Raw genomic sequence first — 144,179 nt, 5'->3', positions numbered from 1 at the left:
TAGTGCCCATTAAGCAATGCCCCCAGTAGTTGTGGCCCTTATGCAATGCCCCCTGTAGTTGTGCCTATTAAGCACTGCCCCCCCAGTAGTTGTGGCCTTAGGAGCAGATTCAGATCCGCTCGCTAGGATGCGTTCGCTCATAGCTGGCCAAATTTCGCAATCTGCGCATGCATATGTATCGCAATGCGCGTGCGCGAACCAGTGCGAGAGATCAGGAAGCGTTCGCTCGCCCAATAGAGTGAGTGACAGGAGAAGCCGTTTGTGGGTGGTGACAGGGGCTGGCCATTAAATATGGGGTAGTGGAGGTGCAAACGCAGGCGTGCCTGAGCGTCTCAACACCATTTCAGAGGCGTGCATAATTAAGAGCCGGCGTCATTGCACACGTCATCTGGTTGTATTTCACACTGAAGTGATCGCAGTGCTTGCGGAAGGGAATAGTCAACCTCAAGCGCTGCGATCACATCTGATGGTCCTCGATGTACCGATGGTTTCATACACTTCCTGGAGATGACGTGCCCAAGTGAGCATCCTATAACAGACTAGTGGGCATCTGCATATTCAAAGTGATGGCACGCCAAGACATAGTGGGTGTGTTTATGCCTTGCTATCGCCTGCCTTGCTGGGTTTGTGCCGGATTTGCATATGCTAGGAGCAAGCGAATGCATCTAGCGAGCGGGTCTGAATGAGCTCCTTAATGCAATGCTCCCTGTAGCTGTGCCCATTATGCAATACCCTCAGTAGTTGTGCACCTTCTGCAATGACCCCTGTAGCTGTGCCCATTAAGCAATGCTTACAGTAGTTGTGGCCCTTATGCAATGCCCCGTGTAGCTGTGCCCATTATGCAATGCCCCCAGTAGTTGTGGCCCTTATGCAATACCCCCTATAGCTCTGCCCATTATGCAATGTCCCCCAGTAGTTGTGCCACTTCTGCAATGCCCCCTGTAGCTCTGCCCATTAAGCAATGCCACCAGTAGTTATGCCCCTTCTGCAATGCTCCCTGTAGTTGTGCCCCCTAAGGTAGTCCCCAGTACTAACTCCCCTTCCCCGCCCACACCCCTATGAAGAAACTTACCTGTCTTCATGATGGCACCGCTCCACGCCGTCAGTGCTCCCGAGTCCCACCGTTGTTGCTGCTGCCGCTTCCGCTGCCTGCTGGATCTAACTGGATCCAGCAGGCGCTCGGGCTCCACACATCGCACTGCATTACTGGGAACACTTGTCTCTGAAGGGATCAGAGACTTCTTTAGTCGCTGATCACTTCAGAGACCAGCATTCTCAGTACTAGTGGGGGTCTGCCGAGCTGTGAGCCGCATTGGAAACTCAATGCAGCCGCATGCGGCTTGAGGGCATAGGGGGACCACTACTAGCGGCACTGTTTAAGGTGCATTACTGGGGGCACTGTATAAGTGGTACTACTGGGGGCACTGTTTAAGTGGTACTACTGGGGGCACTGTATAAGGGTGCACTACTGGGGGTACTGCTACTGGGGACATTGCATAAGGGGCACTACTACTGTGGGAATTTCAAGAGGGGCACTACTACTTAGGGCATTAAGTTGCATATGGAATGGAAAGGAATGTTCCCAGAGTGACGAGAAACATGTTGCCCTGCCATTTTCCAGTGGCCACGCCCACTTTTTCGGTACATGAACACCCTGCACCCATTATAGATACACCACTGTATGGACTAATATGCTACATGTTCTCTTTAAGCATGTGTTTACAGTGCTGCGTAACTTGGAGGCTGCTTAGCCATGGAGCCCAGGAAAGCTTCTCCCATGCTGAATTACCACAAAGCACCTGGAAGGTGATGCAAAAACTCTCCAGAACGCTGGAAAAGTGTATTCAGCAAGACACAAGGTAAATGGTAGAGCTGCAGTTCAGGACCAGGGCTAACTACTGTACCCCATACTCTAAAGCAAATAATGACGTAAAAAGCAGCTTCTCACAATTCAGAAGCCCTAACAGAAGTGCCTAAGATTTGGGACTGTCCCATGTAAATCAGCAAAAAAATGTAACAGTTGGTGGTGGGAAGTATTTTTGTGACATCGTGATTCTCTAAGTCAGTCTAAATCATGTGTTAAACATTTCTTTTTATTAATAAAACTTTATAAGAAATAATATAAATCTTACTTTACATTATGTATATTAGGAATTAGCGTGGAGATCCAAGTTTTTTAATTTCAATGTCTAATATCCCTATAATTTAAAGTATGCTGTATATACAATGAAGTTCCAAAAATCATGGGATAGCAGTATGTAAAGGTAATGGCAATGCCTAGACCTGCATTACTTGTAATCTGACACAGGGCCAGATTAAGGCATGAGGGGGCCCCAGGGCAACTAAATTGTGGGGGCCCCCTTCAAGCCACAAGCAGCCTACATAGCCATCACCTCCTTCCCCCTTGCCACACGGAGCCTACATAGACACCCCCCCTCTTGGACACACGGAGTCTACTGCCCCCCCACCCTTCCCCCTAGCCACCTAGAGCTAGGGGGAAGGGTGGGGGGGCGGCTGCTTGTGAACGGGTCTGAATCAGGCCCTGTTTGAACACTGGCTAGGCTGCTCATGGCAAGGCGACGTGAATTATCGGAGTTCGAACGGGGCAAGATAGTCTGTGCTCAACAGATGGGACATTCCATTTTCGAAGTTGTGTGGACATTCAACATTCCTCAATCTATGGTGTCACGTGTATAACGGGAATACCTCATGAAAGGCATTACCACCCATCGTGGAAAGCGCAGTGGCCAACCACAGCGGCACTTGGCCAGAATTGTCCGTGGTAATAGACAAGTCAAACTGGCTCAAATAACATCTACATTCAATACAGAAGGTACCAGATGCAGCGGTCTTTAGATACCATAGGAAATGAGAGCAGAAGACCTACAAGAGTGCCCATGTTAACACCATGACACCGGACACAGCGCCTCACCTGGGCTTGTGACGTCGCTAATTTCCTGTACTTTTTTTTAGTCTCAAATGTAACTTGAGACTTAATTACTAGGGGTCATCCATACCTTTATACTAGCATTTTGTTCTTGAATCTTTGTAAATAGAAGCATGCAAAGTGCACCGCTTGTAAGTGTTAAGAGACTTACCCAGCCTCTGCATAGCAAAGTATTTTCGCTGGTAAAAAAGGCCCTTGGGGGCCCATTTATTAAGGATCGCATTTTGCAATGCGACCAGGGCATGCAGTACCGCCCATGATTGCATTGCAAAATGCGATCATACCGGCCGAATGTATGACCCGGCACATGCAGGGAGACGGGCTCCGAAAGAGCCCGTCCCTGCGATGTGGCCGGAGCGCATTCCGGGCTGCTGCGCATGCGCAGTCCCGCGGACTGCACATGAGCGGCGCCCATTGCCGGCGGAGGGATCTGGAAGATCCCTCCGCCGGCTGACATGCAGTAAGTGCCCATAGGACACAGCGGCTAACGCTATCTTCAGATGGCGTTAGCTGCTGGTGCCAATATCGGGAATGCTTCGCATTCCTGATATTGATACATTTGGCAGCATCGCATCCCCCATAGAAACCTATTGGGGAGGCAGCTGCTGGCGGCAATGGAGGGATCGCAGCAGGTACCTGCTGTGGTCCCTCCTTCATACATTCGGGGGATACTTAGTATTTGAGGTAAACCCCCGAAAACAGGTGTTTTCGGGGAATTTACCTCAAATGAAGTTTGATAAATGGGCCCCTAAGTATGTTGAAGAGGAGTCCCAGAGAATGTGCTGGCCCAGAAAAATATTCAACTTCCAAATGTGGAATTCCAGAGTCTTCGCTCTTATTTGTGACTGGGCCATAAGGAAAGATACAGATGTTTGTTTGTTTTTTAAACAAGACATCCAAATAGGGAATCACAATTATTCCCTTTGATTTAGGAAGGATGTAGTTACAAATTATTTGGTGAACACTCACAGTGCTGACACCAGACCGAAAGGTAATGCCTTTGAACTACAAATCTGAGGAAGCTCTGATACCTCTCCCAGAATGGAACATAATGATATACAACTTTTATGTCCATGGAAGCCAGAAACTCATCTCATGCCTTGACACTAATGTCAGAACTTAAATGATAGCATTAACAGTGTTCACCAAGACTATGGCAGTGATGGGCTTATGAAATCAAAGGGGGTAAACTGCGCTTGCCTACTAGCCCAAATTTCTGATAACAGCAGGATCTGTATGTCTCCCTCTGATCCACTTACAGATAACCGAGATGTAAATCTGCAGAACAGTAGGTAGAGATTCCAGGGACATGATGAGTCAGAATGTCAAGTCTGTTTATGCACAAGACGATTCAGTAAGCCTAAACCATCCTGTTCCATCAAATCTGGGATGATCACTCATGTAGAAACTAGATAGGGATTTGATGGTCTCCAGAACACCCAACCTCTAAAACCCATTTTGATCTGCCGAGTATCACAGCACTTGGAGGTTGGTAATCTGGTTCTGAACACCAGAGTCGTAACTAGACTTTTTGGTGCCATGTGCCAGAAAGAGCATTACCCCCTCCCTATTTTTCAAATAGGGACATAAGACGAAACACCCCAAAAAAGGACCATGGTCTTATAGGGAAGGCCAGGAGATGCTGGGGATAAAACAAGAGGAAGCTACAAGTGAGAATGATAATAAACAGAAAATTGACAGGCTCAAACAGCGCCCCATTCCATGCTGTGCACTGTGCCATGGCACTGGTCACACTACCCTAGTTACGGCTCTGCTGATACTCTTAGGCTAGCTGTATATGCTGGAGTATGAGTGAAGCTAATGCTACTCTTCATGCAGGTAGTGGTAGTCTTCTAGGAAGTCATATGTACAGATATTGAGATCAGATGCAGACTAGTAGGGTAGCCCATGCTTGTAGCAGGTTTTGCCAATAGCTGGAGGATAAGCAATTGCAGGTTTACAGGCATATACTGGAGCAGTATGCTGGGATATCTGGAGCTGGTTGTAGTAATATACTGGAACTGGGTGCTGCAAGTACAACTAAAGCAGGCTGTAGAAATATACTGGTACTGTGTGCTGGGAGCACAACTAAAACAGGCTGCAGAAATACAAGGGTGAATCACAAAATTATCCACACTCTGGCTGTAGAATTTATTTTAATCAACTTTCAGAAAATATGAGATATGGTAAGAACTTACCTTTGTTATCTCTATTTCTACGAAGTCCATAGGGTTCCACAGGATACCTTGGGGTATAGGTGTGACGTCAGTCATCGGGCACCATAGAGTTAGGCTTTCAGCCTCCCAGGATGCACTAGGGTCCCCCTCCTATACCCCGCCCCCGAGCCAAGGCATCTCAGTTTTGTACCAAGTCATAGGCCGGAGGAGGAGAAGGAAGAGAGAGAGAAAAGAGATCTGGATACACAAAAGAATCACATTCTCACCAGAGGGAGACGGAAAAACCGGTGACCAGAGCAAAGCCCATCTGCAGCACAGGTGCGACAGGGCGGGAGTCCTGTGGAACCCTATGGACTTCGTAGAAATAGAGATAACAAGGGTAAGTTCTTACCATATCTCATATTTTCTACTTCAGGGTCCATAGGGTATCCACAGGATACCTTGGGGATGTCCCAAAGCAGTATCCTTTAAGGGTGGGGACGCTCCTGTGCTGAAAGGAGAATCCGCCGCCCGAAGGAAGCATCCTGAGAGGCGAAGGTGTCAAATCTGGACACGAAGGTATGGACAGAGGACCACGTAGCAGCCTTGCAGATCTGGACTGCAGAGGAACCACGTCGAGCTGCCCACGAAGGACCCACAGACCTAGTAGAATGAGCCTTCACTGAAGGAAGAACCGGCAGACCTTCATGAAGGTAAGCTTCAGAAATAGCCATACGGATCCAGGCTGCCAAAGTTTGCTTTGAAGCAGGCCAACCCTTTTTACGGAAGCCATAGAGGACAAACAAGGCGTCCGACTTCCTAAACGAAGAAGTGCGGTCAACATAAGTCCTTAAGGCCCGCACAACATCCAAAGTGGCCTCACCCACTGAAAGGCCAGGTGAGTTAAAGGCCGGAACAACTATTTCCTCGTTAACATGAAACTGGGAAACAACTTTGGGAAGAAATTCAGGACGAGTGCATAGCACTGCCCTGTTCCCATGAAAAATCAAGAAAGGGGGTCTACAAGAAAGAGCCCCTAAATCAGAAACAAGTCTGGCCGAAGCTATGGCCAGAAGGAAAACAGTCTTAGCTGTTAGCCATTTAAGATCCACTTAGCCCAGTGGTTCAAACGGCGGTCCCTGGAGAGCCCTCAGGACCACAGCCAAATCCCAAGGCGCCACAGGTGGAACAAAGGGTGGCTGAATGCGTAGAACACCTTGCATAAAGGTGCGCACATCCCGGGATTGTAGCAATCCTACGATGGAACCAGACAGACAGGGCCGAAACCTGCACCTTCAAAGAAGCAAGGCGAAGCCCATGGTCTAGTCCCGCTTGCAGGAAGGCGAGAACCCGAGACAGACGAAACTCCTGCGGTGCATAACCACTCGGCCGACACCACTGGAAGAACGAATGCCACACGCGATGGTATATTCTCGCGGAAGACGGTTTCCGAGCTCTGAGCATGGTACGCACTACAGAGCTGGAAAACCCCCTGGACCTTAACATGGCCGTCTCAACAGCCACGCCGTCAAAGACAGCCGAGTCAGGTCCGGGTGAAGACAAGGACCTTGTGACAGAAGGTCCGGACGTAGCGGCAAACCGCAGAGGACTGTCCACTGACAGACCCTGAAGGTCTGAGAACCAGTGCCGTCTGGGCCATGCGGGAGCTATCAACAGGAGCGTCCCTCCTTCCTGTTTGAATTTCCGGATTACCCGTGGAAGAAGGGAAACCGGCGGAAAGAAATAAGCAAACCGGAACGTCCACCGGACGGACAGAGCATCCACCAAAGACGCCTCTTTGTCTCTTGTGCGAGACCCGTACACCGGCAACTTGTTGTTGTGCCGGGACGCCATGAGGTCGATCTCTGGAAGACCCCACCTGTCCACCAGCAGTTGAAAAACGTCCGGGTGCAGGGAACATTCCCCCGGATGAACGTCCTGGCGACTGAGAAAGTCTGCCTCCCAGTTTAGCACTCCCGGGATGAAGACAGCTGATATGGTCGGAAGATTGCGCTCTGCCCATACCAGGATCCGAGACACCTCTACGAGAGCCGCCCTACTTCGGGTTCCTCCTTGCCGGTTTATGTAGGCCACGACTGGACCTGCACTGGGTGACCTTGGAGAACCCGACGTGCCTGCTGGAGAGCGTTGAACACCGCTCGGAGTTCCAAGATGTTTATTGGAAGCTCTGCTTTTGCCGGAGACCACCTGCCTTGGAACAAGTGTGGACCCGAAACTGCTCCCCAGCCCTGAAGACTGGCGTCCGTTGTCAACAGGACCCAATTCGCCACCCAGAACGGACGACCCTTGTTGAGATGGGTTGTCTGCAACCACCAGGCAAGCGACAGGCGAACCTCCGGAGTGAGCACTATCGTCTGGGATTTTAGAGACTGAGGCAGTCCATTCCACTTGGACAGGATCAAGTGCTGCAGAGGTCTGGAGTGAAACTGGGCATATTCCACCATGTCGAATACCGACACCATGGAGCCTAGTAACCTCATCGCCGAGTGTAGAGACACCCGGCGGCTCCGCAGACAACTGCGCACCCTCGACTGTAAGGCAGAGATCTTTTCCCCCGTCACAAAGATCCTTTGCTGTCCCGAGTCCAATAAGGCTCCGCTGAGACGGGACCAGGGTGGACTTCTGCCAGTTTATTAACCAGCCGTGCCGTTGCAGTAGCGCAATGATCAGGTCCAAGTGGCGCAGAAGGAGCTCCGGAGATCCTGCCACTAATAGAAGGTCGTCCAAGTACGGCAACATGCGGACCCCCTGCAGCAGCAGGGAAGCCGCCATGACCGCCATCACCTTGGTGAAAACACGTGGTGCTGTCGCCAGGCCAAAAGGTAACGCCCGGAACTGAAAGTGGTCGCTGCGGATTGCAAACCTGAGGAACCGCTGATGGCGCAAAAGAATAGGGACATGCAGGTAAGCGTCCTGTATGTCCAATTACACCATGTAGTCCCCAGGTTCCAGCGCCAGAATGATGGACTGTAGGGTCTCCATACGAAACTTCGGCAACCGCAAAGATTTGTTGAGAGCTTTGAGGTTGAGAATCGGACGAAACGACCCATTGGGTTTCTGCACCAAAAAGAGATTGGAATAGAAACCCTGGCCCTTCTGGGAGAATGGAACAGGCACTATAACTCCAGCCTGGAGCATAGTGTGCAAAACTTTCCGCAGCTCCGTGGCTTTGTTCCGGTCTGATGGTAGACCCGTGGTGAAGAATCGAGCCGGAGGTCTGTGCTGGAAGGAGAGGGCATACCCGTGTGAGACCACCTCGAGAACCCAAGTGTCTGTCGTGGTGACCGACCAACACCGGGCGAACTGCAGCAGGCAGCATCCCACTTTGGGATCCCCCAAAGGGAGGCCCGGACCGTCAGGGCGCAGGCTTGTCATCTGGCTTAGGGGCCGGACGTCTGGTACTCCAGGCCTGTTTCCGGGGCTTGGCCGATTTCTTGGGGCCAGCCTGTCGGGGAAAAGACTGTGGTTTGGGCCTGCCCTGGGCCCTATAAGACCGAAAGGACGATGGTCCTGAACCATAAGAGACAGCGGCCGACGGGACACATGCCGATTTAGCTGCCGCCAGTGTGGCTACAATTTTGTCCAGATCTGGACCGAAGAGAACTTCTCCGTTAAAGGGCAACGCCTCCAAACCCTTTTTGGAATCAGCGTCCACCTTCCAGGATCGCAACCACAAGGTGCGACGAGCAGCCACCGCTGCTGAAGAAATTCGAGATGCCAGGGTACTAATGTCTAAGGCCGCCTCGTTGATATAAGTGGCCGAATCACGGAGATTATCAATCAACTCCGCCTGATCAGCCGGAATCGAAGGACGCCTCCAACGTATCCGCCCAGCGCTCCATAGCTCTGGCAACCCAGCAAATGGCCATAGCCGGCCGCGCTGCCCCCCCGCAAGTGAATAAGCGGACTTCAGGCAGATCTCCACCTTGCGGTCCGTAGCATCCTTAAGGGAGGACATGGATGGCATTGGTAATGTGGCACTACGGACAAGACGTGTCACATGAGAATCCACCTGTGGAGGGGATTCCCACTTAGCAAAATAATTATCCGCGAACGGATAAGCCACCGCCAGACGCCTCTGCGGCTGGTATCGCTTGCCAGGATGTTTCCACGCCTCCTCTAAATGGTCCACCAACTGACCCGAAAGAGGAAAGACTGTGGCGTCACCCTTCACATCCTTAAAAAAGGCATATTTGAATTTAGCCGCTGGGGGAACTTCGTCCTCAATCACCAAGGCTGTGCGGACTGCCCGAATAAGTCCAGGAATATACACCTTGGACCTAGCGTCCGCTTTCTTAGTACGGAGAGGTTCCTGATCGAAAAGATCCAGAATCTCCCCGTCATCAGACGTCCCTTCGTCATCCTCATAAGGAGCCTACAGAGACGCCACCGGCTGTTTATGTGGCCGCATCACAGACTCCCCTTGCAACACATCCGACAAGTGCTGTACAGAACTCGTCAGGGAGTTAACCCACGCCGGCTCCTGAGAAACCGGGAGAGGGGAAATAGGAAGACTGCGGGGTACCACCAATTGTCTTGGGAAACCCTGCATGGGTGACGACACCACTGATTGCTGGAACAAACCCATCTACGTAAACGCGGGCTGCGGAGCTAACTGGCCCACTAAGGTTGTAAGCGCCTGAGCGAAACAAGCCCAGGGCGGCTCCTGTACCGGTGCTGTAACCGTAATAGGCCGCACCAACAACACTGCCGGCATAGGCCCTCCGCGCTACCCTCCCCCTCCGCTAAAGGTACTTTACACGTAGTACACTGCAGCCGGAGAGGAAAGTCACTTTCAGACATGATGGTAGAAAGTATGTGACCCCTCTCACCAATTTTTAAAAAGGCGAGAGACCACCCTGTAGCACCGCACCGCAAGGGCTTTAGCAGAAAGAACAGGGACAGTAATAAGGCTGACAGTCAGAAAGGAAAGTACAGGCAGCAGCGCTAGCACAGTCACATACAATGCAATGAAACTACATTCCTGCACTAACAGCGCTGATAAATCAACTACACAGACACAGCGCTGCATACACAGACCTGACCACAGCGGAGGAGAGGTATGCGGGGGGACCCAGACCACGATGCCTCCGTCCAGACTTCCAGCAGCGTTCACCATGCGTTCTGAAGATGGCCGCTGAGGAGCAGAGAGGAGGCTGGCCTGGGGGAGGAGCGCTGCCACAGGGCCAGTCGGCATGTTGCAGAGAGGGCTGTGTGCAGTGGGGGAGGCGCCGGCTGTGAGACAGGGAAGGCGCGCTCCCCTGGCATGCATTTAACCCCTGGGACGCCGCAGCGCTACCGCTCTGCCGCCGTCCTGCTGTCCCAGGGGGGTAGTGGAAGCGCAGGTTAGTACCTGGCTCCATGCTGCAGCCAGTCCCCAGGGAGCCCCCTGCCGGGGGACTTCTGGACCATGTATCAGCGGGGACCCACCGCGGGACCCCGCTGCCCCCCTTGAGTCCGGCCATGGTCCTAAACATCTGGGGTCACCGCTAGCTGTGACCCCAGATGCTTACCAGCATCCCCGGATCGGTACCGGCGTTCTGGTACCGGTGGGGGTGTAGGGAAGACAGCATGGACGTCAAAACTGACTGTCCATGCTGTACTTCCAGATGTGCAGCCACAGCTGCAAAACGAAAACTTCAGGGGCTCTTCATGGCCCCCCCTCTAACAGGTGCCTCCGACTCCGGCCGGGCACCGAACTAAACTGAGATGCCTTGGCTCGGGGGCGGGGTATAGGAGGGGGACCCTAGTGCATCCTGGGAGGCTGAAAGCTTAACTCTATGGTGCCGATGACTGACGTCACACCTATACCCCAAGGTATCCTGTGGATACCCTATGGACCCTGAAGTAGAAAAGACAATTACATTACAAAAACATGATATTATTTTTCAACTTAATCTACCTGCTTTTCAATACACTTTGTCCATCTGTCAACAAACATTAAAAATGTTTTAGGCTGAACTGTGAGACACGAATACACCGCTGTCTTCACCGCATCAGACATGAATCTTTGGATTATTGCATAGACAGAGCCATGGCTGATTTGCAAATAATTTGCAACATAATCCACTGTCACTATCCAACAGAATCCGTTCACGTGCATACTCTTTGTTCTCATCAGTCGTGGACGGGTGTCCGGCTCCTTCATAGCTGACACTTGTGCGACCTTCTTTAAACGTCTCTATTCATTCATACACACTTCTTAGCGACAAAACACTTTCTCCATACTGTGTACAAAGTCTTCAAGAAATATTGGCACCAGACACACCCTCAGACCACAAACAAAAAGAATCACTGTGCGCTGTTCTTCTTTCGTGCAAATTACAAGACGGGAGGCCATTTTTTCTTGCAATGCAGTCACAAATGAACTGACGTAAACACTTTTAAACCTGCACAGCAGTGACTGGGGAGACAGCGACCTGGGCCCTGATTCAGAGCCGGACGCTCTGACCAGAGCGCTCGCTCTGAATCAGGGCCCACCTCCATTAATATGGAGCGTCCTCCTGGACGCTCGTATAGCTGTGAATCGAAACTGCGAGTAAAAGCCTGCGGTTGGGTTTTTCAACCGCAAGGCCAGGAGTGATTTTGGCTCTATCAGAGCCAAAATCACTCCCACTGACATCACTAGTGATGTCAGTGGGGCCGGCTTCAGACGGTAGGCGTTCCCTTGGGAACGCCTCCGTCTGGCAGAACACGCCCCCGGCACGCCCACCAAAGGGGGCGTGCTGTCAGTCACCATCGACAGCACGCCCCCTTTGATGAGACACTCAGAGGAAAGTCCTTCGCTCGTCGGGTCTCGTGCATGCGCACGACGGAGCTCCCTCCGTCGTGCGCATGCGCAGTGGGGACCATCGACCCACTTGCGAGCGGACAGCTGCTCGCGAGTGGGTCTGAATGAGGGCCCTAGTACGGAAAGCATTGATAAGTGCAGCCAACAGAAGTTTTAATATAATTGGAGTGTGGATAATTTTTGACTCACTCTCATATACTGAAACTGGATGCTGGAAGCACAACTGAAGCAGGCTGACAGAATGTACTGGAACATAATGCTGTGAGTAATGGAGCAGGTTGTAAGGATATACTAGAACAGAATCCAGGAAGCAATATAGAACCAGGCTACTAGATCCTCCATGAGAGAAGTTGTACTGGCAATGTACTGCCAATACTTCCTGGTTTAAATAGGGCGCCTCAGGCACAGATAGGCTGGGTGGAACATGTGACAGAAGTTGCTGAGTGCTGATTGTCAGAGCAGATCATGTGACAGTCCAAGATGGCAGCACCCATGACATGGTTTAGGAGGAGGACCCCAGCAACATTTCAGATAAGGGACTTAGAAACCTGGGGATGCTGCAAGTGGCCAGCAGGGGCACAAAAGTGACACTGCCGGTCCAGGTAATGGAGTCCCCAGGCAACCACGTGACACACAGAAAAGGACATGAACCTCTATAGCCTTTGGACCTGGGAGTTTTCACTGGAAAAAAAGAACAATCATTTTGTCCAATTCAGGACCAAAATGTATATTTTCTTTGAAGAGCAGAGATTCAAGGTTCTTTTTAGACTCCTGATTTAACCACAAGAACTTAACCGTAGTCTTCTCTAGGTGGCTATTCAGGAAGCAGAGCTGCTGGACCAGATAAAACCGGCATCAAGGACACTTTCTCCACCAATGGCAAGAATTCTGATCTTTGCCTACCAGATTACAAGCCCTCACTATTCAGATCAGAACATTATTCTACTGCCCTTACCTAAGGACTGCTTGGATGTATCTGAATGATGCTTCTGCTGCAACAACAAAGATTTTAAAGGGACATATGTTTTCTGTTCATGCTGTTAGTTAAGAACATACAAGTAATCTCTCCAGATAGAAAGACACTTGCACCAAACCCTGCGTTGAATGAACAGACAGCAAACTCAAGGAAGCTACTGGACCACTGACATGGGCTCTGGGACCACGTGAGTAAATACCTCTTGAGAGGTGTTCCCGACATCCTTGACAAAGACTCCTTAGAGTTGAAAGGCATTGGTGGCTTCTATTGGGAAATGTGAACTGTACCCATAAGAGTATGGCTATATCTAGCAGCACTTTACAATAATTGAACACCCAGGGAATATATACACAGTGCAGACTATTTCATTCACACGCATATATTTCCTCCTGAGTCTAGTACAGGTAAGAGATGTTTATAATGTTACTAATTTACGTGTGTCACATGTGGCGGAATGTTTGTCAATGGGGGCACACCTGTTTAGAACAGTTTCTTTGACAAATTGGCCTGGCATTACGGATTCAGGGCATTTGCAGCTGTCAACCGCAGCACTAGAGAAGCAGATGGAAATTAGCAGACAGGTACAGTTGCTGGTGTTCCTGATCCAACGCTCCTCCCTCTGATGCTAGAAGAGATCTGCACCTTGCATTCTTTGATAGGTGATTAGACTCTAGTTCTTGGTACAGTGCTGCACCTCACTACTTTTCGTCTGTTATATAATCTGTGTAACAGACTTTTGGTTGCTTCTCTCTTGCCTGGCTGCTACATAACCTGTGTAACAGGCCTTTCTTAATGATCTTTCTTTTGCCTTACCCTGCTTGGCTATTACGCAACAGATCATTTGACTTGCTTTTATCTTGATCTTATCTGGCTCCTTCAAGTGCATTTGTGAACCAGTGTCCAACTCTGTTGACAACTTAGAAAACTCTTCAAAAAGGGTTCACATGCCCTTTGTAAAGGATTCCTTACTATTCACAATTACTACTGCACTGTTGAATAATAGTCTAATATCTGAAATCAAGTAATACACTTATTATTGTGACAAAGTAATTTTATTAGCTGGATTTATTGGCACATTACATGCTCTATAATAAAAAGATTAGTTCTTCATGAAAAGATTCATCAAGAACCCTATTGAGAGCTGAGGATCGAAAACAACATCAGTCCCCTATTTGAGAAGGAATAGATGTGACTACAGCTTATGAACAACATACAAAGCACACTGCCAGTCCTCATCTGATCCCTCTACAATGCATATATGCTTTGACTCTGCTGGCCTCTGAGTTGGGTGTAAAGCATAAAAGATCATTTTGCAAATCCTTGTTGCACTACAGGGGTGGGAGGAAGATGTAAAATATGCAGAGAGATTTAGATTTGAGTGGAGATATGTCCAAATTGCAATTGTAAAAATATAGCTGTTCAGCATTTGTGGGCTACATGCAAAAGCAGACAGTATATATCCTATATACTTACTCTCGTTCGATAAGTGGGTTTTGCCGGGTACGGGCTCAGGGGGGCGGCGGCCATTCTGGGAGACTTGTTTACACTTGCGGGGCGCTGGGTGCGGTACTTGGCTCTTTTTAGAATATCTCCCAACTCAGAATAAGGCCCTGTAAGTGACATTGAGGACAGTACACTATTTCATGGGTATTCAACATGTGTCCCTCCAGCTGCTGTGGAACTACATATCCCAGCATGCCCTGTCAATTTTAGCATGCTCTAATAGAAAATCAGTGGCAGGGCATGCTGGGACATATCGTTGCACAGTAGCTGGAGAGCAACATGTTGACCCTGCAGTATTGCTACACTTCTTCTTTGTCTATATGAGTTACCTTCTACAACAGCGGTAGTTGGAAGGGGATGTAGCCAGGAAGCCGACGGTCTAAATGCCGACTGCCGGCTTCCCGACTGTCTAATCCCAGCAAGGTACTAATGACAGGCGTCAAAATCCCGACGCCGGTCAGTAGACCTACGCCGGGAGCCCAACACCCGGCATACAGAATGAAGGTAAGCCGGGCACGGATAGCCGCATGGAGGTTAGGTTCTAGGGCTCCCGGGAGGACTTAAGGTTAGGCACCCCCCCGAGAGGGTTAGGCTAGGGGAAGGGGGTTTGGGGTTAGGCACCCCTGGGGGGGGTTAGGCACCCTCCCGGGAGACTTAGATTTAGGCTGCGGGGAAGGTGGGGTTAGGGTTAGGCACCCCTAAGGGAGGGTTAGGGTAGGGAATTAGGTTAGCGATACTTACCTAATTAGCAGTCGGGATCGTCACCTCTGCCGGGCTTCCGCTGTTGGGATTTGAGTAGGTAATACCTACTACACCCGTTGGAAGCTCAGTGCATGCCAGTACTACTGCTCAAAGCCCATTGACAAGCATATACACGCTCCATTTTAGTTAATAGAATACCTAAAGGTGTATCAACTGTGACATCAAATGGATTTAACCAATGTGTATACAGGAAAAAACTTTCAATACATTTGTTCGTTTAAACCGATGCCGGGTCCACTTATTTATTAGTTGTCTGATTGTCATGTTTAAAATACTATTACTCGGATTAATTTGCTTATAACTGTATCCTCAGATAGTTTTGCACGAGGAGTTTGTCCTACAATGGTGTAGTTATATTGAATAACTCTGCCCTATATTGTATTATTAATAGGGTTGTTTCAGTCAGATATACATGTGATTTTTCTCCCACTGACTGAAGAATTATTTTCAGGTTTAATATTGTATTTATTACTACTCTCCTCCGAAATTCTCTACAGCACATTGTAAATCTCTTATTTGACATACTCATATACGGAAACCATTTTAGGGGAATCCCTACATTTATTAGGATTAAGTACCAGTCACCAAATAATACACAGTTTCATTGAGCCCTTCATTAAGTCATAGCATCCACTGGAATTTGTGTCCATCCCTCGTTTGTTCATTTACAGTGTGTGCACAGTCTCCACAATTTTGCAAGCTCCTCAGTTACCTGTGCCAAACAATTCAGCAAAGTTAATTTCATCTTTGAAAAACAGTCCACTTCTGCATGAGAGTTCTGGGCAAATTAATCTTCACCTTCGATATGGTGGAATTTGACCAGTTTCTCTGTAGGCCTCTCATTGTCACAGGAAGTGTATCACTTCAGATCTCCACATAGGCAAGGGGTATCCATTCACGATCCAGAACTGGACGGTGCCTAAACAGATGAGAATCTGAAGGGGTGGGATCCGCTGCTCTCAATCTCAAGGGTCAATGGATGGACGGTATTCCCTTCTTTCCATCAACATTCTGGAACTCAGGGCAGTGCGGTAAAACTCCAGCTGGACAACCATTCGCCATTGCGTATATAAATCATAATGGTGGTACAAGAAGCAACAGGAGCAATGCATGAAGTCAACAGGATTCTCAGATGGGCAGAACGGTTCTTCCTCCCAGCTCGGTTGGCGGTCTACATCCCAGGAGTCACCAACTGGGAGACAGACTACCTCAGTCGTTAGGACATTCACGTGGGCAAGTGGTCCAATTATCACGCAGTGTTCTAACTGTTGATAGAACGCTGAGGCTGACCTTCCATTGACATGATGGCCTCCTAACACAATCGCAGGCTGGTCCGGTACTGCTGCAAGACTCAAGATCCAGAAGCTCTTCTGGTTAACACACAGTCTGTTCCATGGACATTTTACTCTAATATACAACTTTTCACCAGTGTCCATGCTGCATCAGTGTCACAGTGAGTATTCTGTAGGTCCGGTTTGGGACCCTTGGACTGAATGGAGGTGCAGATGAAATTAGGAGGTTTAATATAACTTTTATGCATGGGTATAACAGGAGTATAGGTACACTAGTGATGATGCAGGAACCACAGACTTGTGATATGCACGGATACTGAACTATAGTGAACAGACCAGGTCCACTGGGCAACCCCTCGTCTAGTGACATGTGAAGGCCAGCAAGACCAGGGATACACTCCAGAAACAAGGGTGAACGCCAGCACTCAGAACAATATAGTACTGGTAGACAGGAACTCAGAACTCAAGCCAGGAATCGGAGTCTTATGTAGTCAGAGCACGACTTGAGGAAGCAGTATCTCTGGTACTGCTCTGATGCAAAACTTGGAACTGGAACCAGTGAGGAACTCAAAAACTGAAAGTCAGGATAAGTAATACAGCTTTCTGGACATCTCAGTGTACAGACCATACACTGCACACTGAACCCTAGCCCTGGAACCAGCACCCGTCTCTAAACCAGCCCAAGACAATAGCACACAGTGCAGGGACACCAATACAAAGTCAGTACAATAGTATAACCCAATAACCTAGAAAACCACCAAACACAGAGTAAAACAGAATAGGTAACTTGCATGCACTGTCCCAGCAGTATGATGGAATGAAGACTGCAGCTGTACTTGTAGGCTTTGCACTGAGGAGTAGTAACTTGGTATGCAACATGGAAGTTACCGCACTGATAGGTGACGATACACAGCAGCAGATGGAAGGCAGTATACTTGTTGGCTGAGACAAAGTGGTTGGAGTAAGTGTGTATGCAGCGTGGAAACTACGGCGCTAACAGGTAATGGAACATAGCGGCAGATGGTATATAGTGAGAATTCACAAAGTAGCAGATAGAGTTACAGAGAACACGATCACAGGATTCAAGGAGTAAACTTGGAGCCTAGAACTATCCTGGGAAGGAATACGTTGTTCAGGCCATGGGTTGCTCACAGGAACTGGTTTAAAATAGGAGACAGTCCATCCCCATTGGAGCAGAGGATCAGATGAGCACTGTGGAGCTGCTCAGGTGTATCCGATAATTGAAATGGTATGTTTCTGCATTAGCCTGGAAACAGCAATGAAGGAGCGTCTGAGCTTATCAGAAATGCTAAGACCCAGATTCGTGACACTCGGGTCCTCTACAAGCTGAAGATAGAGGGTAGGTCAGCCATCCTGATGGTTCAAGATTGACCATGTAGGGTCTGGTATGTGGATCTCAGATGGATGTTGCGCCCCCTTTGGGTTTTTCCTCTTAGGCTGGACCATCTCGCTCAGGGTCAGTTTCTGTACCCGGAGCTCCCTCATCTTACTTTACCAAGGTGGCTGTTGAGACAGCCCTCCTGAAGGCCAGGGATTTTTCCGTCACTGTTGTGCGCACCATGCCTTGTGCCAGGAAACCAGTCTCTGCTAAGGCCGATCACCATGTTTGGCGAGCCTACTTTGCCTGGTGTTCCATCAGGAAGCTGGATACAGAGGTTTTCTGTCTCTCCAGACTTCTGTCCTTTCTACAGGAAGATTTGGACTTGGGACTCTGTTTCTCTTTCCTCAAGGTACAGGTCTCGACAGTCAAAGTCTATTTCCAGCGAAAGAACACTCTTATTCCTGCGGTGCAGACATTTTTTCCAGGGAGTGCTTCACATCCAACCTTCATGCATTCCCAAGGTTTCCCCTTGGGATCTGGTTCTGGTCTTCACTCTTCCTTTCAAACCTTTGAACTCAATGGAACTCTGATTACTCACATGGAAGACAGTGTTCTTCCTGGCTATTTTTGCTGCCTGAAATAAGTGTCTTGTCTTACAGGGTACAGTTTCTGATCTTTCACCCCGAGTAGTTCCATATCAACCAGGAGATTGTCGTGCCTTCTTTTCCAGTGGACGATCAAGAGAATCTATTCTCACCTTTTGCTTCGTTGGACATAGTGTGGGCTCTCCAGGTTTATGTGGACATTCTCCAGCACTACCTGTCATGTTTGAGTTAGGGAGTTCTCCTACTGAGGAGCTGGTAGACAAGGTCCCAGGTTGGGGAAAGAACCGGAGCCCAGGGGCCTGGATATATGTCCTCCTCATCCACAAGTACTAGATGTAGAATAGACCTGACCAAAGGCGCGGAGTCTAAATTGCTGGGAGGTGTTCACCAGTGACCCCACCAATTGGGATTTGAGTATAATCTGCACCCAGCAAGCAGGTGGCGGCCCTTTAGTCAGGTATCCGGTACAAGTGGGAAATGGAGGAACACAATCACAGGAGAGGCATAGGAGAATGTAACTTTTGGAGATAGCACTGAAAAGATATCCTGAATTCTCACTCTTAAAATATAGCGCTGGCACAGCAGAAAAGAACTTTGTAGTACTTAGGTAGCGTATTGAGTACGCACACTGCAGACCCAGATGCAACAAGGGCACAGGACAATGTCACTTTGGAGATGTACTCAGATGGCGCATGGGTATGCACGCTTTGGACCCAGACGCAGCTCTGGCACAGGAGAATGGCACTTCAGAGTTGTACTCAGATGGTGTATGGAGTACGCATGCTGTGGACCCAGACACAGCGCTGGCACAGGAGAATGGCACTTCGGAGTTGATGGAGTATAGAGTACATATGTTGTGAAATAAACACAAGGAATAGCCCATGAAGGAAGAGGAGTATGGAACCTGGAACGCTGTAACAACCAAACTACCATTGGGTAAAGGGCCAGTCAGGTGATGAAGACGGTCATGGCTGCGCCCATGACGGCAACTGCAGGAACCAAGTCACTGAGCAATGCATGGATATCCAAGCAGTCCCTAGGCATAATCCTCAGCGCGTCACCCGCCGCCACACCTGGCGTGTTACCGCTCGGGAAGTCAGGGGAAGAGGCGCTGGGGTGAGTAGCGGTCTATCCTAGGCCGCAACCTGACAACTACCTATACCCAGTGTTCTCCAGTGTCCTCAATGGAATTCAGAAAAAAGGGTTTATCAAGTAAGAACCAAAATATCATTCTTTAATCTCTCCCTTCCCACTAGATCTGTCATAAAAATACGGAGACACCTGTGGAGATCTTACATTTTCCACTTCAATATCTAAGCCAAATTGAAATCTAGGATTATATTTGCTAAAAATCGCTTTTTCAAAGCTGCCGATTCTCACATAGACTTTAAAGGGCAATAGTAATGCAAACAAAATCAATACTGTTTTGCAGGTATTATGTTTGCGCTTTTAAATCCAGACCTCAAAGCGGCTTTGAAAAATAAAAAAACATATTTAGTGAATATACTCTTAGACGTTTTTACAACCTGACTAGCTTGAAAATCCTCTTTGGAGACAAAAGTACTTTATCATCCAGTTTATCAAATCTTTACATTGTTTAGGGGTTTGACACTGCCTACCATTTTTAGGTGTACAATCCACACATAAATGCTCCAAAAAATCTGGCAAATCTTTATCACAAGCACCACACACAATACATGCCGAGTATTGCTGCTCATTTTCCCTTGAACAGGCTCAGATAGCGTACTAATGGAAAAAACAATATAAAAAAATAAAATGCACAGCAGAGGTCAAGCCGCCCAAAAAGTTCCCACCGATATGGTGGAATGAGCAGTCACCACAAATGGGGTAGGATGGTCTGCTGCAGCGTAAGCATGATGCTAAGTCAAACAGACCCATCTGGCCAAGGTCTGTTTTGTAGCTGGTCAGCCGCATTTGTGAAGGACAAGAGACTCCATCTTATGGAGATTGTGAGTCCTATCCACTTGGATCCAAAGGGCCCTCATGACATCCAAAGAGGCCTCCTCTAGCGAAGAAATGGGTACATGAAAGGCAGCAACAACAATTTCCTGGTTGATGTGAACTCTAGAAACTAGGAAGGCAGCTTAATTGTGTCCAAAGAATGGCCCAGTCCGAGTGAAAGACCAGAAATGAGGAGCAACAAGACAACGCGCCCAAGTCCGACAATTGCTGGGCCCACGCTACGGCCAGTAAGAAGATAGTCTTCAACATAAGTCAAAGAATTTCCATCAAGTCCAAAGGCTCAAAGGGTGATGACTGAAGGGCCCGAAGCACCAAAGACAAGTTCCAAGAAGCCACTGGAGGAACAAATGGGGGCTGTACGTGGAGGACACCTTGAAGGAAAGTCGGTGAGTCGGGCATCAGAGCAATCTGTCTCTGGAAGAAGGCAGAAAGTGTGGAAACCTGCACCTTCAAGAAAGGCGGAGGCCCAAATCCAGACCCGCCTGTAGAAAGGAAAGGACCCATGTGAGACAAAAATCTGGGGTTAAAACTACTGTCAGAACACCAGGCATAGTAAGTCTGTCAAACGTGGTCATAAATTCTCGCAGAGGATGGTTTACGGGAACTCAGCATAGTACGAATGAGAGATCTTGAGAATTCTTATGTCTTAAGAGTTACCCCATGAAAGCGAGACGTGCCAGATCTGGATGGAAGCAAGGGCAATGAGACAGGAGATCCGGCCGCAGAGGAAGACGCAGCGGAGTGTTGACAGAGTGGTTGAGGAGATCTGTGTAACAACCTTGATGCAGCCAACCAGGAGCTACCAGGATTACTTTGCCGCATTCCAACTTCAACTTGCGGAGGACCCGTGGAAGCGGTGAGATTGGAGGGGAAAATATACATGAGATTGAAAGTGTACTGGACCACCAAAAAGGCTCCTGGATCTCTGGTGCAAGAGCCGTACCTCGGCAGCTTGTGGTTGTGCCGAGATGCCATCAAGTCCATGTCTGGCAAGTCCCACTGAAGAATCAGAAGCAGAAAGGCATCTGAGTATAGCGTCCATTCACCTTCGTGAACATCCTGGCAGCTGACAAAATCCGCTTCCCAATTCTGGACCCCAGGGATGAAACATGCAGACAGAGCCAGAAGATGATGCTCTGCCCAGCTGAGAATGCGATTCACCTCCCTCATGGCGCCTTGGCAGCGAATGCCGCTCTGATGGTTTTTGTAGGCAACAGCTGTTGTGTTGTTGGACTGTACCTGGACTGGATGAAGCTGGAGGAGCAGCAGAGCTAGGCAAAGAGCTCTGAAGACTGGCTTGAGCGGTCCACCGACCCTGAAAGGTCTGCTGACAGGTTACTGTCCCCCACCCGTGCAGACTTGCGTTGGTGGTGAGGACCCATTCATGAATCCAAAAGGGGTGACCCTTGTCCAAATAGGAACCCTGGAGGCACCACAAGAGGGAGAGCTGAATCTTCCGAAAGGGAATGATCATTTGCATTCTGAGCTGCTTATGTGACTTGTTCCACCAGGACAGAACTTCCATTTGAAGAGTCTGGGAGTGAAACTGAGCATACTCCACCATGTCAAAGGTAGAGACAAGAGAGCCCAGGATCTGCCTGCAAGAGTGTATTGACATTTGGCAATGATGTAAGGACTTGCGAATTTTGGCCTGTAGGTCCTGACGCTTCTCTGCTGGGGGGGAAGACTTGCTGCACCTTGGACTCCAACAAGGCCCCTAGATGGTACATCTCCTGCGATGGAGTCAAGGAGGATTTCTTCCAATTGATGATCCATCCATGGGACTGGAGCAGATCTATTGGATGTGCTGGAAGTTGTGGCCAACGGATACTCTTGCTGCGCAGTTGCAAAACACCGGAAACAGAGATAATCTTGGTTCTGAGGAGACAGTGTCGTGGTACAAGTCTTGCAGATACGCAATGCAGGAACGTCCACCTCATAATACAGAAATCCAAGACCATCCCCACGCACCAAATGTGACCACACCACAATAAGTGAGGCTTGCAGAAAAGGGCGTTACTGAACCTCACAACAATGAACACTCTAAGATATCTGAACAAAAAATTGACAGATAGAATAGAAAAGTACAGACAAAATAGAATAAACACTCAGAAAAATCTGCACAGATAAATGACAGACAGAGCAGAAACAGAGAACAGGACACAGGGAGAAAACCTAAGTACTCCTAAACAATGAACATGCACACAGCAACATTCAAAGCAAGGCACAAATGGGCAATAATTGCTCAACAATTCAGACCCCTATAGGCAGTAAGGAGCCTTTAGTACAGCATTATTCAAAGCCTAAAATATTTGAAATAATATTAAAATCTTGCCTCTTTCCCTGTAAATCAGGACAGTTGGCAACAATGTATGGATGACCCACAGTGAACGCTGCAAATCTGCCACTATCCACTATTGATAGACATTTACACTAGCCCTACCAGATATCAAATATGCATTTGGTCATTGCAAAATATGATTCAAAATAAAAAAATATTTGAGAATGCATTAGTTATTGGGGTAAGCAAGCTGTGCAAGGATTCAATTATTTCCTTTCAAATGAAGGAATACCGAAAGACAGGGAGAAAAAAAAAACAATGTACAGCTGATAAAGTTAGGAGTACAAAGAAAAGTGTCTATGCAACTGCTAGTAAACATCATTACCTATATATTTGAACTAATATTAAAATCTAGCCTCTTTCCCTGTAAACCAGGACAGTTGGCAACAATTTATGTGATGTCCCACGGTGAACGCTGCAAAACTGCCACTACTGATATATATTTACACTAGCCCTACCAGATATCAAATATACATTTCAGCATTACAAAATATGATTGAAAATAAAAAATATTTGATAATGCATTTATTATTGGGGTAAGTAAGCTGTGCAAGGCTTCAATTTTCTTTCAAATGAAGGAATACTGAAAGACGGGAAAAAAATGTACAGCTGATAAAGTTGGGAGCACAAAGAAAAGTTTCCATGCAACTGCTAACAGAAAACATCATTACCTATAGCTTGCTGGTCTACATTTATCAAACTGAATATTTCATTAGTCAGCATAAGAGCATGAAGGACTGCTGATGACAAAGGGAATGAGAAAATCATCACAGATTAGAAAAATAGGGACATGTGAGGAAGAAACACATTTTTTTTATTCTCTAACCAAACTTTGATGTGGTTACAGATCTCTTACAATTTAGGGTACCAGTTCAGTGCAACTATACTGTAGCAGACCCTCCAACATGACCCATCCCATTAGGTACAACATGCTCTGCTCCTGGACTTCCCTCTTAATTTAGGATTGCAGCCACCTGTGCTGAAACACCTGTCTAATCAATTACCTAGTTCAACACAGGTGTCTGCAATCATTAATTAGGTGGGAAGTCCAGGAGCAGAGCATTTTGTACCTAATGGAACGGGTCATGTTGGAGGGTAGGTTGTATGTACTGTAGTGCAACTATACTGAATGTACTGTAGTAGCACTTCTGCATGGATCAATATGCACGTTGCCCCTTTTAGCACTCACAGTATGTAATGCACACAATTCAGAAAAAAAATAAAATACTTGAACCTTCACTTCAAGTAGCTGTATTATTTTCTTTAGAAAACAGATTCATTTTGATAAAGTCAATTTTGTGTTAATGAATTTGGGTGAAGTAGCGAGTCTATCTTCCACAATCACCCAGTTTAGTTTGTGCTAAAAAAACAAAAAAAACCCTGTGTGAAGCCATCGCGTTTGTGATGCGAACTGCAAACATGCGATAGAAAAATCGGGACAGTACGACAGCATTGAACGCTACACTCAAGCAAACTTGGTGTCAAGTAGCACTTCTGCCCAGGCTGCCATCCCCTCGTCCTACACTCGCCGCCAGCCACTGGGTTCCCTAAGGGTCTTCAAAGGAAACCTCTCATCGCAGCGCTGAGGAGCAGCGCCGTGCAGCCCGCGCATCCGCCATTTTGACGACCTGTGTGTTTCGTCTAAAGGACGGCATCTCTCCCGTCTCGTTTACGTGTACACTACACACCTACTGTACACAGCCACCCTGTCACTGACACCCTTCAGCAATACCAAATAGGAAACGCGTGCACAGCCACCTAAGACCGCCGGTGTGAGTAACAATTGCCTCTATCACTGCTTCACAGCGTTACCTCAGTGGGTGACAAAATGGTGGCCAGTGCCTGACAGACCATGACGGCGCGTGGGAGCAGACACTGTGGCGTCACGTTTTGTTCCCAGCAGCCTGATCAGAAAATAGCGACATATGCGTTTCGGCGATGACGCATCTGCCGGGAGGTGCGAGGTGAGGGAGTGCCTCATTCGTGACACCTCCGCCACAGACACGTCGGGCTGGCTGTGATATGTATATGTATATATATATAGGCGGCCATGTGTGTGTGTTTCCCGACGCAGGGTCACTGGTGCTGTGTTTACTCTGTCCCCGCTACAGAGGGAACTTGAGGACGAGACCTCTGGCGCCTCACAGTGCGGTGCGGCAGAGCAGCAGCCGCGCTCGCACTTGGCGCTGAAAGGGTGCACACGGGATACATCTCCTCACACGCCACAGCAGCAGCAGCAGCAGCGCAGCTCTCAGCTCCGCCCCGCTCCACGCGCTGCCCCGCCCACGTATACTGCCGTGCGTGTGTGTGGGGGGATGGGGCTGAACAGCTGCTGCTTCGCCCGTACAGCGCCAGGCTAACGGGTCTGCTGCTTCCACCTCAGCCCCCCTTCCCCCTAGTCTGCAACGCATGGGCGGTGCCTCGCCTCCATCAGGTCTGTCAGGGCCCGCCCTTCACCCTCACAGAGCAGGGTGGGCGGGAGAGCCAGCCAGTGACGGACGCGGCCACCGGCCAATCATCGGCGTCCCTCCATACTTCGGCGTTGAATCAGCCCGACCAATGGGAGCCACTGAATGGGCGGGAGAAGTGGCGGCCGAGGCCGCGCCCTCTCCAGCTTGCTGTGGCCTGGCCCCGCCCCATATGCTCTGGGACTGGACGGGGGAGAGTTCGGTGACGGGGGAAGGATCGCACTGTGCCCGGGGCCTCGTCTCACCGTTCCTTCCGGCTGCCGGTAAGTGATCAGACCGTCGGAGATACGACCGAGAGGCGCCTATGAATCTCCTGCTATGTGTCCCGGTAAACCCCCACCCCTTCCACAAATACCCTCACGTGCAGAGGCGCTCTCCCACGCCCCCTACAGGGGGTGCTCGTTATCTGCCTCATGCCCTTTGTGTCTGTCGGTGGTAGTGGGCTCAGTTCCCGCTGCTCCTCTGTGTGGTAACGCCGCTGCCTCCTTCCCCACCCGCCGTGAGGCGATACTGTCAATACCGAAGGGGGAGCGAGCGGCGGGGGCACTCTGTGGCACAGCAGCGCCCGGGCTCTGCTGTGGGGGTCACCCCGGGGTGCGCCAGTGCTGCCGCCGCCGCTCGCCCGCTCTGTATTGTTCACCAGCTCGCTAATGGCGGCGGACGGGAGGCAACAGCGCCACCGGGCGGCCAGTGCTGGAAGTGACAGCGGTGGGGTATATAATTTCCCCCTCCTGCCCTACCGCTCTGCGTATACAAAGGACGCGGTGGGAGGGTAACTTCCAGCGGGGCCCTAGGTATACATCGGAGTGGGAGATGTTCTCCTATCAGACCCCTGGGGACTGCCTTCCCCCCTGTGGGTATAGTATGATATGGGGGGAGGGGGGATCATATGTGTCGCTCCCCCTCCCCTCTCTGCTGCAGGTCGTCCTGTGGCTGTGCTGCATGCCCGACACCGATCTGCTGCTGTGAGTACACGGTATGTATCGTGCGATGTGTCTGTGCGAGGCCTGTGTCTGCGCCAGCAGTGGGCCCTGGTCACACACTGCCAGGCTCTGGGCTTCCCCCGGGTTGCATGCTGCGGGGAGCGTGGAACCCTGTAGGTGAGTGTGGCGACTGGATCAGGGGAGCTGGGAGTCTGGTGCGGGAGGGGGGGGGGAAATGATGGCTTTATGCAGTGCCGGCTCCGACCACTGGGGCTCACTCCCAGACCTGCTCTCAGTATGCAGTTCTAGGGGTAGAATGCTAATGCTATTTACCATCTCATCGCTCCTTGTCATCAAAGGCTTCTTTATGGGCTGTTTTCTAATAGTGACAGTGTAGACTTACTTTCAGGCATCATACATATGACAAGTCTAAAAGGATATTTAATATCGGCCAAATGCAACCTTACTAACAGCTGCTTTCGTTGTTACAAGCTAATGCCTTTCTTTAACATAACCGATTTCATTCAAAGACCTAGATGTGTGTGTATATATTTGATTGTGAAGCAACCTTTATTTATATCTGGGCATATTTTCAGCATCTAAAACTGTATCATTATATAATTGTTTGTGCTTTTCATTGACACAGCCCTCAGTAATATGCTGTCTGTCTGTTTTTGTACAAGTAGGCATTATACAGAGGGCCCAATGTATTACATATGTATCGCTTTAAAATGTTTACCTGGCATCTATGTTGCATTTGTACTTCAAGGTTCATATTCTAGTTGCCAGATGATCATGTATCGCTATTGGGTACTCGGACAAGCTTGTCTGCCCTATCCAATAGCAGCAGATTATGATAGTGTTTTTGTTTCGGAAATTACTTGCTACACTGTTCTATTTTTTTTATTTTTTTCTTGAAAACAAAACTTTCTTAACAGAGCTAGATTATAGTAATTCCTAGTGCAGCATGACTTCAAATTAAATGTAATTGACAGCTACTGGTCTAGAACATTCAGCATGCTATGTTGCAGCATATGTCTAGGTAAGCCAACCCTTTTACCTCCCTCAGTGACCTCATTATTAGTTTCTTTAGATGCCGTAGAGTTCCCTGAGCCTACTAAGATGCAGGTTTAAGCACTCTGCCCCTACTGTTAGGGCATATGTTTACATACTTTAGCTTAGATGTCACATTGCCTAAAAGGAAAATTTCTATGCATAGATTACAAAAAGTGTTTTGGATGGAAATACAGTGGGGAAAAAAATACTGCAACTTTGGAAATAAGGTACACAACCATGGTTAAGTGCATGTTGTTTTCTATTTTTGCCTATTCTTGTAGTAATATTATTTGTCCCACTATATTTCTAAATGAAATCTAAAATTCCTTTGAGTAACTACAAAGTACTTCTCAGCTTACAGAGAGAATAATGCTGGGTACACACCGGCAGATATTTTATGATCAATTGATCAGCCAGTATATCTTGTGTGCGTCTGCTGTGCTGCAGAGCCGATCGCAGATATATCTGCTTATCGTGCTGTGTGTACAGGTGGTCAGCCGACCACCCATATACTTGCTGCAGAGACCACGGGGACGGGGGGCACGACGGGACCTGCGGCTAGATGACAGATGTTGGTTGTTTATCTCATTCCGGAAAACACCATTGTTGGTTATTTCATCAATTTAATTTATGGCAGTTATTTGTCAAGAAAATGTAAATATAAATCTAGAATTATTTATAAAAGTAATATGAATATGTAATCATATAAAAAGTACTCATGTTTAGACATAGTGGGGGCGATTACATTTTTTTTTTTTTTTTTGGATGCCTGGCAGAGCTATTAAATTGTTGCTCCAGCTTTTGCCTTAAAATGATTGCCGCTTTAAAAATTACAGACTCTCAGGAATTCCCGCAGCGGTGCTAGATCGCACCTTATTACATAAGCCCCCCAGTCTGATCTCACCTGTGCAATATACTCCTTATTTCTATGCCATTTTAGAATTGTCAAACGTTGAATAAAACTTGCATTGGAGTTTCAATTTAGAGCAATGCTGAATAGCCTCGGGAAGGATTTCATGGAACAATTCAAGTCACCACCGTGTTATCATGACTAAAGGTTTCTTCTTGCACCTTCCTGAGGGTTAAGGCAGAAATCTGATTTAAAGTGCCAGCTGCAATGCTGATTTTCACCTTAGTTAACAGCCTTGCGACCGACACTTTAGTCGGAGAATGCCGGTTTAGCGTGACTTAACACCCAGCTTTAGACGCGCTAACTGGCATTCTCCGTTTTAAATGGTTTTAATTGGATTTTGCACTGTGAATTGAATAGCTCTGGGAATTCCTTCCCGGGGATATTCAACATCGCTCTGAATTGAATCGCCCCAATTGTAAGAAAAAGCCACTTCCAATGTGTTTCCTGGGTCAAACTAATTTACAAGGTATGAGAAAGGAACAGAAAATATTGTAAAGTGGTGAAGTTTTTTTCCACTTTAGTGTTTTGATTGCCTATTTACTTTTTTTGATGCAGTGTTAAAGGTTGCTTAGCCCAAAATAAGAGGACTGAACATTGGGGGAATTCAATTTAAAGTGATGCATATATCAGCCATTAATGGTAGTGCCAACATTGCAAGTTTTCACATGCACCTTGCATCCTGCGGGTTGCGTATCATTTGCAGAAGATGCCTGATACCAGGGGACAATAGCATGAGCTGAGAGCAAGTACAACCACTATTGCTTTAATATATCAAATACTAGTGTTCCAGCTGGGCTGTTTTAGCTTGGCAGGGCAAAATGTGCCCTGTTTTTTTGCCGCTTCCCGCTAAAACAGCTTGCCCTGTGCCTTCCCACCAGCGGGCCAGAAAAGTTGCGGTAACCGATCATCTCCGGGTGAATAGCCATGCGCACGGCATCTATTCTCCGTAAGGGGTGAGCTTGGGGGAAGCTCAGAACCTCCATAAGTGCTGGGCATTCCCCAAGTGTGACCAATTGGGGGCATGTCACAAGGACCCGCCCATCCCATGTTAGTCACGCTCACTTTTTGGGAGTGCACACAACTTCAGTGCCCATAGAGGATGCCCTACATGCGAGTCTGCGCCCTGCCCGCATTCTAGCGGGAACACTAAAATGCTGTGTATAATTGAGCTGAATAAATAACCCAGAAATAACAGAAGTGTTTAAACTCTTTGCCAATTCCACAGGTAGTGACCTACAGCTTGACATACTTGCACAAATAACTTGGATTGGTTGACTAAAACTGCAGGTCAAAGCTTTAGAACTTCCCCATTTTTTTCAGTTTTTATTGAACAAATAACATAAAACAAATATCCCACCTATGCTATTAGAAAGTGACTAAAAAGTATGGTGCGCAAAACCTGCCGCCTCTGGTTCAACACAACAAATGGAGGCTCACCCGACTCCAATACATATAATCCAATAAAACAAAATTATTGTGTCATCCAGTGGCGCTGGATAAAAAATATAATATTACAAAACACGAGGTATTAGGATAGTACTTAATCCTTATCATGAATTGGAAATCCTGCTGGTTATCCTTTTGTATCTTGAGTTCTCAAGATCTTCATACTTTGTCCATATGATACATGTAACAAAAATAAATAGTAAAAAATGTCTCAATAGTCTGTTACATGTATCCCACCTATGCTGTTCTATGTTCAGCATGTAACAAATAACCCATTGGAGATTACATTTTAGATTTATTTTTATTTTTTTAATCAAAATAGCCACATTTTATAGTTTTAACCACTGCACACACTTGTAGCATTCTTTCTACAATGGAAATCAAATATTGTTTAGAAAGTTCTTCCCAACCAGGGCTGTGGAGTCTGTACACCAAACCTTTGACTCCTCAATTTTACTACTATCAGACTCATAAATGGCAAATATATATTTTACAGGCATTCTCTCTAGGCCATCTGCGATACATTATTTAATTAAGGTCCAATTAGTAGCTTAGGTCAGGGCTCGAGAAATTTTAGTATTCGGCTTAAAAGTTTAAGGGGGCAATTAAATTGTGGAGCGTGCCCCCTGCTTGGCGTCTATGCGAATAGGCCCCCGACCTAAGCAATTAAATTTTTGCTCCGTTTGGATGCCTAAAGGTTCATTGGGGGGGGGGGGCACGGCACATTCCTTGCAGCCTGCTGAGTTGTGAGAAGAAATGTCTAAAATCCAGTTTTGTGGGCAGGGGGTATGCCACAACTGAATCTGTATAATTCAAAATGTCACACAATGGTGCCTCCAATTCATATTATGCCACACAGTAGGGCCTAAATTCATATTTTGGGATCCACAGGGATACCATGGGGATATTATGGTTGGAAGAACAGGTACCAAACCATTAAAGCTTCTGCTTCCAGAATGCCCTGGGTCTTCCCCATATATACCCTGCCCCTAGCCACAGGACTTCAGTTGTTCGTTTGGAGCAGCATGATCAAGACGCACCTTTGTAACTGGACTGCTCTGGCAGTCCTAAGCTTTTATTTTTAGGTTTTATTTTATTAAGTTTGAGTCAGCAGTAAACGGTGTCTGTATTCAGATGCAGATAATATGACTCCATCTACCTCTGCCGGGCCACAACGTCAGTAATTATGCTGGTGATTTTGGTGGGTCGCGACTGAGCTTAGCTAGCAGCAATGCTGCGACCTGGACTGCATCAGATGTTTGGAGATGTCGGGTAAGGCGATTCCTCGCTTACGAGGAATCGCGCACCTCTGTCCTTGCTTTTGCTATCAGAGATGCATCAGAAGCCGCTGCTGTCAGGGCCTGGGATTGTCCGCGTCCTCACTACACTAGTTGGGGCCTTATCGTCGGACACCGGGGATCGTCAGCAGACGCCAACGACGTCGGCATACCCGGCTGGTTAACGCAGCCTAGGGGAGGTAAGCGCTCCCCCGGCAGCTCCTCCCCCAACCCAGACGCAGTCCCTACGAAGGGTTTTGCGCATCTGAGTTGCTCTGCCTACCCTCCACGTGTATATGAGATGCTCATGGTCCACGCTCAGTGCGCCCTGTAGCTGTGGTCTTGGGAGGGTCTGGGTCAGTCTCCTTGTATACCTCTCCCTTGGTTTAGGTATATGGTGCTCTATGTCTTACCATTCCTTTGCGATGCTTTTATTTGATTTAGAGCCAATTGTAATTATATTACATTTGCATTGTTTGTGACTGTTTGCTAGCTGGTGATTGACACACTTTTATTTTTAAATCTGCCAATTATAACTGTTTTCTCTCCATCCTCTTGGGGTGGAGGTTTCGTTCTGAGTACTTAACATTCAATTGAGATTTTGTGAAGGCTGCCACATAACATTGCAATTATTGCCTTTATTAAACATGTCAAAAGATAAAGGGGAACAGGAGGGAGAGCAGCCTATGCTGGTTCCATGTAAGTCATGTACGGCTTATGTGTCCTCTCAGGACGTAAAGTATGGTTTGTGTGTTGTCTGTTATATAGAGTCACCTCACCATCCCAGTTTACCTGTCCCTGGACAAGAACCCTCTTGGGTTTCCTCTTTGTCCCAGGTTATGATGAAGGTTGTGGATCGTATGGCTGCTCCTACGATGCCTCCTTGGATGGGATGTCCACAGTATACAATGTTTGTACCTCCTATGCATCCTTCATGGATGGATGTTTATGGCCATTCTAGTCAGAGTATGGCACCATCTGATAACAGACCGGTAGTGACCAAAGTGCCGAAATGCAAGTTATCATCTTGTCAGTCTGCCCGCCCAACATATGGATTCAGACACATCAACAGGAGAATCTGATGATGCACAGGGTTCCTCTCCAGGATCTAGCTCTGGGGAGGATGATCATCCGTCCACCCCTGATGTTCCTCCTTTGGTGAGGGGTGGTTAAATCGGTCCTAGATATTTAGGATGATGAACCAGCTCATAGTAGGAAGGCTCCAATGTTTAATCCCCACCGGAAGGTTATCAAAACGGAGTTTCCTGTAACCGAACAGCTTCCAGAGCTTATTGAGGAGGCATGGGGTAACCCTGTAAATGATTTTATGTGAATAAAAGAATAACATCATTGTATCCATTCCCACCTTCTGTATGTACTAAATGGGAGGTACCTCCTACTGTGGATGCTCATGTAAAGGGGCCTATCCATTAGAAGAATTTTTTTGTGAAAGACCAGAGACCAAAGACTTTTCCTGCCAACAAAAAAGTCTTTCATGCAAAAGTCTTTCACAAACATGATAGGCTTTTGTGAACAATTCTTTATAGACCAAGGACCACATTTTTAATGAGTGCAGTGAATATTCATTAAAGAAGTCGTATGCGGTTCACTGTTGGTTGTTCACTGCATATCCACTGAACAACTTTCTAAAGTCGTTCAGCAATATACAGAAATTGACCAGCATGTTCGAACGGCAAAAGACTCCGACAGTTGTTCACGGGAGTTGCTGTTTTGCTTGCAGAGTCTCTGATTTGGCAGCGCTCTTTTGTCGTTCCCTATTTTGATTTTACACCAGGGTAAAGCTGTTCTTCGTACAACGGAGGGTTACTTTCCTAAGGTAGTGTCCCGTTTTCATGTGAATTAATTGTTCCTACTTTTTAGGCTCCAGACCTTTCTATAGGTGAAGCCTCCCTGGATATAGTTCGTGCTCTCCGTATCTATGTGGAGCGTACAAGCTCTGTTAGAATATCAGATGCTCTTCTTGTATTATATGATTTTCACCAACGAGAATGGCCAGCTAATTAGCAGACTCTGGTGAGATGGCTACACATGACTATCTCTCAGGTGTACACACAGGCTGATCTCAGGATGCTTCCTTTGGGCGGCGAGTTCTCCTTTCTGCTCAGGAGCGTCTCCCACCCTAGGGGAACTGCTTTAGGACATCCCCATGGTATCCTTGTGGACCCCGAAGAAGAACATTATGGTAGACTTACCTAGATAACGCCTTTTCTTCGAGGTTCACAGGGCACCCACCCTGACGCATCTGGCTGCATTGGGTTATATTCTTTCGGTCACAGATTCCCTCATCTTATGTGTGTTTCTGGTGTACGATTGTTCTTCCTTCTCCTGCCTTGAGGCTTGTTAATTAAACTGAAGTTATGTGGCTAGGGGCATTCTGGGAGCAGAAGCTTTAACTGTTTGGTGCCTGGTCTTCCAACCATATATCCACATGGTATCCCTGTGCACCCTATGGACCAAGAAGAAAAGGAGTTATCTAGATAAGTCTACCATAACTCTTAATATTTTGCTACACAATAGGGCTCAAATTCATATTCTGCCACAGAGTGGGGACAATTCAATTAAATGCTACTTTTAATAATGCCGAGAATGAGTTCCCGGCGCTATTAAATTGTCCCCCATCACGCCCTGCACTTAAGTCAGGAGATGCAGGTTACGGCGCCTAATGCAGTGTGTTTAGTCACGGTAATCTGCATTGTTCCTCATAAATACCGTCCGCTATGCTGTTAGAGCACACGCTAAGCCTCAAACTAGCATCACAGCACTAGTTTAGTCAAATTTCTCAGGAGGGTGCGAGCAGAAATACTGTAGTCGTGGATTAACAGCGCAACCAATTGAATAGCTCAGGGAACTCATTCCTGGACCTACTCAACATTGCATTTAATTGAAATGCCCCTCATTACGACCCAAATTTATATTCTGCCACCTAGTAGGACCCAAATTCATATTCTGCCACCCAGTAGGACCCAAATTCATATTCTGCCACCCGGTAGGGTCCAAACTACCATTCTGCCACCCGGTAGGGTCCAAGCACATGTCACACAGTACAGCTTGCCAGTGTTCCCACTTCAAGAAGACACTGGAGAATAGTGATCACGGTGAGCGAAAAAATTAGTGGGTCCCAGGGACCCCCTCACTTTAATAAATTGGAGTCCTATTCCTCTTTTTCTGGGTCCCATCACATATTATGGTACAATGCTGGGGGAAGATAGCAGTTGGGGTATAGGGGGTTAAGGGTAAGCAGTAGTTGGGGTAGAGCTGGAGATAGAGGCAGGGAGGAGGTACGTGCAGACCAGTTGGGAAAGTGCTGGGGGCAAGGATGGTGCTAGGGGCAGACAGTGCTAAGGGTAGGGGGGTAAGGGTAGAAATCATCTGGGACAGCATTGGGGCAAGGAGGGGGTTAGGGGCAGGCAGTACTGGGGACAGTGCTATGGGGGTAGGGAGGAGGTAGATAGCTAGGACAATACTGGGGTGCAAGGATGCGTTAGGGGCAGGCACTACGGGGATAGGAAGGGGGCAAGGGTAGATAGCGGCTGGGCAGGACTGAGGCGCAAGGATGGGGTTAGGTTAGGAGTAGGGAAGAGATAAGGGTAGATAGCAGCTGGGGCAGTACTGCAGCGAGGGGGTATGGATTGATAGTAGCTGGGGCAAGCAGGTGCTTAGGGACAGGCAGTACTGGGGGTAGGCTCTAAGGCACAGGGGACTTGCACTACTGCAGGGGAGAAACACATTTACACATACCTACTATACAGGGTCACAGCCATAAGCCTAAACATCTCTCTAGGCAGGCGTATGAGGTGTCATGGTGGTTCGCTACACAGACCAGACCACACATCATGGGGCAGTGACAGAGAGCAGCGCTTACGAGGAGGAGGGTGGCTGCTCAGCACTGGGTGAGTCAGGACAGTCTGCGGCGGCTACCGGGGTCAGTGAGCCCTGTGGAGGTGCAGAGGCACCGCAGGAGACCGACATGAGATAGAGGAAAGAGACCAGCAGATCGACGTGCTGTGCTGGCGGGCTCAGAGAGGGGGAGGAAGACACTGCAGGCTGCAATTGGCTAAAGAGACAGCCAGTGATTGGCTGGAGGCGCTGCTGCTGCTTCTCCCGGGGAGTGGGCGGAGCCTGGCTATCCTGGTGTCTGGTTGGAGCTGCCTGGAGATTGGGTGAGTTGCGGGGACTAGATGTAGATGAGGAAACTCTGCCGGCGGCTATTGGTTGTGAGGACGCCGTGGCCGGCGACGATTGGCTGCACATAGCTCGTCTTGCGGGACCCACTTGGTTTTAAAAATTGGGTCCCCAACAGCCTGTAGCGCGTATTTTGCGAACCCTGGTAGTAACCCAATCAAGGCAATAACACTAGAGCAGTTGAGCGTAGACAAAACAGTGAAGGCAGCAATACTGTGAGCTCATTAGAGGACCCAGTTGAGGATCCAACACTCACTATGGGGGGGAATTTAATTGTTTTTTGCATGCCCATAAGTAATGGGAGCCCAACAAAGCAATTCAATTGTTGCTCTGATCAGACATAAGTGCCGCGGGTGTCCATTACTTATCGCGCCCAAATGTACCGGGTTTAGCTGCGTAAAGCTCAAAAGCCAGACTTTTTGCAGATTTCTGCTCGCCATGTCAGGAGGGTACAAGCAGATATCTGGGCACCCGCTGCATTTGCGCATGATTGGAGCAACAATTGAATTGCTCTGTCGGGTGCCTATTACTAACAAAAGTTATTACCATGCATAATGTTATGACTCTTTGTGATATCAACAAGCTGCTCCTACTTTTGGACCGTCAGTTTCCAGCTCACCCGGGGATCACACTCATACTTCTTTGTGCTGCAGCAGCAGGGAGAAGGACCGAACTCCAACCAGCCACGCACTTGGCACCATTTTTTGGTCAGAAGGGAAGAAGAGGCAAAGCTACACTGAATGGGGGGAACACACTCCTCTATCCTCATGTGATAGGCATGCAAGGTCCCGCCCACTCCTAAACCGCCTCTGTAGGGGCACTTTTAATTTTTTTTTTTTATTTAACAATGGGCCGAATTCAATTCAGTGCGATGTTGATTAGCCGCAGGAGGGAGCTCCCGCCGCTATTCAATTCATTCATCCAACTAAAGTGCTGGGCGCGTGGCTGTTAATGCAGTGCTAAGCCGGCAAACAGCTTTGCACCTGGCACTTTTGTCGGATTTCTCCTCGCATCCCCAGGGGGCTGCGAAAAGAAATCCTTTAGCCGCCCAAACAGTCCGGTGTATAGAATAGCAGCAGGAGCTCCCTCCCACAGCTATTCATCATCGCACTGAATTGAATTCGGCCCAGTTGGCTTTATTAGTATTTGGCTCTTTTAAAAATAGTCGCCATGGTTATCTGGCGCCTGGAATTTGTTGAGCCCTGGTTTTGGTCATGAGAAAGTAGAAGTGTGTGTGTGTGTGTGTGTATATATATTCAGGATGCTTCACTGTTGGCATGACACAGGACTGATGGTAGTGCTCACCTTTCTTTCTCCGGACAAGCGTTTTTCCAGATGTCCCAAACAATCTGAAAGGGGATTCATCAGAGAAAATAACTTTACCCCAGTCCTCAGCAGTCCAGTCCATGTACCTTTTGCAGAATAGCCATCTGTCCCTGATGTTTTTCCTGGAGAGAAGTGGCTTCTTTGCTGCCTTTCTTGACACCAGGCCATCCTTCAAAAGACTTTGTCCTCTGTCATGCCAACAGTGAAGTAACCCGAGACCATCCATGTGTGGGGTTGCTTCTCAGCCAAGGGAGTGGGATCACTCACAATTTTGCCTAAGAACACAGCCATGAATAAAGAATGGTACCAACACATTCTCCAAGAGCAACTTCTCCCAACCATCCAACAACAGTGTGGTGACGACAAAGCCTTTTACAGCATGATGGAGCACCTTGCCATAAGGCAAAAGTGATAACTAAGTGGCTCGGGGAACAAAACATCTAAATTTTTGGGTTCATGGCCAAGAAACTCCCCAGACCTTAATCCCATTGAGAACTTGTGGACAATACAGAGGCGGGTGGGCAAACAAAAATCCACAAATTCTGATAAACTCCAAGCATTGATTAGGCAAAAATGGGAGTCCATCAGTAAGTATGTGGCCCAGAAGTTGATTGACAGCATGCCAGGGCAAATTGCAGAGGTCTTGAATAAGAAGGGTCAACACTGCAAATATTGACTCTTTGCATAAATGTAATGTAATTGTCAATAAAAGCCTTTGACACTTATGAAATTCTTGTAATTTTACTTCAGTATACCATAGTAACTTCTGACAAAAAGGTTTAAGAACACTGAAGCAGCAAACTTTGTGAAAACCAATACTTACAGTATGTCATTCTCAAAACTTTTGGCCATGGCTGCACAGTGATCGCGCTGAGCGAAAAAAAGGGAGCAGCTGGGGTACAGGGGGTTATGGGCAAGCAGCAGTTGGCGTTGACCTGGGGGTAAAGGCAGGTAGAAGTTGGGGTAGAGCTGGGGCTAGAGGGGAGTTAGGGCGGGGATAGCAGCTGGGGCAGGACTGGGGGGAAGGAAGCTGTTAGGGGCAGGCAGTGCTAAGGGTAGGGAGGGGGTAAGGGTAGATAGCAGCTAGGGCAAGGAAGTGGTTAGGGACAGACAGTGTCAGGTGAATGGAGTGGGCAAGGGTAGATAGCTGGGACAGTATTGGGACAAGGAGGAGATTAGGGACAGGCAGTGCTGCGGGTAAGGTTAACAGTAAGGGTAAATGGGAAATACACACAGCTACACAGTCAGGGATAGTGAAGAAATGCATAGTCACCCAGTCAGCATTGGGGGCTGCACAGCTGGCCAGTAGTACGGGGGAAGGGGTCACACAGCCGGCCATTGACGGGTCAGAGCCAGCCAGTAACACCAGGGGACAGGGCCCCCCACCATTCTAGGGCGCTTTTCTCCACCCGCACTATGTGCACCTGAGCAGCAGCGGTACCAGCTTCTGGTCCAGATGTGTTTCGCCAGCAACGACTGGTCCGTAGTGTTCCGCACCACGTCAGACACCTGCCCCGCTCGGGTCCGACATCACAGAGTGGAGGCTTAGTCAGAGTAAGTGGAGAGTGGCTGCGGCTTAGGCGGGAGGAGAGTGAGAGGGACTGGAGTGTGGCTGAGTGAGCCGGGAGCACAGGGAGAATGACAGAGTAAGTGAGGAGCTGGCGGCAGCTGCAGAAGCATACACAGAGGAAGGAAGAGTCGCAAGCACCAGGGGGATTCTGGGAGCTGTAAGGAGAATCTGCGGGTGGCGATTGGTGGCTGTGGCGCTGCACACGGGAAACAGCGTGTCATGCAGGACCTGCTCTGTTTTAAAAATAGTCTCAAACATATAGCACATAAAAACGGCCTATATAGCGTATTTTGTGATCACTGAATATATAATCTTTAAGGCAGAATTCAATTTTTTGGGGGGCACCCAACGGGAGCTATTCAATTGCTTCTTCTGAGGGCACGAGTGCCTTGGACGCCAATTATTTTTACTTGCACCCTCCTGAGGTAGCGAGAAGAAATCCGAGAGAAGTCAGGTTTTTGGACACCTAAACGCAGCTTGCGTTTAGCTGATTTGCACGTCTAAACCCGTTGCATTTGGGCGTGGTAAGTAATGGGTACCCAGTTACTTCCGTCGGCACAAACAATTGAATATCAGCCCGTGACTTTAGACAGGAGATTAGGAGTGAGATGAAAGGGAATTTTTTTTTTAATTCCTTCCTAAGTTTGTGTTACAATGCACTGCAGCTAATGTAATAAATGTGTTTGTTAATTTTAATATTGTGTTTACGCACCTAGCATTCGCTGTAATATACACCTATAGTGTTAATTCTAGCACCCTGCACCTGTCACAGCTCATGCAGTTCCTCTTGCCTGCCTGGGGAGTTGCTTATCTGCTCTGGTGCTTCTAGCACACAAATTGCTGTATCTAAGTTGCACCAGCTGAGTGTACTAGAAACACCAGAGCAGAGATCGACGCCCCTGGCAGGAAAGCGGAATTGCACGGATTGTGACAGGTGCAGGGTGTTAGAATGAAGACTACATCTATATTTTGTGACTCCTTTTTCTACAACCACTCCCCAGTAATTAATATGCCACCCCCTAGGACACACACCGATCCACTGCAGATCTCACTCCTGCAGAAGTTTTACTGTCTGTATAAATCTAATTTTACTGAGGTGTATGTCAATTTAAATCTGAACTAGAATGGGCCATTCAGTTTTTTTTATTTTTTTTAGCAGTGCTAATTAATGGGTATGCAATGTAGAAGTTCAATTGTTTTGGGTGCCCATTTAGACCACTGCACTGTCTGACGCCCATAATTTTCCGCCGTGCTATAAACAATTGAATTCCCCCCCAGAAATCATTATAAACTACGCCATCGCTGCATTATAAAAACAGCAGATAGAAGAGGGAATGTACAGTATGCTGCATCTGCAGGTCATTTAGTGCTAACGCCAGGGCCGGAGGGTGGCAGGGATCATGGCGTGAAAACGGGCACCAACACATGCATGCCTGAAAATTGGGGCGCTGCCACTCCAAAAGGGGGCCTGTCCATTAAATGCACCCCCTTTTATTTTACAGCCCGAAAGCTCTCCCTGCAGAGTGAAAAGATATTGTGCGCATGGGGACAGCAGACTGTTTCAGCCGGGCAGTGCCATAAGGGCAGGGGACATTTTAGCTTTTCATAGTCAGTCAAGGCGCGGCGCTCCACTAAAACAGCCATCGATAGGCCCAGCAACTTTTTGATAACGCTAAAGGGGCCCGTACATTCACGATCCGATCTGCGATCATCAATGATTGGTGATTCGTCGGCGGATCAGGAAAATTTAACATGGAAAAAATTCCTAACTTGTCCAATTCTACCTTTTTCGGGTCTGGATTGGGGGAATCGAGATTTTTCAACACGTTGAATATTCCGGTTTCCCCAACTCCGCTGTCGTCAGAACGGAGAATTGTGGCATATGTATTGGCCCCTTTATGCAATCTACTAGCAACCAATCAGTGACACGTAGATGCATCTTGGTGTGTGTGATACCAGGGACAGCCCCTTTTCTACCACCTGCATTTTCTATGGGGTAAATAACTGGTGAGGGAGGGTAGAGAACGTGTTACAGGTGAGAAGGTCATCAGGTTGCCCTCCCATTTAATCCTGACGCTGTCAATGGACATTGACAGTGGACATTGACAGTTTTCCTTTATATTACATTAAGTCCTGCTATGGTTATTTTGTATAAATATATATTTGTGTGTAATATACAGAGGGGAATCCAACAGTTTATTTTCAGCCACATTCCCAGCGCTATTCAATTTGCGTTGATTTGAATCAAGTGGTTTCCATAAGTGGATAGTGGCACTCTAAAGTTTGTAGGTAGGAGTGCAAAGTTATCACTCAGGAATCGAGGAGGTCGTCAGAGGTAAGTGGGAAGGAGGACCATTATATTAAGAAGAGGTTGGACATGTAGGAAAGGGTATGTGTGTTGGCAAGGTTGAGTCTTGATTTGGGAGATGGTGTAAGGTTTTAGATTTTGTTGCAGCAATGGTTAATTATTTCAGGTGGCTGACCACTTGATAAGTTTTATTAAACAGTTGAGGGTCACACACACATTATGCATCCACATGCCCCTTTTATGCCATTGGACCACTCGTCCCTTTTATGTCATCACACCCCTCCACATGCCATTTTTATGCCATCATACCTCTCCCTATAAATGAAGAGTACTTTTGTGGTAAGCGTAAGGATAGACCCCTCACAGAAAACTTCTTCTGGTACAAATGCTTTTCTTTCCCACAAGGGACACACACTGACATGTTTACCTGGTGGTGGTGCAGGAGACGAACATTTGTCTATACAGCTGCCACTGCCAGAATAAAAAAAAAAAACGCACACACAACTACCCCCATTCAGAAGTTTGGGGTCCCCCAGACAATTTTGTGTGTTACATGAAAACTGACTTTTAAATGAGTTGCAAAATGAATAGAACATTTTGTCCTTCAAACTTTGCTTTTGTCAAAGAATGCTCCTTTTGCAGCAATTACAGCATTGCAGACCTTTGGCATTCTAGCTGTTAATTTGCTGAAGTAATCTGAAGAAATGTCACCCCACGCTTCCTGAAGCACCGCCCACAAGTTGAATTGGCTTGATTGGCACTTCTTGCGTACCATACAGTCAAGCTGCTCCCACAACAGCTCAATCGGTTTGAGATCTGGTGACTGCGCTGGTCACTCCATTACAGACAGAATACGAGCTGCCTTCTTCCCTAAATAGTTCTTGTATAATTTGGAGGTGTGCTTTGGGTCATTGTCCTGTTGGAGGAGGAAATTGGCTCCAATCAAGCGCTGTCCACAGGGTATGGCATGGCGTTGCAAAATAGAGTGATAGCCTTCCTTATTCAAAATCCCTTTTACCTTGTACAAATTTCCCACTTTACCAGCCCCAAAGCAGCCCCAGCCAACATTACCTCCACCATGCTTGACAGATGGCATCAGGCACTCTTCCAGCATCTTTTCACTTGTTCTGCTTCTCACAAATGTTCTTTTGTGTGATCCAAACACCTCAAACTTCGATTCGTCTGTCCATAACACTGTTTTCTTATCTTCCTCTGTCCAATGTCTGTGTTCTTTTGCCCGTGTTAATTTTTCCTTTTATTGGCCAGTCTCAGATATGGCTTTTTCTTGGCCACTCTTCCTAGAAGGCCAGCATCCCGGAGTCGCCTCTTCACTGTACACGTTGACACTGGCGTTTTGCGGGTACCATTTAATGAAGCTGCCAGTTGAGGACTTGAGGCGTCTATTTCTCAAACTAGAGACTCTAATATACTTGTCTTCTTGCACAGTTCCACTTCTCTTTCTACTCTGGTTAGAGCCTGTTTGTGCTGTTCTCTGAAGGTTTTACACACCGTTGTAAGAAATGTTCAGTTTCTTGGCAATGACAATAGCCTTCATTTCTAAGAACAAGAATAGACTCTCGAGTTTCACATGAAAGTTCTCTTTTTCTGGCCATTTGGAGAGTATAATCGAACCCACAAATGTGATGCTCCAGATACTCAGCTAGCTCAAAGGAAGGCCAGTTTTTTATAGCTTCTCTAACGAGCAAACCCGTTTTCAGCTGTGCTAACATAATTGAACAAGGGTTTTCTAATCATCCATTAGTCTTCTAATGCGCTTAGCAAACTAATATAATATTAGTGCCTTGTAAAAGTATTCACCCCCTTTGCATTTTTCATGTTTTGTTGCCTCACAACCTGGAATTTAAAATGGATTGTTTGAATGTGTGCATCATTGCATTCACAGAACATGCCTACAACTGAAGTTGTTTTTTTTTTTTTTTTTTATATCGTGAATCAAACAACATTTAGGACAACATAACAGTAAACTTCAGTGTGCATAACTATTCACCCCCCTAAAGTCAGTACTTTGTCAAGCCACCTTTTGCGGCAATTACAGCTGCAAATCGCTTTGGATAAGTCTCTATGAGCTTGCCAATCTTGCCCCTGGGATTTTTGTCCATTCCTCAAGGCAAAACTGCTCCAGCTCCTTCATGTTGGATGGTTTCCGCTTGTGAACAGCAATCTTCAAGTCTGACCACAGATTCTCGATTGGATTGAGATCTGGGCTTTGACTAGGCCATTCCAACACATTTAAATGTTTCCCCTTAAACCACTCGAGTGTTGCTTTAGCAGGATCCTTCGGGTCATTGTCCTGCTGGAAGGTGAACCTCTGTCCCAGTCTCAAATCCCAACCCAGAATTGTACTTCTCAACAACTTTGTCCCTGACTTGTTTGGAGAGCTCCTTGGTCCTCATGGTGTGATGCCTCTTGCTTAGTGGTGTTGCAGCCTCTGGGGCCTTTCAGAAAAGGTGTGTTTATACTGACAGATCATGTGACACTTAGATTTCACACAGGTGGACTTCATTTCACGAATTATGTGACTTCTGAAGGTAATTGGTTGCAACAGAACTTTTGAGGGGCTCCATAGCAAAGGGGGTGATTACATATGCACGTGCCAATTTTCAGAATTTTATTTATAAAGATTCTTTTTTATATATATATATATATAATTTCTCATTTCACTTCACCAAATTAGACTATTTTGTGCAGATCCATCACATAAAATTCAGATAAAAAATAAATAAATTACAGGTTGTAAGAGGGGTGAATACTTTTGCAAGGCACTGTTTGTGTATATATATATATGTGTGTGTGTGTATATATATATATATATATATTATACAATTCTAGCTCTGTTGCGATCTGCTCCGCTAGGGATTAGAAGCATTTTGCTATTTTCAGAGGGGTATTGTGAGACACTGATGTAATCTCTAATTGGGGGGTGGGATCACTCGAGACTAAAGAAGACTAGGGTTTAAGCAGTCCACTCTGTTGCGTTGCTGGATGATCGCACCGCTCAGCAGGGTAGGCCTGTTATGATGTGGGACATATTTTGCCCATCTATTGTTTTATAGCATATAAAATTAGTGACATGTTGGGGGCGATTCAAATGTTTGGCGCGCCCCCTGCTGGATGTCTATACGAATAGGTGCCCGATGGAGCAATTAAATTTTCTCTGTTTGGGCGACCATTTGTCCTTAATGTGGCTAAGACCACCGGGTTTAGCCGCGCAAATCAAAAGAAGTTGTTAGGGCGCCCCAAAAAAAGAGACTTTGCATTAATTTCTTGTTGAACCTCAGGAGGCTTTGAAAAGAAATGTCCCCTCTCAGCATTAGGCGTCCAAACGGAGCAACAATTGAATTGCACTGTTGGGCACCTATTCGTATAGATGCCCAGCAATTGAATCGCCCCCATTGAGGGCAATGCTAAAGTTCAGAATGCTGCAACAGTTGAGGCAACCAAAACTCACCTGTTCTCAATTCCTGTATCTAGAACAAGAAAAGGACACATTCTTGGAATTTATCAAAGGTGGAGGTGAAGTAACTGATCCAGATTTGGGTGTGAGGCATAAAGCAGAGGTGTTGTTTTGACTGTGCATTACATTTTAGGGGAGGTGGTTTCTCGTTGAAGTGGGAAGTTGAGCTCTCCATTGGAAATGTTGACCTCTGTTATTTCTGTTAATGTGAGACAGTTGGTCACAAGAGACATCAAAGGGGAGGTAAAATTAACAAACGCAGCATGAAATTCCTGTAAGATGAATATTAGTAATTGATATCTTAGGGGGAATTCAGTTGAATGCGACTTTCAGCTCCCAGTATGAGCACATGGAGCTATTCAATTTCTCGGTAAAATGCATTTTCCTACTTAAGTAGGTGCAATGCTGTAAGCGCACATGGTAACACCACAGCTAGCTTCAAAGCACTGGTTAGCTCGGTTGTTCAGACAAGTTGATTTAACCAATGTGAGTGACCACCAATGTGAGTGACCGTTTTTTTTTTTTTTTCCCCAGTATTTGGAAGCGAATGCTTGATTGTCATTTGCTCTTATACATTACAAGATTTTCTTTCCAAAAAGCTAACTTTTTGCATAAAATTGCAACAATGTTGTAACAGTATAAAACCAAACAGAAGAAAAAATAACTGGAATCGCTGCCTTTGAAGTTCTACTGTAGTGAATGGGGAAGAGGAGGTGATGCAATTTTATTTGAATTTTTTTTGTATTTCTTATCATAGTATGTACATGTACAGCACCACACTTATGTTTTGCATTTGTTTATGGGACTTATATACAATGTAATGCAACGTTTCATTGAGGGTGTCCGGAAATGTGGGGTGGGTGCCGAGTCATACACTGAAATGTATTAAAACAACACAACTGCTACGTTGGAAATTTCAGTCTGTACTGCCTGCAGTGTACGGTTAAAAAATGTTTTGTGGTCTACTAGGAGCCGATTCAATTAAGCACGCTGTTAGGACGGCTAAAAGATTTCTTCTCGCACCCTCCTGAGGATGTGAGGAGAATGGCAACTAAAGTGCTGGCCATGAGGCTGTGTTCCGGGTTAGCTCGGTGCTGACAGCCGTGCAGCCTGCACTTTAGTCGAAGACCGCCAGTACTAAACACCCTGCTTTAGTCACTAGAACCGGCATTCTCCGACTTAAGTCAGACTAGTCAGAATTAACAGCACGCTGAATTGAATAGCTCCGGGTGCTCCCTCCCGGCGCTATCAACAGTGTGCTTAATTGGATTGGGTCCTTAGAATTTGAAGTTTCTGTATATTCACCTGGAGCCTGCAATAACATTTTTCTTATGCTTTAATAGGTTACCTGGAATGTTCACTGGCCCTGTAGGAAGGTTTGATTGACAAGAGAGTTCTGGTCCTCCATCTAATGCAATGGCTACAGGACTAAAAAATGTGGGCAATGCTTTTGGTGGCCCGATGCCCTCCAAAACCTTCCAGAGCGCACCCATTATAGATGACGACGACGATGATGTAGTTTTCATTGAACCTATACAGATTCCTTCGAATGCCCCGCCTGTTGCTCCAAGAAGTGCAGGGTTTTCTTCATCAAAAAATGAAAATCACAGGGCAGACCCCAAATCGCACTCTTCCAGCAAGGATGCAGAATCTAGCCGGGGAGCAATAAGTGAGACAATCATCATTGATGATGAGGAAGAACCTGAGCCCAGTCGTCTGCATGACAAAAATGCTTCCACTTTTACCAATCGCAGGCTTATGGACTCTACCAAGTCTGTTAATGTGGATTTTCCATCTCCATCTTGCTTCTCAAGCAACAAACCAAATGCTGGGATGAGTACTGGTATTACTACTGAGCCTGACTCTGAAATACAAATTGCAAATGTCACCACTTTGGAATCTGGAATTAGTTCTGTAAGTGATAGCCATCATCACAATTCTGAAAGTCGAGATATGAATCTGATGATCACTCATGTCACATCGCTGCAGAACCCCGGCATGGGAGAGGTGCCTAATGGATTACAGGCAACTCATTTTGGTGGCCATCTCCAGACATATCCTTCTCCACTTACCTCACAGGCCAAGTCTACAACAGGACCTTATAACCCAGGAAGAATTAATGTTGGTGGTGATGTTTTCCAAAATGGGGAATCTGCAACACATCATACTCCTGGTGAGTGAAGAATGTGCAATTTATCCCTATATATTTAAAATGTTCCATATTTTATTACAGATTTTTTATTGAATTTTTTTTATGTGGAAATGTCCGCCCTATACTGGTGGAAATGATTGGATCGTCGGTTCAGAATGGTTTATTCTGCCAAATAGAAGACAACTATAATTGTTTCTGTAGAATACACAACTATAAAATGTGTTATAATATAGTTTTGGTCATATATTTCCTAGATATTAATCCCCTGCTTTTATCAATGGCTAGACACGCTAGCAGATTTAGTGTTTAGAACATCACCTACATCCTCGCGTACTCCTCTTCAGGGTGCAAACTTGCATGCAGTTTTTATTTTTTGCTTATGCCCCCACAGCCGGTCGTCGGCAGGTTTCATGTTTACTGAAATAACTGGACTTGGTAGTAAATTGGTTTTGTGTTTTTTTGGTTTTTTTTTTTGGTTTTTTTTTTCCTCCTTTATTGTATTTTACTATCCATGAAGCTGTATTTGTTATTTAAAGATATAGGGTGACCATATGATTATTAGACAAGGAAACCAGTCACTGTATTTTAATTGAGTTTGTGACAAAATTGCCAGCCGCAATGCTGTTTTCAGCCTAGCGCAGCGCTACCAGCATTGTGGTCAGAAAATGACGGTTAGTACGCCTAAACACCCGGCTTAAGGCGAGCTAACAGGCATCTCCTGACTATAAGTTCTGGGTGTGGGGGAAACCATTGAATAGCTCCCCCCCCCCCCCCTATTCTATACTAACTACCTAGAAAAAATCCTACCGACCATACAACTACAGGATAATAGAAAATTCCCATGTAGCTACCGAGAGCAATAGACTAGTGACCCTAAGCTAGGATCAGCCGTCAATACTATACTATATCAGAACTATAGGCTCTCCCATATTTTAAATAAATGGTGTTAGTCATATGCAATACTTAATGTAACAACAAATATCCATAAACCAGAATAGACAGATTTTACAAACTATAACCAAAGAGTTACAAAATACCAATCTTAGGGCCTGATTCAGAGCCGGACGCTCTGACAGAGCGCTCGCTCTGAATCTGGGCCGGCCTTTTGGTTTTTTCGGACTGCCTCCTGGCCGCTCGCATAGCTGTGGGTGACCACCCACAGCTATAGCGAGCGGCCATGATGATGGTCAAGACCATCGTGACCATCGTGACCATCGGGCTTGCGACGAGACCCTTGTGGTAGGGTCTCGTTGCCGCAAGCCCCAGAGAGATTTCGGCTCTCACAGAGCCGAAATCTCTCCCACTGACATCACTCGTGATGTCAGTGGGGCCGCTCCCAAACTGAGGCGTTCACATGGGAATGCCTCAGTTTGGGTAGCCACTCCCCCAGCCCGCCCACCAAAGGGGTCGTGCTGTCACTCAACATCGACAGCACGCCCCCTTTGGTACGAGACCCGGGAGCGACGGATTGCCCGTCGCTATCTGGGTCTCACGCATGTGCACGACGGAGCCGGCTCCGTCGTGCGCATGCGCACTGGGCCACCATCAACCCGCTTGCGATAGCGCTCGCGAGCGGTTCTGAATCAGGCCCTTAGTCCGGCCAGACCTCGGCTTCTTGTGAGATTGTACAAATAGACCTGTCTCCGTCCCCCCAGAAACACCACATAAAATATTTAAGCAATATATTCTGCAATTACCCTGGCATCCAAGGATATACGAAAAAAAAGCAAGGAGTACTGTAGGGAAAAGTTCAATATCTTCAAATCATTTGGAAGAACCAGAACAGAATCGAAATATCCAAAAACTGAGAAGGCAGCAGATTCAAAAGTAGACAGACATTTGACAGGATAAGTCCAGAAATTGCTCTGTTGTACATATATTCTGTAGCTTCAACCCAACCGGACTGATCTGTTTGATTGGATAAAACCCAACAGAGTCTAGGTAGGCAGGAGCTAATAGGGTATTAAGCCCAGTAGTGGGCACCACCAATGGACAGGCTGGATTTAAAGGGTGCACCTCCATTGAAGGATGGCACTGACACAGGCTGAATAAGAAGCCTCTGAGTAGAAGCATTAATAGACCGGGGAATTTGCAATAAGGAGACAGCCATCTTTACTACAATGCAGGTTTATAGGTGCAATCAATAAAGCGTGGTATCTAAGTCACCAAACTGTAGAGTATTAGAAGTCCAGCAAATCAGGAACAACAAAAGGGCAAGCCGGATGATGACTAGCGGCAAGATGGTAGTGGCTGGCACACCACCAGAGCTCACCTGCAAATAACCAGGAGATAACCCGCAGCAGCCGTGAGGAGGAAGTACCATACAAGATGACCGCTGATGCAGGAGACGGTGAGGCAACACAGCCACAGCAGCAGCTTTGACAAACGAGCAGGGAGAGCTCTCTACTGAATCCGGTGCACCAAATCAACCGGAGGATTCACACATCAGCTGAGGAGAACCGCGATGTCAAGTTGGCAGCGGCGGCGGCACACAACTAACGCTCACTGTGCGCTACAGCAGACAAGCAGGATCCGAAGAAGAACATCAGAACAAGATGGCGGCAGTCCGCGTCGATCACTCCCCAGACGTCTCAGCAAGCAGGCAGGGTACAAAGAGAAGTCAGACGACTGGACTCTTGAGTTGGAAACAGGATTCTCAGGTAAGTACAGCTCACTATATAACCTCAGGAGCCGGAGACAGGGACGCCATTCACCGCATGGAGAGGACACGGACGCGGGGATAGAGCATAAGCGTCACCAAACAGAAGTCCAGCTAAGGACCCCCCGATGCTCAGAGGAAGATGCCCCAGAGTAATTAGCAGCTTTGGAATGAAAAAATCCACCAAAAACAGGATATTTAAAGGATATTAGCGGGAGAGCCGGCTGAACGCACCCTGCTCCTAGCTACTTCAGGCCAGTGAAGTATCTGATGGAATTATCCGTGCAAGGCCTATTACAAGTATATACCCCCTGATGTATGTCGCAATGTTTTCATTTAAGCAATGTTCATGTTTTAATGTATCCTAAGCTTTAACCAGCAGTTGCGCTAGTGAGTGTTTGCGTTATAACGGAGGTTGGGGTTTCTGTAGCTGCTTGCTCATTTATTTGTTGCTAACCACAAGTGAAAGCGTGCCCTCGTTAACCACCAGAGGTAATTTAACCCAGTGGTAATGGCCCTAAAAAAAAACCTTTTTTTTTTCTTTTTTCTTTTTTTTTTTTTTTTAATGCTCCTTCAAAACATTTTCTAATTTTTTTTTTTTTACTATAACCGATACTGAATTGCTCATGTTTGGAATGAGACCATTGACTAGTATTGAGCAAGTATGTATTCAATGATTTGGTTGATGGGTATGCTGCAAATTGGGCAAAATTTGGTCAAATTAACTTTTAAGTTGTACAAGTTATTAAGTTAATTTAGAGGTTTATTTGCTGTATTTCAAATAAAGGTGCAAGTTATAGTGACAACTATAATGAGTTACTGCAGCTAGCCTTGAATTGATGCCTCCTGAATCTCCTCTTGTTTAATGCCAAGCCTTTCCTCTTTCAGATGCTTGGATATCTCAGTCTGCGTCATTTCCACGGAATCAACAGCCAGTTGTGGACACAATGTCGCCGGTGGCCTCTCTTCCAAAACAAGTTTTGCAGCCTCCTCCACCGCAGCAGCCTTCAAAAGCTGTTAAAGTGACTTGTGCAAACTGCAAGAAGCCGCTTCAGAAGGGGCAGACCGCCTATCAGCGGAAAGGGTCCACCCACCTGTTTTGTTCCACTACCTGCTTGTCATCCTTCTCACAGAAACCAGCCCCAAAGAAGCTATGCACTATGTGTAAAAAGTAAGCCTACCGAGTATCTGGTGCCCTGCTGGCCAGTACTGCTGTTCATCAATAGATTTCTATAGAGATAGATATCTATCTATCTATTATAGACTTGTTATATCAATTACTTCTTAGAGACCTGTTTTCTTCATGCATTAGGACAAATTAACATTTAAATTCCTGTGGCGTTTATAAAATGGTGGAAATCCATGGTTCACATTTAACACGTGGTCTCATTTCAACTGCGTTTAAGTATGTTTAAAGTTACCTCTTGAATTGAGCACTCCTATGCTTTTTATGTGTGTCTAAGATGTAGCATGAAGTGTTTAATAGCTTGCAGTATTAAAACAGTTGTAGACTAGTTCTTTCTGTGCTGTTTTACTCATAAGCAAGAACACCATTGGATATTGGTACCTACACACTACTTTCTTGTCTTGGCCTCTGGCTTTGTTTTGAAATGCTCCTTGCCATCATTAGCTAGCTGGGAAATTCATCACAGGGTTGTAGCACCCGGGCTAAGTTCTCAGAGCTATTCAATTGACTTCATCGTGCCCGGGAGATGCACTTTACTAATGCCTGGGGCTTAGTCACAGTAAACTGTATCTCCCAGTTTAAATGGCGGTCGATGTTATTACCGCACGTGGCACGACCGTGACTAGCCCTGGGGCACTAGTTAATGCAGATTTCTGCTCGCACACTCAAGCTAGTTGTGGGTATACAGTGCCAGCAGTTGATTATGAATATATGGCACTTAATTCAGGAGCTACATCCCCGCGATAAGAATTGAATTTCCTGCTGTGCTCCTGTACAAGTTCTGATACGATAGATGATAAACAAGTATTTGTCATTATAGACTTCTTAACATTTGCTCAAAGGTTTTTTTGTCCAGATCCAGTGTGCTGTGTGTTGGAAGGTCTGACTCCATGATTTCAGCCTTATCTTAAATTTCTTCACTTCTGAAAAGTACCTGAAATTTACATGTAGTTTCACTAGCAGAAGCCCTTTTATATAAGCCCTCTGGTTTTCTTGGGCGACCAATGTAGCAATTTAATTATTGTGGATGTTGCGCCCAATTCGACCAGATTTAGCAGCGTCAACGGCTAACCCCATCTAAAGTCTTAGTTAGGGCACCCAAACTACGGACTTACCGCACATTTCTGCTCACCATCGCAGGAGAGCAGAAAAGCCGGTGCTGGCTATTTTTGTGCCCGGACAGAGCAGCAATTGAATTGCAGGGGGTGAACAGAAATCTGCGTTAAGTGCAGCATGTGGGCTGTAATGGAATAGCCCCGTACACTGCTTTGGGCGGAATTCAATTGATTACACGGTCCGGATCTCCCGTCTAAAGTGACAGGAGATCGCGGGCCGCCATTCAATTGCTGCCGTTCTTCGCGCTGATCGCGCCCATAGAGGTCAGGTTTAGCCGCGCAAAGCAGCTAAACCCGACCAAAGTGCTGGGCGCGATCGCGAAAAGTGATGTTTGGGCGCCCAAACATGTCACTTTTCGTACATTTCAGCTCTCATCCCCCAGGGGCTGCGAGCTGAAATGTAGCGTTTGGCAGCTGATTGCGACCGACAGTAGCAAGAATAGAATAGCTCCGTCGGGCGCGATAGGGGATGAAAACAATTGAATTCCGCCCTTTGAGTCTAATCTAATCCGGCCCTTAATGGCACGAAAGCTTAAATAAAGTAGATTGTGTGGTTTTGTTTTTTTTTTTTTTAATTTTGCATATATATAATTCTGATTATAGTATTTTAGGGCTAGCAAGGGTTTATTTATTTATTTTTACCAATGTTTTCTTTTAGCTAATAAAAAAAATAATGTAGTTTAACAAATTGCAGAAACAGTGTATTTTATTCTAATTAGCCTTTCTGTAAAATACCTGCAATTTTCATACACTGATATATATTATGCTGGCTGGCAATTAAATTGATCCATTGCAATTAGGAACTATCGGCATGATGCTTGTGTTTAATTATGACGTGAATGTAAATTTATTTTTTTTATTTAATGGGATCACCGATTTAAGTATTTGGAAGTGTATTGGTAATCTAGTGTGTCCTTGCACAGATGCATGATACATTGTTTCCAAGTTCCATGTTATACGCTCACCATATTCCAAATTTTATCTCCAAAACCATTACATATATTATGTATAGAGCGTTAGATATGATGGCTCTTTGGCCGAATCTCTGTATTTACCATTTCTATTTCTTATTATTTTATGAGGGTCTGCAGGAGTTGTGCATAGGGGGTAAAACCTAGAGATTTGCATAGGTACAGTCAACACATCTATACCTATAAACGTAATAGATATCCAATTACATGATTACGTAGCAAATCCGAATTGGAGAGGGCTCTTCTCGTTAGAGCTTACATTCTAGCTGAAGGACAGATATAGATTGGGAGATGGGGTAGAGTTTGTGACGGCAGAGACTGGGAAATCCGTAGGAGGGGTGGTAAATTTATGTGAAGGGATTATTCTAGGATTTATAGTAGAGGGAGTGTAGAGCTTTCTCTCTCCTCCCTCCATGTTGGCACCATGAAAAGTGAGGACAGTGATCTTTAAAAAAGAAATAATAAATCGAACAGGTTGTGTGAGTGCCACTGCACCTAACCATTCGATGGGAAGCGGTGTCTCCCAAATATAAATGAAGTCTGGTCTAGCGCATAAAGGGGTGCACAGTGTGCGCTGAAACCTTAGATGGCCAATCTCAAGGCCTGTGTTGGGGCTAATGCAGATACGGAAGTGCTTGTATTCCTACCTTCTTGGCCATCTCCTAACAACTTATCTACAGATGTGTCTTCCTACATCTAGCGTCAATATTCCACGCAGTGTGACTTCTGAGTGAGCCACCAGGTCCCGTGCTACTCTGCAAGCATTGGGTGTGCTTTTTTTTTTTTTGAAAATGCATTTAGGTCGCAATCTGATGAGACTAGTGTTGCATATTAAATTAATCAGCACAGTATGCTGGTGCGTCCTAGTCACATCACATTGCGGCTTAGATGCATTTTCGTCATAAAAGATGCCCGGTTCTAGCAGTGTCTCACAGGACCTGGTGTGGCTAGAGGGGATTTTTAGCATGACTACCGCAAAGATATGCAAGGACACATGTATAATGTGCCACACAGCAATATTAAACAGTGTGCCACACCAAAAGTTAGAGGCAGCCAGGTTTTTTTTATGTTATGGTGATTCAGCACCCATGAGGTTTTCCTGATCTGACCTTTGTTGGCAGTCTTTAAAAATCTGCATGACGTGATTATTAAATAAGAAAATGTATACGCTGTTGAAAATGGACCTGTTGATTGTTTTAATGTGTGTATGCTGTTCAGTAAAGGCTTTTCTGAGGTGGCTTCCCATTTGTTTTCCAGAGATATTACAACAATGAAAGGTACAATTGTTGCTCAAGTTGATTCAAGCGAGTCCTTCCAGGAGTTCTGCAGTACTTACTGTTTATCACTTTATGAGGACAAGCAGAATTCTGCCAAAAATCAAAGCAAATCAAGATGCACTATTTGTGGCAAATTAACAGAGGTATCTTTCACTTTCATTAACAAACCTAATTGTGTGTGCTTACAAGTGACGTAAAGATGATTTTTAGAAGCACTAGGGAAATTCAGTTGTTTTCCCCTGCGGCTGTTAGTAATGGGCGCCCAACGGGGCAATTCAGTTGTTGCTCCAATCGGGTACGAATGCAGCGGGCGCACAGATTTCTGCTCTCACCCTCCTGAGGTGACTAGCAGAAGTCGGTGAATAGTCCTGGTTTTGGACGCCTTAAGTGCTGTTTGGGTGTGCCAGCCAGGACTTTACACTGGTTTAGGAATTCTGTGCAGTGTGCCACTGTACATTGCTGCAGCACCTGTTTGCCCACATATTGGCCCTTTATGGTAGTACAGACATTGCTAGTATTCCCTCACATCTCTATGTACCGCTATGGGGCGAGAAGGAAAACTTGAGATGCCACCAAGCGTGATGTGCCAACCCCACCCCCACTATTGGTTGCAATGGACAACTTGTGAAGCCTGGGGATGTGATGGACTGTTCAGGAATGACGCAACCAGGGGGGAATTCAATTACATGCGAAGGGTGCGAATTGCCGTTGCCATGGCGTTTAAATGCCAGCAACAGCAGCCCGGGTAGCGAACACTTTTGAGAGAGATCACGCTGCTTTAAAGCATGGCAGCTGCCACACAGAATCACTAGGACAAATGTATTCACTCTGAATTGATTTCCCCCCATCGTGATGTTGCTGAGGAATTGAAACGCACACACAAGAACTTTGGGTAGTAACGTTCATTTGAATTCTCTAATATGGGATAACGAGAGAGAGGTTTTAAGGTGCCTATCCACTAGCAGAAATGAAAACGACTGCACCATTACGACATTGTTATCGTGCAGTCGTTTTCATGTCTGCTCATAGCCTGCACTGAACGAGCAGTCGTTCAGTACAGGCTCATCCATCACCTGCAAACATGCAGGTCGTCAGGTTGACCAGCCTGTTTGCACGATGATGGATGTCTAAACGACCAGCGGGCACATGCATCGCTGATAGTTTTAGACCTATTTGCAAACGATTTATGAACGATACTGTTTATCGTTCAATCGTTCATTTAAATCGTCTAGTGGATAGAGGCCTTAAGTCAAGAAAGGTGTTGGAATTTTAATTTAATATAATACATTTGTGCCTGTCTTGTGTACTGATGGATCTGGCTTATCTGTGAATTTTTATCTTTTTCTTCTCAGATTCGCCATGAAGTTAGTTTCAAAAACATGACTCACAAGCTGTGCAGCGATCACTGCTTCAATCGCTACAGGATGGCCAATGGCTTGATCATGAATTGCTGCGAGCATTGCGGTGAATATCTGCCAAGCAAAGGCGCCGGAGACAATATACTCATGGTTGATGGCCAGTGGAAGAGGTTCTGCAGTCCAGCCTGCCTCAATGAATTTAAGCTGGTAAACTTTTCAAGTGTTCCCAACATATTCTACTAGGAAGGAAAGAAAGTTCTGCATTGTCATAGTCTGCACACAATGCTATGCAATTGTACCAGGCTCCTTTGATACTGAACATGTGAAACAATGAGTGGGAACCTGCATAAACTGTTTTTCTAAACAATAGGGATGGTTGGTATTGTCTGTTCACCAGCCCCTATTATATATTGACTCTCAGGTCTGTTAAAACACATCAGATGTTGACGAGAAGAGTTATTATTTAAACAGTTTATTCTTATATAGAACGCTTACTCTTCCCTTGTTCTCGCTGCTGGTAGAATTTATTTCTGGAACATGCAGGCAAAGCTTACCTATCACATGTGCCTTTTTCTATTCCGATGTTTTTCAGCAAAGACCAAAAACCAATTTGTAAAGTTTGTTTATATATATTTTAGACTTGTAGCTATAATAAGGCTTGTACACATGGGTGTTTAAAGAAGACTTCTAAAAATCTAGATAAAAACACCTACTTTTATTCTTTCTTTTATCGGAGTGTTGAAAACACGTCCTCAAGGTTTCGGGCAGTGTAGAGAACTATGTACTTTGAGTGAGAACCCAGAAAATGGAATTGTTACACCAAGCGTAACAATTGAACACTGCAGGCCACATTGCCATTGCAGTAAAGTACATACCTTTTAGAAGGTGTATGAGTAAAGTCCATTGCCTTATCTTCTATGGGCAGCCTGGCGCATTTGCCGGTGCAAGAACACGTGTTAAACGTGTAAGATGAAACCTGTGTATACAAGCACTTATATGAAACACAGTTTTATAGCTTGGTTTTTGCAGTGCTACTCCTTGTTGCATGTTACAGTTAGGCCTGGAAACTAAGATTATTTTGATTAAATTGACAGTAATATGTTAGTCTAGCCAGCTCGTCCTGGGACCTGAACAAGCCCACCACCAAGTTTGTTTCATAATCCTGCTTGCAACTTGAGAAATACGAGCGAATACTTATTGTTTATACTACGTTTGTCATATTTGCACCATAGTAAACAAGTCTCAGGTAGTTCTTACATCTGTAATAAGTCTCCCCTGTGTGGTTTTTCCAACGTTCACGCTCATTCCAATGAAAATCAGCATGAGCAATTTGTGCCAAAATGCCTCTCCATTGTAATTGTAACCTAGATGGCGAGTCTTATTTTATACATGTGCGCACACACATTTACACATTCTTTACTGTAGCAATATAATTATTTTATATGTAGTGTACTTTGCAGTTGGTGCATTGAGTTGTTTTATAGGTGTCCCTCCTGGCACAATTTTTAAAGCATCATTTTGGATTTTGAGCATTAAGAACCCAAAGTTGATGTAAAAGTTTGTCTGAAAAGGAGTGCTAAGTGTCCTTCTATAACTTTCAGTAATATTTATATTTCACCTGTTATTTTACGCTAACATTATACCGTTCGCCTTAATATAGTAAAGTACTATTTTAGAGTTTGTATAAGGTACCACATTCCATATATGTTCAGATTGTGGGGATGGTAGTTACTTTACCTACATGTAATGATACATATGTCCTGTAAGTGCAGTAATCTAGGATTGTACCTCTAGAGTTGTGGCTTATGGGTGGAGCTAGGGGCTTGTAGACTAGTGGTGTCTAGCTCCTTGCCAGTTGATATAGATAATATATATATGGGTGATGGTTTTTATGTTTAACTTTCTTGGCAATGAATTGTATTTTCTAAATACTTTATTACTTTTACATTTAAATTGTTCACGTAAGTTAGGTTTAAGTTTAGTGTGTGTTACTTTATCTCCAATTTAAGATCCTCACACCATCTCATTGCAGTGTTTGATTCCACACTTTAGGCTACTAAGTTTTATATTGTTCTTTACATATAGATGTTCCTTATGGAAGAATGTATATTCAAGCATGACACTAAGGGGTAAAATCTTATTTCATGTGAAGGGTGCGAGTTGCTCTACGCGGACCCGTTCCAAACCAAAATTCGCTTAATTTTCCTTGGAGCCCTATGGGTCTGCGAGCACTTTTAGGCGAATTCGACTGCCGTCAAGCATGACTATTGTTGCGATGACTCGCATCAGCGAGTACATCGCGTGGAATAGGATTGACCCCTAACTTTTATAAAAAATACTTGTGTAGAATATCCACCAGATATGACATAAGGCCTTCTGTGTAGCAGGTAATCAGAACAGTGTAGCAATTCCCTTAAGGGTATTAGAACAAGTACTTGTACGTGCACCTTTTAAACATTCACACCATTGTCACAAAGGGGAAAGGTTCATCTAACTGATGGTGATAGCTGAGTTGTAACCATCTCCTTGCAACTCACTAGCGCAGTATATGTTGCATAGAAGCATTTACCCATGTTCTCCATGTGGCGGATAAGTACAGATTAATAAGGCCAGTTTATCTTGCTACCAGGATATCATGTACAACATTGACTGCAATGTTGAAATGTCTTGGGAGCGTAGGGTGACTACAGTGTATAAATGTCCTGAGAGCATAGGGTAACTACAGTGTATAAATGGCCTGGGAGAGTAGGGTAACTACAGTGTACAAATGTCCTGAGAGCTTAGCACTGTGCAGATGTCCTGAGAGAGTAGGGTAACTATAGTGTGCAAATGTCCCGAGAGCATAGGGTAACTATAGTGTACAAATGTCCTGAGAGTTTAGGGTTATTACACTGCAAATGTCCTGAGAGTGTAGGGTAACTATAGTGTACAAATGTCCTGAGAGTTTAGGGTTATTACACTGCAAATGTCCTGAGAGTGTAGGGTAACTATAGTGTACAAATGTCCTGAGAGTTTAGGGTTATTACACTGTGCAAATGTCCTGAGAGTGTAGGGTAACTATAGTGTACAAATGTCCTGAGAGCATAGGGTAACTACAGTGTACAAATGTCCTGAGAGCATAGGGTAAACTACAGTGTACAAATGTCCTGAGAGCATAGGGTAACTACAGTGTACAAATGTCCTGAGAGCATAGGGTAAACTACAGTGTACATATGTCCTGAGTGCATAGGGTAAACTACAGTGTACATATGTCCTGAGTGCATAGGGTAAACTACAGTGTACATATGTCCTGAGTGCATAGGGTAAACTAGTGTGTATAAATGTCCTGAGAGCATAGGGTAACTACAGTGTACAAATGTCCTGAGAGTTTAGGGTTATTACACTGTGCAAATGTCCCGAGAGCATAGGGTAACTACAGTGTACAAATGTCCTGATAGTTTAGGGTTATTACACTGTGCAAATGTCCCGAGAGCATAGGGTAACTACAGTGTACAAATGTTCTGAGAGCTTAGGGTTATTACACTGTGCAAATGTCCCGAGAGCATAGGGTAACTACAGTGTACAAATTTTCTGAGAGCTTAGGGTTATTACACTGTGCAAATGTCCCAAGAGCATAGGGTAACTACAGTGTACAAATGTCCTGAGAGTTTAGGGTTATTACACTGTGCAAATGTCCTGAGAGTTTAGGGTGACTATACTGTGCAATATCTTAAAAGCATAGGGTTATTCCACTGTGCAGATGTCCAGAGACTTTAGGGTAACTACAGTGTACAGATATCCTGAGAGAGTAAGGTAACTATAGTGTACAGATATCCTGAGAGCATAGGGTAACTACAGTGTACTAATGTCCTGAGAGCATACAGTAGGTTTATTACACTGTGCAAATGTCCTGAGAGTTTAGGGTATATACAGTGTGTCCTGAGAGTTTAGGACAAATAGGGGAGATACAGGCAAGGCTTCCACTTGTGTAGATGTAATACCAGGATACCCTTAATATAGTATAAAGTTTGTTTTCTTAGTAAATACTGCACTAAATAAAGCTTTAACATAATGCATGGGGCTCTCGCATATGCTGACAAATCCTGGGACTTTAACAGATCCTTAATATCTCAAAGGGGGAGATTCAGTTAAGCACGAGGTGCATAGCGCCGGGAAGTTTGTCCCGGAGCTATTCAGTTCAGCTTGCTGTTTAGTCAGACTATAACAAGTCTGAGAATGCCAGTTCTCGTGACTTAACCTGGGTGTTTAGTCTCGAGAACCGGCATCTCTGACTAGTGGTGGCCGAGAGACTGTTAGCTCCGCGCGAAGTCAGAAAAGAGACGGCACTTTAGTCAGATTTCTGCTCACACCCTCAGGAGGGTGCGAGAAGAAATCCGAACCTCGCTGTCAATTGAATAGGTCCGGGAACCTTTTCCTGGGGCTATCCAACATCGCAATGAATTGAATCGCCCCCAAAGATTCATTGCAGCATAGTGTAGTATGTACTTAATGATCGTCTGCACAGAACTCCATTATATGGTGCTGAGCAGTAATACTGGGTACACATTGTTCGATATATTGTTAATTCAAGCCGGCTAGTGATATACCGTTCAGTGTCGGCTCGTGTGTACACGCAATATATCTATGAATGTTGTTCACAAATGTATCGTGTCTGCCGTGCAGCACGGCTAATGCAATATATCTTGCGCTCATCTGTCAGTTTGTACGGGAAACCCACCGACAGTCCTGTACACTGGCTGCAGGAACCGCCGACACTGGCCAGACATATCGAGCGCCCGATTGGTAAGTCTGCATCTTGCCAAATTGGTCGCTCGTTCTGCAGGAACAGTCCTTCGGCTGCTGGATCGCTTAAATGTGTACACAGTTTAACAGTCCAACAAAGGCGATGTGAATGCTGGTCAGTAACGTGTGTACGAGATAATTTGCCTACAACACTTAGACGAACTGCATTAATGTGTGTGTCCCTAAAGAGCAATGCAGATGTTTAAATATTGATCCAGTGTGTTTAAAAAAAAAAAAAGGTGTACCATTCTGGGGTACCCACCCCCTTACTGTAAACGTCGATAATTTTAGTGTGTGAGTGAAAACTTGCGATGGCTGTGTGTACAATGTGGTGATCCCGAACTACATACCACGCACAACTGAATTCCTCTATAAGACAGATATTTTACATTAAAAAAAAGCACCATCTTAATTCATCCACAATGTACAAGTATATCCCACAGACAATATTACACCAGGGGATAATAGTCAGGATAGCCACATAATGATGTTTCTCGTGACTCATGGTTTAATGTAAATTGATTCACCAATACATCTGGGGGTATATATTTACTAAAACACGGGTTATCAAAGCTTTTACAGTTTTAAAACAGCAATAGGAATGAATGCTAAACAAGGCCTGTTTAGCATTTATTGCTATTGCCATTTTAAAACCAGGTTATAACAGGTCATAGTTGCCAATGATGACCGGCTTTGACATGCCGCGGTTTATGTACCCCTGTGTTTTTTATTTCTCAATGTAATCTTATTCTATATTTAGGGTATTATGTAATCTCCTTTTGTGCAGTTTTTAAAGTACATTGAGATGCTGAGAATGAGGGCCCAGCACTTTGTTGCATGCTGGACCTATGTGGTAGTCTGTATGTATTAGCATGGCCTTAGTAGAGACCATTTTTTACACCCCCACTACCATTGCCTCTGTCCTGAAACCACATTGCCGACTATCGATAAATGGTATTTGGACTGAATTTTCAGTAAATGATTTTAAATTGTACTAGATGTATAAGACCACCATACCAGTTATTTATTTGAACAACTTTTGTTTTGATTGGTAATTAGGGATGCTTTTATACTGCACACCTCTATGCTGTTAGCAGGCAAATCTAGCACTGTAACTGTTAATGTTTGTTCGATTTCATTAAAAATATTTGCATATTTTGAAAAGTGTTTGATGTAGTTTATTTTGGTTCGTACTTGGTAACACCATGACCCCTAGTGGCTGTTATGCTGCATACCCCTTCATGTCACAGTATATACCACATCTAGACCATGTCCTATAGGGCTGGATTTGGTGTAAGCCGTACTGTTGTGGCCTGCACATAGTGTAGACAGTCATGTGAAATAAAGCACCTCAGTGATATCACTGTTGCTGTGAATGGATGATATGCTCTTCCACATATTGGTTTCACCCACAAAATGCGTACTTCCACGTCCGGGCGCATCCGATAGTCACCTAGAAGCACATAAAGACGCAATGATGTTCCACAACAGTGGCGTTCATTTCATTAATAGGCTATTCAATCAGAGAATTAGAAAAATCATTTCATTGGTCCAAAAAAAAGGAAATGCACAATGAAACACCCTTTTGTTAATAAAAACTGAGCATATCAGTCCTGCATGCCCCCTACAGAGAAGGTGAGCAGAATTTTGGGCACCCTATGTGGATAGACGGTCTAAATGGGCGCGACAAGCACAACAATTAATGGACGGCCAAAACCAATTGAATTACAACATTGAGCGTCCATTAATTAGCGATTTAAAAAAATAATAATTGAATCGCCCCCATAGATGGATAGATATATAAATACAGAGATAATAAATATATATATATCATTGCGATTTAATGCTTCTCTAATGTATTTAGCTGGTAATATCTTATAAAATAATTTTCTGGAACAAGCAACTGACTTTCAGGTAAGCTCACTACTGGTGATGAGCTAGGTGCTTAATCTAATCTCTGTTATATGTACCTGAATAATCAATCTTAAAAGGCCCATGTCTGAAGCATGTGTCACCGACATATGCACTCTGAGCATCTGCTGGCCTTTCCTATGTCCGGTCTAATAAGGATTCCGTATAGTTCTGTAACATGAAAATGTCAGTTTAAAATTGACAGTTCTTAATGGTGAACTTAAATTTCAGATTTGTGTTTATTTTATATTTTCATATAATGTTTAGTGTGTGTAATAAATCTTCAACAAGAGTAGCAAACAAATATAACCCCAAATGAACCATCCCACACACCACATAGCCAAACAAGTAGTCTTGCACTCAAGTGCTTCCTATTCTACCATGGTATTTATTACTCAAAAGTTGGTATTCAATTAAAAGAAATACATGTTACGCTGTGAGGAGTTTAGTATTTTATGCTGGCTACACACTTGCCGATGTGTACCCAGATGATATGTAGGCCTGACTGGCCACCACAACGTAACACGGGTACACATTGAGCGATGTAATGAATGACTGAACGATCCCTCGTTCCGTCCTTCATTACCTGCAACCGCACCGCATGCGATATCGTCCGGTTGACCGTGCAGTACGGCCGACCGGACGATAAGGCACGTGACCGTGGGAGCGTCCGATAGTCTGTACACTATGCTATCCGCGCGATCTATCATTCTGATCCGCGTCAGAACGATGGATCGTTCAATGGATCGCATAGTGTGTACCCAGCTTAACACCTTTTTAAGTGGAGTTTACCTTTTGAGTTCTGGTAACCTTCCTATACACCTCACCAAAAAGCAGAGAAAATCATGGGGTCTTTATTAATAAGGATTTTCAGGTTATGTGGGAAAACTTTTGACAATGATAACACCACAAAATAGTGACACGCTAGAGCAAACACATGTGGTGACATCCATCTAAAGCTGTATGTAAACTAAATGTGGTTATCTGTAGGGAGTGCGTTTCCACAGCAGAGACTGGTACATCAAGCATTCTAGGGTTCTCTGCAAAGGGATATATCACCCAAAACACAAGGTGATTTAATCTTAAACATACAGTAGTTTTATTCCCTTGACATGGAGGCTGTGGGTTTGCTATACCTTAACAAAGCCTTGTAAGGTATGGCTTTCATTATGCAACTGCTGATGTTTAAAGACACCTAAACTTAGAGGGTACACGGTCATACAATTGTGCAGATAGTTGAGGGCAAAATAGTGAATTTAATTGGTTGGCTGGATCTGCCCTCCCGATGGGGAAGTCGTTCTCTTTGCAAATGAATCGCGTTGGTCTGTTTTTGTTTAGAAACATGGAAAACTAACTGGCTGCACCGGATGCAAAGCTCAATGCCGAATCTTCGACATGACTCAGTGCATTGGATCGAATGGACATATGGAACCTTACTGCTCAACAACGTGCATGAATGCACACAAGGCAAAGTTTGCAAAGCCACCGCCGCCACCTCCACTTCAGACTCTTATGCCCAATCACAGTAAGTGTTAGGTCCCACAAAATGCCCTTTCTGTGGTATAATCATCAGCTCAGTGCACACATTCAGTGGAAATGGATTTGCATCACTATTACCTACTGGTCCCACCTGCACATTCTGAAAACGTAATTAAGGAAAGTGATGCACAATCTATATACAGGTGAAGCATAATACTTTTATACAAGTTACGTGACCAAGTGTTAATCACCTTTTACCTGGTGTACAGAGCACCTGCTCCAGGCAGAATGATGCATATGGCACAATTAGATTAATCCCCTGCAGTTTGGGGAGTGTCTATGTACAGATGTCCAGTATCCATCATTATTATATTAATTAGTAAGTTTTGCACCCGCCCTGTACCAGGTCTTCCCTCTACTGCAGTTACTTACCTGCTGTGACCTGCTACGGCCTGTCCTGTCCGTCTGATGTAGCAGTGGGAACTGTTGGGAAAAAAAGGAAGGGGGTCAGGGGTGCTCCCGTTCCTGTTGAGCAGGTTTGTCTCAGGACAGACCATAGGTTGTAGGAATGTTCTGAGAGTTGACTTTTCTTTGCAATGGGGGAGTTTAATTAGGCACAATGTGGTGCTGGGCATCGCTTCGCTCCCCGGCTGCTTGCACATTGGTCAATGGTAATACCTCTATGGGGTGCGAGGGAAGACCTGCAGTGCTGGCAGGATGAGATTTGTCCTGGAAAGGCATATGGCATCAATGTCGCCAATTGAATTCCCCTTAATGACTGTTACTGCAGGGCTCTGTGTTAAATAGGGAGTTGTACACTATAGTCTTTCATTTGGTCTCTGCCTCCCAAGCATCAGATCATTCATTACCTACTTGTCCATGTTTATTAACAAATGAAAAATGACCCCAGAAAGCGCCCAGGTATGCAGCAACCCCTAACTTGCCCCTTTTGTTATACAGTTGTTAATGGAATGTGTATTTAGTGACTAAAAACTGTTTTTCAAGACAAAATAAATTTTTTAATTTCCCTCTTTTTTTTTTTATTTTTTTATTTTTTTTATTTTATTTAGATGCGGGAATTATTTGTCATTTTTGTAAAAGAAACTCCTTACCTCAATATCAAGCCACAATGCCTGATGGAAAGCTGTACAACTTTTGTAGCTCTGGATGTGTAGCCAAGTTCCAGGTTTGTCTTCCTATTATCGAGTAATATTAGTAAATGTGGAGCCCTGTTATGTGCACACAGCCATGCATGATGATGGGGCCTTATCTAGTGTATCAAGGTTGTATCCGTAAGCTTTGAATGCTGGTACTAATTGTAATATTTCTGATATTTACTGCATGCAGATAGCTGTTCAGGTCACATGATATCACTGCAGTAAAAGCCACTCGCGCTGGTGACTTCTTTTTACACGCACACTCATGGACGAAGTTACACCAGCCTGTATATACATCTACCAAAAAAGTCCCCACATATCCCTGATTGATTTTGATTGTGTGTATGGGTTTCTTCTTTTGTTTTTTAGCAGGTTGGCAATATGCACATTTTTGTGGTGGCACCAGGCTGGTGTACATGCTTATGAGGGAGACAGGCTCGTATGTAACCATAAAATCCCTGCGATAATTGAGTGTCCAATGTAGCAATTCAATTGTTTTGGGTGCCCAATTGGACAGGGTCTAGCCACGTATAGCGGCTAAACTCATCTAAAGTCCTGGTTAGGGCGCCCAAACTACGTACTTTTTGCACATTTCTGCTCCTCTGGAGGGGTCGAGCAGAAATGGTGGCAGTGGCTGCTCACGCCCGAATGGACAAGCAATTGAATTACTCCGTTGGACAGTGACAGTCGCCGGCGTGAACAATTGAATCGCCCCTTAAATAGAAACGGAATACACAAGTTTAATGTATAGAGCTAATCATATTGTCCCTGACCACCAAAATTATTGTGTGAAAAACTGTACAGTAAAATATTTTGTCATCCACCATCCTATATAATATATATATATATATATATATATATATATATATATATATATATATATATATATATATATTTTAAGGTGCTGTAATATTATTCACCAGCAGAGTGTGCTGTTGTGGGGGGAATGTTTTGTGAATGTACCATTGTTGTGTGTTGGAATTTTTTTATTTTATTTTTGTGTGTTTCACAAATTTTCTGTAAAATCCAATTAATATTCTGCAGTGAGTTGGAAAATGGCTTTAAAGTGTTCTAATGATTTGCTTGCTAGTTTTGTTACCAAGCAGGGAATTCATTTCCCGACATTGACACAATGTGCTATTCTGGGGTGGCACCTAATTTCCTGCCAGCATCGCAAGTTTTCCCATGCACACCCCATAGAGGTTCAAGAGAAAACTTGCAATGTCCACACTACCGTAATTGTTCATTGTATGCTTGGCGGCATATCGTGCCGAATTAAATCACACCCCACCCCCTAGATTTTTGCAAGGATTCAAGCCAAGGTAACTCTGTTGAATTGCACTATGCATGTGTCATTGGTCTTCAGAAGGTTCTTATGGCACGTATTACCTATTTTTGCTATCAGAAAGTTCTTCTACTTTAATTTACAAAACTATGAATGGTTTTCCAAAAAGTACACAAATTCTTTGTCTTTCAGACTCTCAGCATGCAGTCTACTACAAATGGCCAGCATGTCACCTGTGATATTCAGCTCAAATGCAATTACTGTAAAAATATGTTTTCTTCTAAACCAGTAACACTGGAATGGGAGGTAAGACACCTATAAATACTGAAGTTTAACTTTCATCTTTCTTTTATATGTTTTAAATACATCTGTTTTTACAGCGATTAAGCCATATTTATTATTATTATTATTACCAGTTATTTATATAGCGCACACATATTCCGCAGCGCTTTACAGAGAATAGTTGGCCATTCACATCAGTCCCTGCCCCAGTGGAGCTTACACTCTATGTTACATATGGGTAACATACACTTAGAGTACGTATGTGTGTGTATGTATATATAATCACAGAATGTTAGACGGCACTCGGTGAGACTCCACAATCAAGTAATAAATCACAGAACTACTTTGCTCGTTGTCAACGTTTCAGTGTTGAACCACTTTTGTCATGATAAAAGTGGTTCAACACTGAAACGTTGACAAGGAGCAAAGTAGTGCTGTGATTTATTACTTGATTGTGGAGTCTCACTGAGTGTCGTCTGACATTCTGTGCTATACATGTTTTATTAAGAGTGCCGGGTCCGGTATGGCATGATAGCTAATGCTCTACTATCCTATAGAAAAGTGACCTCGCAACTCCATTTATACTGATCTTATGTACTAGTGTTTTACATATATTGACCTTCGAATAAATGTAATCATTGAAAAGCAGGATTTTTGTACTTGCGGCAAAATCCTTTCCTCCGATTCCATGGTGACCATCTGGCCTCTGATGTTATGGCTAGTGGTGTGTGGAGCCTAGCTCTTCAAAAACTCTAAATTATTCTGAACTAGGCTTCTCTCCCTCTCTTCCTTGGCTGCCTGATACACAAAGTAATCCAAGACAGCCATAGAGTACATGAATAGAGAGAGGAGAGAAGCATCAGAATGTCCTCCAAATACAGAACCAAAAAGAAAATAAAATCCAAGAACGAGCAGAAAAAAGGTCGGCTGTGGGTGGTCCAGTGACTCCCGTGGCATCTGAGAAAAAGATTTTTACAGTAAGTGCAAAGATCCCGCTTTCTTCCTCATTGAATGTGGGACACTGGAAATGTCCCAAAGCTGTCCTGACTGGAGGGAGTGCTCTGTAATAGTGCGTAACACCTTATGCACAAAGTTAGCTAGATACAAAGGTGTCAGACTGATAGAACTTGGCAAATATGCGGACAGTGGCTACTCTCCACAGCTGAGCGGAGGCACCATGTTTAGTCACCCAGGAAGCTTCCACTGATCAAATAGAATGAGCCGTTACACAGATTATAATAGGAACACCTGTTTCCACGCGCGCCTGACAGATCACAATAGTGATCACTGGACGATGGTCTGCTTGGAAGCCGGCTTTTCCACATGAGTCCTACAAGAAATATAGATCATCTGTGTGGTGAGCGAAGATACGTAGTGCTTGTACTATATCTAATAATTGAGTCCTTTTCATTCACTGAACCATCTATGCCAGTGATTCCCAACCTCTGTCCTCAAGGCACACCAACAGTCCTGGTTTTAGTGATATCCAAGCTTGAGCACAGATTGTTAAATCAAAATAACTGAGGTACTAATTAAGTCACTTGTGCTCAAGTATGGCTATACTTAAAACCTGGACTGTTAGTGTGCCTTGAGGACCTTGGTTGGGAACCCCTGATCTAGGCTCCTTGCCGGTGCCACAATCTACTGGTTGATGTGGAATTTGGAGATCACCTTCGGTTGGAAAGATAGCATTGTTGTAAGGATTTCTCTATCTTCATGGAATTGCCAAAGTGGAAGTGGTCTTCTGGCAGTAAAGCAAGTCGCATCTGAAAGAAGATGCACAGGGCAGATATATGAACTTCAAGGATCATAAATGCAAACCTGCATCCAAACAATCTTGAAGTCTCTCAACTGGAATTTTGATGTGGGACATTCTTTCTTTCCTTTCACACCAAAACATATAAATTCGCCAGACTCTGATAGTTCCTAATGGAAACTTGTTTCCTGGCCTTAAGTATATTCTAGATAACTCAGTCGGAATGTTCTATAGCCTTTAAATGGAGGCTTCGATAGCCATCCTGTTCAAGCCAATCGATGTAACTTGGGTTGATGAAGAGGTTCCTTAGAGAGAGAAGGTCAAGTCACAGCAGAAGGCAACACGGAAGAGCCGCTAACAGACCATGGAAGTCTGAGTACCAAGGCTCTCATCAGCCAATCTGGGATCACCAGAATGATCCGAGCTCTTTCTTTTTATTTACTTTTAATACTTTTGGTAGCATTGCTACTGGATGAAAAGGTTAAGAAAAGGAGTGTCACTGGAGCAGCAATGGTGTTGCCAAATATCGGTAAGGTCCCTTCTTCGTGAGCAATGATTCTGCCGAAACACTGTCCTATCTATGACCTAACCCGCCTCGGGTTACTACCCCCAACCGCTAAGACTGGCATCTGTTGGGACTAGTGTCCAGTCCTGAACGGCAAATATCTCTTGTTCAGGTGGTCGACCACCGAGAGACAGAGAGAGACAAATCTTATCAGATAATCTGATGCTTTGTGATAAGCTTATTTGGGACTTGTTCCATTTCAAAAAGAGCTTCATCTGGAACTCTCACGAATGGAAGTGGGTAACATGTATTGCCAAGATGGACACCATCTTGCCTATGGGGACACTCGTGCATAAGTGTACTGTTGACCAACTTCGACCCAGAACAGAATGGACAATGGCCTGCAGAGACTACATTTTGTCTTGAGTGAAGAACACCCTTTGGAGATGTTTGTTGAAGAGCATTCCCAAAAACACCGTCCTCCAACTAGACTTTGTAATCAAACCGTGTGAAATCAAAACCTGCTTGCCATACTTACCTGGCTCCTGAGACCCTTGAAGAAGGTCTACCATGTGTCAAACCACAGTCACTCCCAAGGACCTCAGGTAGATGGTTCTGACCGCCATAATCTTGTTGAAAAATATGGTTACTGCAGAGCATGGAACTGGTAGGCATGTACAGCAAAGAGATACTGTTGCATGTCCCAGACGGGAGCATGTAGATAGGCATATCTGATGTCTGTGGGCACCTTAAATTCCCCTTTTTCCATGCTGGCAACCACCAACCTCAGCGACTCCATCTTAAACTTTTCAACATGTAGATGAATGTTTAAGGACTTTAAATTTAGAATGGGTCAATCAGGAACAGATTGGAGTAGAAACCTACCCTTTATGTTCTGCAGGAACAGGAATAATCACCAATTAGGCGAATATGAGTTTCCCCGATCTGCTCAAGACCTGTACTGAAGAAATGCTGAGGAGGAGGGCCTGAGAGATCTTGCTTGTAGCCTTTTAGGACAATAGCCTTTACCCAGGCATCAGAAGTGATCTCTAACCACCTGGCCCTGAACCGAAGTAGAGAGGCTCACATTAGAGCCTTGTGGTGGGAGTGAAACCAGTCATGCTATAGGTTTGTCTGAAGGCCTAGAGACTGGATGATAGCCCTGTCCAAGTCTGTTTACCTTAGGAGCAAACTCCTCATGCAGTGGCTGACTGACCACGTGACGTGGTGGACCTCTAGATTGGCCCACAGTGGAAAGGAAGGAACTTTCGTCTCGGGTCGGAAGCCTGAAGAAATTACTTCTTACCTCCTGTGGACAGGGCAGTGATTTTATCAAATTCTGAACCATAAAGAACATCAAAACGCAGAGCCTTTCAAGTTTACTTCGATTCAAAAAGGGCACATCTAGAGGCCACTGCTAAGGCATCGAAAAGAGCGTTGACTAAATCTGTATCTTTAGCCACCTCCTCCAGATACGATGCAGGCTCAGATGTGGTTGATAAATGTAACCAGCTCAGTGCGTGGTTTACCAACCTGCATTTTCAAGTGATACACTCATCTCTCCAAATCATTGTTGACCCTACTTTGCCAGGGGCGTTCTGACCCTTAGATACACCACTACTGTCATGTGATAGCCATTGTACAGTAAGGGTGCTTGTACTATGCCCTATTTTCCGTCTCATAGACGGGAAGTTACTTAACGGCTACTTCAGTCTAAAGTGTGCGACCATGGCTCCCCTTCCTGATTTTTAGACTTGGCAGAAGACTATGGACATGCGGCAGCAGCAGTGGGTTCACCCGTAGACCATCCCGAGGTGAAGGTAGACCTCCACGTTGGAGATGTCACACGATAAAACCCCATGTCTCCCTTTATATGTCTTTTTTAACCAGCAATTTAAAAATTAATAAAAATAAATACCCAAAAATAAGTCTTAACTAGGTGCCTGACCAAGCTGTATACACTGACACTTCTAGGCATTTGGAGTATAGAGGGGAAGTAGCTTAATTCAAAACCCTTCTAGTTTTTATAGTGCTAGGCTCCACACACCACTACCTCTATACCCCAGTGTTCCTTTGAATGAAGGAAACCTTTATAGAAATCTTTTCAGGTAAAAAAAATAAATTAAACTTTTTTCAAAATAGTATACATAAAGCAGAGTACAAAAGGTTGTATTGGCAAGTGCTGGAAGATGCATGTACTAGCCTCACTTTGGTTGTTTCCTTTGGATTAGTTTGTACACTTTTGCCGATGCTACCTTTGCCAATGGTCAGTGAGTGTCATGTCATTAACTGATGTCAAGGGCTACATATGCCTGTTAGCAGATAACAGCTGATCAAAAAATGCTAGCTGCAGGCTCACCTTCCTGTGTTCAAACCTGCTGCTAGAAAGCCACATTGAAGGGTCTATTGCGCTCCATTCAGAAAACTTAAGGAGAGCTTCAAGGAAGAAATATGACAAGTTACTTAGGGCTATCCTATATATAAAATTCAATATAAATGGTCCTCATTTACTATTAGAGACATTTTTAGCAGCCATATGGGGGTTTATGTAATAGCCTGCTAGATGCATGCTCTGGCGAGATTTCGGCAAGTCTGGAAATTAATTTTTAAGCTGCAATCATTTGAAAGGCTACATTGGGTTAGTGATGTAAAAATACCTCCAGACTCACGGGAATCTCGCAGGCTTTTACATAAACCTCATTGTGTAAATATTCAATATTAACAAGCAAAGCACAACTTGGGAAATTTACTTTTGTGGCAATACAACCTCCAATAGGTTAAGGTATATTGGAACTGACCTTACTATTTGTTTTGAAGGCTATATGCTCAGCATAGCTCCACAGTATACAATTTAATTTTCCATGTGTATTATAATCAGTTGTCACGCTTAGAAAACCTACGTATAAGGTCACAGGCTTAACCCATCCATGCTACCATGACAGCTTGCATAACTTTAAAATGTTTTTAAAATGAAGGTTTTTGTTTCTCCTGGCTTTAATTGTTTGCAGACGTTCTCAATAAATCCATATATCACCATGCATAATGGAATTACTAATAATTTTCTTGCAGAAAAAAGTGCACCAGTTCTGCGGCACTACATGTTGTGATGACTACAAGAAGCTCCATTGCATCGTCACTTTCTGTGAATATTGTCAGGAAGAAAAGACTCTGCATGACACAGTGAAATTCTCTGGAGTCAAGAAGCCATTCTGTAGTGAAGGTCTGTTTAGCAATTTAACTGGGTGGCTTGGGAAACTGTTCTGATATCATTCTTGCACCTCGATCTTCCCTTCTACCTATGCAAGGAACTATGTTGTAAAACTGTTGATCTTGAACAGTCCCATTATTTTTTTCTATTGAAGTTGTTCCTTCTTTCCAGGTTGTAAGCTGCTGTACAAACAGGACTTTGCAAAGCGGCTAGGATTGAAATGTGTAACCTGCAACTACTGCTTCCAGATGTGCCGGAGAGGAGCAGCTAAAGAGTTTGACGGCAAGATGAGAGATTTCTGCAGTGACGATTGCAATAAAAAGTTTCAGGATTGGTATTACAAGGTAACTTGATGACCTGTTGGCTGACTTAACTTTTGCTATATAAAGACTTGGAAAAAGTTTTGCTTTCATATGTGAAACCTGGAGATTGGTGGCTGGCAATGCAGTGAGTCTCCCTGCTGCTGTAAGAGTCTCATGTACCATGGAAGAGAGATGCGTTGGGTGCCCTGAACTTTGCTGGTGCACTCACAATCTTAAGTTGGGGACTGGTGGAGACACATTGTCTGATTGCCCTTCCAGTTGCTCCAGATGAGTGTCATAGAACACTGAAGGAGCACTGCTTCCTTGGGATTAATGGTAGGTATAGCTCTGCACATCTTGGGCTGCTGTCACTACTGGCTTCTGCTTTAGGCTCTGACTCTAAACTTTTGGGATCACAGTTTGCCTTGTTGGTGGTGCTGGATCTTATTAGGGGCAAAGTCCTGAAAATAAACCTGATTGGTAGATCTTAAAATAAATTGACCAAATGTAGAGTCAGCAGTGCCAAGAGTTGTCTCACCACCTGGCTGTTCATTGATAGGGGTTGAGCTTCTTACCCTGCAGTTAAATAAATGTAATATATAGGCATCGAGACACAAATAAGAGTATCGGTCTTTTGGTTAAGAAAACTGGGGTTGGTTTACACCCTGTTCAGCAAGGTGTAATTGGTAGACTTCAGATTTATATACATACTCTCATCTTATCCCCGGGTAGCTAGCATTGAGCTCTTTGGTAGTGCTCTGCTACCCAGCAGTTATGAACAGCAGAGCAACCAGCAAAATGGTACTGCAGTAGCTCAGGCAGATGCTGGATAAATATACCCCAGAAGAAGTCATTTATACTGTCGAAACGCATTTGGTTTTACTGACATGGCCTCAAATTGGAGGTTTCCCTGTTGCCATAAAAGAGTTGCCTACCCAGATCTGGGCAGTGGTAGCAGTTGGAATTTTAACCATACCAAAGATTTTTTTCTTTATCTCTTTAATAAATACATAAATATAGATTTTATAAAATTACAAAGACTGAGCACATCTATTCGTGTTTGGTGAGAGGGTTTCTTTTCAGAGGAAAATAAAGTTGGGTTTGTTTCCCACAAACTGTCCACAAAATATGGAATGAGTGAGTTTTACAAATGATTGGTTCCTCAAAGTGGAGTTAATCAGCGAAAGCTTCCAATTATTGTCATTAGTTTTGTCACTTTATACTTCCTTTAGTTAACATAATAGGTTAATTTAACTCTGCTGCTTAAAAAAAGAAATAAAAAAGAGTGAAACTACCTACTTCTACTACTATAATTTTCAATGCTTCAGTTATGTGTTATGGTGATATCAAATGTCTGTTTTCTTATTCCAGGCAGCAAGGTGTGACTGCTGTAGGACGCAAGGATTACTTAAGGAGAAAGTACAGTGGCGTGGTTCCATAAAGAACTTCTGCGACCAGCAGTGCTTACTCCGTTTCTACAGCCAGCAAAATGAGCCCAATATGGCCACTCAGAAGGGCCCTGAGAATATGCATCTTGGTATGTTACTGGCAATGATCCCGCTAGGAGGGGGTCACATCTCTCATGATTGACGAACGCAGAGTTTCCCAAACTTCGCCATTAAGGTCCATGTTTTAAGGATATTCATGATTGAGCACAGGTGATTCAATTAGTACCTCAGTCAATTTGATTTAACCATCTGGACTCCAAGCATGGATATCCTTAAAACCGCCTAGAATGCTGGAGTTTGGGAAACTGTGGACTAATGCTTGAAAAACCGTTTATTGCAATTTGGAGGTCTAAACCATTTTGGTAATTAGGGTACAGTTTCTGAGATTTTACAGCGTTATAACATTGTATTACAGCTCTGCTTTTCTGTAGGTTATATTTTTGGTTAATAATGTGTACTACTATTTCACATTATAGTTATAGCAAGCGCTACAACCTGTGCACTTTGTTCTTTAGCGTTTAAACTGTACGAATGTTGTTTATTGTTTGATAGTTTATTCCACTGGCACATTTCACGTCTTTCAGTCATTTTGCTCACCCGCTTGCTTCATTTGTTAAAAAGTAAAATAAAAGTAATGAACTGATTATTACTCTAAAATCACTGAATACACAAGTGAATGGAACAGCGCCATCTATAGGGAGACATGAGTTTCAGCTGTAAAATACAGGTCTGCAGCAATATTGCCTGGACTGTGGTACTTTTCCTTACTCATTTACATAAGCATAGCTGTAACCACTGTTGAAATGTGGCAGTGGGGTTTCTGATATTTGGATGGTTCTGTGCATATCATCCCATTTACATCGTATATATTCAAAGTTTGATTGTAAAGTGCTGACATGAGCATGTTACACAGCAGAGAAATTTATAGTGGGGCTTTTTGTTTTTTTTCGGTCACTGTAAATTCATAAAGCTCAAATATTAAGGATCTTCATCAGGGGCAACAATATTGGCTACATTTAAATTAGGGGTTCTCAACCCTAATCCTCAAATACCACCAACCAGTCATGTTCATAGTGCACTACAGCTAACAGAACGTATCTGCCGAAGCACATAGCACATAAATTGGATGGGCCTGCACAGATTCCTGGCCTCAACCCCATTGAACACATTAGGGATGACTTGGAACCCTGTCTGCAAGCCAGGCCCGGTGTCCAACTACACAAATTCCCTGCAGCTGTGGTCCAAAATCTATCAGCAAAGGGGGACCTGCTCCATATTAAGGACCATATAGTTGTGAAGTTCAGGTGTTCATATACAGTTGCCCATCTAATGTGTGTGTATCATTTATTTTTCATTCTATTTTACAATAGTAGGAAGTATCTCATGCATGCACAGTTTTATCTTTGATTCTTTATTAATGACATGTTTATTTGCAGATCAAGGTGTTCAAGTTTCAAGGCCAAGACCGACGGTAATTAATCTGTTTTTTTTTTAAATTTATTTACTAACCCTATGCACCCCATAAGATCTCGTACTTAGGAAAGCTACCTGCTTATCAACTATTGCAATGTTCTGTGTCTCATTTGGATCCTTTTTTTGTCATCATTTCAGGTTGCAAACTCTTCCTGCTCTACTGCAGCACCAAAAGACATGAAGAATAAGGCTGTTCTGTGCAAGCCCTTGTCAATGACGAAGGCCACGTACTGTAAACCTCACATGCAGACTAAGTCTTGTCAGACAGGTACTATTCTGTTTTCACTTATTTAGAAATAGATATGACAATGTGGATGTTAAACAGTGGGATGTCTCTCACAATTTGGAGAGAGATGGTTATGTTTCATTTCTAGGAGATTATAGCAGCCCTATACTAGGCAGGATTGCTGCCATCTCTCAGTGCAGGCCATGGAGGGGATGGTACCATTCTTTTGCCACTTACTGGTGTAGCTTCCCAGTTAGAAAAGCCCACCATCGGACACACCAGTCAGCATCAGCTCCTTGTCTCCTTCTGCCCTCTCATCTGCAGGGAATTAATTGTGAGGTGTATTGAGGTAGTGGGTTTTCTGTGGGCTCTTCCCTGTCTCTTTTCTTTTGTCTTTTGCCGCCACTGAGCCTCCTGAATTGTGCACCTGCAACTGTGACCTATACACTTTTTTCCCCATTTTGACTGGGAATGGGAGTACCTACAGGGCCAAGTCTGGAGGAGGGACAGTGGCAAAAATGTCTACTCCAGATGTCACTCCAAATTGCTTTGTGCCAAGTCTGGAATGGGGTCCCTGTGAGCAGCTTGTGAATACCATCGGCAGTACTTGCCTGCGAGTGCACCCAGTGAGCTGGTGGCGCCTCTGCCCATACCATGGGAGTCATGCTGATGGACATTTGTTCCCACTAGGATCTTTGACCATGGCCCTTTGTTCTGCACCTTGGCTGTACGTAGAATGGATTAAGACTAATTTCAGCTATCAGCAAGAACGGGATATTGAGTACCGGTTTACATAGTAGCTGTGGCCTCCCTTAAACCTAGTTTTGCTTAGGCGTGGGGCAGTAACTAATATGTGTAAATGTTTCCCTACCTTTAAGTTAAGAATTTTGATTATTACATTTCATTTTCTGCATTCCTGCTGGGCATCTTCAATATCAGATTTTGATTTGGAAACTTTATGGGCCATACACAATGAAATTTGAGGTTCAGTTGAGACTAAACCAATGTAATTGGCTAGCAACATTGCAGCATGAACAGGTACCTTGATGCCTTCCATTCTGTTTTATACTATGGATTGAATATGTAACGGTTTGTAAATTTTTCATTTTTTAGAGGAAGACTTGAATACAAAGTACGTTCCAGTGCCTATTCCTGTACCTGTGTATGTGCCGGTGCCGATGAATCTCTACAGTCAGAAAGTACCGACTCCCACTGCGTTTCCTTTCCCAGTAAGTAAAAGGATAGACAATTCTTCAGCTGGCACATTATGTGAAACTTGCATTTTACTTTACTTTTGAAAATGTTCTCCTTCATGAAATGTACAAAGAAAGGTCCATTATAAACAGGTCTATTTACTAAGCAGTGTTAGGAGAAGAGAAAAGTGATAAGGTGCCAGCCAATCCGCTCCCAACTGTCCTTTTTCAAACAGCCTGTGAGATGACAGTTAGGAGCTGATTGGCTGGTACCTTATCACTTTTCACTCTTCACTTCTCCTAACACTGCTTAGTAAATAGACCCAAAGTCTGTTACTGACTCCTATAACTGCCACAATTCTTTCCTTCCTCAATCTATTGCTAAGCTGCACTTGCCAGTCCCCCCTGCAAAGGATCAAACCTAAACTGTTTTGAACAGAAGGCTGGGCTTTCCCGGCTTCTAACCGAATCTAAAGGGCACCTTTACATCACAAAGAAAGTTATTTCTATTACCCCTGCTCTAAAAAACAGTGTATTCTGGAAACTTGCAACTTTATAACAGTATCAACACGTCCCATTCCAGCACGTTACTTGCTGGGTTATCTAACTGTCCTACTGGAGTAATCACATTGACTATTTTTACATCATCCTATTACGGAGACACTGGAACCATGGAGCATAGAGGGCTGAAAGAGGATTTTAAGAATATGTCAAAACTACTCCCCTACTGAGCCAAAAATTAGTTGCTTTCCACAGGAGCAAGGTATATTGCCACAATGCTGCAGCAGGTAGTGTCCATGGATCCTGTGCAGCCATCATACAAAAAATATTGGGCATAAAACCGTGCACCAGCTGTGCATTTTCATAAAGCAAAGCCTGCCTATACTGATCCACTGAGGTACCGTATAAGCAGCTCTGCAGGTATAGTAGCTGCTGCTCCTTTATTTTTCACTGCAGATAAGTTAAAGTTGGGGACTTCCAATTTTCCGTGACTGGTTACATTGTTTTGTGCAGTCTTTTCTGTTGTGGTCCCACTCTGCTCCTAATTGTATACTACAGCTGTCCATGTTCCTCATCTCTTCTGTCATGTCAGGTAAAGTGTTGTTCCACTGCTTATACCGGAGGTGGTGGTGGACGTTGTTTTTGTAACTTGTGAGGCTGGGGGCCAGGCACATCTGATCTGACAGAAGTAGCCTGAATTGGACCCAAGGATAGATTATCAACCAAATATCTAACCTAGTACTGAGTTAGGCAATGATTTTTCTAGGACAGCTGTTCAATACCACACAGCAGAAAGTATTCTTGCCAGGGTATAGGAATATCTCATTATAAAGGTTAATACATTTTATATTTGCTCTTAATTGGACATCTGATCCACTTTGCATGAAGATCATTGAGAAGATAGTTTTGACATTTGAGATGGAGCAATTGGCATGGTTCGACTCAACGGTGTTCCTGAAGAAGCTCATATTGAAATGGAACAAGTCAGGCTACCATTTGACCAGCCAGTTAATCAGGCATATTTTAAGAGCAAGTCTGTGACTTGGCAGTGGTTGTTCCTTCGCCATTTGAAATTGGACAAATGTGACCCTTCAGGGTATGCTGTTGCTCTTCATTGTTATCTCCAGTGAGTTTGGTCTTGAAGAATTCAAGATTACCATCAATGTACTATAATGGGGAGCAGTATTGCATGCTCTGCTCAGATGACCGCAACAACTACAATGAAAGGCCATAAAGATTCAGTCAGACAACGCCAGGTTAGTGGCATATATCTACTTATAGGGGAGTCATCAAGAGCTCCCTGGCGATGATGGAAACCACTAGGATATACGTTGGTCTAAACAAAATGTTCAAACAGTCTCAGCAATATTCATACCAGGGATGAAAACCGGTAAAGCAGATTGAGCTCTTTAGCCTCTTAGTATTTCGAAGGGTCAGGGTTCAGCCAGATGTTGATATGATGGCATCTCGGCTGAACAAGGCTTTTTCTTAAACCTGAACCCTCCTTTCAGCAATTATTGTCCAGATTTCACTTAAATTGGGATGTTGTGATTCTGACCTTAGGCCGCCATGGGTCATTTCAGTTCCTGGATTTGCAGGTCCATATTATTGGGGCCCAAGACCTTTGCATAATGGATGACTGCATTTTGCCCAAAGGGAAGGTTGATCCTCTGCTAGTACAGTCAAAAAGTTTTACTGTTCAATAGTTTTGCATTCAAAAATTCACAGCAAATTCAGAGTGTACCCTGCTGTTGGGGCAGCCTACAGATAACCTTATGGTTCCAGAGTGTCCCAGTGGATTCAGAGATTTGGAGGGGGAAAATTGAATTTTTGCAAACATGCATTGTATCCTTTTCTCGAATTCCCTTTATGGGGACACTTTGTTTTGTCTCTCACTGAATAAAAACAAATCCCTAGCAGGCAATTCCTCATAGATTGGGAGTAGTTAATATTTTTGGCAGATACTTAAAGTGCCCTTTATACCCCATGGTTCCAGTGTTCCACAATAGAGGTACAAAACTCCTTTTATTCCTGAATAATGACCCGTGATTTAATTTGACCTTCTGTATCGTTATTTAGTCCTCTAATATTAGTTATTTATCCCAGGTTCCAGTTCCAGTTTTTGTGCCATCTGATTTGGACAAAATAAAAGACTTGAAAGATGTTTTTTGTGAGGATGACTCGTTAAAAGAAGATGTGGAATTAAAGGCAGAAGCTGATGATGATGGTTTAAAAATGACACTACCAAAAGAGGAATTATTTGAGGAATCCATGCTTCTGAAAAGAGAAATGGAGGAAGAGAAAGTCGAGGAAGATGATGATCACATGGACAGCAAAGTATTAGAGGAAGGAAGGAGGTCAGGGGAAGAATTGGTAAACGTTATAGAGGACGAAGAAAGAATAAAAGAAGAGTCCTCATTAAAAGGAGAATTAAATGAGGAAAATGACCTAGCAGAGGTAGTAAAGGAGGATAATTTAATAAAAGAAAGTCCTTCCCTTCCTGTACCTGGTGTGCTAGACACGACAGAACCAGCAGCTGAGGAGAATACAGTATGCAACACTATTGCCGGTAAGTGGCATTGATCATCTTCCCCTCTCGAAGGGCCATTCCATGAATACTTGGTTGACTAATTTTAGACTGCCCTTTTTATTTTGCAGATGAAGAGAGTTTACAAATGGAGGAAGATAAAAACTGCAGTGCAGAAGAGAGTCCAGCAGGTTTGCTAGATATACCGTATGAGCCGGAGCTGGATATTGAAATTGATTTCCCCAGAGGTAAATTTATATTAGCAATGTAATTTTCTTGTATCTCTATTAATCATGCAAGGAACATTGGGTGCACTGCACTGTGGCTTGTCGCCAGTCCTCCTGCGCTTCTATTGGTTACAGCATAGGCTAAATTACACTGGAAGTATGGGCTAGCATTAGACATCATTTGTGGCACAGCACAAGTCCTTGGTATGTGAAGCTGGCCATGTTCTATTCACTTTATACAGCCTATAATGAAGGTCTTCCTCGTTAATGAGTAGTGGCGGAATGGCTACAAAGTCCTGATTAATTGTCCCATCATTATAATAAAAGTTATAAGACCCTGTAATGACTCAAGTGAGGGAAAAGATCATTGTAAATAACTGCCTTCAAATCTAACTTATACATATATAAAAATAAAGTGATCGACAGAAAGGCGACCAGTTTGCTACAGAGTGCTAGTGCATATAATAACTATAACAGTGGTTTAACAAGAATTTATATACAAAGTTCAACAGTGATAGGATCTAAAAAAAATATTTATTCTATGACAATAAAAGTCAAGGTAAAAAATCATAGTAAATATGCAAAAGTACATGATATGGAAGTTTTGAGGAAATAAATGCAAATAGGTAAAAATATGTAAAGACAATAAATGGATAAAAAGGAGGATATCAGCTTATCTTGAGTAAAAGGAGTCAAAGTTCTCATGGGCTAAGAGGCTGCTACTCCCAGGGAGTAGCAGCCTCTTAGCCAATGAACTTTGACTTGATTTATTGTCTTTACATATTTTTATTTTTATCTATTTGTCTTTATTTCCTCAAAACTTCCATATCATGTACTTTTGCACTTTTACTATGTGATTTTTTACGTTGTCTTTTATTGTCATAGAATAAATATATTTTTTAGATCTTATCACTGTTGCACTTTGTATATATATTCTTGTAATACCACTGTTATAGTTATTATATGCACTAGCACTTTGTAGCAGACTGGTCGCCTTTCTGTCAATCACTTTATTTTTTCCAATTTTATGTTAACTAAACACCTTTAGCTCACGTTTATTAACTTTAGGCTGATGCCCTTTATTTGCAGGGCCTAGGTTGCTCATATTTATGGTAGAGGATTGATGTATTCTTAATAAATTGATAGATCAACCATTGTTTATTTTAGGCGCTGTATCCATAGATTGTTTTTCATATATATATATATATATATATATATATATATATATATATATATATATATATATATATATAAATATCCCTTTAATCAGGGACATATGCGGTGCAGAGAATTAGTCTTGGCGCTGTCTTGGTAGTGTTGTAAATAGTCCTCCTCAACCTGCAGTTGTGAAGGGAAGAGAAAAATATGTAATGTACATTAATGGGGAGAAAATCAATGGGAGATATACTCACCCTGTGTACGTCTCAAGTAGGCTTTGGATAAGCTTGACACACTTGTCCTACAGTGGTTGCTGATGCAACAATGTTTCCTCAGCTTGTCCAGAACTTTGTGATGCAGAGTCCCGTGCTATTAATGGTGAATATGAGGCGATGTATGGATCAGATGTTCACTGCAGGCAAACTGCTGCTACCAAAATGTGATGCTAACCCTCAGAAATTTAGCAGGCATAATACAAGCAAGTGGAGCGCGCGCTGCCCACCAAGCAAGGATAAATTCATTTCTCCTTCATCCACTAGGGGACACTGGAGTTCAAGACAGTGGGGTATAGACGGTGGTAGAGTAGTGCCTGGCACTTTAAAAAAAATCTAGAAGTGTGACTGGCTCCTCCCCCTCTATGCCCCATCAGCCCCAGTTTTTAGAATGTGCCCGAGAGAGCCGGAAGCACATCAGGCTGTCTCCAGCCTTTTTTGAGTATAATTTATTTTATTTTATTTTTTTAGAGCTTTTTATTTAAAGCATTGAGGACAGGCAGACTGTTTACTGTGGCAGTCTGCCTGCTACGTGGGAGCCGCCGGGAGGGCACCACACGGCTACTGCAGCCTGTGTCCGGTGACCCTGAGGGGGGACTTTAAACAGAGTCATCAGACTCCATGAGGACCCGACACAACTGAAACCGGTTCGTGTCCGGGTTTCCTCATTTGCCCCCCAGCCCAGCAACCCGGCCGCAGCAGTTTGTAAGTATATCCCACCACTCCTGACTAGCTGGAGCGGTGGGCCAAAACGCTGGGCTTAGGGACAGCGCGTGCTGCGCGCTTGTCATACACAGCTCCTTCCAACCTGCCACGTGGTGGTGTCGGAGCTGCTGACGAGACCCGCCGCTGCACTCAACAGTCAGCGTCAGGGTCTCTGGCTTATTCCTAGCCATCACCCTCTTAATTGAAGGAGGGGATGGAGCGCGGCCCCTGCAACATCAAAAGCGCGGTGATGCCGCGGCGGTCACTGAGGACACCTGCTCCTCCCTCCTCTATATAGGAGTTGTAATGCTGGGTGAGTAGATCACACAGTAATGATAGACGCCGCACTGCTGCTCATTAAACAGTACAGCGCTGACAGGCGAGGTCCCGCCATCTGCACAAGCAGTGTAAGGTGCCGGCTTCGGAAGCCAGACGAGTCCCTCTACAGGAGGCAGTGCAGCGCTGACAAGCAGCGCGGTCCTTGGCGCGCATATATATAAAAGCCGGTATTATGGAAAGGGCGCGTCATGCATGTTAGCGGCGCCATCTATAGTCTGGCCCGTGCTCTCCCTCATCTGAGAGCAGCGTGGTTCTACCAGTGCTCGCTTCAGCAGATAGATTAGCTCTATAGCAAAAGGGCTTTAATGTTATAACTAACCAGCAGCTCTCCTCTAATATACAAAGGAGGAGACGCCGCGACCCTATGCTTTTTAGTGGCTGGGCTGACAGACGGAGCGGTGTCATCCCACAGCCCCCGGACGGGCACTTAGTACTTCAGCGGCGGCATGGCTTCCTCCACTAACGTGTAGCAGCCTGCTTTTGGGGGTGTTTTCCTGTTAGCGCAGCAGCGCAGACATTCTCTGCATTAGTTCCCCCGCGAAGAGGCACCCAGTCGGAGTGCTGTGCAGACAGCCACCTGCATGAGGGAAAGCACATTAAGTGTAATGGTTAGCGTTACTGCCTCACAGCACTGAGGTTATGGGTTCAGTTCCCGCTACGGCCCTAACTGTGTGGAGTTTGTATATTCTCCCTGTACTTGCGTGGGTTTCCTACGGGTACTCCGGTTTCCTCCCACACTCCAGCAGCCGCCTCCTGTTTTCCCTCTTTCGGGCTGCCCTAACAGCAGGGATTATTAGCGTGGGTCTCCTACGCGCCACCCTCCCCCTCCTACGCTGGGAATGCTGAAGCGCAAAAGGTAGGGGATGCCTGTCACTGTTTGACAGGAGTAGTGCTAGCTATAGTAGATAGCTGGTTGCTAGCAGTATGGGAACTAGCCCAATACCCTTTTTGCTTAACACCGCATTATGCGGTTATGAAAGTAAATGACTGGTATTACCCCCTGTCAGGCTTCCCCTTGGTTCTATACAAAGGTTGCATAGCTTAATCTAATTGCTTGTGAAGGCTACCTCAGGGTGCACTAGCTACCCTGCCTAAATGAACATTGTTTTACATTGGCTCACCTTAGTCACTGTTCTGGTGCTGCTGCCAGAATTTATGGTTATAGCATACCCTTAACCAAGGGTTAGCAGATTATTGCGTCCCATACCCAGGTTATGGTTCACCTTATAGAGGGGCAGTACTCTTCCCATGCATATATGTGGCAGCACATATACTAACTTATAGGCTGGTTTTTAAAAAACTTCTAGTTCTCACCAGCCTTCTGTGTTTACCTTAGAAGGTATGCATATGTGCATCTATATAGATTATATTTTAGGTGCTCCATTCAGCAGCACATACAAGAGGAAGTTAGTTACTGCCGGTGTGGGGGTTGGCATTGCTGCCTCACAGCATGGAGGTTGTCTTTTTGATTCCCGCTTTTAAAGTAAGTAACCAGTAACAGAAGGGTCCCAGGATAGTCTGGGATAGCACGCTGCTAAAATATCCTGCTTCCTATGCCGTAGCAGAATGACGACCACAGGCGGCACATGAGCAGTTCCCCTGCGTGGAGGTAAGCCACATGTATGTATTTGTATTTTATACTAAGCCCTGCTTTAAAATATATACATGTCTGGAGTGAATTTTGTCTTGTGGCTCAATTCCTTCCATAGCTCTACTATTGCTCATGTTCTATTTTCAAATTATTATCGTCACCTACTAATCTTGTATGTAGGTATGCATGTTTGGAGATAAATATCTATCGCTTCTTATCCTTACCATAAAGGTAGAGGTAGGATCTGTTATCAGTTTTATGTCTGGTACATAGCATATTTTATAAGAGAGGTTTGCGATTGGAGGCTGGTCTCTCCTGATGCGGTAGTTAATACAATAACTCCGCTTTACACCATCTGTCCCTAAGGTTTTGTATGTGGGTATATACCTATATTCCACGGATGGGAAGCCGCCTGGGATTACCAATAGCTGTCAGCTTTATCCATATATATATATATATTAATGGTGGCTCTATAGACTAGAGTCAAGTTCTGCAGCTTACATAATGATAGTCGCAATTCCCTAAGGCATTGCTTCTGTTATGAACCCTATACATAACTGGGGCCTTCTTGTATGTACATATGTGTATATATATATATATATATATATATATATATATAGTAGCTCAGATGGTGTGGTGGTTGGCGTTCCCGCCTCCCAGCGCGGAGGTTGTGGGTTCGGTTCCCACCTTTCCCACATCAGTGTGGAGTTTGTATACTCTCCCTGTGGCACTCTGGTTTACTCCAAATGTGAGTGGCCAACTTGTCACCATATAAATAACTGGTGATTATTTAATCATATGTACTTTAATCCTCCTGGGGTTATAGTTCTGTTCTTGTCAGTCCCTATCTATGACGCCCCCTTTTAGGGTGATCTATAATTATTTTCAACTTTGCACTTGGTAGCAAACTTATAAGACACTAAGAAGGCGGGATATTTGTGTTATGTATGTATATGTGTGTATAATATATGTATGTGTGTGCGTATGTATGTATATATATATATATATATATATATGTATGTATATATATATATATATATGTAGCATGCTGATCTCCTGAGGCAGGACATGTATAGATATGGCATGCTGATCTCCCCGTGCAGGAGTCTGACAAGTAAACTTGCTGTGTAGGCACTACTCTTCCTTTCAAAGAGATTGCCTTCTCATGCAACTATGTTGTCTGTGTGTATGTGTGTATATATACTGATATATTCCCATTCCTTGTATGAATATTTTCTAATAATTGGAAAAACCTGGTTTTTAACCCTATGGGGGTTATCACTACAGATATATCCCTTCTTTTCTGGGGATAACGAACGCACTCTGTCTATGTACAGGTACCCTTCTCCGTATAGATTCCGGTACTCCATATTATTGTCTTGTCACACATTTTAATACATGAGTGTCTAAAGGGCCCCTAGGTACACTCTATCTGTACATAGAGCATCCAGGTTCTATTCCATCCTCAGGGCTTCATTTGTTAAATTAAATGAAGACCTAGGGCCACCCGCTGATATAGGCAGGGTCAGGCCTGGATTGTATTAGATTTTTGGGCGTAATACACACTTCACCTTTATAAGTGTTAATGTACTGATACTTACACGAGCAGACCGTTTTCTGTTTTATGAAAAGTTTCTATATGGATACACATCCCTAATATAACCAGCTCAGGTGCAGAGTACTGTTGTACAACCTTCTTGTCTCCACTAACATTTTGCTAGTTTATACAGTTTTTTCTACCTCAACATCTCCAGGCTGAAGTCCGTGCTGTAGAGCATAGGGTCTTAGCCCACTGAAGCTACTCCCTATACCTGATGGGGCAGGTTGCTGTGAGATGGAAAAGGTCAGTGACATTCTACATAGCGTCCAGAGGGCTTTTGGACGCTCATAGGTAAGCGGGCTTACCCCACTAATGCCCAACCTGACATGGCATAGCCGTTATTCTCCCTTATGCACCCTAGTGGTGGTCCTAGCAGCCATCCGCTCTGTTAATCAGTTGGCTCTACATTTTAGAGCTTCCCTGGTGCATAGTTTTAACATTGAGATTAGTGACACTATTCTACTAGAATCTGTTGACTGGTACCTGACTGGTACTTTCAGGGTTGTCCTAGTGCTCTAGCCTTGCTGTATGGAATGCTTCCCTATATTGGTAGCTCTCCCTGGGTGGCTGTTGCATACGTGCTCTTTAACTGCTAGGGTATCCTGTGTGTTTCAGAATATGTTCAGGCCAGCAGTTGGTACTGTCTACGCACTTCTATCATGTTGGGAATTGTCTGTTGTTTTGGAGTTTATGGCTGTGATTTTCTTTTCAGCTGCAGGTGTTCAGTCGCTGTTTTCTACTCTGTTTTCGGAGTGGGGTTCTGCTGTCTGACCCTCTGAAGGTATTGTAATCTCAATCCTCTAGATGCTGCCTCTGCTTCGTCCCCAGTGTGATCTCCACTCATGGTCTTTTCCTTCTGCTGGTTTACAACATTGTAGTAGTTGGACCTCCAGAATGGTTGATGGTGACTGTTCGGCCTTGACTTTTACCTCCCTGCAAATCTCTTTGTTAGGAGTCTGTGGACAGGATCAGCACTGTTTCTGTAGATTGGTATCGTTATACTTGTATCTATATGATTATGTCCAACAGTGCTGGTATTCTGCTATCTGCGACAGCTGCAGTTTCCTGTTTCCGAATCTGGTACGGTTTTCTCGAATTTTGTTCTCAGGTTACTGCTCTTCTCATATGGATTCTGGTTGGAGCTCTCTGCTCCCAATAGTCTGGTTTCGTCTGTTTTCAGCTGAGTTTACAGGGTTCTGATGCTTCTCACCTGAGGGTGTTTTCTCGCTAGCCACTTATTCCATTCTATTTACGCTGTAAGTTGTGGAAGTTCTGTGTCTGTTCCGCTTGGAGTTCTGATTGTCTCCTGGCTCACTACACTTGATCCTCCGCTCTTGCCTTCCATTGAACCTCTGGTTCTTGGCGGTCCCTGTTTCTGTTGGCCAAAGGGTCGGCATGTTCTCCGCGCTTCCCACCCAGGAGGTTGGCTTTGGGACGTCCCCACTGTCTTGAACTCCAGTGTCCCCTAGTGGATGAAGGAGAAAACAGGATTTTGGTACTTACCGATAAATCCCTTTCTCCGATTCCACAGGGGACACTGGACGCCCGCCCAGCGCTGCGTACCTGCCAGTTGTTTGGTTCCTTCTATGGTTGTGTGACTGCATAATTCCCTGCAGTGGTTTCCTCTGTTCTCCTTCAGTCGGTCTTGTTTCGTTCTGTGGTCTTCTCCTTCTCCTTGTTTTCCTGTTGTCCTCCGTCTCCTCTCGGGCTCAGTTCTTAAACTGGGGCTGATGGGGCATAGAGGGGGAGGAGCCAGTCACACTTCTAGATTTTTTTTAAAGTGCCAGGCTCTACTCTACCACCGTCTATACCCCACTGTCTTGAACTCCAGTGTCCCCTGTGGAATCGGAGAAAGGGATTTATCGGTAAGTACCAAAATCCTGTTTTTTGCTAATCAGATAGATTCCAAAATATTTATTATACTATAGATTTGTCACTTATAACAAGGCAATACAAAAGCTATAATCAAGTAGTTTAGAAGATGATTGTAAAACTTGATGACGAGTTCTCTAACTCAACAAAACATCAATCCTGATTAATAACTACCAAGTATCAGTCCAGTTTGGTTATTTTAGATTGGGAAGACGCCGACCTAAATCTGGTTTCTGTGCAAGTGGACCAATGGTGCTACTCAATTGAACTTGTGAGACTGATTCATCATTTTAGCAATCCACTCTGGGACTTGTTGTTCCACAAGAACATCTGAGAAGGAGCGGTATATAGCGCACTGACTTATTTGTCCATTGGCAGATGTGTACGAGCGGACAGCAGACCGTCCATACACACAGCGCGGCAGCCGCGAGCAAGGGGACGGGACACGCCCCATGGACGCCAGGTCCTGCAAGCAGACACAGATGATGGTGGTTCAGTGTGTACGAACAATCATCATCTACAGATATATCTGCAGATCACTCGATCTGCAGATATATCTGTATAGTTTGTACCCACCATTATTCATGTGTCTCTGATTAAATAAATTATATAGCAAACCCTACATATATACGTCACAAAATACAGCAAGCTAGGATCAATACGGGTTTGAATATTGTCTTCTGTTATAGATTATGGAGGCATCTTTTAAATTTAGAGCAACACAATAAAGTTTGCAATTGCCTCTGGCCATTTACCGCTAGCTGTGCAGACCTAAATTAACCAAGTAAATAAGCATAAATTGTGTGTAGTGTTGCTTGTGGCATAACGAAGGAAGCCAGGTAAAACCTTAATAGTACCTGTGTTTCAATATTATGGAAGTTCAGTCCTTGTCATGCTTTCGGCCAGCACTAGAGTTCAATTTGTCTTGAATTTCCTCAAATCGACATAAAAACAATAGCTTTTTATATGGTTGTCAAATGTTCCCAAGTAATCCAGTGCATTGATACAGAACAGTATAGAATATTATTTATAAACATGACAGTAATGTGTGTGAGTAGCTACAAATCACAGCATTAGATCTGATTTGTGACATGCATCAGAACTAAGAGGACAAAGGGAGAATTTACATGCAACAACCAATCAGATTCTACCTGATCATTTTATATAATCTAGATAAATGTTAGCTACAAGCTGATTGGTTGCTATGGAAAACTTCTCTACCTGTCCCTTTTAGGAGGTTTGATAACTATCATGGTTGCTGTAGCAACAGAACATTGGTAGACTAAGGATGTTCGTGTAGTTTCATGTCCTGTTTCACACTACTAAATATGTAGAAATGACAATATTCTGTAATAGTAGTAGGCATTATATTTTTTGGGTTGGTGTCACACTTGTCCGTTTACATTGGAGGTTAATCGTGAAACTGCCAACTAATATCTAATTAAATTCTTCCCATTGCAGCTGCTGAAGAACTTGATACAGAAAGCGAGTTTCTTTTGCCTCCTGTATTTGGAGATGAGTATGAAGAGCAGCCCAGACCCAAGCCTTTTAAAAAGGTATTTTTACTGTCTGACTTGATCCAGGTATCGGGTGGTTATGTTCTCCAACTACAAATTATTCTGGTGATAAGTAAATCATACTTTAATTGCCTTGATTAATCCTCAATACCCAAGAATTGTAATACCAAGGACAAGAGTCAGCGCCTCTCGGGGATTCATGTACCCCAGAGGCCATCCTGTCTGTCCCATGTTAGACCTATGCATATGAATTCTGCCTTGTTGGAAATTGTCTGATCAATGGGACAGTGCTTTCTCCAGTTTATATTTCTGGGTTATATAAGTCACCAGCACAATATTACCATTGTAGAAATATTACACAGGAATAAACTTTAGATGTTAAGTTAATAAAAATGTTTTTTTGATTATTTTTTTCCGTGGGGAAGTAATTCTTTTACAGGAGCACATTTGACATGTAGCAAACATGACATTGAGGAAGTGCTATCAGTGCAGTTATTAACACAGTACTTTAACTAACACAAACAAAAAAGCAGAGGTAACGCATACAAATATTATAGTACATATGTGTTTAAGAATAACAAGTTCTGTGTAGATAAGTATTACAATTTACATTAACTGGCAACTGCTTGCTATTAGGCCTATAATTCCCTGTCATTATAGTATCCCTATTTTTCTCCTTTTTTCCCTCCCACCATCTTTGATTGGTCACCCTCCCCTTCCTCTCAGATCTCTATCTGTGTTCCTCCCCTAATTTCTCTTCTCTGTGAGTTGGGGGTCGCCACACGCCCAGGTCTCAGGGAACCGTACTGTGCATGGTACAGCAGTGGCTCATGGGAGAAATGTGGCCCTTTCTAGCATGCAGCTGCCAGTGAGAGCTGTAAGGGGCAGAGCTATTCGGCACATGCCTTCCAGCTTTATATAATAGTTTGTTTATTCTAAAACAATTTTGCATTATACTCTTGAGTTATATTATTTTGTGTTGTGCGATATGCATGTCTTGTAGAATACATTGTTGTTCCCTTTACCTGACATGTTTGTGTGTAAATCTTTAAAGGGAATGAAGAGGAAGGCGCTTTCTGACTACCAGTCTCCCAATGAGAGCGCTGAGTGCATCTTTCCCCTGAAGTATTCCTATGGCATCAATGCTTGGAAGCACTGGGCGAAAACACATACGGCTCACCCAGACCCACAAGCAGCAGGTGACCTTGGAGAAAGTAAGTGTGCATTTTACGCGCTCTAATTGCTGCCTTGCTAGATCTGACCTGATGTTTTGATCCTTGAATGTCATTTTAACATGTAATTCATGTTTATTTTTTTGTTTCTCAAAAATAAATAAAATTGGTAATTTATCACTGCGCCCTCCCCGCAAGACACTTTAGATGCACACTGTACATCATGCTTACAGGGATTTCCTGTGAGTAGCTATAGTGGGTGGTGGAATCATTAATACTATGTAATTTCACCTAGCAGAGGTTAATCACTTCAATCCCGGTAAGAGCTCATATTTATTTGGTTACAGGTGGGTCCTCATACACCTAGCATCCTTGCGCGTTAAACAGCCCTTCTAGTCTTGCTATGCTGTGGCGTGACTCTGTAGCGTTGAGCGTCTTTTTTGCGACTTTTACCTTCAAATGTGTCTTATTCGCACAACAATGTGTATAGATAGCACAAGAAGATTCTGCTGATTAAAATGATATGCGGCATGCCTATGTCCTGTGAGCCAGTGCTGGTGCATTTGCATGCGAAACGCTAAGTTAGTGTCCTCGGCTGTAACTGTAACGTGGTTAGCATGCAGATACACCCGCAGTCGCACAGAGAACATTGGCATGCTGCATATCATTTTAATCAGCAGAAGCTGCTTGTCCTATCTATTCGCATATGAGAAGAAGACGCATTTGAAGATAAAAAGTTGCACAAAAAGATGCTTGGCACTGCCAAGTCACACGGAGCTCCCGCGTTGTGTGGCGCGACTTGTAGCGCACGTAGGATAGATGTATGTGGGCACATCTGTGTATGCGCTTTTAACATTTCAGGCCACAAAGCATTAAGATACAGGTTATAGTCCTGGGTAAAAATATGTGGTCAATTTGATAAACTGGGGGACCACAGGCCGAGAAGCTGAATGGATGTACGGACATCCTCAATGAAGTTTTGTTTGCTATATTTGTGTATATCTACCTATATATTTTAAAATTATTAACCTCTTTAATCCACTTTATTTTGTGATTTTTAGGTAAGTCAGTAAGGTTAAAAGAGGAGATTCTACAGCACACGACTAAAAGGCTCAGCTATTGGCTATCACATTTTGTCAAAGAGGTGCGAAGGCCGAATGGGGAGAGCTATGCTCCAGATAGTATCTATTATCTCTGTCTCGGGATACAGGAGGTGAGTGTGGAGTGACCGTGGAAGATATCAGTACCCACAATTTGAGATGTTTTCAGGCGATGCTATCAAAACAGTTCGCCTAAAATATAAAATAGCAGCCTCAATATTATCGCAGCAAAAGCGTACACCTTTTAAATATTTGCCTTATACTATATCCTTTGTAAACTAGAGGTGCACATCGACTAAGCGATGGGGTAACGACAGTACGATTACAAAATTGTAATCGTACAGTCGTTCCCCATCCCCTGTAGTGCCTACACTGCACGAGTTGTCGTTCAGTGCAGGCACCCTCCATCATCCCGGAACACGACCAGCGGGAGCTTGCATCACTGGTAGTTTCCGACATTATAGTGCACGATTAATGTGCAATTGAACGATTATGATGTCTTAATCGGTTAATAGCTCATTAAAATCGCCTAGTGCAGGGGTGGCCAACCCGCGGCTATCGAGCAGTATGAGGCTCTTTTGAGCTTCTAATGCGGCTCGCGTCTCGGCAGACCCCATTATTACTGAGATTACTGGTCTCTGAAGCGATCAGAGAATAAAGAAGCCTCTGATCGCTTCAGAGGCCAGCGTTCCCAGTAATGCAGTGTGCGGGTGACGTCAACCGAGATGTGAGGAGCCCGCGCGTCTGCTGTATCCAGCAGAAGTAGCAGCGACAGCGGGACTCTGGAGCCCTGACGGCGTGGAGCGGTGCCAGCATCATAGTGGAGCGGTGCCAGCATCATCGGGGTGTGGGCGGGGAGGGGGGGGGGGGAGCTAGTGCTGGGGCACCACTACAGGGATATTGCAGGAGGGGCACAGCTAGAGGGGGCATTGCTTAATGGGCACAGCTACAAGGGACAATGCAGAAGCGACACAACTGCTGGAGGCATTACTTAATGGGCACAGCTACAGGGGCATTGCTTAAGGGCCACAACTACTGGAGGCATTGCTTAATGGGCACAGCTACAGGAGGCATTGCTTAATGGGCACAGCTACAGGTGCATTGCTTAAGGGCCAAAACTACAGGGGGCATTGCTTAATGGGCACAACTACTGGGGGCATTGCTTAATGGGCACAGCTACAGGAGGCATTGCTTAATGGACACAGCTACAGGGGCATTGCTTAAGGGTCACAACTACATGGGGCATTGCTTAATGGGCACAACAGGGGGGCATTGCATAATGGGCATTGCGTAAGGGCCACAACTAACGGGGGCATTGCTTAATGGGCATAACTACAGGAGGGCACTGCAAATGGGGCACAACTACAGAGGGCACAGCATAATGGGCACTGGCATTCTCAATGTATTTTATGTGGATCTGGCTTGTTTCTGTGTATTTTATGTGAATGTGGCTATTTCAATGTTTTCTGTATTGCTCTGGCTTTTTCTTTCCCTTCAACAGTGAAAAATGTATATTGGGAAGATTATGTAAAATGTGTACTTTCAATGTGCTGGGCTCGCCCCCAGCGTGACTAGAAACAGGGCTGTGACACAAGGTCATGCTCCTGTAAATGTCATACCAAAGACGTGTGCACAAAAATGGGGCGAGGCCTTGTGACAGCTAGGCCACGCCCCATTTTTGCATGCTATCGGCTCTTTCACTTGACTACATATATTTTTTGGCTCTTTGCCTCCGACTGGTTGGCCACCCCTGGCCTAGTGGATGTGCACTTTAATGTATTAACGTTTACATATAAAGGCTTTCAGTTTGTTTAAAGAATGTTGATTTTTTTTTTTTTTTCCCTGAAACATCTTTCAAACCTCCTATATTCAAATGGCGATTTTTTAAGTCTTTTTAAAGTAGCTATCTAATGTTTCAAATGTTTTGGTGTCATTTAATATTTTACCAAAGCAAATTGAGTGAACCAATTTATTTAAAACTATATAAGAAAATAACCCCTGCTTTAGACTGAATACATACGATTTACCACCGGCCGCAGGGCCGGCTGTTCTAATCCCGGCAGAGGAGGAAATCCCGGTCGTCAAAGGTAAGTATTCACTAACCTAATCATTTTCTTTTAACATAAGCACAAAAAGTTAGTAATGAAGCAAGTACAAAAAAAAATAAAATGGAATGGCAGTCTTTTTTTTTTTTTTTTAAGTTATATGTGTTTGGTTTATAATATACTTATATTGATTTCCATAGTTCTTGTCTGGTAGCAAAAGGACGGATAATATATTTAATGATCTGGACTATCAGGAGTTTGGACAGGCATTCAATAATATCCTTAGGAGCTGGCAACCCAGTATTCTTCCTGATGGTAAGTCTTTTTTTTTTTTTTTTTTTTAATTAAATTTTTTGGGGTTTTTATTGGTAGGGGTGATTTTGTGTAGAAGTATAATTGGGACAATGTAATGTATTTCTGTAACAAGGTTACAATTTCTGTTAGTTAAACTCGTGCAGTTCCCAGCATCCTGCTCTAGTCCTGTCCAACATCACAGGAAAATTTACTACTACATTTATACAGGAGATCTATATATTGGCTTATGACTGGGTCTCACAGATGTACTGTTAGCATTGCTGCTTCACAGTGCTGAGATTCTGTAACTCTCTTCTTTACTTGTCTCTTAATGGCCTTGATTATTTAGCTTTTAGGGGGATAATTTGCTAACTAAAATCTTAAATTCTGCTTTATCCTAAGTGGAATATAAGGTATAGGACCGTGTCATGTTAGTATTGTTCGACATTACATCTTGTACACAGAACCTACAACTTTTAACAAATATCTTGAGAAACAACGCATTGGCCGTTGTGTTATCTACAGTGCAGTTGGAGGCTTAGGGGGAGATGTCAAACCTTGGAGAGAGAGATTGTACCAGCCAATCCGCTTATTACTGTCATGTTACAGTCTGTGTTTGAAAAATGACAGAAGCTGATTGGTGGGTACCTTATCTCTCTGAATACCCCCTGGAAGGAGATCCACTTAAGTCAGAGAATGCGGGATACCACGCCTTAAGCTGGGTGTTTGGTCGCACTGATTTGTATTGCGCTGAATTGAATCACCCCTTTTTCTCTCTCCAAGGTTTGATACATCTCCCCCTTACAATGACGGTACCAAGGCTGTTTACCACATTCCGTATGCTACTCATGTGTATTGTTGGTGATTTGGGAATAACATCTTTAAGTATGAAAACTGGAATTCCCCACACAAGTAGGACAAGGGCCACCTCGGGTGTTAATACACCCCTGACTCTCCCATGTTGTACATTTATGGTACACTTATTACCAATACAGTGTTGGCAAGGTGAAAAGGTGCCACTGTGGTTAGTATAGATGAGCCAGTGCTGCAAATTATCACCCCTGCACTTTACATTTGTGACATTGTCCTAGCAATGACTAATATGCAGGCAGATACATGCACCAGTCCTTTAACCATCTTCCTCTATATTCCATGGCCTCATAGTCTATCATTGTAAATATAGAGGTAGAGTGCTACAGTACCAATTGTCAAATGATATGCCCTTTCCCATCACACCTGACCAACCATTACCATCCATCCACTGCTTATTGTAAACGTAGACTTCACTTTATGACTACAGAAGACCAATTTTACTATGTAGAGATGTCTTTCTACCTATACGTGTGGATCTGTCACCTAGTGCTTGGTATTGAAAAATTATTCATCTTTATACAGGGAGTTTGGAAAGTCCCTTCGCAGTGACTGTGTGCACTTAGCACACAGTCACTGTGTAGGGTTACCCAAGGTTAAAGTTAAGTTTTATTATGTGATGTCGTCCAAATCCATCCAGTGGAAGGCCCAGAACAGGCTCCTCGGGTCAAAGTTCTGCCAGGCACACTCCGCTGTGAGGTCCGACCTCTAAATTGGGCATCCCAGACCAATTGCCACCCCTCTATGAAGTTTTCATCCAAATCCATCCAGTGGAAGCCCCAGAATAGGCTCCCCGAGTTAAAGTTCTGCCCAGCATACACCCAACGGGAGGTCCGACCAGGACCTCAACCCCCTAGTATGTCTTCTGGGATTCAATGTTACCACTCTGTGAAGTTTTCATCCAAATTATGCAATGCTGTCCAAATCCATCCAGTGGAAGGCTCAGAATAGGCTCCCCGAGTTAAAGTTCTGCCCAGCATACACCCAACGGGAGGTCCGACCAGGACCTCAACCCCCTAGTATGTCTTCTGGGATTCAATGTTACCACTCTGTGAAGTTTTCATCCAAATTATGCAATGCTGTCCAAATCCATCCAGTGGAAGGCTCAGAATAGGCTACCCGGGTGAAAGTTCTGCTCAGCGTACACCAATGGGAGGTCCGTCTCGGACCCTAATCCTGCTAAAACCTGGCCAGGATCCAATTGGACCACCTCGCGTTTGCTTGTTTTCATCCCAGTCGATGCAGGGGTATCCAAATGCAAAACAAACAGACTAATGAATTTTATATATAAGATACAGGGATGTATAATGTAAGCACAGAAATTGAGAAGGTGGAAGCAAGTGAGTGATGCATTTACCCATCCGGGGTACATCCTGTGACCGGTCCTGCACACGTTTCATGTCAAACAGGTGACCTGTACCCTTGTAGCGTTTCATTGATACATGTAACTTTATTAGGCAGCAGATGATCAAACTAGTGATCTACATGCCCCCATGAATGCTTAGGTCAGGCTGCAATCTGTGATAGCAATCCATTACCATCCTAACCTATGCAATGATGGGGTCACCAATGGGAATCGGTATGAAATACCGACAGGAGATGCCTGTTGTCAGTACACTGACAGCGGCATCCTGAAAGTTCGAATCCTGACAGGGGACCGGTGAGTACTGTTCCTCTGTCCTATTTACCCCCTAACCCTCCTTTTTTGTGCCCTCATACCAGCCCTCCCTACCACGCACCCTAACCCTCCCTGTAAGTGCCTCAACCTAATTCTCCCCCCTTAGTGCCTGAACCTAACCCTGCCCCCGGTGGTGCCTGAACCTAACCCCCCCTGTCTGCAGCCTAACCCTAAATCCCCCTGGGATGTCTGAACCTAACCCAACCCCCGAGGCTGATACTTACCTTCTCCCGGTCTCCTTACGATCGGGATGGCAGCTTCCCCAGTCATGTCGGGATTTCGGTGCCGGTGTTCTCTTGGTGATTAGGATTCCGGCGCCAGGAGCCCAATCATAGGGATATTAACGGCATCCCCACCAATGCCATTAGTACAGTACAGCTATAAAGCAAATGTTGAGTCAGCCCAGCCGGACATTATGCCACCTGGCATTTGATGGTCTGCCTGTCAGTGTTTCTGCTACACTGATTAGGTTATAAAGTCTATGGAATGTGACCGGTTTAAGATGCAGGATATAATACAAACACAAATAGTTTTTACTATGTAATGTTAACTTTGTAAAGGGTGAGAGTCTCAGGCGATTTTTACCAGACTGTTTAAAAAAGCTTTAGCTTGGAATTCACCCCCCACGTTCCATATGCCACTCTTTTGAAAGGTCATTTTGTTTTATTTTGATACAGCGATTGAGTTGCAACTATTATTATAATTCTTATACGTATCCGATTTAAATAAAGTCTCTCACTGCTCAATCTCTCCCATTCTGGCTTTCAGGCTCCATATTCTCCCGTATTGAAGAAGACCATTTGTGGCAAGCAAATCAGCTTGGAACACAATCACCCATGACCCTCCTATTTACATTATTCTACTTCAATACAAAGTATTTTAATTTGAGGACCGTAGATCAGCACTTAAGGCTTTCATTTGGCACCGTCCTAAAACACTGGAAAAATAACCCCATAACTAAAGAAAACAAAGCTTGCCTCCAATACCAGGTCTCCTCATTGTGTGCGAGTGACAATGAAGGTATGATTATCTCACTGCGTTTTTACATTTGAAGCATTACTGGGCATATTAGGTTCTGTAGTACAGACTGCTAACAATTGCATGTTTCGCCTAGATAAAATTACATCTGGAAAAAGAAAACATGAGGATGATGAGCCAGTATTTGAACAGATTGAAAACATAGCTGACCCATCACGTTGTCCTGTAAAAATGTTTGAGTACTATCTAACTAAAAGGTAATGTTTTAGTACAGTATACATATATTAATCTGGCCATGTATTTCATCAGTATCGTGCGTATGGTGGCTGTGTTGTTCCTTGCACAATGTCTCTCCCCTCTGTCATCCTTGTATGTCTGACCCTTCACTATAGACTGCAAGTTCTCCAGAGCAGCGCCCTCTTGGCTTCACTTCCTCACTTATACCATCATGTCTAATGATCCTGCTAGACTGTGGGCAGGGCGCCGATGGTGCCAACAGAGAGTCCCTGCGAGCGATGAATGCACATGCGCGCTCCCGAAAAGCCGGGCAGGGGACGCATCCTTGTGACACGCCTCCAATTTGTCACACTTGGGGAGTGCCAAGCTTCCCCCAAACTCTGCCCTGCGCACAGCGTCTATTCACCCCGCTGTGATCGGTCACCATAACTTTTCCTACCTGCGGGACACTGGCCAGCGGGTGGGAAAGGCTCAGGGCATGCTGTTTTAGCGGGAACATTAATGTTCTCCCACTTGCCAACAATAGCACTGAACCTACGAGTGCGTGTGCTGACTGTATATGCAGTACTGTTTATAGGCTTGTATCCTTCTACATTCTGCATTGTTTTGAAATGTAAGGGGTAGATTTACTAAAGTGAGAGCTTTTAGAAGTGGAGATGTTGCCCATAGCAACCAATCAGATTCTAGCCATTATCTTCTAGAAGGTGCTAGATAGGTGTTAAGTAGAACCTGGTTGCTATGGGCAAAAAACTCTCACTTTAGTAAAAATACCGTTAATGGTGCATACACACGGGGCGATCCTTAATGATATCGCTGAACAATCTCCCGGGTGTGCTGGATGATCGATATCTATCATCCAGTGGTGGTGGTGTGCTGGATATCTATCATCCAGCACACCACCAACCCACCAACGACGGCTAGCGACCCGCTATCAACGATCGCGTGTCCCTATAAAATAACCTGCTCAATATCGACCAGGTTGGCCTGCACATCCATATGTGCCCGCGCATCGCAGGTCTTTGGTGGGTTGGAGGCACCGAAAAATATGAACGATAACTATATGATCGTTATCGTTCACATCGTACATTTTAATCGTACTGTGTGTACGCACCTTAAGTCTTTTTGCACTTGGTCTTGTTATGTCTGCACACTATTTATGCATTTTGTAAGGTGCTGCAGATCCCTTATGGCACCCTAAAAATAAAGAATGACTTTCTTTATATGCTTTTGTTTTTATTGAGCTAGAAAATCAGTGGAAAGCACCACAGTGTCCCATGTAGAAAGTGTGCTTCATAGATCTTGAAATTCAAGATGATTAACCGTAGGCTAGACAAAATTTATAGTTCCTGGTGTTACTTTGCTATACATATTGGTTCTACATAAATGCACCTTGATAAATGAGAACTGTCATACTGCCCTCATAAGTCTGCCCCCACCAGGAATGGAATAACATAATCTGACAGGTCAGATTTGTATACATTGCAATTCCTCCTAATTAAATAATGTAGACTTATTTACACTCCTAGCAGTCCTTTATAGATACATACATTATATATATATATATATATATATAGTGTTCCCTCTAGCTCCGGCGGGAGGCAGGGCGCCGGAGCTAGAGAGGGCATGCCTGCGCACGCGGCCGAGAAGGGGGTGTGGTCACCGGGAAAGGGAGCGTGTCTATAAGACTTGTCCCCCTTTTCGTCACTCTTGGGGGCGTGCCCGGCACTTACGGACACGCCGGGCAGTCCCCAAGCCCTGCAGACAGGGAGAATAGATGCCGGGCGTCTATTCTCCGGCGGTGACCGGGTCACCGCATGTTTCTCCACCCGCGGGACACTGCGTCCCGCAGGTGAGAACGGCTCCCGCAGGCTGTGAGGACAGGGCGCTTTTTGCCCTCCTCCTGGAGGGAACGCTATATATATATATATATATATATATATATATATATATATATATATATATATATATATATATATATATATATATATATATATATATATATATATATATATATATATATATATATATGTGTGTGTGTGTGCGCATTTATTTTACTTTTTTGTCAGCCTTGAAAAGGTATATTAGCGAAACGGATATGCCTTCCTTCCTCAAGTAAAAAAAATTGTGATACATAATATCCATTAATTATGAATGTGTGTTCGATTGATGAAATTTCTAGTCAGATTAGGTTATGGGCAAACTCAGAAATATTAGATACCAAAGATATCAGCACTTCACACCATCAGCAGCATCTGTTGTCATAATAACAGGACAGCTACTGTTAATATATCCACACTATATTACTACTTTATTTTTAGGCTGTAAATGGGATTGGAATATATTGAAAATGTATCTGGATATAAGACATGGAGCCATCAGTCATTGCTAAATATGTGAACTACCCGCTGGGGGGACCCTACAGTGATTAGACAGCTAGCCCAATTTCTACTTTTTAAATGTCGTTTTTTTTTCCCCTGTGGTCAGTCATTATTATAAATATTTGTTTAAAAACTGGTTAAGAAGAAAGGATCACCTGCGTGTTCACCCTTATTGAACCTATACCAGTATTTTCTCCTATTCCGTACAAACGTTACATTTTAGAACAAAACGGGTATTTAACCCTTAAGCTTGTGACCGACTATTGATCCTAATGTTATAGTTACACCAGTACCTTTCCCTTTAAATGGTATGGCATTGCCGATTCAGCACGCACAGACCATCCACTTAACAACGCGTAAATGCATTTGGGGATCTAAACTGGTGAAAACTATTTATGTAACTATGAATTCAGTTTTAAATTGGATCATACATGTGGGGACTTTAATAAAATCTGATAATTTTACATATGAATTATATAGAACTATTTCTCGGTTCCTGTAAACAATAACGTACAGGTTGAGTCTCCCATATCCAAAATGCTTGGGACCAAGGGTATTTTGGATATCGGAATATTCTGTATTTTGGAATAATTGCATACCATATTGAAATGTCTTAGGAATATGGCCCAAATCTAAACACAGAATGCATTTATGATTCATATATACCTTATACACACAGCCTGAAGGTCATTTTATACAATATTTTCAATAATTTTGTGGCTCAAACAAAGTTTGTGTAGATACATGAAATTCATTTATATGTCATATACACCTTATACACACAGCCTATAGGTCATTTTATACTTTACTTTAATAATTTTGTGCATTAAACAAAGTTTGTGTATATTGAACCATCAAAAATCAAAGGTTTCACTATCTCAGTCCTGCTAAAATTATTCCGTATTTCAGAATATTTTGAAATATTTGATTATGGGAGACTCAACCTGTATTACAAAAAGGAAATATGATTCTATACTAAATGAAAAGATGAGAGATCTGTAGAGGAATAGAAGTACTCGTAATCATGGAGATACATACATTTCAGTCTGGCCCCCCCTCTCTATCTGCTGCTCCGACCCCCGCTCTGTCGCTCCATCACATAAACGCCACGCACACATCCCTCCCGCCTGCTCTGATATGATCCCATACTTACCACGTTCACGTCGGGCCCTACTCTTCTCTGGCGCAGTGTCTGTCCCATTTCCTTAGTGAACCAGTTTCAGAAAAACATTGTAGCAACTACAGCTGTATTAGAAGGGTTCGGTATGAAACACCGGCGGCTGAAGAGCCACGGTTTCAAATCCCAACTCTGGAAGCTCGACTCTTCAGAACACCCCCCCACTTCCCTGCGGCTAACACTTACCTTGCTCCGGTGTCTTACAATCGGGATGCCGGCTGTCAGGATTCTGACGCTGGTTCCTGTTCGTAAGGGGGATAGCAGCATCAGCATTTTGGCCAGCGTCGGTATATCGACGGCCGGCATTACTCGTCCGCCAGGATATACACCACATCTCGTATTAGCAATAGAGCCTGAGCGCTTTATAGCAGAGATCTATGCTGAAACAGACTCCAAATCAGGCTACAGATACCGTAGCAACATTTAGCAACTATTCATTGAGAGGCACACGCACTGTTATTAAAAGGATTAATGAGGAAATAAAAGGACAGCATATGACGTTGGTTTTTTAATTTTAAAAAATCTCTTTTTTTTTTTTTTTTTTCTTTTTCACAACCTTTATCTTTCATTTGAATATTTTGTGAAAATAATTTAAATATTCATTTAGGGTAATATTATAAAAAAAATATTATAAACCAGAAACTTTGTATTTACTTGGATTATTCCAGAAAATGTATTGCTCCTCATATCTGATTTTAACTTCTACCCAATAAAATATATTGCTTTTAAGATACTATATAGTGACCAGAGTGCACCCTCTATAATTTTTTTGTTCTAAAACAATTTGTGTATTGTAATATTTTCTTCCATTTTCTTGCAGCCCCCAGAATCTGAATCAGAGAATGGATGTGTTTTATTTGAATCCTGAAAGCTCCGCTACTCCTGATTCCCTTGTGTGGTTCACATCCTCTCCCCTGGATCGAAACACTTTGGAAAACTTGCTTATACGGGTTTTACTAGTAAAGGATATTTATAACAAAAACAGTTATGAACTGGATGAGGACACAGACTAAATCTTGCCTAATGACTAAGCAGTGACAAGAATGGAAACAGCATTAGATAGACAAGCTGCTAGAATTAATTACGGAGAACTAAGAGTAAAAACATTTCATGTTTACTCCCCATGTATTTTATGAGTTTTGTAGCAGTGTGCCCAGTCTGGGTATTACAATGTAAATATTGGTGAGACATTTGCCATTTTTTTTTTTGTAGTGAATTTTAGGATACATAAAACAACACACAACTCATTTTTTTTTTATTATTATTTATTTGGATTAGGGATGTTTGTAACTTTTTACATGACAAGATCTGAATGAGAATGTGCCATGTGTATTTGCTTTCTGTCCATATTGCACATTTCTGCTGTTGCAAAGCTTTCTGTAAAAAGATTTTACCCAGGTTCTTAAATTGGATTAATGTATTTGAGTTGCATTATGAAAACTTAGATTTTGCCTTCTCTCAAATTTTAAAGTCAAATGTAAACAAATATGGAACTGTTTTTAGTTTTGTGGGAGAACCCCTATTGGCTTATATAGGAAAAGAGACAAATTGTACCAAAAAAAGATCACTTTGAAAATACTGTCAATATTTATGTACTGTAATGTGAACCTATTTTTGTGATTTTTTCCTTTTACTTAGGCCTATTTTCATTTTTTTTTCTCAACCCTTCCCTATTTTCTCATGCTGATTTAAACATTGCCATGTATTTTCTTTAATTGTGATTCGTATATTGCCACCCAAAAAAATAAAACTTCTACATTTGTCTGCATAACCTAAAATGTAACAACACTGACATTTTCTGGGGAACAAGTTTATTATTATTTTTATTTTTTTTCATTTTATTTCTTTTATCATTAGGATTTTTTTTTAAGTTGGAGAAAATGTGTTCTAATAAAGTAAAGTGTCATCTTTCAAATATCTCCCTCTTCCCGTCATGGCTGCTTTAAATTAAAATATTAAAAAACTTTTCTTTCAGGTGTAAGTAGGGTTGCTAGCCTGGTGACTTTCGTGGCTAGTTAATTTATGGCTACCATTGCTGCAAGTCTTGGATGTACTAAATCCGGAGAGTCACAGGGTGGAAAACCTGATGCTGTGTTTCAGTGCCTTTTAAGAGTGAAAGGTGCTTCTGTCTGGTTGAAATACTTGAGCTAGAGAAAATTGTGGCTTGTTTGAGGTTTTTTCTTGTATTTATCTCCTCCGTTTGGTGACAAATTTTGCAGTTCCTGCACGCAGTACCATTGTTTCGAGGGAAGCTGTAATGTATAATCTGCTTTTTTTCTGTGTATGAATTCTTGATGGCAAGAATGGTTGTTTAATTTTTTTTTTATTTCCCAAAAACAACATTTTGAGGTTTTTGGTTTTTTTTAAACTTTCCCTTTCATAGATAATGTAATTATCACATTAAGGGGGGAATTCATTTAGCCGTGGCAAGTTGCCACATGTTAAATGATCCCCAGGGCTATCCAATTAGACCTGCAGCGTGGCTGCATCAGGGTTTTTTATTTTGGGGGATCTCTGAAGGCTTTGGAAAAAAAATCTCTGATAATTAGGCTGTTTTTCAGGAAGCCACCATTGAGAACACATAGGTCTGTGAACTTATAACAGCTTCTATGTGTTTTAGTCCGAAAGTTAATTTTTTGGGAGAAAAAACGGGATCTGATTGAATTGTCTGAAGCATAAAAATGGGGAAAACTCCAGTTTTTTGCCCTCGAAAAATTATCAGGGCTGGTTGAATACCCCTTTAAAAGTCAAAGCACTTGAAATGTTGAATCGGGATATCTGGGGTGTTTGTGTACTATAGGGTAAGGCAAGTAGTGGCAGCTGTGTATACCATGATTGCTGAACACAGCACTTTTATGTTTCTTGAACTGTCATTGACAAATAGAACTTACCTGGTATGACTGGTTTCTAAGGAAACTTTATTGATAGTAATGTAATATTACCCACAATACTAACTGCATTTTTTTTCATCATCTTGCAATCTACGTTGTGACATGTTAGTGCTTTCTCTTCAATCATTTTTAAACTTTATAATTACAACTATGCAAAAGCAATAAAGTTATGCTTAAATGTAAACATTTCAGGCTATAGTTTATTGGTGGCTAAAATAAATGATCCCTTTTCGAGCACACATCACTGTACACAGCCTTTTGAGTTATGGATTGTAATGACTATTTAGAAGCTATCCTAAGTATCAGTTGAAAGTTTAATTTTCTTAATCTGTTTATGTAGGTCATCTTTTATAGAACATATCTACACTATTTAGTGTTATACTGTATCAATATAGACCAGTGCAAAGGTAGGAATCCTACTGTGGTGTGCAAATTAATTGGAACAAAGATTTTTTTGTGAGTGTTGTGTGTGTGTGTGTGTGTGTGTGTGTGTGTGTGTGTATATATATGTGTTTACTGGAGATAGTGTGTGTGTTCTCGAATGAACAGAAAATTTATTTCAGCTGATTCTGTCCACTTGTAGTAAAGTTGGTCAGTTTAGAAACTGTTTTTGAACATTGTTTTCTCGTTTTTTATTAAATTGTTGTTTATTCTTCAGATAGGAGTAATACACTCAGGACAATCATTAAAATTACAGCTCCTAAAAAACACATCATATAAGTCAGTAGATCTAGAGTTTCAAAGCTGGCTAAAATTTACCACAAAACCAGATCTGTGTCTCTAAAACTGAAGGGGAAATGAAGACTGTCATGAATTATTGATAGGCAAATCTATAGTTTTGTTAAACAAAAAACGAGTTTTGTCCCAATTACCTTGCACACCACTGTAGATAATGAGATTAAAATCTAGATCATATGTCCCTAACATGTGGGCCATGACCCAAAATGCATCTGTGCCCTTTTGGACATAAAACCGATCTCTGTAACTGGTTGGGTATGAAATGCCGATGGCCGGGATGTCGTCTGATTAAATCCTAATGCTGCAAGCCGAATGCTGAAGATCCCGACTGGGGCTGGTAAGTATCCTAACCCTCCCCCCCCCCCCCCCCCCCTCCTCCCTTAGTGGTGCCTAACCCTAATCTCCCCCCGGAGGTATCTAAACCTATCCCCTCCCAGCACCCTAAACCTAATTCCCCCCCCCCACACCCTAAACCTAACCCGGGGTGGTGCTCACCCGAAGTCCCCCCCGGGGGTCCCTAAACCTAGCCCTTCTTCCCCTGCGGCTAAGCACTAACACTGCCCGGCTTACTTTCGTTCGGGAAGCCGTCTGTCTAGATTCCGGCGTATGGATATAGATGCCTGTCTTTAGTCCCACTTCGGTATTTAAATGCCTGGGTTTCCGCAAACGGCTTCCTGGCCATCGGCTTTTTGACTGTATCCCTGTATAATCATCTGCGTTTCCTACTTGTCTATACTAATGCATCTGGCACCCTGGTGGAACAACAGGCTCTTATGCAATTTAGTCACTCATGTTGGTTACAAAATAAACAGATTTGGATGCTCAGCTGAGTGAATATAACATTGGGATAAATTAAGGGTGGCTTATCAGTGACCGTGCTTTGGCAGACTATGGTTGTTGTAGTCCCAATTGACCTCTGATAGATCCAGATAAACAGTTGATCGATGATTAAGTTCATTTTGATTCTTAACTGGTCAAAAACAGCCAAACTGGTAATCCAAATCTATTTAGCTGCAACATCTTTTCTTGTAGAATAAGCATAAGTTATTGCTGTTCACAGATGTATGTGTATATATCGGTAGTAGACATCGAAACATCTGGATAAATGAGGGATACCAAACGCGTTGATGAAAGCAAGGTTTTCCAGACAAATGTGGTTCACATGTTAAGCGAATAACATACCAGCTTGGTTATTTATACAAGCAATAGGCTTGGCAATGATAAAAGCTGAAGGATGAAACCTCGGTGACTTTGCAAGAGGCATGATTAAGGAAATCATTGTTCCTCTGTTAACTATGATTACCTGCAAGGAAACACATGCAGTCATCATTGCATTGCACAGGCAAGGCTGCTAGTAAGATTGCACCTAAATCAACAATTTATTGAATTATCAAGAATTTAAGGTGCCCAAGAACGTCCAGCAAGCGCCAGGACCGACTCCTAAAGATGATTCAGCTACGGGATTGGGACACCACCAGTGCAGAGCTTGCTCAGGAATGGCAGTAGGCAACTGTGAGTGCATCTTCACGTACAGTGAGGCAAAAACTTTTGGAGGATGGCCTGGTGTCAAGAAGGGCAACAAGCCATGTCTCTCGAGGAAAAAAATCAGGGACAGACTGATATTCTGCAAAAGGTACAGGGATTGGACTGCTGAGAACTGGGGTAAAGTTATTTTCTCTGATGAATCCACTTTCAGATTGTTTGGAGCATCTGGAAAAACGCTTGTCCGAAGAAGGAAAGGTGAGTGCCATCATCAGTCCTGTGTCATGCCAACAGTAAAATATCCTGAGACCATTCATGTGTGGGGTTGCTTCTCAGCCAAGGGAGTGGGTTCACTCACAATTTTGCCTAAGAACACAGCCATGAATAAAGAATGGTACCACAACATCCTCCAAGAGCAACTTCTCCCAACCATCAAAGTACAGTTTGGTGACAAAAAAAAGCCTTTTCCAGCGTGATGGAGCACCTTGCCATAAGGCAAAAGTGATGACTAAGTGGCTTGGGGAACAAAACATCTAAATTTTGGGTCCATGGCCAGCAAACTCCCCAGATCTTAATCCCATTGAGAACTTGTGGTCAATCCTCAAGAGGCGGATGGACAAACAAAAACCCACAAATTCTGACAAACTCCAAGCATTGATTAGGCAAGAATGGGTGGCTATCAGTCAGTATTGTGGCCCAGAAATTGATTGACAGCATGCCAGGGCAAATTGCAGAGGTCTTGAAAAAGAATGGTCAACACTGCAAATATTGACTCTTTGCATAAACTATATGTAATTATCAATAAAAGCCTTTGACACTTATGAAATGCTTGTAATTTTTCTTCAGTATACCATAGCAACATCTGACAAAAAGGTCTAAAAACATGTAGCAGCAAATGTTGTGAAAACCAATACTTATTCTCAAAACTTTTGGCCATAGCTGTAGGATTGGGGTCTGGAGAACCCGGGCAAAACCTGGGAGGCCTAATATAGCTCTTCCTCATGCAACAGGTGACTGAAGCACAAACATGACAGCTCAGTATATGGAGCAGATGGAATGTGGAGCATGTCGAAGCTGGATAATTGGCTGAGACAAGATCAGCTTAAAATTAGATCGTAAAGACGCCATCTTGCGACTGGCTGCAAGACGCCATTTTAGAAAATGAGATCGCAAGACGCCATTTTGCGAATGGCCACCCAAGCGCCATTTTAGGTAAACTCACACTTAAGTACATATGGTGACATTACTATTAGCATCATGCCATTGCATCTTTCACCATTTCTCATACACACATTAATACGCACAATTGCGCTGTTAACTAGTCGCATATTAGCGAATGCATAAGATCCTGTATGAAAATGCTGTTTATTAGCTTCATGCCCACGCATCTGCCCCAAGTTAACTAGCGTCTTTATATCAAACCCCAAATACTTACACAGTACATATTCACATAAAAGGTCTCATAAGCTTTAAAGTATAAGATTCAAGTTTGTTCATTTATTAAAATTGCTGTGAAATAAAGGTTATTTGGTAGCTAAGGTTTAATACATGATAAGTAAGTCATGTTTGATTTTATACTGATCTGCACTCTTTCAACAGCATTCTGCTATCGTCATTGTGAAGATCGCAAAATGCATTCTCAACTTATGGACCGCAGAGACTTAAAGCACCGAAATGTACATTATATGACCAACTGTTAGGATGTGCATGAGGCAGGAAACCAGAGACAACCAGTTGTTAGAGGCTGGACTGTGTCTATTTGAATCAACCTGTTAAATGCTCTGCAACAGATGCATCCTCCTTGGGAACCAATGGCATCAGCGACAAGCCTCTCTATTGTGTTGTCTGTTTCTGTGAGAGTATAAACGTGTGTGTTGTGACCCCAGTCTGAGTCTTCTTGCTGAATGCTGATTGACGGGGGGTTTCTTGCTGATGCCTACATCTGGTCCAGAGCACTGCATATGTATAACTGTACTTGGGTCTGTATAATTCTTTGCGCTAAATTGTACTTAGATCATAGCGTGTAACTGACTGTACTTTTACTTGAAATATCACTTTGTACTTTGGAACCATAGGTTCAAGGTCTGGAGTCTTTATTTACTATATGACTGTGTACGCAAAATAGCGTCATCCTTAGAGGTTTATAGGCAGGATATTAGAAGGTATAGGCAGGAGTGTATAGAGGTTCTAATTCAATATCCTTAGTTGGGGGCTCATAGTGAAGTCACGTACCTACTCACATGGCACATACGGTTATCGATATCTCACCAAAGGGTGGAGTGGCCACATGCAGGGTTTACCTGCAACCGCTCGGAGCTGAGAAATCGCTACCCGTTTTCGTGTGAGCCAGGGACGCTGACTAGAATCCAGGGACAAGAGAGGAAAGAGTTTTTGTTTTCCTTTGTTGATAGAACCTTATGTTTAGAGGGGTGCCGCAGTATTGAGCACGCGGCTGAGTCGCAGTTTTGCACACAGTCAAGACGCACTTTTGTGTACGCAGCTAAAGGTTGTCATACGGTTATGTGGTAGTCGCATTATTGTGTATGCGACTGGTCGCACAATAGCGTATATGTACTTCCGGTTGTGCTGCCACGTGTTTAAACAAAGCCGTTGAGGTTTAAATTTTTCAATTGTTATCAACATCTGGGTTAACGTGTATTTTTCTGCGCAGGAAAAAAGTGTGTAACAGTGAGTATTTGTTGGTAGGGGTAACTTGTTCCCTAAAGTTAGAGGTACCGTATGACCTTTAAGGGCTAAGTGCTAGCCGCTCGGTAAGCAGCTTACCGTTCTATACACAGTAGCAGTTGTACATGTTGTCTTTGTTGTAGAGAGGTGCGTGGAAGTAGCCGACTTAAACTTCCATAGGTGTGGAAGTTGCCTTCTTAAATCTTATCCGGATGTGTGGAGTAGCCTTCTTCAAATCTTCACAGGTGTGTGGGTGCTGCCGTTTAAATCGTCCACATGTAAGTGACAGTATCTTGACTGTCTTTCACCAGTTTAAATCTTTATTGAAAAACATAGGAGTTGTCTCAGAATGGGAGCCATGCAAACAATAGAGATGTTAGACACTGATGTGCTGCTAATGGAAGCGCCGCTTGGATCGGCCCGTCGTATTATGCATACTAAGTACGGTACTTATGCAATAAGGTATTGTGATTTATGGTTTAAAATGACGATGAAGAGTGTTAGACCGTTTCCCAGAATTGGTAGTTTTGATAAAGAGGTATTAGATAATGTCCGGGATCACATCAGTTTGATGCGCTCCCGAGAGAAAAAGGTAAAATATTATGAATGTTTAAAGTTGTGGCAGCATGAAGGGGATGCATGGCTTAAAAATGCGCAAGCGACGCAAACTAGCATTGCGAGCGAATTGCCAGAGAATACATCCGCAACGCTAAATTGCAATGCGGGCGAGCCGCAAAATGGCGCGCACGTGCATCAAGGTAGCGTTGTGGAAAGTATTGCCAGCAGTTCACGTGCACCACCTCCACCTTATGTGGATGGAGGTGCAAGTACAGTTATTAAAAATACCCATAAAAATTTAACAAGCAATTTGTACCCTCTCTAAAGAAACCATAAAGAAAATGTTCATGATGTGGATGATGAGCCTATTGTAATGTCTGCCATTTCCCAAGCTGTACAGATGATAGATGCTGCACCACAACAATCACGAGTGGTGGCGCCATCTTCATTGGTAACAGCAAGGGAAGTGCTAACACCCTCTACACCTGTGGAGAAAGTTGTTAATACCATACGTAGCAGCAACATTAAACCCCCAGCCAGGTAACAAGGTCAAAGGTAGCAGCGCTGCCAGTCTGCATCCCTTTTGGACAATAACCGTTCAGAATGGAAATGCAGATGCGAACGGTGGAGTGCCCACGAGTGAAGTGGTAATGCATTGTCCTTGGACAAGAGCAGAACTAAATTCCATCATAAATGATTTCCCCGATCCCAAAAAGGAACTAGCCAAATGTCAAAAATTTTTGAGGAATTTGGGTAGTTCTCATGAACCAACTAATAAAGATTGGCGTGTGGTGTTAAGGGCCTGTCTACCACGCAATACTGACATGACAAAATTTATCACGGATTGTGTATTGGATGGTGACGTTCCCTTAACAGACCAAGTAAACGAAGGTAACATTTCCCGCGTTGTAACTCAATTGGGTATATATTTTCCAGTAGTAGTTAACTGGAACAAAATTTTCACCATAAAGCAAAAGGAGAGTGAAGCTGCAGAAGATTATTGCGACCGGGCTCTGCAGGAGATCACCCAGTACACTGGGTTAGAGGATATTAAAGATAGCACTCACCACAGGGGAATGATAGTCACGGTACTCATGGATGGTCTTAAAGAGAACTTAAAGACCTGGGTTCAGACCTCACAACCTGGCTGGAGAGGAGTCACAATAGATACACTCATTGAATCTGCCATAGAACATGATAAAAACATCTCAAAGAAGAGAGAGACCCAGAGCGAAAAACTAATGGCTGTCGGTATCCAAGCTCTGGAAGGAATGACGGTAACATCACAGCCAACAGACACACTTGCATCTACACACACACTTACACCTGAACCGGTATAGGCCCTCACTAACCCCACGCAACAGGACGGACCTATGACAAAGCCTGCTGGGTGAAATGCGCGTCGGTCATGTAGGGGACATCTGGGAGCATGCAGACCAGATCCCCAATGTGTTAGCAGCTATCCCTCCCTCTGGAATCATGGTGTAGCAAGGTTTGATACACTAAATCTTTCATTTCAGGTCTTACCTTTTCAGATAGTAAGGGTTATCCTTACCAAGGGAATCAATCCCCCATATCTGATAGCAAGGTTTGAACCTCTTTTGCCTCTCAGTAGGGCTTCTGGCTTTGCTTGCAGGGTATTCACTGCTTTAAGCACATACCTGTGCAGCTGAGCTGGATTTGTGTGGAACAGAGGCTTTTCCTTTTTCATCTCTAATTTTGATATTTTATCTTTGTATTTAAGTTCAACTTTTGCTTACACTCACCAGTACAAATACAAAGAGGGATAAACTGCATTTTACTTATTTAAGCACAGAAACTGTCTATATATTAGCAGTATAATTGACTGTTAGCAGAATATTCGATTGAAACTGCCTATATACCATAAGAATAATTGATGACTGCTAATTACTTTAGCTCAGAAACTGTCTATAATAACAGAATAATCGATCGGTGTTCTCCTAAAAGAATATATCACCCAAAGTTACATCTGAAAAATTGATTTTAGTTATATGTATTTTCCTTTCATCAAATTGAACTCTTTATTGACTGAATAAGAGGTATACACACTATTGTCATTACTGTTATGATCTTAGCTATTATTTCATACCCTTACTTTCTGTACTCTCAACAGCTCCATCTCTGGGAGCTGACAGCAGATGCAGGGGAACTTTGCCAACACATGTATTGGAGTGTGTGAGACTCATTGTTCATCACTGCCGACGGGCATATGATCAAAAGCAGATCACCACTTCTGAGAAATACAGGTGCTTTTCACAAACTAACCTTGTATCATTAGAAAATAGTGATTCCATCTCATGATATGAGAAATTTCTCACAGAATTCGTTGGTGAACGTCATTTATGATTATTGATTATTATATGGTCTTGTATGTTGGGGATACCCACGTTATGTTGCACTTATATCGACCATAATAGAACGGGTCTATGGATATTTATGAAATAATAATAGTGTGTATTGTGTGGTAATATCTATGTTCAAGTACCATCACTATTCATATGGATGGATGTTGGAACATATATGATGAACTGATTATCACCACCATCATAGAAAAGTACACACCAAGGTATATGTACGGTGGAAGATCTTATGTCTAATCATGTGATAATGGATCAAAATTTTGTTGAATTAGAATCTCAATTCATTTAAATTATTGTATATAAATATATGTATAGTTTGGTGCTAATGTTGAGAGGAGGACTGATATCTGTCCCCACATGGCACCATATTGTATGTCCTGTTAGTCTGTTTGATCTTAAGAGATCCAATTAAAAATATTCAAAAAATTTTTTACACATAGAGTGCCCCCACAAAAAGAGTTTTCTTTTTTACCTGTATTCAATATTTAACTCTTGTGGAGCACCGCCGGGAACAGAATTTATATCTGTTCAATAGTCTTTTGATGTATATTTACAAAATAGACAAATTATTACCGGTTATATCTATCAAGGTGGGCGAATCTAGAGAGAAAAAAAACGCACCAAAAACCTGTGCCTGGATCAACTCTTCCAACATTACAGGTGAGTTATGTACAGGTTATGCTGTTGTAAATGACAGACATCATAGAAGCTGAACCTTTTGGTCCTCCTCACTCAGCCCAGGTGGCAGAGTTAGTAGCACTAACAAGAGCGTGTGAATTGGCAACAGGCAAGTCTGCTAACATTTACACTGACTCTAGGTATGCATTCGGGGTGGTGCACGATTTCGGGGCTCTATGGCATCTGAGAAATTTTATGACAGCAGCAAGCACACCAGTTGCACATTCCCAACACATAAAACATCTTTTAGAAACATCCAAATGCCCAAAGCGGTGGCAGTAATTAAATGTAAAGTCCATACATGTGAGGATGATCCGGTGTCACAGGGCAACAACAGAGCCGATGAAGCTGCAAAATGGGCAGCAGGGTTAAAATAGTTTTCTCCAACTGAACAAATTATGTCTTTTCAAACAATTGACATGCTGAAATTAATTGAGATGCAAAATTTGTGTTCAACTCAGGAAAAGTCCATCTGGAAATCCAAGGGATGTGGGCAAGAGTCCTCCGGGCTCTGGAGGGACGGACAAGGTAAACCAGTAGCCCCCAAAGCATATTACCCCAGCCTGGCTGAGGCAGCCCACGGTCTGACTCATCTGGGAAAACAAGGTATGTGTAAATTGGTGAGGGCATACTGGTGCGCACCAGGTTTTTCTTCCCAAGCAGAAAATAGAGCAATTTCCTGTCTGACCTGCTTGAGGAAGAACATAGGGAAAGCTATCCCTACCGAACCATCCCACATTCCACCGACTGATGGACCTTTCCAGGTAATACAAATTGATTTCATCCAATTACCACCCTGCAGGAACCTTAAGTATGTGTTAGTGTGCACTGACGTATTTTCCAACTGGGTTGAGGCCTACCCAATGGCCACTAGTACTGCTGCGTTTACTGCTAAGAAAATAGTTCAGGAATTTGTATGCAGATACGGTATCCCTAAATTCATTGAGAGTGACAGGGGTACTCATTTCACAGGTGATGTTTTTCAAAATATGTGTAAGTTGATGGGTATTAATAGCTGACTTCACACCCCCTACCGACCGCAATCCAGTGCCAAGGTAGAGAGGATGAACGGGACTATTAAAAATAAGTTAAGTAAAATCATGGCAGAGACTGGACTAGGTTGGCCAGAAGCATTACCGTTGGTCCTGTATAGTATAAGGACCACTCCCAGACCCCCCCTGAATCTGTCTCCCAGTGAAATACTGTTCGGTAGACAACCTCATTTGATTATAAGTCCACAGGAAGACTTGAAAGGTAACAACGAGGTAACTGTAAGGTATCTTATATCAATGAGTAAGCAGTTAAAACAGCAACAACAGAAACTGAAATTGTTGTCCAATGGTATGCCTGAAACTAACTGTCATGATGTTTAACCAGGAGAATATGTTATGATCAGAATTTCTTGCGTTCAGGTTGTTTGACTGATTGGTGGGAAGGTCCGTACCAGGTGCTGCTGACAAGTACTACATCTTTGAAGGTGGCTGAGAGAGATACCTGGGTCCATTCCACTCACTGCAAAAAGGTCAATCAACTGGTGGAGAAACAAGTCGGAGACGAGGCTGATAGCGTGGACCTGTCAATCGCGAACTTGTTCTGGGAGGATTGAAAAGGTCATAGTGAGATACCTGAACTAAAAGGAATTTGCAGGTCTTGTTGTGGCAATGGACGGGCCTGCTGTGTTCATTTTCATATTCTCTTTTAGAGTGTTCACCATTCTGGTTGGTTCTGGGATATCCGATTTCTGTGACGGGGGACCGATTGAGGAGATGGGAGCTGATGGCAGTGCTGATGGAGTGGAATCAGGAGGAGTGCAATGCCAATCAGGGGAGTGTCTAACCAATCTTAGTACTGTTATTGTTAAGAGAGCTGTTATTCCGGATACTCGGGGACAGTGTGGAGGTTTATCGTCTGAAGATTCCTGTATTTGTGAGCTTTGTGGGTCCCTACTTGATGAGAACTCTATTAAACGGTGCCACTCTAAATATAACCCGTACTGGGGTGGGTATCCTTTAGAGGATTATCATAGCATGGTAGGCAAAGTATTAAATCAAACTGATTGCTGGGTGTGTTCACATGTGCCACAGGGACAGCATAATGTAGGGTTGGTGCCATTTCCACTGAATATCACGGAAATTTTAGAATTTGCAAAAGGGAAAACATTGGATGGAAAATTCCTCTCATCCAAACCACCTCATTTTAAACTCTATCAATTCCAAGTAGATAGATCACTTTTGTGTTTGAACATAACCAACCCCAATAAACCCGGGAGTTGGGAAGTGACAGTGAAAAGGTCATCGTCTGATTATTCCCTGAGAGCTGATAATGAGTCCGTAAATCATGATCTGTTACGTTCAATTAAATCTAGTGGGAAACATTTTAGGTACCGGTATACATTGAGTTCCACCAAAGAAATTATTGGTAAACTTGCATATACCAGATGGAAGAGCCTGAGATAGGATTGTTTGCAAGGGAAATGTGTTTAATGATAATGATGCATACCATCCCTTATGTTCTCCCCAATAATGTGTATTGTATATGTGGAAGAAATTCGTATAAGTGGCTTTCCCCGTGTTCCGAAGGTTTGTGTTACCTGGGAAGAGTAGTCCCAGAAGTTATGATCCTCACACATGTTGAAATGCTTGGTATCCATAAAAACACACCATCACCATATCTTCACACGCAGTATGAACACAGAGGCAAACTAAATATGATACCTGGTGACGTGCATAAAGCCACTCAGTTAATTAGTGAGACAAATGGCTTCCAAATTTTAGTCGCACTGGATCGCTTGGGGTACATTAAATTTTAGATATATTCAGGAACTTGCTAAATTAATAGATAATATCACCGAGATGTATGATGACACATTCAGGTATACAGGGAGAGAATTGCAAGCGTACAAGAAAGAACTGGTGCAACACAGGCTAGTGTTAAATTATTTAACTGCTGTTACTAGAGGGTACGGCGTAACTTTTTCCGCCCAATTTGGAGTAAAATGTTGCACCTATGTCACCAATGATACCAGCGACCCCAAAGAGGTGATAGACCGGAAGATGGACGAAATTCTGCAGCTAAAATGGGAATTTTGTATGAACCATAATGCTTCAGTGGCTGAAGTAGGGGAGAAGATAGAAGGATGGGTTTCATGGCTGAACCCAGTGAAATGGTTCTCAGGTCTAGGGGAATGGGTCCAGGAAGTGATCGCCAGCATAGGCAAATTCTTGATCCTTATACTGATTGTCATCATAATAATTGGCCTATGTGTCTGGTGTGTTCCTATTGTGTTGAAGTGTGGAAAATGTAAAAATAGAGAACAAAATTATGATGGTGATCAGAAATGACAATATGAATACCGAGGTAAATACAGAACTGCATTACAACCCTGAACTAGGAAATACCATCATTTAATGTATTATATTTAGACATGCATAGAATGTATTATTGAAATGTTATTTTTAAAACACCTCAGATAATGTAAAGTCTCAAATTCCCCTTCAAGACTGCCTTTATAGGACTGGTGTATCCCCACACCTTTCACATGATCTTCCAAGATCCGCGGTGTGCGTATAATAGTAGTTTTATGTCCCCACTCAGAGACACATTATTGATGGATTAAGAACCACCTTGTGCCATACCATAATAACACTAAATAATATATAAATGTAAGCCTAAATTAATTTTTAAAATCAGATTGTGATAGCATGTTGCTCGCTATCAAAGGGTGGACTGTCGAAGCTGGATAATTGGCTGAGACAAGATCAGCTTAAAATTAGATCGTAAAGACGCCATCTTGCGACTGGCCGCAAGACGCCATTTTAGAAAATGAGATCGCAAGACGCCATTTTGTGAATGGCCGCCCAAGCGCCATTTTAGGTAAACTCACACTTAAGTACATATGGTGACATTACTATTAGCATCATGCCATTGCATCTTTCACCATTTCTCATACACACATTAATACGCACAATTGCGCTGTTAACTAGTCGCATATTAGCGAATGCATAAGATCCTGTATGAAAACGCTGTTTATTAGCTTCATGTGCGTGCATCTGCCCCAAGTTAACTAGCGTCTTTATATCAAACCCCAAATACTTACACAGTACATATTCACATAAAAGGTCTCATAAGCTTTAAAGTATAAGATTCAAGTTTGTTCATTTATTAAAATTGCTGTGAAATAAAGGTTATTTGGTAGCTAAGGTTTAATACATAAGTAAGTCATGTTTGATTTTATACTGATCTGCACTCTTTCAACAGCATTCTGCTATCGTCAGTGTGAAGATCGCAAAATGCATTCTCAACTTATGGACCGCAGAGACTTAAAGCACCGAAATGTACATTATATGACCAACTGTTAGGATGTGCATGAGGCAGGAAACCGGAGACAACCAGTTGTTAGAGGCTGGACTGTGTATATTTGAATCAACCTGTTAAATGCTCTGCAACAGATGCATCCTCCTTGGGAACCAATGGCATCAGCGACAAGCCTCTCTATTGTGTTGTCTGTTTCTGTGAGAGTATAAACGTGTGTGTTGTGACCCCAGTCTGAGTCTTCTTGCTGAATGCTGATTGACGGGTTTCTTGCTGATGCCTACATCTGGTCCAGAGCGCTGCGTATGTATAACTGTACTTGGGTCTGTATAATTCTTTGCACTAAATTGTACTTAGATCATAGTGTGTAACTGACTGTACTTTTACTTGAAATATCACTTTGTGCTTTGGAACCACAGGTTCAAGGTCTGGAGTCTTTATTTACTATATGACTGCCTACGCAAAATAGTGTCATCCTTAGAGGTTTATAGGCAGGATATTAGAAGGTATAGGCAGGATATTAGAAGGTATATGCAGGAGTGTATAGAGGTTCTAATTCAATATCCTTAAGCAGAACCAGCTATACAGGATTGCTAGGATGCCAAGCAGGACCAGCTATACAGAAATGCTGGGATGCGGAGCAGAACTGACTATTCAACTTTGGTTCTGCTCTGCATCCCAGCAATCTCTGGACAATGGTTACCCGAATCCCGTGAGACAGCGTACGACTGGGGAGACCTGGACAGTTCTGTTTTGTGACAGAGTTTTTAAGCTGAGAGAGAAAAAAGTGCTCTGCGTTTTTAAAGCCATGCAATATTGTTATGACATTGCATAGTGGTATGGTGATTACTGCAATGTGATATAACATTATTGCACTAATTCATACAGTAGCACTTTGCCACCGCAACTATGTGATCAGACCCAGAGATGGAAGCAAGTTGCTCCTATACAATAGTCTTGGTGGTTTCTAGCAATATAAGTTGGAAATGTACCTACTGCTGCCTTTCTTATAGGTTCAAGTGTTCTTATTAACTCTCTTTGCGTAAAGCATAGAAGTTAGAGATGAGTGGTTCGGTTTTGGGTCTCATGTTCCCACCAAGTTCTGATCCTACAGTGAGGCAAAATATAATTTTTCACAGATATCTGTTCAAAGATATCTGTGATAGATGAAATCTTGCCTTGTTCTGAGATCTGAACTTGGAGGAAAGATCCTAGCCAAAACTTATCTCTAATATAAGTTACGATTCTTTAATTTAAAAGAAAGAAAAGAAACCTCCAATTACCACCTGTTGTCGCTTTACCTCTTTATTATGGAGGGGACTAATAAAACTTGTTTTTGGCACACAGTGATAAAAGCACCTTTACTTAATAGGATATGTTCATAAAATAAAAATAGACTTTCAATGCTTGAAAATTGTTACGTCGTCTGTTCACGACCTCACATCATTTTTGTGTCTCAAGTAAAAAGCAGGAAAAAGAAAACAGTGGGATATGAGAAAATCGTGCAGAAATGTCCACACACCAAAAACGTTTAAAAGACGAGGCTACAATTTAACAGTATCAAATTTAAGAACAGTTTCAGAGGAATATAGCTAATTAATACAGAAGCTGTTCCAAAGCAATGATTTATGAATTATTCATTCTCAAATGTCTACAGATTTATTTCATTTAAAAATGGCAGAAGATTTCTGTAAAATGTGTAAAACACTAACAATTTATTTGTCAGAATTGCTGGTTTAGAATAGGTGCGATGAACAAGAGTTGGACTTTGACTATTACAAAACAAAGTTGAAAATTGGACAGCCAAATTTAATGTAAGATTAAAAAGGCGTTCTAGAATCTAGACCGAATGTAACATTTTTGTAAGAAAATTTAAATTGGTATGTTTTGACTTTGCCTTTTAACAAAATAAAACAATAATTGAGCTTGAAGACTGTCCAGTTAAAATTTTTTAAGGCTTATCACCACAGACTGAAAATAAACAAGAAAAAAAGGTACTAGGGACAACTCAGCGCAACTCCAATAGGACTGCAGCACTCACTGAACTGTAGGTTACTCCCTTATAACCAAAAGATAATATTAAATTACAATATATAGTTATACTCAGATGTCACACAACAAACATTACAGATGGGTATACGCTCCTTATGAGTCTTCATTCGTGATAGGTGTCCTTTTCACAGAATTATGCCAATTGGTATTCACAACATATAAAAAATAAATATGGAAAACAGTGCAATAAAACAGATACATTTATTGTTTTCACATGTATGTTAAAAGGTTACTCTGGAATACAAGTACATCCACAATAATAAAATAATTCACTATAATAAAAAAATTGAGGTATAGGAAGTATACCAGAAATCCAGATTCAATGGGCATATAAATAAACTGAGGTTTCTGGATATCTCAAAAATGTGAAGTCACTGGATCAATTGGAAACCCTCTTAATCCATTCTCTATCACACTTCAGTTCAATGCGTTTTGAAATACATCTTTTCTGCAGGACAGTGTGATAGCAACGGAGCCTGACTGCCCTTTTATCCCTTAGACACTCATATCATGTGACCCATCAGTTTATGAGTGTGCTCTTCGATAGATAAATTTGTGTTTACTTGGAAACATATCTCGTAATACTAGGTCTTTTTGTAAAAAGTGTCAGTGCTTTTTGAATATAGACTCTATCTTTGTATGGAATCCTGTGTATTGGGTGAAAAATGCCCATTGATGCAGACCTTCCAATTATTTCATCCTTTTATCTTTTATTTCTTAAAATCAAGTGTCTCTTTCGTTAAAACCTTTTCCTTACATTCTTTAAGTTCTTTATTATATCCTTTGTTCTTGAATCTCTTTTCCATTCTTTCCATTTGTTCCTTGCAAACTTCCTTTTTACTAAAATTCCATTTTAATCTTAAAAACTGACTTTTTGGCACACTCCTCAGCCAGTTGTTATGAAGTTCACTGTTCTGAGAGAAAATTATTAGCATCCGTTGGTTTGTTAAAACATTTTGTTTCTAATTTCTCATTATCAATATATAGTGTTAGGTCCAAAAAATGTTATTTATTCATGACTTAGATTGAAACTTAAGTTGACATTAAAGTCATTTTTATTTAAATCCAAACAAAACATCCAAAATACATCATCAATGTACCTGTGCTATGTTAACAGGTTTTGGTCACAGGCTGCATTGTTCCAAATGTACTTTTCCTCACAGTACGCCATAAACAAGTTGGCATAACTGGGAACGAATTTAGTACCCATGGCTGCTCCTGTAATTTGTAAAAAATTACTGCCATTGAAAAAGAAATAATAATTTTTTTAAATAAACTCAATATTTTCAATAATTAATTCTATTAGGTCTTCTGTATATTCTGTCTTCTCCAGCCTGTACACCTTTTTCATGGGGGATAATGGTATATAGTGATGTCACATCGACAGTTACCATTATCATTTCTTTTTTTTTCAATCTAATAATGTATCTGTGGTTTCTTTTAAATGGGATCTAGTTTCCACTACCATTGGTTATAAATGTGCATTCACAAGTTTGTGGTCATGCTTCCGATTCCCTCCACAATAGGTCTGCCGGGTGGTTTAGATTAATTTTGTGCACTTTTGGTAGAGTGTATATGGTAGGTATAGTTGGATCTGTTACATTGAGATATTCCAATGTTTGTTTTGTTATGGTTCCTTTTTTTAAAAAAGTCATTTATTTAAATTTGTTTTAATCTTCATAGTAGGATCATTATTAAGTTTTGTGTAGACAGTGTTATCACTCAATTGTCGATCAATTTTGTCAGTATAATCACTTTTGTTCATTACTGCTACTCCCCCTCTTTCACATGGCTTTATGATGATTGAATCATTATTTTGTAATGTTTTTAATGCAGCTTCTTCTCTTCTTGCTGAGTTTGAGATTTAACTTTTTCTAAGTTTTCCAAATCTTCCAATACACATTTTTAAAAACTGGTGATTAAACTACCTTTCATGTGTTTGGTATAAAAGGTTGATCCTTTTTTTAAATTTTTTTATCATTTTCAACTTCTGTAGAAGTCCCTTGGTTGTCCAAACAATTTTGTTAATTTTCTAACAAATTTGTCAACGTCAATAAATGTGTTTAAATTGGTCTACATTAGTACTTGGAGCGAATTTTAAACCTTTGGACAAGAGTTTTTTTCTCTGATGTTGTCAGGTGGTGGTCACTGAGGTTAAAAATGTTCCCTTGATAATCAGTATCACTTGTATATCTTCCTCATATATAATGGCTGTATTTCTCTTCTTTTTTCTTGTCTTCTTAACCTCCCCCTTATTCCCCTTCTTTTATTTAGTAGTCTTGATTCCTGTATCTCTGTCTTCCTTCTTGAGGCTGGAGTCTACTATTTGAGGGGGCCGGCAGCCATTTTTTTTATCATCGTTCTTTTTTTTTTTTATTTCACGTGGTGGTGTATATGGTTTTCTTCTATTTTTGTATGGGATTTTTATACTTTCTTCCCTTTCCCTTGATCTCTCATTATATTGGTTTTGGGATGTGCTAAAACTTTTCTTCTTCTTGTTGGTAATCTTCTGTATTTTAATGTTGTTTTCTGTGTATTTCTTCCTATATTTTGGACCTCTTTCTTCATAATTATGTAGGGGTGTCTCCGGTATGATATGATATATCAGGAACATTGTTTTTTTCTACTGAAGTGTTTAATAAAGAGATGTCATTTTTGCTGGCCTTCTTAAAGAAGTCTCCTTTCCCCTCCTTATAGAAGGATAAATAAACCAGAAAACTACACTATTTACAAACCCAACAATTTATTCCCTACGTCAGTTTGGAATTGCATAGTAAATATGTTTCAAGTACTTAAATGAGGCAAGCAACATTTTGAAAAATATTTCAAAATAAATACATTGATGTACATAGGTCAGAGGAGCATGAGCTGTTCCTGGAAACCTTGACTAAAAAGCATCTCTTTACAGCTACATTGAATGTGTCACATCCAAACATCACACAGAAATTAAATTTACACCTGGAATACAAGAAAACTGAATACCACATCAAACAGAAAATAAAATAAATTTACACCTTGAAAGAGACTTCTTCCTTACATATAAAAGTGGTGAACATTGAACTCAAAGAAGAGTAAAGCAGAAATTGCATAGTAAAAAGATAGCCGGTTCATGGAAACAATTATAACTATCCACAATCGCATTTTCACTATCCTAAATCTTGCATATTATAGTTTTTCAGACAGCATGGCAGCACAGACCTTCCTCAGCTGCATAGTCTCAGGAAAATGCTGACACCCCCTGGAAGGTAAACAGTGCGATTCTTCCACTCCTTAGGTTAAATTTACTAAGCAATGCCTTTCAAAGCCAATGCTTTGGCCCATGCAGTCTGTGATTCTTGTCTGCTGCATTTGGACTAGACACAAAATATGTCACATCACTTTGTGAAATGGGCATTTCAAAGGACTGATCTGTGGAGACTTTATGTCTCTACATTGTATAAGTTTTCTAAGGCTCTGGATTGATTGATTGTTTATTTGCATAGGCACTTTACATGGAGCTGATTCATATTGATCTTATCTGACTGCAAACCTCATTGCCGTGTGTCAATTCCCAACTATGGAGCCCTGCAATACTTTTGGAGGAGGACATCTGCGGTGCTGCTAGTGTGCAACTAACCAACTTGGCTATCCTTAAAACATTCAGAGGTTTAATCAAAGTGTGCAAAGGCTGATATTCTTTAGAGGAGAGTCTACATCATGCTGCCTGTGCACTGCCAACATCTCCGCACCCATCTTTTTAACCTGCACATTGGTAATCCTTGATCTTTGCTTGTTTTACTCTGGGCATTGTTCCTGATTCAGAGTTGTACACTGTTAGACGTAGCAGCAATGCTAACGTAGGCTACTGCACAAGGAGGTGCCTCTCGCCAGAATCGCAAATCCGAGTACCGTGTCCAATGACGCAGCATTTGATCCCCATTGCTAACCACTGGTTACGATGGCCACAGTCATTGCCCATCTCAGAATGGACAACAGAACTGCCCAGTCGGGGCCAGGAAAGCTGCGTTGGCACTCCCACAGAACAGAGGCTACGCGTCTCTGTTTTTGGTTGCCACCCATTCCACACCCCTAAATGACCATAACCTGTCAATCAGGCTGTGTTGTCCAGGGCACTGGCACCGGGTTTGCATGCAAATCTGAATGAGACCCATAGAATTAGATCAGAATTGGCTACAATGAAAAGCATCAGTGTTCCGCATTACATCTAGAGATTGGACCCCTTGGCAGTCTGCATTTACTTTGTGTGCTCAGTATTATAATTAATTTATTTTAGTAGATTTTTTTTTTCTTCTGAATTGGTTTCTATTAAATATATTTGTTATTGTAAAATTCATGTGCCATCTCCCTTATTGCAGAGCCATACTGACCCTAACTGTGCTGTCTTCATTAGAGTTTTTCCCTGTAAGAGTTTATAGGGATTTGCTGGAATGTTTTTGGTATCAGCTTATCAATGTGTTTGTTTATATTTATTCATTTATATTTTTTATATATTTTTTTCTTAATAGACAAATGTTTTCCAGCGTTCTGCTCTGTATTGTGCGCCTTCCTCAAGGTTTTCAGGTCCTCCAATAGAGCTTACAAGCGTACACTGAGTTGGAATCAATAGCACATTGCTTTGATTATTTTTTTTGCCGTCATCCCCATTTTAGTATTATCCTACTACCATACATCAAAGACCACACAGATAAGCTTCAGTACAGGACCCCTATTGAAAAGGTGGAGATGATTGGCGACGTGATTAACTTGTGTGTGAGAGCAAAGAAATAACAAGGGGACAGATGCAATCCTTGCTAGGGCTGCTTACATTGTGCTTGCCACTGCCAGGTAATTCCAATGGGATGGACTTTTAAAATGCATCTAAAAAGGGATACAGCAGCTGTGAAGAAGAACATCATATGATATGCATTAGAAAGGAGATTAGGGAGGGTTAACTCACGGGGAGGGCTTCAGCCACCATGTCACTGGCATGCAGATAATGCCTAGAGCAGTGCTGCCACATCAATTTGGGAAGGATAGGTGGGTTCAACTGAGGAGACACCAGAGCCATTGGTTTGCCCAGTAGTGGCAGCTGAATAATAGACTGGCAGACCAAGGAGGAGGGCTATTTTTTCTGGCATAGCGATGAACAGACATTTGTAAATTTGTGCCTTGGGCTGAGACATGGGGCTCATGACATCAGCGGCGGATGTAATGCAGTTCAAGACCGTGGCGTCACAAGGGGGGTGCGGGCCGCACCCTGGTGTCTCCCGCCGAAGGGTGACACCAAGGTGCAGACTGACACTCCCCCACAGTGACAGGAGCCGGGTGCTGCACTGTAGTATTATGTGCAGCACCCGGCTCCTGACACTGTGAGGGAGCCGGCACACACCCCTTGCACCCCCCAGTGAAGAGCAGGACCACGGGGGATCGGGCCGCGAGACCACGCCCCCGGCCAGCGAGGCCATGTCCCTCCCTGCACCTTGTGACACCGCGGGGAGGGACGCCACTGGTTAGGGAGACTGAGATCGAACAGTTACAAGTCATTTGTGAGGTCTGCAGTTAGCTATGGTGGCTAACTAATGCGCTCTATCTCTGCCACCTTCCACAGCAGCAAGAGGGAGCAAGTGCAGAAACTCAGCCATGTTTATTTGGCAGCTAACCAGCCTTTCTAAATATCCGGTCAGGCAGTAAACAGAGGGCTTGATTAAGCTTAGGAAGGAATTGCAAATAAACTGAGGATGTTGCTGTACCCTCCCCGCCCACAAACGACATCAGACTGTCAATCACTGCCAGTCTGCATGCGAACACACAGAACCCACACTGCACATGCGCAGTACGGGTCAGGCGCCTGCGCAGATTCCCGACCATCGGGAATCTGTATTAACAGTGCACTGCTGAATCGAGCTCGTAGTCAATAAAGCCAAGATCAAAGTAATAGGCACTATATGGAGCCAAGGGATCTATTTAGCAATAATCGCGATGTTGACCCAAATACATTAGTTTTCGCATGATTTAAGTGAAGTTTACTGCTCTTAAAAATACCTCATTTGGCCTATTTTTTTTTTTTTTGTAAACAAAATATCAAGACCAAAAAAGACATTAAAAGTATTTTATGTCAAATAGGATTGAAATAGAATGTTAGGCTTTGGCATGATCATTTTGACTTGCACAATAGATTAAAAAGAAAATCACAGAAGCCTAGCAGGAACCGAGGTAAAGTAAATCGTGGAGAGACTATCGGCAATTCTCTACCCAAAAAAAACCCAACTTTTAATTCCTCACAGGAAGTAGTACATTGCACCCGGTGTGAGCAAACAACTTTTGTCACGGGAAACACCAGCCCAAAAGCTGCAATGGACTGAACAGAACCTCAATGGACTTTAATGTAATTTCAACGCTAAACCTGGCCAGTGTTTTATAGTACACTATAACATGTATTTATAATTTGATGAACAAAGACATTTTACTACTGCAGAAAGTATGCAGAAATACCACTTCCATCCATTTTATTAGTCCTCGAGATTATTCATTGCGCCGTATTCTCCTTAGAAGATGTTCGACCTAACAGCATTAATTGATTTGGACACTTTATCCATTTAGAAAGCACAAATATCTATGCTGGGAGCATGTTATACTATAGTTGACTTCCTGACTTTTTTTCAGTTACTGAATTTAGAAACCAAAAAATTCTGCGCAATATGTAAATATGTACAATCAGCTTTCATCTGCCTGGGTTTCTTCTTTATGTCAATTTGCATGTTGTCTTTATTCTAGTTTGCTTTGCTCCATTGATCTAAAACCATTAGACCTAAGTGGTCTGTGTACTAAGGGTCTGATTCAGACCCGCTCGTAAGCGGGTCGATGGTGGCGCAGTGAGACCTTAACTCGCTCTGGAGCTCGCAGCAAAATGGGGCGGCTGTCGATGTTGATCGACAGCTCGCCCCGTTTTGTAGGCAGGTAGGGGGGGTGGCTGAACAAACGGAGGCGTTCCCGAAGGAACGCCTACCATTTGTGGGCGGCCCTACTGACATCGCTCGTGATGTCAGTAGTGGACTTCCGGCTCTATTAGAGCTGGAAGTCCACTTGGCATTGCAAGTGCTGAGATCCTACCACAAGGGTCTCCTCGCAATGTCGATGGTCGCGATAATCGCGACCATCACCAGGCCACACGCACAAGCTGTGGGTGGTCACCCACAGCTGTGTGAGCGGCCTGGAGGCCGGAATAAAAAAAAATACTCCCCGCCCTGATTCACAGCTTGTGCTTGCAAATAGCGAGCGGCTCTGAATCAGGCCCTAAGTCTTGGAGAGAGATAAAGTTGACGGAGATAAACTACCAGCCAATCAACTCCTAACTGTCATATTACAGGCCGTGTTTGAAAAATGACAGGAGCTGATTGGTTGGTACTATATCTGCTACTATACTTTTGCCTATTAATTTTACTTTAAGAATACAGAGCAAATGGAATGACTGTATTTCACAAATAAGTCATAGTGTATGTGTGCCTTTATGAAGACATGGTACTCTATGAGGCTGAATTCTGTTCCTCTTCACAGGCTGTGCGGGTTGCTGACAAGAATGGGACTATATGCTATTGTACCGAGCGTCTGAGACAGTCATGTGACCATGCTTCCAGTCAATACAATAACAATCACTGCGGTATAGTGCTATACTTGACACCGCCATATACAATGAAAGGTTGATGTAATCACATTTTTGTTAACAGAGTGAAAAGTCAGGAACTAGGCTCAAAGCAGGTCTACAAAATAACTGTAATTGTAAGGGGAATATTTTTCTCATCTTGCTAAACTTTTGTGGATATGCGCAGAACCATTTGAAATGTTTTTTAAAGGGTAAATTCACATATTAATTCTAAGATAATACCGCCCACTAAAGCATATTATTATTTTATTTTAAATATGTGCCTGATTCTTGGGTGTATATTTACTATAGTGCAGAATTTTAGAAGTTGAGTTGTTGACCATAGCAACCAATCAGATTCTACTTATCATTTTTCTAGCACTTCATAGAAGATACTGATTGGTTGCTATGGGCAACAACTCCAATTCTTAAAACCCACACTTTAGTAAATATACCCCTTGGTTTGATCCTTCCCCTAACTTATTGGTTTTAGAATCCTCACAAGTAGTCGCTCCTCTAGGTCTCAGTGGCTTGTTTGAATGTGTGACTCAGGGGCTCTCACTTCGAAGAATACAGTGAGTGCAGACCACTTTGGGCAGGGTTGTTTAGTAAGCTGGTTAGACCATGAGTCCCTTGGTATTTGTTCATTTAGAAGAGTATAATACTGAGTGTCTTTTTTGTTATATTAAAGCTTGTTTGTGCTTCTACCTCATTGTTGTGCATAAATCATTCTGAACCTCCCAAAATTACTGGGTTCTTGTGGAATTACCGTCGGTGCTGCAAGTGTGACTCTAATGGTGCACATCCATGTGGCACATGCAAATTCAGAAGAAGCTCCCTCTTCTTTTCTCAGGGCCTAGCGGGGGGCGCGTAGACTAGACTGCCATCACCAGGCCCTTGGAATTTTGTTATGCTCAGTTCTGTCCTTGCACCAACCTGACACATAAGATTGCCTCCTGACTGCATATTTAGCTGACAACTTAAAATAGCTGTTCCCTGTGCCCCAAATCGGAAATGCAGGTACCCTGAAATAATACTCATTTTCCCTTCCACAGTTCTTTAGTCTTTAAAGCAACTCTATAGAGAAAGCCCTACTGAAGTACTTTGGATGGACAGTCTAAAATAAGAGAGTAACCTTGAACTTGTCTGAACCTGTATGACAAGCAGCAACACTCTATGACGTTCAGTTGATTGTGAGTCGCCATTTAATTTGGTTGTATTTTCTGTAGAGTGCCGAAAAAATGCTAAGTTTAAAAGTTGAACAATGTATCAATTTGAAATTGTTAGTAAGGAATGTTGTGTTGACATTCTGCAGCAACTTGATGCAGATCCAAACCTGTTTCATAAAGTAATCACTTGTGATGAGACCTGGATCTTCCACTATGATCCTGAAACCAAAAGACAGTCAATGCACTGGAAAACACCGTCATCACCAAGAATGAAAACAGCTTGTCAAAGCAAGTCAAAAATTCAAAGCAATGCTGATGGTTTTTTTCAAACATTAAATTTGTAATACCAATAAATAAAGATGAGTTATTTAATCAGTCTCGTTATTTAATAGACATACCTCGTAGTATACAAAGCCATTCAAATTCTACTCCACCATGCAAGCTTAACCTCATTACTTAAGTATTTTCCCAACTTCCTATAGAACTCTTCTGATACCAGTTCACGGCCCAGAGTTTTCCCGGAAAGAGCGAGGCCTGTCAAAATAGGGGAATGGATTTGCCTTGATTGATGTGATATTTTCAAGACATTTCCCTTTTTTTTTTGCATATTTCTGGATTACCCCTATAGATAGTCTATATCACAGGTTCTCTAGCTCGTGCATGTGCATGTTTCCCAAGTCTCCTCACAGAATCACAGGTGAAATAATTAGCTGCACCTGTGAATCTTTAAAAATGTGTCAGTGAGTAATAAGTACACCTGTGCACCTGCTGGGTGACCTGGAAAACATGACCTGTGTGGGGTCCTGAGGACCGAGTTTGAGAACCTCTGTTCTATATGTTTGTTCACACTTTTTAGAGAAACATGCCCAGTTTCTACATAACCATTTGTTTTCTGCATTATTGTTTTTCCCCACAACCTCTATCCATCCACACAAACTTAACACAGCTCACTGCTTACGGTGTCTGTTTACTAAGCCTTGGATGGAGAGGCTTAGTAGAAAAGACCTTGTTCTCTTTGTCTTTCTTCCTTTCATTGTACATTCAAGAGTTTAGCCTTCTTTGGCTGGGTTGTAATCTGGATCCACAGAAACGAGCAGCAAAAATTAAGACCTTGGTACCCACGCGTTTCACACTTGATAAGTCCTGGGAGTTCTGGCAGGAGGACTGCCGCAGCCACATGTGCACACACATCAGCAGTTTGATCGGTTCCGGGATCGCTGATCGGGACTTGCTGCAGGAGAGGTACTGGCCTTCCAAGGTATAACAAGCAGCCGTCTCTCGTTACAGATAACGTGAATCCACTTGTTATATGTATTAATCCACTGCGCGGTCAGTTATGACGCTTTAAGCGGTGTATATGAGATTTGAGCATGCCAACAGCTGTTTATGCCTTTTAATATATAAAACTGTGAAGCAAATTTTCCTTGGTCAAGTACCTGTTAAGAACTTTTGGTTATGCACAGCAGTTTTCCACCCTGGGGGACTAATTATGCTATTGGAGGTGTGAGGACCACTAAGGAATCAAAATACTATTCAACACATACACTGTATCCCACCTAGGAACCTGATCTGATACTAATTGGTGACCTTGTTTCAATTCACAAGAGATGCGTCTTGTTGATAGAGAAATTATCACCATATGAATTTTCAGTAGGATTTGAGCTGTAGTTGCAAGAGAAGCTGTGTGTGTGTATGTATGTGTGTGTATATATTAGGGGTGAGCGGGTTCGGATTTCTGAAATCCGAACTCCCCCGAGCCCCCCCGACCAGAGGCCGATCTGAGTCAGGCTCGACTTCTCCCGCTTGACTCGGATCTGAAATCGAGGCAAAACGTCATCATCCCGCCTTCCGGGTCTCGCGGGTTTTGGATCCTATATAAGGTACCCGTGTCAGCGCCATTTTCTCACTCGGCTGTGGACAGTGAAGAGGGAGGATGGGAGTTAGGGCTGGCTGGGCTGTGTAGTGTAGTGTAGTGCAGTGTAGTGTTGTGCTGTGCTGTGCTGCGCTGTGCTGCTGTTGTCCATAGGGGCTGTGTCCACTCCTTCAAAGTCCATAGGGGCTGGCTGGACTGTGTTGTGCAGTCAGTTGTCCATAGGGGCTGTGTCCACTCCAAAGTCCTGTGCATTGTCCCAGTCCTAAAGGGGTGCTGTAGTGTTGTCCAGGGGGTGCTCTGTCCATCAGGGGTGCTCCCCCCAAGGGCAAAAATATAAATATTTTTTCTGTGTTTGTGAATTGTGTGCACTGTGGCTGCACGTGCATCAACAAAGGAGCAGCGCCAAGCGTGCGCCTGTGTCTCATAAGTAAAAGGCCGGCTGGCTTGTCCGTTAAAGGGTGCTGTAACCCCCAAAAGGCACTCCAAACAAAATAAAAATATATATTTTTTTGTGTTTGTGAATTGTGTGCGCAGTAGCCGTACGTACATCAACAAAGTAGTGCCAAGCGTGCACCTGTGTCCCATAAATAAAGGGCCAGCTGGATTGACCGCTAAAGGGTGCTATAACCCCCAAAGGGCACTCCAAACAAAATAAAACATTTTTTTTTGTGTTTGTGAATTGTGTGCACTGTGGCTGCACGTGCATCAACAAAGGAGCAGCGCCAAGCGTGCGCCTGTGGCCCATAAGTAAAAGGCCAGCTGGCTTGTCCGTTAAAGGGTGCTGTAACCCCCAAAGGGCACTCCAAATAAAATAAAAAAATATTTTCTGTGTTTGTGTGCGCCTTAGCCGCACGTATATATCAATATAACATAAATGGAGGACCAAACTTTCTCCGATAAAAATAAAATAGGGAAAGATCAAGAACCACTTCCTCCTAGTGCTGAAGCTGTTGCCACTAGTCATGACATAGACGATAACATGCCATCAACGTCGTCTGCCAAGGCCGATGCCCAATGTCATAGTAGAGGGCACATACAATCCCAAATGACAAAGTTCAGGAAAATGACCTTGAAAAAAACATTTAAATCATCTGAAGAGAAACGTAAACTTGCCAATATGCCATTTATGACACGGAGTGGCAAGGAACGGCTAAGGTCTTTCCCTATGTTCATGACTAGTGGTTCAGCTTCAGATGAAGATGGAAGCCCTCCTCCCTCTAAAAAAATCAAACGAGTTAAGCTGGCAAAAGCACAGCGAAGAACTGTGCGTTCTAAGGAGATATCACAAATCCCCAAGGAGAGTCCAAGTGTGGTGGTGGTGCGATGCCTGACCTTCCCAGCACTGGACGGGAAGAGGTGGCTCTTTCCACCATTTGCACGCCCCCTGCAAGTGCTGAAAGGAGCACTCACAGTCCACTTGCTGAAATGCAAATTGAAGATGTCACTGTTGAAGTACAACAGGATGAGGATACTGGTGTAGCTGGCGCTGAGGAGGAAGTTGGCGAGGAGGATTCTGATGGTGATGTGGTTTGTTTAAATCTGGCTCCGGGGGAGACAGTTGTTGTCCGTGGGATGAAAAAGCCCATCACGGTCATGCCTGGGCAGAAGACCAAACATTCCACCTCTTTGGTCTGGCAATATTTCTATCCAAATCCGGACAACAACTGTCTTGCCATATGTACCATATGTAAAGGTGGAATAAGTAGGGGTAGGGACGTTAACCACCTAGGAACATCCTCCCTTATACAACAACTGCAGCGCGTTCATAAAAAGTTACTGTCAAGTTCAGAAACTTTGGCTAAGACCGTAAGCAGTCCAGGGACACCTAAATCCCTTTGTCCTGTTGTATCCAAGCGCCTGCAAACCACACCGTCAACTCCCTCCTCGTCAATTTCCTCCTTAGTCAGGATCGGAAGTAGTCCTGCAGGCCATGTCACTGGCATGACTGACTCTCCTATCCGGGATTCCTCCGGAGGATCCTGCATTGCTACGCCTCCTGCTGCCGCTGCTGCTGTTGCTGCTGGGAGTCGTTTATCATCCCAGAGAGGAAGTAGGAACACCACTACTTTTACTAAACAATTGACCCTCCAACAGTCCTTAGTGAGGAGGATGAAGTACGACAGCAGTCATCCTGAAGCAAGACGTATAACTGAGGCCTTGACTGCTATGTTGGTGTTAGACATGCATCCGGTATCCGCCATTAGTGCAGTGGGATTTAGACAATTGATGGAGGTAGTGTGTCCCCGGTTCCAAATCCCGTCTAGATTCCACTTCACTAGGCAGGCGATACCGAGACTGTACAGAAACGTCAGAAAAAGTGTCCTCAGTGTCCTGAAAAATGCCGTTGTACCCAATGTCCACTTAACCACAGACATGTGGACAAGTGGAACAGGGCAGACTAAGGACTATATGACTGTGACAGCCCACTGGGTAGATGTATCACCTTACGCAGCAAGAGCAGCAGCGTCACCAGTAGCAGCATTTCAGAAACGCCAGCTCATTCCGAGGCAGGCTACGTTGTGTATCACCAGTTTCAGTAAGAGGCACACCGCCGACAACCTCTTAGAGAAACTGAGGGAAATCATCGCCCAGTGGCTTACCCCACTTAGACTCTCCTGGGGACTTGTGATATCTGACAACGCCACCAATATTGTGCGGGCATTACATCTGGGCAAATTCCAGCACGTCCCATGTTTTGCTCACACAATAAACTTGGTGGTGCAGAATTTTCTGAAAAGCGACAGGGGCATGCAGGAGACGCTTTGGGTGGCCCGAAAAATTTCTGGCCACTTTCGCCATTCAGCGACTGCGTGCTGAAGACTGGAGCGCCAGCAAACACTCTTGAACCTGCCCCGCCATCACCTGAAGCAAGAGGTTGTGATGCGGTGGAACTCAACCCTCTATATGCTTCAGAGGATGGAGGAGCAGCAAAAGGCCTTTACATCCACCTATGACATAGGCAAAGGAGGGGGTATGCACCTGACTCAAGCGCAGTGGAGAATGATTTCCGTGTTGTGCAAGGTTCTCCAGCCCTTCGAACTTGCCACATGTGAAGTCAGTTCAGACACTGCCAGCTTGAGTCAGGTCATTCCCCTCATCAGGCTTTTGCAGAAGCAGCTGGAGAAAGTGAAGGAGAAGCTAAGACGGAGCGATTCTGCTCGGCATGTGGGACTTGTGGGTGAAGACCTTCATTCGCTTTGCCAGGATTCCAGTGTGGTCAATCTGTTGAAATCAGACCACTACATTGTGGCCACCGTGCTCGATCCTAGGTTTAAAGCCTATGTGGTGTCTCTCTTTCCGGCCAACACAAGCCTGCAGAGGTGCAAAGACCTGCTGGTGAAAACACTGTCAGCTGAAGCGGAACGTGACACGTCAACAGCTCCTTCTTCATTTTCTCCCGCAACTGGGGCTGCCAGGAAAAAACTTAGGTATCCTAAGCAACCCGCTGGCGGTGATGCAGGGCAGGCAGGACCAAGTTTGGACATCTGGTCCGGACTGAAGGACCTGGCAACAATTTCTGACATGTCTACTGTCACTGCATATGATACTGTCACCATTGACAGAATGGTGGAGGATTACATCGGTGACAGCATCCAAGTAGGCATGTCAGACAGTCCGTACCTGTACTGGCAGGAAAAAGAGGCAATTTGGAGGCCCCTGTACAAACTGGCTCTATTTTACCTGAGTTGCCCCCCCTCCAGTGTGTACTCCGAAAGAGTGTTTAGTGCAGCCGGGAACCTTGTCAGCGAAAGGCGTAGGAGGTTGCTTCCACAAAATGTGGAGAAGATGATGTTCATAAACATGAATTATCAACTCTTCCAGGGAGACCAGCCTCCAGAACGTACAGAGAGACCTGTGGTGGTGGATTCCAGCGGGGACGAGTTAATACTCTGTGAGGATGAGGATGTACACAACACTGAAGAGGGTGAAGAATTGGTGGATGAGGAGGATGAGGACGACATCTTGCCTCCGTAGAGCCAGTTTGTGCAGGGACAGATTAATTGCCAGCTTGTTTTGTGGGGGCCAAACGAACCAATCATTTCAGCCACAGTCGCGTGGCAGACCCTGGCGCTGAAATTATTGATTTGTTAAAGTGTGCATGTTCTGTTTATACAACATAAGGGTGGGTGGGAGGGCCCAAGGACAATTCCATCTTGCACCTCTTTTTTTTCTTTGCATTTGCATTATGTACAGTTTGGGGCCTAGTTTTTCAAACTGCCATCCTGTCTGCCACTGCAGTGCCACTCCTAGATGGGCCACGTGTTTGTGCCGCCCACTCGTATCGCTTAGCATAGGCATCCAGCAACCTCGGTGCAACCTTTTGGACATAAAAACACTATTGTGAGGTGTGAGGTGTTCAGAATAGACTGGAAATGAGTGGAAATTAAGGTTATTGAGGTTAATAATGGCATAGGAGCAGAAAAACCAACACATTCTGTGATTTTAGCTGTTTTTATGCTTTTTAAAAAAAAAAAAAAATACAGATCCCAAAACACGGAAGAGTGGTTTTGGCAAAACCAATCCAGATCCAAAACACGAAGAAAGATCCAGATCCAAAACCAAAACACAAAACACGAAAAGTGGCCGGTGCAGACCCCTAGTATATATATGTATATATATATATTTTTTTATTGTTTCTAGATGTATTTATGTGTTCACCTATCTACTCGTTGCTTCTTATTAATAAATTAATATTGGTCTGGGAAGATTTATTATATCTGACATTTTATAATTATGGTATATAATTTATTCCGTTCAGCGCCCCCTGTGTTTTTTTTCTTATTTCATGATATGTGTAATATGGACCCATGAGGCAGCACTGTTGGTGTAATGGTTAGCCTTACTGCCTCACAGGAATAAGGTCTCGGGTTCAGGTCCCAAAACAGCCCTAACTGTGTGGAGTTTGTATATTCTCCCCATGCCTGCGTGGCTTTACTCTTGGCTCTCTGGTTTTATCACAACGCTCCTGTTTTCATCCCGCAATCCAAAAATGTACTGCAAGGTTAATTAGCTCCCAACAAAAATTATCCCTAGTGTGTGTGTACATGTGGTAGGGCATATAATGGAAAAAATAAAAGTTTCAATTAGCAAAAACTGATCTAAACACCTAATAAGAGGTGTACGTAAATCCGATGTTTGCAGATATGGGCATGCGTAGGTCTCTCGCAGTGCCCAAAAAGCCACATTCTGATTGACAAGCTGCTGGCATTTGGCGGTGGCCAGCATTCCAGAAGGACATTTTCTGGGCGTGCCGAAGACAGTTTCTGTGTCCTGGGGAGGCAGCGTGACTTTCCTGGACATCCTGAGTAACCTTTACGTTTACTCAGATGTCCAATGGTAATGCAGTTGATCAGCTGGCTGCATCTCAGAGAAGCTGGCAGTGGGCATCTTTGTACTTAAGATGCTTCCTACAGCTTTGGCATATTTTAGCGTCTTTGTATGCAGCGGCTGTTGCTGTTGCATCTATCTCTGAATCAAGCCCATATAATGTAAGCTCCACTGGGGCAGGGACTGATGTGAATGGCGAAATACTTTCTGTAAAGCGCTGCAGAATATGTGTGCGCTATATAAATGACCAGGGGCGCTGAGAGGGGGGAGCAGCGGGTACAAATTGCCCAGGCCTGAGCTTGCTGGAGGGGTCCGGTTCTGGCACCACCCTCCCTCCCTTCTACATCACAGCAGCCCAGCACATGCTGCTGTGTGCTGGGCTGCAGTGGGAGACTGCTCACAGCAGTGCAGCTGAGCAGCAGCTGGAGCAGTCTCCTATGCCTATAGGGGGAGCGATCACGCTGATCGTGCCCCCCATTGGCTATGCACAGGGCTGAGGGGCTCACAGCGCCCCCCTCCCAGCGCGCAGCAGTTCTGCTAAACTGTTTTATTTCTTTTTTTTCCTAAGGGGGCGTGGCCACGCCCCCGCGATTAGGCCTGGGCCCGGCGCGGTTCTTGGCGGCCCTGTAAATAACTGGTAATAAATAAATACTGTTAAAATTGTTTAGTTTTTATGTCATAAACAACCAAACTTTTCTGCACCATAGAAGCGCCCTCTATTTTTTTACTTAATTTTATTTAACTAGACATATTTCTAAATACTTATGGTTAATAATATTAACAATTATTAGCTATACTATGATTTAAAAAAACAAACAAAAAAAACAAAAAACATAGGCCCTCATTCAGAGCCGCTCGCTAGCGGCCGTACGCTCGTTCCGAGCGATGTTCGCACATCTGCGCATGCATACGGATTTTAGTACGCATGCGTGAACCAGTCAGTGCGGCCGAAAATCGTTTGTACGCTATATAGCGAGTGCCTGCTATTTTGAGTGACAGAATGAGGCATATGTGGGTGGTAACAGGGGAAGGTGCTTGTAAACGGGGGAGTGGAATTCGAACGCAGGCGTGCTTAAAGGTCAAAACGGGCGTTTTAAGGGAGTGCATAATTAATCCAGCAGCGTCATTGACCACGTCACTTGATTTTTTTAAACTCAGAACTGCTCGCAAAATAGCGGTTGAAAAAACCAACCACAAGAATAGCGAGCAGTTCATACGCTGTACGATGTACTCGATTAATCTAATAAATAGCGAACATGACGTATGGTGCGAGCGGCCAGGGGGCGTTTTTATCAAATAAACGAGCGTATGTTTTGCTCGCTCGTTCAGAATTAGAGGTGTGAACAGACAGCAATTTGCGAACGGATCATTTGAATAGCCACCCCTTGTTTTTGAACGAACGACCGCAAATAGCGAACGGCTCTGAATCAGGCCCATAGTTTTTATTGGAGCACAACATTTACACCAAACAATAAGAAAAAAACAGACAGCAGTGCAACTCAGATAAAAATTATAAATGTACAATGACACACGCCGAAATAATACAGAGGCTTAAAATATTACAAAGGCAAGTATGCAATCAATCTAGAAATCCCAGATGCGGTTGTTCATAACTACATAGTAGAGAGTATCAAATAACATAACAGGGTAGCCATCACGCCAGGCCCCTAGCTGCCAATCGAGGAGAATTCTTAAGTGGCAGTCACAATCGTAGGATCACAGCGGAGATGCCTAGTCTCATACCATTCAGTTTGGCGAAAGCATACATGAATAAGAGACGGCCGTAGCCTATTAATATAGCTTCCTTACAGTTCAATAAACTCTTTAACGCATGATTCCTTTTGTAGGGATGATTCAATCCAGTCCATGCAGGAAGCAACAACAAAAACACAATTCCGTAGAATTAATGCCCACTTGAGAGAAAGGGGGACACAATTCACAAAATGAGCAATGGGGTAGTTCCTAACCTGTCTCCAAAAATATGTAACAATTTATAGAATGTTGAGATGATGTAGATTGGGAAAGAACGGCGTACAATACAGGCCATTGGACCATACTTTTAATTTTTTAATGTAACCACCACACTGAAATTCTCCACCATTTTTTATTTTCTACAATTTATGTATTATATATTGCACTACGGAAAAGCATAGTAAGTCTACCACAATAAAAATGAGATATTTCAAATCTGGATACAGCTCTGGAAGTTTATTAAATGGAAAAATTGCTGACACATGTCCTGGCACACAGGATCCTGCACGAGCACCGGTCTTGTCTTTCCTCCAGGACACTTGCTGCATAAATAAAGCCCGAAACGTAATCCCTCACACATTCCAGATCTCATGCCCTGAGAGCCTGTAGTGAGTAATATCTGGTACTCTGATAGCAGAATGTGCATTACATCAGGAAGTTTTCCTGGAGTTCCTGTTTTTATAGTTATATAGTCAATTGCTAGGCTATTTATTTCTATGTACTGAGATAGAGAGGTAAGTAAAACAGTGTAAGCCACGTAATGCCTGACAAGTACAAGATTTCAACATTCAATTATTTACCATTCAGACAGTCAATGTGCACGTGGACGACATTGATATGTGATTTTCACCTTAAGAAACATGGAAGGAGAGTTAATTTACTGACACAGATTCATACTTGTGCAGGACAGTAACCTAATCACATGGCGGATTAGTGCCTAATTCTCAGTCAGAATCATCAGGTGGGGCTTTTCTGTACCATCGAAGCAGTCTGTTTACTAGTTTATCCTAATTAAAACATCCTCCAATGTAAACTACAAATCTAGGGGATGGGGATGGAAATTGGGGGAGCACTTTGACATCTCTGTGCTGCAAAGCAGCAGGGCAGCAGGTGAATACATGCCGTGTGCATGTGCATGGCATCTACACAGTACGGGGAGGCTGCGGGTACAGGAGGGCTATGCATGCCCCCAGAGTAACGTAAAAGGGGGGAGTGTCTTGAGACCACAAGCCCTTCTCCATGAAGGCCACACCCCTTCCCATGAAGGCCAAAGGGTTCTGAATTTTTACTCCCATATGTTGGGAGCCTATCCCATCTGCAGCTGTCATAATTAGAATTAGGACTTACATCAGCCCCAAGCTGGGTGCATAGAATTCGGATGAAACAGATGTCCCATCTCCAGCTGCAATCGAGCAAGGAAGCCGGCTTACATTCCTACGACACTCCCATGATACTTCCATGACACACAAGACTTCCATGCTATTGAATGTTTACCACCCTTGTCACCTGGATGGAGTGTGAGGGTAGGCTCCATCCATTAGGCCCATAGGGGGTCTTTAGGGCCCCTGGCCTAAAAGTAGACTGATTAGTACTTGCACCTGTGTGAGTCTCACAGCCTGGGGAAAGGGACGGCAGAGCCTCTGTGAGAGGAAACCTGCTACGTGATGCAAGTGAGCTATGCTTGCTGAAACTTACTATGCTTTTGTGTTTATGTTTATTTAGTGCTGGCCAGGCAAGGTGTTTATTTAGAAGTTTTATATGCTATAAAAATAAATCTTAATAAAAAAAAAAGACAGAAGATGGATGATACACAGGTGAGATGCACAAACAAACAAAATAGGGGGGTGAGGTAAATTCTACTCTAGTAGAACTTAAAAAATGTTTTTCATTTTTGGGCGGACTGTCATATCTCTTTTATCTACTGACTGGTGGCACAGCTAGGAGCATTTAACGAAAGCAGTTAGCTGTGTGCAAGAGTATTGCTAGTATAAGCATTCAGGAGTTAGCAGGGCAGTAGTGGAATAGACAGGGCATTGGGAAACCCAGTGGAAGGGGTTGAATACAGAGCCCCAGGTAAATAACCTTTGGTGACCAAATTCCATTATGATATTTCACCCAAAATCTGATTATTATTATTATCCATTAATTTTCTATACTGTCTTTTGTTTGAAGTCTTTAAAGACAAAATCTCATCTCCCTATATGCGTGGAAGGGCCCTGGCTGGACTCCAGACTTCTTCTGTTCTGGAGCTATAACAGCACCCAACACATAGCTATGAGTGTGAAAGCAGATTCCCCCCCCTGCATTTTTTTGTTTCTGTTCAATCCCTTGTCTCTTTAGGCAGGATAATAAAAGTGCTCAGTAAGCAGGGTCACGTAGGATATGCCAGTGAGAAACGTGAAAATGAGACTATAGGGTGCGATTATGGGCTCTAATGTGAGATGAATCCTTTCTAATCACATGATATGAACTAATGTCACCGTTTATTATAAAACAACAAAGTGTACGGCTACAGGAGGAGCAGAATGGATGACAACTGCATTTTTAAATGTTTTGTGTAAGAGACCACAGTGTGATCAGTGCAAAATAAAACAGGACAAGTGCTAAAGGTAAAATAATTAAGTATTAAGCTGATTTTAGTACATTATTTCCTGCATTTACAGTATGCTTTCATCATTTAAATGAGAACAAAATATGTTTGATTTGTTGTAGTACATGACTAGATATATTGTTTTATTGGCCTGATTTAGAGATGAACACTAATGCTGCTGCTGCGTCTGTGTAGACAGTGGGATGTGCGAAAATATGCAAATGTCTCAGACGCTGAGGAATGTATTGAGACACCCACCTGCAACTTTGCAAATCCAAGCATCTACAGCTTCAGTCGCAGAGCCTTCATGTATTGGTTTCCTGAGCAACCCTACGGTCGCGCAGAATGAGCCCGGTAACTGAGACGTTTTTCTTGCGTACGGGATCGCAGATGCAGGGTGTAACATGCCCCCGAAGCGGTCCCGACACACCTGTATTCTTTGCCAAGACTCCCATTACCTCCCACAAACCCTGACTGTCAGTCACACTGCGAGTAAATAGTTGCTGCGAGCGACTACGGTAATGTACCTTAACGCATTCGCAGTGTGAGTTAGACATGTGCGCAGTTTGCTGATTATCGCTCATTTGCGTAAATATCGGCATAGCGTACATCTCTGAATCACGCCCCATATTCCCTGGATGTCAATCCATATATGATTACTGCCATGACAGTGACTATGCCCACCACAGTCTGAACTTTGCAGCACAGAATCCTCTCTTTATAAACAAGTTAACAACTCTTGGATAAATTGGGTATAAGGGATCAACTATCAACAAATTCCAAGCAGTTGTCCCATGGCATAGGAGGGAATGAGGCAGCAAGGTAAAGTGGATTAATGTAAACAAATTCCATAATAAATTCACTCATACAACGACAAAAATGTCATTGAGTGTTTTTTACCTTGTTAATACATCTTATAATGCTTACAAATTAGGATTTATAAAGTAAATAAAACTCATATACATGATATACATGGATGGTTTGTAGTAAAATTGCACCCATCGGTCTGATTCAGAGCAGCACGGCATTGCAGCCGCAACTGTGTCTTTTGTCGCAGTATGACTGCGTCTCTACGCCAATGTTGCAGCCAATGGTATTCGTACAGAGATGAACATTGGCTGCAGTGCTGATCTGCACCATCGGTCGCACCATCGAACATTTCCCCAGCCTTATGGAGGAGCAGATTCATTTGTACATGGCCGCCTCTGTCAGTTCAGCTGCATCTTAAGACACAGTCGCTGATGGCTACTCGCCCGCGACATGGTCCATGCCTTTTTAGCCACCCCCCTTACCTCAGAGGAACACCCACTGAAATCTCCAGCTCTTGCATCCTAATCCATTCTGCGGCTCCCGGTGTTCTCCAATGGGACGCATGAGCAGTGTGATATTACAACATCGACATTACGTGCATCTTTGAATCAGGCCCATAGTTATAGGACTTCCGGTTTCCGGCTGCCAGTGGGAGGCTAAAGTCAGGGCGGAAGTCTTTAGTGCCTGTGAAAACCTGGAAGTGAGATATGACGCAGCCCCCGATTTTTGGCCTGTGATGATCCTCCATAGAAGGGCTGAAGTCCTCCTATGTTGAGGGCGGGCGTGGTGACACCAGGTTTCACCGCAGGCCCTCAGGATAGATGAACATATAGGGGCATAGTTATCCAAGTCCGCATCTCAGATGTGAATTGGCTGTGATAAATTCGCCCAATATCGAAATGCGATATTTGAATACATCACAAGGATATATCAAATATCTCCTGCAAGGGCAGATCTTACGATAAAGTTCTGTCCCTGTGAATACACTTCACACAATTTTTACTGTATTTTTCGCAAAAAAAAAAACTTTTTCACATTTATATTTAGTAAAAATAATAATAAATAGAGCCCATATCCTTTTACAATATGGCACGGAATATAGACAGTGATTGGGAATTGATAAAGCCTCTAGGGGGGTGGATTATTTAAGAAGTGGTTACAGGTGCACTGAGGATAGATCCGCCATATTGAATTTGGGAAAGATTGGCTGCACATCTTGGGACCACACATAATAATTTATGCGTAATGAAAAAAATAAAAAAGTGCATCAGTGCTCATAATATAAATATATTAAAATAAAATACTGTATGTATAGCAAAAAAATTAGATTGTAAACACAAAAAACAATGTCAGAGCATGAGGAAAATAGGTAAAAAGTGGGTGTCATCATGGTCTGAAAGGACAGAGGCCCTGATTCAGAGCCAGACGCTCTGACAGAGCGCTCGCTCTGAATCAGGGCCGGGCTATTTTTTTCTTTGAAAGGCCTCCTGCCCGCTCGCATAGCTGTGGGTGACCACCCACAGCTATAGCGAGCGGGCAGGAAGATGGTCACAATGGTCAAGACCTTCTCGACCATCGGGCTTGCGACGAGACCATTGTGGTAGGGTCTCGTTGCCGCAAGCCCTGGAGTGCTTTCGGCTCAAACAGAGCCGAAAGCACTCCCACTGACATCACTTGTGATGTCAGTGGGGCCGGCCCCAGACGGTAGGCGTTCCCATGGGAACGCCTCCGTCTGGGCAGCCACGCCCACGGCATGCCCACCAAAGGGGGCATGCTGTCACTCACCATCGACAGCACGCCCCCTTTGGTACGAGACCCGGAGTGACGGCTGGCCCATCGCTATCTGGGTCTCGCATATGCGCATGACGGAGCCGGCTCCGTCGTGCGCATGCGCACTGGGCCACCATCGACCCGCTTGCGAGCGCTCAGTGCTTGTGAGCGGATCTGAATCAGGCCCAGAGTGCATGTAACACATTTAAGACAATAATGTTATTGAAACAAATAATGTAAGAACATAAAAGTGAGTAAAATCTATAAAAACCACTTAAGCTCAAATTCTGCATTGAGATCATTAGGTGAGAGGGTTCTAATAATATAAATCCATTTCATCTCTGCTTTTGTGTCCCCATCTTCCTTTGATGTTCTCCAGACGCACAAAGAACTTTATTCCATTGGTAGAGCATTTATGGTTTTTCTTGAAATGGTCAGGGACAGGGACGAACTGGGGCTCTGGATCAGCCCTGGCATTAATCTCTGTGCACTGTTTGCGCTCACACAAAGGGGGCGCGGCCTCACCGCACTCCTCTGTCTGTCAGTATCCTGGCTGAGCAGTGCGCTGGCAGGTGGAGCTGCTCGGTCAGATTTCTGTTCGGCCCAGCCCATCTGGCATTTGCCAGAAGTACAAGATGGCCAGTCCGGCCCTGGTCAGGGATGGAGTGAGAAACGGTTCCTTTTTTAATATTCCTAATGTGTACACGTACTTGGATTTTTGGGGCTCTAGTGATCTTTCCCATATAGCATAGACCACATGTGCATTAAATAAGGTAGATGACGTTGACAGTGTGGTAGGTTATGAACTTTTTATATCCCTGTGTTGATATCCATATTGGGTTTTGAAGGCCCATTCAACATTTTTTTTACCACAATTTTATTTTTATATTTTTTAACAAGTTTATTTTGAATTTTACATAGTAACATATAGACATATATATAGCAATAAACAGGTCTGAAAAATAATAATAATAAAAAAAAATACAGAGAAATGAAAACAGTTAGATATCAAAGCCCATATTGAAGTAAACTGTAAATAACATTTCAAAACATAAGAAGAGAGCAAATGAGAATCGTAAGAGCATAGAAAAGAGGAAAGTAGAAAAGGAAGAGAAGAGGAGGGTGTTGGGGGGGCAGGGTAGGTAGGAAGAAGGCCTTATCCAGGTATTATGTTACACGTTAGAGAAGCCTAAACAAAAACAACCATGGCAAAATGAGGAAGAAGAAAAGAAAGAGGAAAGAAAAAAATTAATAAAGAAAAAAATTAAATGAGATAAATAAATTGTAATCATTAAAGCAGGAGATCTGAAAAGACTGAGGGTAGGGTCCCATGTGACGTGGTGCTATTATATAAGAACCAATCACACCAAACCATAAGAAACTTATAAGAGGTATTGTGGTGATAAGCCGATATCTTCTCCATGGCCGCCATGTGCCAAAGTTTATTTAGAAGTTGTGGACGAGAAGGAGGGTCATTACACTTCCATTGTCTTGCAATTAGACATCGCGCTGCATTTAAAATATGTGAAGAGATTTTATTGGCATGTTTGTTAAGGCCCTCAAGTGGACAGTGGACTAAGGAGACGTGGTACTTCTGATAGGAGTCTGGTAACCCCATCCCAGAATTGGGATATTTTAGGGCATGACCACCATATATGTAAGTAAGTACCCATCTCACCACAACCTCTCCAACATCGGTCAGAGGCTGAATGATGCATTCTGTGCAAATGGGCAGGTACCATCTATAATAAACCTTGTAGGCTTTCTCCTTGATTAAGGAGGAAATAGAGGACTTAGATACCCTCTCCTGCACCACAGACCATGTTATTTCCACAGGTGGACTCCCTAGATCTTTTTCCCACTGGAGTTCATGACCTGGTGTGTCTGGTAGTTTAACATAGAGCAAGAGGTTATAAATAACTGATGTGAAGCCTTTCCTGAGGGGATTTTGGAGACACAAAGACTCATATGAGGTTAGAGATCTATCAATTGAGTTAAGGGGGAGGGAGTTAGTAAAGTGCCGGACTTGAATGTAATAAAAAGTTTTGATAGAAGGTATGTCAAATTTATTCTGACCACCATTTTATTTTTTCTTTTGTACAAATAGTTTGTCTCTGTTCATGGTACTGGCAATTTCATGTAATTGTTCAGAAAATACTGCAACTTCTGTACAATTGCTGCGTATCCTCAGGAATGAACTCTTAGGAATGCCATTCAGCCATCTTTTATGATGTTCACTTATTACATTAAGAGATGTTTTGGATTCTGTTGGTTTGTTGTATCCCTTAGTGTGGATATAGCCATCCTTAATGTAAATCTCTAGATCAAAGAAGTGGATGGACACCTTACTATAGTTAAAAATATGAGTGATATTTTTGTTTAAAAGGTTAAAAAAGCTTTTCAAGCTCTCTTCCAAACCTTCCCATAAAAAGATGATATCGTCAATATATCTAAACCACAATACCAGGTTTGCTTCTTCGATGAGTTGGGTATCAATAATGTCCTCCCAGTAGGCCATGAAAAGGTTAGCATAGCTTGGGGTGAACGTGGTACTAATAGCTGTGCCATTTTTTTGTATGTAAAAGCCCCCCTTAAAAGAAAATCAATGCCTTCAAAAAGGAAATTCTTAAGGTCTTCCTCCATGTCAGCTTTTAATAAAACATGAGAAACAGCTACTTTTCCCTGTTCATGATGTATAATGGTATATAAAGAACTGACTTCTGCCAATACTAGAAACATCTAATTTTTCCATTTCAACTGCTTAAATTTATTGAGGGCATCCATGGTGTCCCATAAATATGAGGGATTTTTATGACAAGTGGCTGAAGATGAAGTAGGAAAAGTTAGTGGTAAGACTATCAGGTCCGGCAATGATTGGTCCTCCTCTGGATTTTTTTGCCTTTGTGGACTTTGGCTAATACATAGATTATCAGTGTCAAGGGGTCTTCATTATTGATGAACACATATTCATTTTTTGTGATGGTGCCTTTAGATCAATACATATCAAGGAGTTTCTTCATGCGTCCTTTAATTTTGTTACTTTGGTTGCTTCTAAGCTTCTGATAAGTTTTTTGTACTGTAGCTGGTAGATGATCTATTTTTATATTTGCTTCTGTCCATAATGACCACCCCTCCTCCTTCGTTGGCAGGTTTTATAACTAAAGATTGATCTTTTTTAAAATTCTTTAAAGTTGTTCTCTCCTTTTTTTTTACATTATTTTTATTGAATGATTTTTTGGTATTCCAGTCAAATTAAAGATTTTGTTAATGCCCTTGGAAATGTTTTCCTTAGGTTCTTGATTCATAGAGGTCGGGGGGTTGCATACCTTATTGGACACAATATCAATTGGTCCTTTCCTTCTTTTCCTTTCCTTCTTTTCTTTTTAACACCCCTTCTTTTAACTCTCTTACTGTGGAATGGTCATGGTCTTCTAGGTCTGTATGTGGAGTTTCCTCCTTGATGAGGGGACAGGGATTGGTCCCTAAATGTTTCATATCTGTTTCTCAATGTTATCTGAGGATTCCTTCTGAGGTCTTGACGTCTTGGATTTTTCCAAAATCTCTTTGGTTGTTGCCAATGTTCATCCCTATAATCATAATTCCTTTTTTGGGGGTATTACCTTGACTTTAATCTTTCCCCTAGTTCGAAGTTGTCTCTGTGATTTTTTGTTATCATTGATTTTTTCGCTGTCTCCTCTGTATGGTCCTGGTTTTGGTGTAGTATATCCTATCATTTTTTTTTTCCCTTTCTGTTTTTTTTTCTTTTTTTGGTAAGGAACGGGGAGTGCCGACAATTTTAATCTGTCAGGAGCTTGTTTTGTTTTTTCAAGATAAGTTTGTTAGTGTC

The 144,179-nt window shown here is 43.5% G+C and overlaps 1 protein-coding gene across 1 annotated transcript; it reads left to right on the top strand.

Moving 5' to 3' along the window:
* The first annotated feature begins 25,363 nt into the window (after positions 1–25,363).
* On the top strand, positions 25,364–102,691 carry ZMYM2 (zinc finger MYM-type containing 2). The gene is made up of 23 exons (XM_088458546.1): positions 25,364–25,449; positions 45,027–45,856; positions 49,383–49,665; positions 53,024–53,186; positions 54,396–54,608; positions 62,433–62,619; positions 63,644–63,759; positions 65,208–65,321; positions 70,628–70,778; positions 70,938–71,110; positions 72,440–72,605; positions 73,953–73,987; positions 74,128–74,257; positions 75,329–75,444; positions 78,016–78,478; positions 78,568–78,684; positions 87,662–87,756; positions 88,772–88,931; positions 89,951–90,102; positions 92,235–92,349; positions 95,645–95,896; positions 95,991–96,111; positions 100,467–102,691. The coding sequence occupies exons 2-23, from the start codon at positions 45,100–45,102 to the stop codon at positions 100,657–100,659; spliced, it is 4,272 nt and encodes a 1,423-aa protein (XP_088314672.1). The 5' UTR covers positions 25,364–25,449; positions 45,027–45,099; the 3' UTR covers positions 100,660–102,691.
* Positions 102,692–144,179: the final 41,488 nt, after the last annotated feature.

The sequence above is a fragment of the Taudactylus pleione genome, unplaced genomic scaffold (assembly GCF_031769625.1).
Source record: "Taudactylus pleione unplaced genomic scaffold, aTauple2 ptg000842l, whole genome shotgun sequence".
Lineage (NCBI taxonomy): Eukaryota > Metazoa > Chordata > Amphibia > Anura > Myobatrachidae > Taudactylus > Taudactylus pleione.
Note: the sequence above shows the minus strand (reverse complement) of the source record. Positions and strands in the feature narration are given on the sequence as shown.

Bases quoted from the DNA above. Each gene is read 5' to 3' on its own strand.
- ZMYM2 (XM_088458546.1), top strand. From the start codon at position 45,100: ATGGCTACAGGACTAAAAAATGTGGGCAATGCTTTTGGTGGCCCGATG. The intron at 45,857-49,382 runs GTGAGTGAAGAA...TTCCTCTTTCAG, and splicing joins TGCAACACATCATACTCCTG to ATGCTTGGATATCTCAGTCT. The intron at 65,322-70,627 runs GTAAGACACCTA...ATTTTCTTGCAG, and splicing joins CAGTAACACTGGAATGGGAG to AAAAAAGTGCACCAGTTCTG.